The sequence below is a fragment of the Pristis pectinata genome, chromosome 22 (assembly GCF_009764475.1).
Source record: "Pristis pectinata isolate sPriPec2 chromosome 22, sPriPec2.1.pri, whole genome shotgun sequence".
Classification (NCBI taxonomy): Eukaryota; Metazoa; Chordata; class Chondrichthyes; order Rhinopristiformes; family Pristidae; genus Pristis; species Pristis pectinata.
The window spans coordinates 16,872,360-17,016,538 of record NC_067426.1 but is presented as its reverse complement, the minus strand read 5'-3'; the positions used below and the strand labels follow the sequence as shown (position 1 = coordinate 17,016,538).

At 40.9% G+C, this 144,179-nt stretch overlaps 2 protein-coding genes across 2 annotated transcripts; one reads left to right on the top strand and one right to left on the bottom strand.

Moving 5' to 3' along the window:
- The first annotated feature begins 44,097 nt into the window (after positions 1-44,097).
- On the top strand, positions 44,098-100,126 carry mfsd2ab (MFSD2 lysolipid transporter A, lysophospholipid b). Its single transcript, XM_052036112.1, is given in 14 exon segments — positions 44,098-44,268; positions 47,623-47,748; positions 51,370-51,504; positions 73,142-73,273; positions 75,254-75,332; positions 78,337-78,500; positions 78,661-78,751; positions 85,110-85,231; positions 85,992-86,075; positions 89,158-89,241; positions 93,773-93,885; positions 96,890-97,033; positions 98,034-98,210; positions 99,779-100,126. Coding segments are annotated over 14 exon segments (1,599 nt in total). The 5' UTR covers positions 44,098-44,175; the 3' UTR covers positions 99,834-100,126.
- Positions 100,127-106,160: 6,034 nt separating this feature from the next.
- On the bottom strand, positions 106,161-125,618 carry LOC127581898 (F-box only protein 39-like). Its single transcript, XM_052036728.1, has 4 exons — positions 125,172-125,618; positions 120,430-121,002; positions 108,714-108,890; positions 106,161-106,289 (listed from the first exon to the last, which is right to left on the bottom strand). The coding sequence occupies exons 1-4, from the start codon at positions 125,616-125,618 to the stop codon at positions 106,161-106,163; spliced, it is 1,326 nt and encodes a 441-aa protein (XP_051892688.1).
- Between the last annotated feature and the right edge of the window lie 18,561 nt (positions 125,619-144,179).

Below are 144,179 nucleotides of genomic sequence, written 5' to 3'. Positions count from 1 at the left end.
CCACTTCAATGCTGCAGGAGGGCCACATGCGACAGGTGTTTATGCCCAATTCCGTGCAGAGCAGTGCACAAGTGTTTATCTTTCTTAAAGTACCTGCAAGCATTCAGACTGGATCACCAAGAGCACCATAACAAATCAGCTATCTGTGGAGTTGTGCTCAATGGTACATCAGTGCATCCACATTCTATAAATATTGTGGACAATAGTACATACAGTCCTTTAATTCCACAACCTAGCAGAGTCATTGGCCTGGATAGAATGGATGTGGAGAGGATGTTTCCAGTAGTGGGAGAGTCTAGAACCAGAGGGCACAACCTCAGATTAAAAGGACACCCCTTTAGAGATGAGGAGGAATTTCTTTAGCCAGAGGGTGGTGAATCTGTGGAATTCATTGCCACAGACGGTTGTGGAGGCCAAGACATTGGGTATATTTAAAGCACAGGTTGATAGATTCTTGATTAGTAAGGGTGTCAAATGTTACAGGGAAAAAGCAGGAGAATGAGGTTGAGAGGGAAAAATAAATCAGCCATGACTGAATGGCAGAGTAGACTCAATGGGCTGAATGGCCTAATTCTGCACCTATGTCTTAGTATATTTATTCTGAGGAAATATGCCAAGGAAAAAAATTAATTCCAAATTATTTAGCAACAAAGATATATTTAAACACAAAAAAAAGTTGCATTTGTGTTGCATTGTATAATATTTCTCAGAAATAGCTCAAGCACCTTGCACAAGAGGTGGTATTCAACGTCATATCATAACCTTGGGTCAAATAGAAATATACGTAATAGTAGAACTGAATTATTGATTTGCCTATCTAACCTGTCACAGTATTTCATTCACTGTGTAGCAGTCTCAGATATCCTGAAAATGTGAAAGGTGTTGCATAATGTGTTTTCTTAAATATTTATAAGTAATTATTACGGATTGAGTAATCAATGAAAACATTTTGAAGGTTTGAGCAAGAAAACCAAAAAGGTCACAAAAGAATAAAACAAGTGGTATATCGGTACAGTTACTTGGTGGCTTCCAGTAACCCTGAATACATGAACTTGGTTAAATCAACGTTTGTGTGGTTGCCCAACTATGATATACTGCACTTATCAGTGTTATTTTGCTCAATCAATAATGACAGCATTACTTTGTGTGCCATTTACTGGCATTTCTGTAAATGGATGGGCAGCTCACCTGCCTGGTTCCAGCAGGAGGCTTCTTAAATCTCCAATCTTGTTTCCTCCATCAGCTATAGGATCCCAGCGGTATCCCTTGCCTTGTCCAGGCTCTGGCCATTTTCAAAGGGCTCAGGGGCCCAGCCATTCATAAAGCCAACAGGCCTATTTAAAACAATAAACAGTCTGCTAGAGGAACTCAGCAGGTTGAGCAGCATCTGTGGGGAAAAGGAATTGTTGACATTTTGGGTCAAAACCCTGCATCAGGCCTATTCAGAAGCTCTTCAAGGGATCTCTGGACCAGCGGCATCTGAAGCCTTCTTTGTTCCGAGCATCTGCAAGTCATTCCAAGCAACTTGATCAGTCTCAATCACCATCACTAAAAGCAAAAGGTCCTTTTTTTGAAATGTATTAATTTACAGGGGTGAAAATTGCTGGTGAGACCAGCTTTCAATGCACTTGCATTGATAGCCCATGAGAGGGTGCTGGTGCGTCCCTGTATTCCATGTGGCGTAAGTGCTCACACTGTGCTATTACATGGAAAAATCCAGCAATCTGATGTAAAGGCACTGAAGGAATGGTAAATCACCCTTCATTCATTATCCACTGGATTGTACCTTGTGTTAGCCGAGCATTAAAGTCAGGTGCTAGAATGGTGCTGCATGATCTCATAAGATATGGAATTGTTAGTGTGCTGAGGTTGCTTGTTAAGTATTTGCTTTACAGGCAATGTGATTGGACAGGAAGATCCGTATTGCTTAGCCAAAGCATTCCTCATTGCTTGCTGCTGAATGCCTCAGAGCTGACAGGGCGCCCCTTGCTTTTCCTCTGCTGCTGCTTCACTGTCTCCATAAGGAAAGGAGAAGGTCATTGGCTATAGCGATGAGCAGACTTGCCACCTGTTGGATACAGAGGACTGCTGCAGCTTAAATATCCAAAGTGATATTGACTGATACTGTTACCATCACCTACTGGAATTATCAGGAGGCATAAAACCTATAGCTCTAAATTACCATCAGCTGCTCATGTAAGGGGAGACATAACTGGTGCTGGGCTGTGATTGGTGCTATAACAGCTGACATAGCTGAGCTTGATAAAGGGCAGCCTCCTCATCCCCTCTTCCTCATGAGCTAAAGTTTGGTGTTCTCAGCATGAGCATTCCAGCAGAGTAAAGTATCCCGAATGCTTCCCTTTTTCTGCCTCTTCTCCCTGCCACTGCAGGGCTAGAGTGACCCACCTTTATGTTCCTTCCCTTCCAATAGTATCCAATTACCAATCAAGAATATCAAGCAGTTTTCCCGAAGCCTTATGACCAAATTCATGTATCACCAGCTAGGTAATGTTTTTGAAAGTTTAATATCAACTACAGTTGCCAAAGTAGTCAACAGAAACCAGCTGTCAAGAAAGACCAAACTAACATATTACCTGGGAGCAACTGATAAACTCTTTGAGAGTGGGGGGGGGGAGGGGGAGAGTAGGGGGACGGGGGAGGGGGAGAGTAGGGGAGGAGGGGGGAGGGGGAGAGGAGGGGGAGGGGAGATTAGGGGGGAGGGGGAGAGTAGGGGAGGAGGGGAAGGGGGGAGAGGGGGAGGGGAGGGGGAGGAGGGGGGGAGGGGGAAGGGGGGGAGGGGGAAAGGAGGGGGAGAGGAGGGGAGGATTGAGAGGAGGGGGGAGGAGGAGAGGGGATGAAGGAGACAGCTGCTGGAGGGTGATAAGCAGGAACACAAAGGCTACCAGTGCTGAAATCTGATATGTAAGGGAGGTAAATAATGGGAACTATTAGGGGAGAGGCAGATGAAACCACCACCAAATGGGGAAGAAGGGGGAGAGAGCTGGCGGTAAAATGTGTGGGTAGTTGGTGGATGGAACCGTGAGGACGAGGGGGACAAAAATTGTTGATGGGGGGGGGGTGGGTGTTCGACAGGTTCGCCACCCTCAGAGTGAAAACATTTCTCCTTATCTCAGTCCTCAATGTCTTAGTCAATATCTATCACCTCCCAGCTTCTGATGCCATTCCCACTTTTCCCGCCCCTCACCTGGATCCATCCATCACTTGCCAGCTCTTGCTCCACCTCTTCCCTCCACCTTTTTTATACTGGCTACCTCCCCTCTATCTTTCAGTCCAGATGAAGGGACTCGACCCGAAATGTCGACTGTCCATTTCCCTCCATAGACGCTGCCTGACCCGCTGAGTTCCTCCAGCATTTGTATGTTGTTCTGGTGAATAGAATCTGAGTCATTTCAATCTTTCTTCACCAGATAGTCTTCCCAGGAATAAACCTGGCAAATTTACTCATCTTGTCTAAATCACCATGGAACCTCTTTACATCCTCCTCATAATTTGCAATCCCACCTAGTTTCATGAGCAAATTTAGAAATATTACATTCAGTTCCCTCATCCAACTCATTGACATATAGTGTAAATGCCTCAGTGCCCAGCACTGATCCCTTTTGTTCTCCACCAGTCTCCACTATTGGTTATTGACAACAGCTCTGCCTATATTACTATAATTCCAACAAACTCATCTCCAAACTCCTAGACCTGGGACTCAACACCTCCCTTTGCAATTGGATACTTGACTTCCTGACCAACAGACCACAATCAGTAAAGATAGGCAGCAACACTTCCGCCATGATTATCCTGAACACAGGTGCCCCACAAGGCTGAGTCCTCAGCCTCCTACTCTACTCCCTATACACTTACGACTGTGTGGCCAGATTCTGCTCTAACTCCATCTACAAGTTTGCAGATGACACCACCATAGTGGACCGTATCTCAAATAACGATGAGTTGGAATACAGGAAGGAGATAGAGAGCTTAGTGACATGGTGTCAGGACAACAACCTTTCCCTCAATGTCAGCAAAACAAAAGAGCTGGTCATTGACTTCAGGAAGGGGGCGATGCACATGCTCCTGTCTACATCAACAGCGCTCAAATTCTTACTTAACACTGAGGATATATTGGCACTCAAGCAACGAACAGAACACAAAGTTAAGATTTTTATATAAAAATAACCAGTATGCCTGAATATTGAGATTCACTCCAGCAATAAGACAACCTGGAAGTTCACATTTCAAGGCCATCCTTGTATAGGAAGGTTTTGTTCATTGGGTTTTGACTACTCAACTAACCTAAAGAGGGCAATACATTCATATTGCTTCACACTCAGTTGAAATATATAGCTGCCAATAAAATGCTCATAGCTCTTAATATATGCAATCTAATGTTTTCTGAAGTTCAAAATTTGAACTTCTAGTAATAATATTGCTTCTGTCTCTTTGGTTGCAGGCATGGTGATTTTAAATATCCATTGTATTTTAATTGTAAGATTTGTTTTATTACCATTTTTAAATTTTGAAAGTAAAAGGAATTGTTTGGAAATAATCCCATTTTGAACTTGTAGAGTGACTTCTCTCAAAGGTTGAATAATAGGTCTCACAAGTTTCATAGACTCATACAATTCACTTTGTATCTTCATCCTCTACAATCCTGCAAGTATATTTATTCTCTTACTGCTTTTGTGGAGATGCATCCAATATGATTACCAGCTTATTTACAGATAAATACCAAAATGAAACAAAATAAATTACATCCACATTCTGTCAATGAGAATCATTTTCGTTGGATTGAAAAAGCAGAGATGCTGAAGACCTAAACTTTAAAAAAAACAGAAAATGTTGAGGATATCCAGAAGATCAGGCATCATCCATGGAGAGAGAAATAGAGTCAACAACCCTTCACCAGAACAAACATCAACATCAGAACCAACATCAAGGCTCCAATTATGAATCATTTTCATGTTTGTTCGTCATTGATCTGATTGATTAGCTCACCTTGAAGTCTCATTACTTCCACTTTTGTTGCAATTTGTTTATCTCCTTAACATTAATACAAGGAATAAATGAGGTGGAGATATTGCAAATAAAACTGTAGATGCTGATAATCTGAAATTAAATAGAAAACGTTTTGGGAATTCTCAGTAGTGAAATGCTACTGAGTTACCTGCCGAGAATCTCCAGCATTTTCTGTGTCTATTGGAAATATTGGTAATTCATTGAGTTCAGTATTTAATATTTTTGATTTCCAGATTGCATTCTGCTTTTTCAAACATTCTGATGCAAATGAATTTCTTGTGGCCCTTAACATCGACCATACTCCAAATAAAGGTGAAACCATTATTTTAGATGGAGATTTATCATAATCTTATGATCCAATGCCTTGTGTAATTGAGATATAGCTTCACTACTTTTGTAATTACCTTTCCTTGCAATAAACCTTTTGGTTACAGCAGCCATTCTATATTCGTTTGGTAATTATTCCCAATTTACCATCTCTGTTTTCTGTTCCCTTACTCCACCTTTTTCCACTCTGCATCATCAATCATTGTGCTGATTAAATTCTCCACCCCTTTGCCTATCACAGACCTTCCCTTTTTGTTCTCTGCTCCCCTCCTCTACCCAACTTTCTGTGCATCTTAAACCTGTTCATCTCTAACTTCTCCCAGTTCTACTGAAGGTTCATCACCCTGAAACCTTAGCTTTGTTTCTCCCTGCACAGATCCTGTCTGAACTGCTGTGTATTTCCAAGACGTTCTGTTTTTGCTTCATATTTCCAGCAGGTACAAACTTTTGCTTTTAAATTTGGATCATACTTTTCTCCTTCATTGCCCTAACTGTGGTCAATCTCTCTCTCTGATCCCTTCCCATCTGCACCACTGACATCATGAGATACACTTGCATTTGAGTCACGGAGTCATACAGCACAGAACCAGGCCCTTTGGCCCACCACATTCATGCTAACCCTTTTGCCAATATTAGGACTGTATCCTTCTAACGCCTTTCCTATTTAAGTGTGTGTCTAAATGCCTTTTAAAACTCTGGTTAGGCCACACTTAGAGTACTGTGTCCAGTTCTGGTCGCCTCATTATAGAAAGGATGTGGTGGTGTTGGAAAGGGTGCAGAGAAGATTTACCAGGATGCTGCCTAGATTAGAGAGTATGGATTATGAGGAGAGACTAAAGGAGCTAGGCTGTTCTCATTGGAGAGAAGGAGGATGAGGGGAGACATGATAGAGGTATACAAAATATTAAGAGGAATAGATAGAGTGGACAGCCAGCGCCTCTTTCCCAGAGCACCAGTGCTCAATCCAAGAAGGCATGGCTTTAAGGTAATGGGTGGGAAGTTCAAGGGAGATGTCAGAGGGAAGTTTTTCACCCAGAGGGTGGTTGGTGCATGGAATGCACTGCCTGGGGTGGTGGTGGAGGCTTATACGTTGGTCAAGTTCAAGAGAATGTTAGATAAGCATATGGAGGAATTTAAAATAGAGGGATATGTAGGAGGAAGGGGTTAGATAGTCTTAGGTGTGGTTTAAAGGCTGGCACAACATGGTGGGCCAAAGGGCCTGTATTGTGCTGTACTGTTCTATGGTTCTATGGTACATATCAACTTCTCTCTAAGCTGAGGTTCCAGCACAGTTCTTTCATAATTGTTTGTCAGAGGGCAGTGTGTCTGTCATGGAAAATTAAGCATTTTCCTCTGTTTCAGTTAATTAGATTCATTTTCCTACTTTGCAATCTTATTACACCATGTCAAGAGACAGACCAGAGTCCAGTAAAACCACAATGTAACAAGGAAGAGCACAGAATGATTGCAGTCACACTGAGGATTGACTAGATACCTCAGGAGTGTGGCAGTTGACACATGAGTTCAAGCCACATCTTATTAGTTGTTGAAATATTACAGTAGAGTATCATCCTCTCAGCCGTTCACAATTTCCTTGGCTTACAGGCAATTTTTTCTTCTAAAACAAAGTTGTTGCATTAGGAGAACAGGCCTTCTTCACAATGGGCCATGTATTTTAATTACAGATGGTAAATTCTTTAATTATTTTTGATTGAACCTCTGTATTTCTCTGTTTTCTTTGAACTTCTTATACTCCAGATTTTCCTCCATTTCCAAAAGATATGCTGGTAGATTAATTAGCCTTTGGTCAAGATAATCAGAGGGGAGTTTGTGGTTTTCTGAGAGGGAATAAGCTGCAGGTTGACAGATAAATCTGGAGGGGAAACAGGACTATCAGGATTCTCTGTTGGGAGCTGGCAGGGGCAGAATGGCCTCCTGTGTTGTAATGGAGGCCATTCCGTCCATCTGACCTATGCTGCTCCCAACAGAAAAATCGCTCAGTCATGCTAAATAAGTAAAGCAAATCCAGAAGTCTAATCATATCTGTTTTAAATGCAGTCATTGACAGTGCCTCCACATAGAGCCCTTGGAGGGAGAGAATTCCAAAGATTCTCTGATCTCCCAGTGAAGAAACTTCTCCTCACCTCAGTCCTAAATGACCTACTTGTTATTTTGAGATTTGTCCCCAGTTCCACACTCACTAGCCAGGGGAAATATTCTTCCTGTTGAACCCTCTTAGAATTTTGAACATTTCAATGAGGTAATCTCCCTTTCTTCTAAACTCTGGAGAATAGAGGCCTAGCCTATTCAACCCTATTCAACTCTCTAAAGCAAGTATGTCCGTTTTTAGGTAAGGAGACCAAAATTGCTCACATTCCTCCGGATATGTCTCACCAGGGCCCCAAATAACTGTAATAAGACAGCTACACTCTTGTACTCAAATCCTCTTGCGTCAAAAGCCAACAAACCACTTACCTTCTTCATGTCCTGCTGCACCTACGTGTTAGCTTTCAGCAACGTATGTACAAGGACACCAAGTTCCCATTGAACATCAAAATTTCCCAATCCCCCACCATTTTAAAAAAAGCCACTACTTCTCTTTTCTCTGTGAAAGTGCGTAACCTCACATATTTTTCACATTGTTCTCCATCTGTCACATAGTTGCTCACTCATTTCACTTGTCCATATCCCCTTGAACCCTCTTTGCATCTTCATCACTGCTCACATTTTGGCCAACTTTGAAATATTTTTGGTCCCCTCAGCCAAATCATTATTATGGATTGTGAAAGGTGGGGCTTGTGCCCTGTGATACCCCACCAGTCATAGCCCAACAACTTGAGAAGGACCTGTTATAAATCTCAGTCCACTGTTGTTCAGTCTCAATTTCTTCAGTGTAACAAAGTCTGGACCAAACAGAAGTACAATATTCTACTGGGCCACGTAGCATGTTAAATGTAATTGTTCTGAGCACTTTGAAGTCAGCACCCCTGGTCATTTTGGAAAGAGATCTTATGTCGGCTACCTATGCAAGGACTTGGATATTCTGAATACAATGATACGAGGGAGCTACCTAGTGTAATATCTGGATGAAGCTAATGGGGAAGGGAGTGCTTCACTACAATAATATTAATATGTGTTTGCATTTGGGATAATGCTAATATCTATTTATTGATATTCGACTTTATACGGCATTTGTGGAGTCAGCAAAGTCAGCACTCACCGTTTATCCACACCTAAGGCAACATCACATTGTTCCCAAAAATATTCAGAGAGCACCAGAATCAATTCACTTGAGTATGGGCCTGTTGCTAGAAGAAACTTAATTATCTGATAATGTTCAAGACAGAAGGGCCCTTCCTGCATGTGCTATCAGATGACATCTAATCTTACTGCAGTTGAGATAAGGATCCAATTCCACTGACAGCAACAGCACAGTGGGATTTGTAAATGTGTTCATGATTAAAATGTTCAAATTTGATACAGTAACCATACTTGTTCTGGAAAATATGCACTAAAATGGTGATACTATCTTAAGGTTATAGAGAACATACAACAAATTATACCAAGGCTAATACATTATTATCAGCATCACATTTTATTTTGCTGAGTTAGAGAAGGATCATAATTTTGAAGCACAAATTTTCAGGGGAATATATTGTGAATTATATCTACAGTAATATAATCATATTCTGGATGTGAACAGAAATGTGAAATCACTGCCAGAGATCACTTCTGAAACATTTGGATCAAACTAAGGAACCAGCCAAAATGTTTACCATTTATTTTGCTTATCTTCTTCCAAGGTCTACAACTAAAGTATATATTTTCCCTGTAAAATAAGTTCCAGTAAATACAATGTATCAACTCCCAAACTATCTTTACAGCTGCATCCAATTTTTTAGAAAGTGCTCTGTTTATTTGATTCTACTTGTCCGACTTTTTAATAAAGGCCCCATTCAGAATACTATATTTTTCTATTTTTCCTCATTGTCTGTTTATATTGTTTTCTATTCCCCCATTTCTTGTTTTCAATTATTCCTTAGATCTCAATTTTTGATCGGTCATTTTTTAATCTATGTATTAGCAGTAGCAGCAGATAGTGTTCCAACTTAAGATAAGTTTTCTTTATTAGTCACATGTACATTGAAACACACAGTGAAATGCATCTTTTGCGCAGAGTGTTCTGGGGGCAGCCCGCAAGTGTCACCACGCTTCCAGCGCCAACATAGCATGCCCACAACTTCCTAACCTGTACGCCTTTAGAATGTGGGAGGAAACTGGAGGAAACCCATGCAAACACAGGGAGAACGTACAAACTCCTTACAGACAGCGGCCGGAATTGAACCCGGGTCGCTGGCGCTGTAATAGCATTAGACTAACTGCTACACTACCATACCTGCCCAGCTAGTCATATTTGCCTGCATTTGGCCCATATCCACTAAACCTTTCCTACCAATGTACCTGTCCAAGTAGCTTTTAAATGTTGTTAATGTACCTGCCTCAACCACTTCCTCTGGCAGCTCATTCCATATACTGACCATCCTATGGGTTCATCTGCAGCTTTTTGCTTCTTGACCCATGGAACGTTATCCCAGCAAGAAACGGAGTGTTTAGGAAAGGAGCCAAGGAAATCAAAAATGGGAAAATATGAAGCTTCCTCTTCACTGCCTGAAACATTTTACCAGATCCTGATAGACCCATCCCTTGCCAGCACCATACCTGACACCCATATCCTGAAACTACCCTCCTGCTTTCCCCATACCTTTGTAATCCATTAGTCCAGTGGAGAAGGGAATGTAGGTGGGTGGGAGAGGGGGGATGAAGGGGAACGATGTAAGAAGCTGAGAGGTGATAGGCAGAAGAGGCAAAGGGCTGAAGAAGAAGGAATCCGGTGGGAGAGGGCAGTGAACCATGGAATAAAGGGGAGGAGGTGGAAATAGATGGGCAGGTCATGAGGGTGGGGGAGAGGAAAGAGAAGGAGTGAGGGGGGCACAGGAATGAGGGAAAACAAAGGGGGGGCGGTGGGGGGAAGGGTTACCGGAAGTCAGAGAAATCGATCTTGAGGCCGTCAAGTTGGAGACTACCAAGGCAGAATATGAGGTGTTGTTCCTTCAACCTGCATCTGGCCTCAATATGGCAATAGAGGAGGCCGTGGATGGACATGTCAGTGTGGGAGTGACATGTAAAATTGAAGTGGATGGCCACTTAGGAGATCATGGCCGTTGTGGCGGATGGAGCGAAGGTGCTCGACAAAGTGGTCACCCAATCTGCATCGGGTCTCACCAATGTAGAGGAGGCCACACTGGGAGCACCAGATGCAATAAATGACACCCTCGGATTCACAGATGAAGTGCTGCCTCACCTGGAAGGACTGCCTAGGGCCCTGAATAGTGGTGAGGGAGGAGGTGTCAGGACAGATGTAGCACTTTGCATATTTGCAGGGGTAAATGTCGGGAGAGTGATCAGTGGGGAGCGATGAGTGGACAAGGGCATTGCGGAGAGAGCAATCTCTGCAGAAAGCAGGCATGGGGGGAGGGGAAGATGTGCCTGGTGGTGGATAACAAGGATGTTTGCTGGTGCTTTTGGGATGGATTTAAACTAGTATAACAAGAGGATGGGTATCTGAGCGGAGAGATAGAGGAGAGAGAACCATGGATAGAAATGAAAGAAAAATAGAAAGCAAAAGAGGAAGGCAGGGGAAAGTAGGGCGAGAAGAAAATAGAGCAACAATAGACCCAGCAAATGGGGTTAATGTGAGGAAACATGGTAAAGTGACAAAATTAAGCACTCCATATCTAAATACATATAGTATCCTAAATAAAATCAATGAACAAACAACACAACAGAGGTTAAACGGATATGTTCTGATAGCCATTACAGAGATATGTTACAAAGGAATCAAAGCTGGGAGCTCAAAATTCAGGGATATTTGACTTGTAGAAAGGACAGACAGGTGGGAGAAGGTGGTGGGGTAGCTCTGCTAATAAGACTTGAAATAAGTAGAGTTGTGAGGGACGATCTTGGCTTGGAAAATATAGAATCCATTTGGGTGAAGGTAAAAAAAGCAAGTGAAAGAGGATGATAATAGAAGTAGTGTATAGGGTCCCAAACAGTAGGAAAAAGTATAAATTAAGAAGTAATGGGGCAAAGTCAAAAGAGTAGTGCTAAATCCTGGCTGATTTTAATGTTCATCCAGATTGAGTTAATCAGATTGGAAATGATAGCCACAAGAATGAATTCCTAGAGTGCATTTGAGATAGCTTTCTAGAGCAATACGTTATAGAGCCAACCAGGAACAGGCTATTTTGCACAGAATCAGAATCAGGTCTACCATCACCGACATACGTAGTGAAATCTGCTGTTTTGTGGCAGACATAAAAATTACTATAAGTTACAAAATAAATAAATAGTGCAAAAGAGGAATAACGAGGTAGTGTTCACAGGTTCATGGACTGTTCAGAAATCTGATGGCGGAGGGGAAGAAGTTGTTTCTGAAACGTTGGGTCTTCAGGCTCCTGTATCTCCTCCCTGATGGTGGTAACAGGAAGAGGGCATGTCCCGGGTGGTGAGGGTTCTTAATGATGGATGTTGCCTTCTTGAGGCACCGCCTCTTGAATAAATGACCTCAGAGTAAAAGGTTTCCTAAGAAGTCATGATCAGAGCATTCAGCTGGAAAGTGAAGAACACTTTGGCTTTGAAACAACTAAGTTAAACTTAAGTAAGCAGAATTGAAAGGAGAGTTAGCTAAAGTGGACCAGGAACTAGATTCTTTTTCAGCAGTCCCTCAAGACTGAGGATGATTTGAGATGCTGGCAGGATGGTAGTTAATGGTTGGATTTGACTGTGGTTTTGTGGGTTCTGAGATAGCTAATGAGACAGTCATTCCCACCTCACCATTGGAATTCTTACCTTTCATTCATATTTAGACCAAGGCTTTAATCACGCCATGCTGTCTTGGCAGAGAAGAAATCTAAGCACCAATAAGAAGGTAAGTGCATAAAGCTTAACAGCACTCTTAACGATACCTTCAACATTTTGCCAGTTTTGAGATGCTGGCAGGATGGTAACTAACTGGGTTGGATTTGACCTGGTTTCTTTGGAAGTTGCCTGTGCCGTAGCCTTACTAGAACAGTTTAGTCCTGCAGCACACATTTGAACCTGATGGTCGAAATGCTGTTAGGATCTACAGCCTTTGCTGCTTAGTGAACTCAGCTATTTCTTAAAAACATGTGAAGTCACTCAAATTTTCTAGAACTGGAATTTGTGATGGTGGAGACCTCAACAACGCTTCACCCGTAAATTTTGAACTCCTGTAAGGTTCCATCATCATTGATGTTGGGGATTTCCATAGAGTCTACTCCTCCAGTTAGTTGCTTAATGATGTGTTTGCCATTGGATACAGCATGATTGCAGAGTTGTGACTTTATTGATGGTTATGGTATCATCTAACTCTCATTATGATATGCTGCCTGCAGGGTGTAGCCTTGTGTTGCAGCTTCACTAATCTAGCACTTTGTTGTCAGGAACACCTGTTGTTGCCCTTAGCATATCTGTTTACACTCCTCATTGAACCAGGTTTGGTCATCCAGATTGACAGTGATGAAGGAGTAAGAGATATGGCAGACCATCAGGTTTCTGAGTTTGAAAATTGCATGAATTTTGAGCTCCCAAATTGATTTTCAATCCATTCCTTTTAGCAGGGCGGCAGTCTCACACAACATGATGAAATCAATGAAAAGCAGAGACATACTTGCAGATGCTGGAGTTCTGAAATAAAAACACAAAATACTGGAAACACTCAGCAGGTCAGGCAGCATCTGCGGAAGGAGAAACAGAGTTAACTTTTCAAGTCAATGACTATTCATCAGAACACAATGCTGAGTCAATGCTAGAAGCTCCCAGTGCTATCTCTCCTGACTCTATGACACTAAGCCATTCTCTCTGCAGTGTCTGATCACAGCGTTAAGACTGGTCTTGCTCTCTACAAGAACTTACGGTGATCATTCTGACCAGTAAGGTCATGGGCTAATGCATCTAGGACAGAGATTGATGAAGATGAAGTTAAGCATCTTGTTATTGCCTCTTGTTAGTTCTCACATATCCTGCTGCACATTGTGTGCCCTTGTTACCTTTGGCACTTCTTCCATGGTTTAACATGATGGAATACTTATTGATTAACTAAGGAGAAACAGTAGACAGTAAGCAAGAGTTTCCTTTACTAATTTTGACTTGAAATTTCCACCAGTTGATTGGGCTGGATGTGTCTTCATCACATTAAGCCTTAGTCACAGCCTAATAATCTATTCAGTTCTATTCTGTTTATTTTTTTAGTGACTGATACAACTGAATGGCTTGCTATGCCTTTGCAGAAGTACAGTATCAGGCAAACTCATCTTGATCTTTTACTTGTGAATAATTGTAAAATTCCAACTGTAAGGCAGTGTGAGAAGCTTAGATAAGTAAATTAAGGGGCCGCCAATTGGTCAGACATCCATTTGCTGGTGATTCTGTTAACTGTAATAAGTACCTTTAGCTTTGTAATAACCTGAGGAAATGCTGCAGAACTGAGACAAGGGCATATTCTTATTCCTTGAAGTGGCTTCATCTATGCAATCCCCATTAATGCAATCAGTTGCCTGTTTGTTACTTAATTTGCTCAGTTATCTCCACCAACTTGGCCCTAAAATGACAGTGACAACAGAAACGTTGTCACAAGAAAATCAGGACACCATGAAATAGCTTTTCACAGGCAGTGCCTCACAGACAACCAGCTGACTCCCAACCAACAGAAGCTGCAAAATATCTGCAGCATTTGGACTGTGCTGAAGGCCACCATGATTAGTAGCTGCCAAGAGATTCTTGATTTCTCTACCAGAAAGAACAAACACTGATTTAATGAGAATTAGCAAGAGATCCAGGAGCTTATTAACAACAAACACAAGACTGGCTCTGGACTGGCTCTCCATTATGCCTTAATAGCAAAGGAACAGCTCCACAGACTCCTGAGGGCTGAAGTCTCTCAGAAAACCTATAGCCTAAAGGACAGATGATGGGTGGGAAGAGTGCAGGATGTCCAGCAGCTTACTGACACTCACAATATTTGCAGACTCTTCAATGACGCTGGGACTATCTACAGCCTAAAACATCCAGTGGTCAGCTCCACTTTGAGGTGGACACACAATGTCAGTTAGAGCTGGTTGATTTTCATAGGTCTACAGTAGTTAAAAAATTAGTCAAGCTTAATGTGCACCAGTGGGGAAATGAGCATTTTTTTTCTGTGTGATTGGCGTTGTTATTAACTATGACAGTGTGACACAATGAGATATGGCAGGCTTGTGACAGACCTCAGTAAGTTGGATGATTTAATGGTCCACGAGGACAGGAACGTTTCACCATGCATTTTGTTTTCCCTGGTAAATTGGTGTTGTCTAGCTTTAGAGTTACAAGGTCTAGTTGTTAAGTAAATCAAAAACTTATCCACTGTGGTTGAAAAAATAAATCTCTATGTAACAGCTAGTGTTTTTCTGGATGCCAGTGTAAACAAGACAAAGCATTGGTGCTGTAATCATTTACCTCTTTCTGACTGGGCCTAAACTAGACTCTCAAATAAAAGCACACAATAATTCTTTCCCTGTGAATGAATTCTTTCCCTAAAACTTATCCTCAAGCATGTTTTCAAATAATTGCTGTAGCTGTAGAAGCATGATGATTATTCTGTTGGCCTAGAATGTGAGTTCTAATCTCGCCTCAAGGATATACATTATTCTCTCTTAGGGTGGCCCTGGTGTGAATCCACACCCACACCAATGTGACTGCTCTTAATTGTTCTCTGTAAGACTGGAACAATTCTTAGACAAGACAAAATGAGCCGCAATCAGTAGTTTGTATGAAATATCAAAAGTTGTGAAGTTTAAAATTCTACTCCTAACGACAGGCAATAGTTGACAAGTAATTCACAGCTCTGGTCTGTTCTCTTTTAGGTCTTCAATGCAGTCCTTTAGCCTGTGTGAATCTTTCTTTATCACTCAATCCTAAAATGTAAGCCACTGGATCATTATCCATGTATGGTCCTTAATTAAAAAAAAGGACTGCATTGAATTCACCACTGTCTTCAATGCACCAGCACATCCTTTGGTTGATTGAGGAAAAGAGTATTTGAAGATCAAAATACCAGACCTGGCACAAAACTTATGGTCTTTTGGGTAACAGAGATCCCTGCCTTCCCATATGCTTCTAAGACCTGAGCAACCTACAGCAGGCACCTCAAGGAAATGGAAAGATACTACCAATACAGTGATACAGTGATATTTGATGGGCAGAATTAAGGCAAAACCCAAAGCTTTTTATAGATATAATAAAGGCAAGAAGATAAGCAAGGAACGAATATGGCCCATTAAGAACTAATATATCCATCTGTGTGTGGAGCCAGAGGCATAGGTGAGGTCTTGAATGAATACTTCCTATCTGTATGGACATTGTGTATTTCAAGGAGGGGACAGTGAAATTCTAGAACACGTTAACAATAAAAAGCAGATATTAGATGTCTGCACAAGCTTAAAGGTTGATAAACACCCGGGGCTTGCTGAGGTGTATCCAGGATGTTAAGGAAGGCACACAAGAAGATTGCTGGGGCCCTGACAGAGAATTGTATATCTTTGCTTCTAGAAACCTTAGCCAGCAATATCATCCATTTGGCATCTGCCAGTCATGTCCCTTCAGAATTTTGTATTTATCAACAAGATCTCCACTCATCCTTCTAAACTTGAGGATATAGTCTTGATCCCCTCAACCAAATAATTGATTTAGATTGTGAACCATTAGGATCCAATTACTGATTTCTGTGATACATAGTCACAACCTTCTGGCCAGAATGTATCTGTATATTCCTAATTTCTGTTTCCTGTCTATTAACAAATCCTCAGTTCAAGTCAATACGTATGTTCTTCCTAATACCATGCACTGTAAATTTGTTCAATAATCTCTTGTGGTCATCTTATCAAAGGCTTTCTGAATGTCCAAACACACCACATCATCTGATTCACTATTTAATCTGCTAGTTACAACCACAAAATATTTCAAAAGATTTGTTGAACATGGTTTCCCTTTCATAAAACCATGTTGACCCTGTCCAATCCCACTATTACTTCTGAAGTGCTTTGTTACCACTTCCTTAATTATGGATTCCAGGATTTTCCTCACTACTGATGACGGGTTAACTGGTCCTGAATTCCTTGTTTGCTCTCTCTTTTAAATGCGGGAGTTCCATTTGCTTCCTTCCAATCAATAGAATCTGTTTTAAAATCTGTGTCATTATGGAAGGTGACAACCACTGCATCCAGCATCTCCATAGCTACCACATTCAAAGTCCTAGGACGCTGGTTATCTGGTCCTGAGGATTTATTTGCTTTCACTCCCATTAATTTCTCCAACGCCACTTTTTGCTAATTTCTTTTACTCTAGACCTGTAGTCCTCCACTGTTTTCTGTCTTTTTCCATGAAGACAGTCACAAGATATTTGTTTACTTGCTCTGCCATTTCCTTGTGCCCCAGTATAACTTTTCCTGCCTGAGGACCCACATTAACTGTTACTAATCTTTTCTTCTTGCATATCTGAAGCAACCCTTGCAATCTGTTTTTATATTTTTTGATAGCCTCCTCCCACATTCTATTTTCCCTTTCCTAATCAGTGACTTGGTCCTCCATTGCTGAATTTTGAATTTTTCCAATCCTCAGGCTTATTGCTTTGTTGACAATGATGTAAAGTTTTTCCTTTAATTTAAAATGACCTCTAACTTCTCTTGATAGCCACAGTTGCTCCACTTTTCCTGTTTGTCTTGTTTTGCCTCAAAGGGATACATACATTTTTCTTGTAAACTTTCTATTAATTATTTAAAGGTTTGCCATTGGTGGTGTTCTGTCACACTATAGTTTCCCAGTCTACTATAGCAAACTCATGCCTCTTCCCTCTGTTGTTGATCCGAACCATTCAATCATTATATAAGATTCTAGCATAATATGATGACAATTCCCTAAAGGCCCCTGAACTTTTTTGACCTTGGTTAGCCTTTCTCATTGTACAAAAATAATTTAAAATACCCTGTACCGTCATTGATCAGGAAAACCATCTCCTATATACTCTATAAATTCATCTTTCACTCTATTGCTGCCAATCTGGTTTGCCCAGTCAATGTATAGATTGATGTCACCCATAATATTTGTGACATTTATTCCTAATTTCCTGATTTCTACTTTCCCTACAATGACACTATTGTTTGGGGACACCAACGTTCTCTTCCCCTGCTGTTTCTTAGATCCTTAGAATTATAAAACTAATGTTACATTTTATAATTCCAAGCTAAGAACCCTCTATCCTATTCATTAATATCAAAGCTACCCCAACCTCTTATCTATTTTGCCTATTTCTTGTAAAAGTTAAATGTCCCGGAATATTTAATTCCCAATCCTGCTCACATTGCAACCACATTTCTGAAATGGCTATTAGATTGTATCCATTTATTTCTACCTGTGTCATTAATTCACCTAGCTTGCCATGTAATGGGCAAACACCTATTTAGCCTGTTTGAGGCATTGGGGATTCTCTGTGATACCTTTGGCTCTAACTAATCAGGATTAAGTTGTACAATCAAATGAAGGTGACCAATTCAGATAAAGAACTTGTCTTAACTTCTTTTCCTGCTGTTAGTCTGTTTGAAGGTATATGCTTATATGTGTATTCACAGTCCCTTCCTGACAAACTCTGGTTATTATTACCTATCTTCCTACCCTACACTATTGCTTAACCCTTTCTCCTTAACTTTCTAAATTTCCCCTCATCAGAACAACCCACCCTCAACCTCCCCACAACTATTTAGTTTACACCTTACCTACACCTCAGGATATTCAATTCACTTGGACACTGAACAAGCCCCATTCTAATGAAGCTTGTCCTAATGGAACAGTTTGCTCTTCCACTAGTAAACAGACATTTCTTACAGCATTTCAAGCTTCCAAAACCCCAGTTTCAAGCTTCCTAGATTTTTCTTTCAATTTATCCACCATCTTAGGTTTTCTTCTTTTAAATTATATCTGTTTTTTGAAGAACATGACAAGATGTCCTTCTGACCCCATCAACTTTTTGAACTCAGAATAAGTAACTCGTTGGATGTTCATTCCTCAGACTTATGCAGGAAGTGTCACTCAAGAGTGGTAATGTTTTGATGCTGCATAGGAATTGAAAACAGCCTCTGTTGCTCTTACCATAACGTATTATGTTTAAATTTTCCTACTAAACTGGTCTATCATCAGAGACAGACCTAGAGAAACATGATGACCAGCTGCAACACCTGAATGCACCAAATGGTTAGAGATAGCCTTTCTTTTATGTTTTAAGCTATTCAGTGACCTTTTATATTAGGTGAAGCATTTAGATTGTAGACTACATGTAAAATCTAATATCTGGTGCCTATTTTGAATGGTGTAGCCTTAATCCAAATGGCTTTACATTTCTACCTCCCAAGTTCTGCAATATGTTTCAGTTGGATTGTGCACTTATTTGCACAGACTTGCAAGTTCCAGGAAAATAAAGAGAAGCAGCTTTCTAAAATGGGAAAACTCAAGAGTATAAATGCAGCTGATGTTTATATAACAAATTAAATCCCCCAGGTGGTTTCCCATTTGAATAAAACCCAATGTGTGGGCAAATTTAATAACCAACTACCTCACTACTAACATACCACCATAGATGAAGAGCTCTTCTTTCAGTGGTAAATTACTCATTATAAATAGGCACTCACAAATGAAGACAGAATTAAAAATAACTATTGTGGCAGTTACACATTCTTAACTTCTTGGACTAAGTATACCTTTGCAATGTGGGAGAATGAGAATAAACTGCATATCTCAGCACAAAAATCAAGACAGAATAATGAATCCAGAAATACAACACATATCATTTTAATGAGCAGTGGCCTTAACAGCACAGATATTTTCATGATGCTGCACCCAGGCAAAGGATTTATTCTCTGTTCACTGTGTAACATCCCCATATGTACACTTATAACAGTTTTTATTCATTCATGAATCTATTACTGGCCAGTCCAGCAATTATTGTTTGTCCATAATTACACCTTAAAAAATGGTCTCAGGTCTTGAATCACTGCAGCCTGTGCAGTCGAGCTATCCCTTGATTTGTAGTAAAAAGAAAAACCCAGTAACAGTAATGAAATGGCAAAATAGTTCCAAGTCCTGATGTCAGTGTAACCTGGAGAGGAATTTCCACATGGTGGTCCCACGTACCTGCTGCCTTTGTCCTTTGGTGGAGGTTGTGGCATGTCGAGGACTGGTGATTGAACCCTTTTTTTTAAGGAGATCGTTATAACCTTTAATCTGTGTGACACAAATGTTGCTTGCCACTTAAGAGCCATTCCTGAATGCTGTCCAGTTCTTGGTGTATTTGGGACAAACTGACTGATTATCTGAGGAGATTTTCCTCCATTGACTTCCATGTTGCCGGGGCTCCTTGGTGCCACGCTGATAAGGGTAGTCATCCTCGCTTTGTCCTTGGAGTTCAGCTCTCTGTTGTTCACTTTGGACTGAGGCTATAATGAGTTCTGGGCTCACTGTTCCTGGCAGAATCTAAACTCTGCATTTGAGAGCAGATTATTGGCAAGTAAATCCCAATGGAAAGCACTCTCAATTCCACTTTCCATCATTTTATTAGCAAATGATAAAATGTGATTAGCCAGATTAAATTTATCATATTTATTGTACCTGAGCTATTTTTCACACGATCAAGATATTGCCATTGTGCAACTGAGCTGGCACAGCTTGGCTAAAGGCAAGGTGAGTTCTGCAGCACAGGTCCACTGCACTACATGTGAAATGTTATCAGGTTCAATAACCTATACACTTAGGCAACTGTTGACATCAGTAAATTGAAATGAATTGGCAGAAGAATGATAAGTTGTTAGGAAGAGGCCAAGACTTGGCACTTCTGACTAAGATGGTTGCAAATTCTCCAGCCTTGTTTTCTACTATCAAGTGCTTTAAATGAACATTGAACTAATGGAGTAGTGCAGAATGACCATAAACTTTTTCCTAACTTGTTTTCACTCCATGTCTTAGAAATATAAAGAAAAGCTTTAAAGCATTCTAAATTTCTTTGTGTTTGAAGAAAGTGCCACCCTACTATAATTGAAGTATCTAGCAATTTTGTAAATCGGATAAACAATTGCCATTGTTTTTAATGACAGCTAGCACTCAGCTATCTGAACAAGATAACATTTGTTTACCTATGGTCTGCAAATTCCAGTTTACAATGTTGTGATTGAATTACTGATATTGGGTCTGGCATGAGCGACCACTGAAAGAGTATCAACTGGCAGTTTGTGGTTATTCGGTATTTGGATTAAAGATCTGCTTGCAAGGTCTTTTTACATTCAAATTCAATAAAAATAAAAGACTCAGACACACCTCTTTTTGTAATTATTTGATTAGAGGGAACTTTGGAATATTGACATTTTATTGTGAAAGTTTACTGTTGGATTGTTCCTAGTCAGGAGGGAAACAAAGCAAAAAGTTAAAGATGAAATGAACAAAATATGAAACAAAGCAAAGAGCAAATAGGGTCAGAGTACGGAAAAATGTTGAAAGACTATATTTAAAGGCACTATTTCTAAATGTACTCTGCATCCACAACAAGATGGATGAATGCACAAATTGTCATAAATGGGTTTGATCTATATTGCCATCACAGAAACATGTTTCAGGGTGACCAAAGCTGAAAATTAAATATTCCAGAAGATTCAACATTTAGGAAGGAAAAGCAAAAAGGAAAAGAAGGTGGGCTAATGCTGTAATATGTGATGACATCAGCACAGTATTAGAAAGATCAGCTCAGCAGATCATGATAGAGAATTAAAATCAGTCTGCGTGGGGCTAAGAACTAGAGGGGGCAGAAAACATTGATGTGAGCTTGACCCTCTGATTAGTGATTTTGGGCATGGTATAAATGAGGATATTAGATATACATGTAACAGTGGTGATACAGTAATTATAAGGGAGCTTAATCTACAATGTAGACCGGGCAGATCAGTTTAGAGGATGAATCCCTGGAATGTATACAAGATGGATTTCTGGATCAATGTGTTCAAAAGTTCTTAAGTTCAATCTGAATCTAGGGTTGGAAGGCAAATGGTATATAGGTCTTTCATTGTTAGAGGGACTGAGTACAAGAGTAGGATTATTTTGTTCCAATAATATAGGTCCTTTGTAAGAGCACTCCCTGGAATACTGTGTACAATTTTGTTCTCCCTACTTAAAGAAGGAAGTACTTGCTGAAGAAGGAATGTCACGACCATTCATCAAACTGGTTCCCGAAATGGAGGATCTGTCATATGATGAGAGGTAGAATGTGCTGGGGCTTCATTCTAGAGAGAATGAAAGCTGACCACATTAAGACAACAAAATAATAAGAGATCAACAAGATAAATGCAAGGGGAACGTTTCTGTTTATAGAACTAGTATGTCACAGATTCAAAATATAAGGTTGGTCAGTTCAGACTGAAATGAGGAGAAATTTCTTCATTGATAGAATGGTGAAGCTTTGAAATTCTCTCTCCATGAGGGCTATGGTGGTTCAATTCATTGATTGCATTCAAAACAGCAGAGATGGATAGATCTCTGGCTGTTAAAGGATTTGAGGGATAGGGGGATAGGGAGAGAGAAAAGATCAACAGGCAGTGAGGCATGAGGGTCCAAATGGCCTACTCCTGTTCCTATTTCTTCTGCTATGTTCTTAAATTAAGTGGTGAACATAAATCTGAAGTGTTTGATGGATCCAAAGGGCTAAATTAATAGATATTCAAATAGACTCTTCCAATCTTATGTCCACTTATATTTTAAACAATGCCAGATTTTACAAAATAAAACTAGAGCCTCAGAAAACCCCAAAGAAAAATTCTTCATTCACAATATGCTTCAGAAAATCCCTGTAGCTCAAGAGAAATCACTCACATTTAATGAGACTTTCAGATCATCCTGATCAGTATTTGTAAACTCCAAAAGTAAACAGATGGGTTATAAGAATGGATGGCTAACCAGAGTCACAAAGGAACTTTAAGCAGCTCTTTTATTGGCATTTGTTTCCATTAAAGCTCAAATCAATAGGTATTTACATAACCAACCCTAGCTCCTTAAACTGGACAGCAGAATCGTGGAAATTGGGTATATAATCGTGCCAGAGGGAATGAAGGAATCAGATTCAGTATTGCATTTTAACTTTGGACAAATTCTTTACAAGATGCAAAACTTCCTATTACATAAAACAGTACAGCATAGAATCAGAATCAGGTTTATTATATTTTATATTAAGGTGATGGATATGAATGGGTGGGGCAGTAGGTGGCTAATCCAAATGGAGGGCTGGTGATTACCAGCAGAAGGGAGTTTTCATTCATGGGATTTTATTGTTGCCAAGTGTGGGAGAAGGACTATCACTTCCCTTGGTGAGGGAGGAGGAGTATGTGCTAGTGAAGGAAATGGGATGGTCAAATATAGATGTTTCTCAGGGGCTGAGAACATGACCATTCAGCAGGTAGCAAGTCTGATTCACAGTTTGGGTGCAAATGTGTTTCTTCAATTTCTAGGGGTGTAGGTGGAAAGGAGCTGTGTCAAGAGGGGTGTAGACCATTGGCATCACATTGTTTAATTTGATTTCTCTGGATGTATTCCAGTATCTGGGTGCAGCTCTTGAAATCAAATCTGGTTATGTAAATATTTCCATTTAGTTCAGTATTCTAGTTCCGTCAGCTAACAATTCACTTCATTGTTCATTTGCTTATATATATGTATATATATATATATATATATATATATATATATATATATATACACACATATAAAATGAATAAAGTTTATTTTTGAAATAAGCAAAAGACCCAGCAAATGAACAATGAAGTGAATTGTTAGCTGACGGAACTAGAATACTAGAACTAGAAAAAAAAGAATATATATATATATATATATATACACAAAAAGAAAAACAGTGTAAAAACTCTCTACATTTTTAGTGTCATTTGGTCAATACATTCAGTAGTGTTAACACTTTTGCCACTCACATGGCCTCCTGGGGCAATACACGCGACTCAGCCCCTCCAGTAGCGGTAGGACCCTAGACTGTCGTCCTTCCCCACCAAGCCTTTGCATTGGCTGCACCAAGCTTCAGTGCATCCCTCAGCATGTACTCTTGCACCCTGGAATGTGCCAGTCAACAGTATTCCCTTATGGACATCTCGTTGTGCTGGAACACCAGGTTTCAGGCAAACCAAAGAGCACCTTTCACTGAATTGATGACCTCCCAGCAACACTTGATGTCTGTCTCGGTGTGTGTCCCCGGGAACAGCCTATAGGTCAGAGAGTCCTCTGTTACACAGCTGCTGGGGATGAAACAGGACACGGGCCCTTGTATCCTTCTCCACACCCTCTTAGCAAATCCACAATCTGCAAAGAGGTGGGTGACCATCTCTTCACCACCGCAGCCATCCTGAAGACAGCGTACATTGGGGGTGATATGTCATCTGTAGGGGAAAGCTCTGACTGGGAGGGCACCTCTTACCGCCAGCCAAGCAAGGTCTTTGTGCTTGTTGGTCAGATCTGATGATGAGGCATTCTGCCATATGGTTTAGACCATTTGGTCCAGGAACAAACCCACAGAATCCATAGTGTCCCTGTCCCGCAGTGTCTGCAGTACATTCCGTGCTGACCATTGTCAGATGGACTTGTAGTCAAAGGTGTTTACTTCGAAGAACTCTTCCACAAAGAACAGGTGGTGTGGCAACATACAGCTGACCGGGACATTGCGCAGTAGAGGGGCCAGGTCTATCTTCCACAGCACCAGGGACAGGTAGAACCTCAGCATGTAGTGACACTTGTACAGGGAGGTTTTGACTTGTGTGCCTCCGCTGCCTGGCAACGTCACCCCTCTTATGTCCTCATGCTTCCTGATGGATTCGGCAAAGGGCTCTATGCAACACACAAACAAGACAGGAAGAGTGGACAACTCTGCCCGACTCCAAACTTGATGGGGAAATTATATCTCCCACCCATTGATGTGGACTGATTTGGATATCTGTGTAGAGCAGTTGGATCCAATTTCTGATTCCCTCCCTGAAACCCATGTCCAGCATGTAGTTCAAGTTCAAGTTACTTTATTGTCATTCATCCATGCTATAAAAACACATGGCGGAATGAAATGTCGTTTCCCCCAGACTCACACAACAGAGGACATACATAAAACAGAAGACATACAATAAACACAAACAAAAAACGAAAGATCAAAAAAATAGTGCAAGTACAAATAGTGCAAAAAACGGTATATACAAAATACAAATTTAGTGCAGAGTTAGTGCAAACCCGAGCTGGACAAGAGAATTACAAGCTCAGTGTGTTGTACCCATTGTATAAACATGTTCAGCAGCAGCCAAAGTTTTTATATGCCGTTGTGCACACCAGAGCTTTTGACGTGGCATTTGTCTACCAGGGTATTCAGGAGCCTGACAGCCTGGGGGATAAAACTGTTGTGCAATCTAGTAGTTCTGGCCCGGATGCTCTGGTACCATTTGCCAGATGACAGTGAGACAAATAGATCGTGGGAGGGATGAGAAGGGTTGTCTATAATTCTATAAACCTTATGTGTGTTCGTGTATTGTAAATATCCGAGATGGAGGGAAGAGGTACTCCAATGATCTTTTTCGCAGTACTCGCAATTCTCTGCAAAGACTTATGGTCAGAGATGTTACAGTTACCGTATCAGGCGGAGATGCAGCTGGTCAGGACACTCTCAATGGTACCCCTGTAGAATGTAATGAGGGTGGGGGAGGGCAGGCTTGATCTTTTCAGCTGCCATAAAAAGTGGAAACGCTGCTGTGCCTTCTTGGCAAGGGAAAAGATGTTAGTTGACCAGGACAAGTCATCTGCTCTATGTATTCCCAAGAACTTATAAAAGCTGACTCTCTGTACAATGATGCCATTGATGCACAGGGGTAAGTGGTCAGCCTGAGCCTTTCTAAAATCCACAATCACCTCTCTGGTTTTGTCCACGTTCAAGCAGAGATTGTTGACTGAGCACCAATCCACCAGCCTTGCAATCTCCTCTCTGTAAGCTGTTTCATTATTCCTGCTGATGAAGCCCACCACTGTTGTATCATCAGCAAACTTGATGATATGGTTGGAGCTTGAGTTGGCAGAACAGTCATGGGTCAGCAGTGTGAACGGCAGTGGACTGAGAACGCAGACCTGGGGGGCTCCAGTGCTCAGCCTGGTGATTTTTGAGATGGTATTTCCAATATGAACTGACTGTGGCCTTTCAGAGAAAAAGTCCAGAATCCAATTGCAGGTGGAGCTGCTAAGGCCCAGTAGGTGTAGCTTCCTTATGAGGAAGCTCATTTCTTATGTACGTGTGTGATATCCTGTCGAAGGCCTTCTCCTGGTCCAAGCTGACCAGGCAAGCACCCACCCCTCTGTCCTGCACGTAGGCAATAGTATCCCTGAGCAGCACAAGGCTTTCAGAGATTTTCCTGCCAGGTACAGCACAGGTTTGGTCTGGATGGATCACCTATCCCAGAGCAGACTTGACCCAGTTGGCGATGGCCTTAGACAGGATCTTATTGTCCATGTTCAACAGTGAAATGAGTCTTCAGTTCCTGATGTCCTCCTTCTCCCCCTTCTGCTTGTCAATGAGGGTAATGATGCCCTTCCTCATGGAGTCTGACATTCTGCCAGCCAGAAGCACAATGCACTTCTAGCAGGTCCCCCAGAGCAGAGTACAACCCTGCCAGTAAGCTGTCACTTCCAGGAGTTTTATTCATGCCAAGGGAACAGATGGAGCCAGTCAGCTCCTCCAGGGACAGTGGCTGATCCAGACCCTCCTGCTCGCTGTCATCTAGCACCTCTGTGATAGAGGACAGGAAGTTTTAGGAGGCTGTGCTGTCTGTGGTCTTACTGCCAATACAGACTGGCATAGAATAATCTGCAGATCCTCTGTCTATCTGCAAGGATGTTACTGAGCCATCCTCTTCCTTAAGGCTGTGGATCACAGGGCTCCCCCTGTGAACCTTTCAGAAGAAGCACTGTGAGCACATCTCATCCTGCTCCACAAAGCAGACTCTGGATCTGAAGATGATCTTTGAGGATTCGGAGGCAAAGAACGCAGCTTACTGGCTCTTCACCTCTCAGAGTTCCTCTCCCCCCTCCACATATATGTTGGATGTGCTCTCCATCCACCCCCTCAACTGCAGAAGGATAAGTTGCTGCAAGTCTGTCTGGAGTTGGTGAGCTTCCCTCTGACTCTGTCTAGCTTTCTGAACACCTTAGAGGACTCCTGGGGTCCCCAAGACTGGTACTTTATTACATTGGAAAATCAACGTATTTCACAAAATGGAACACATTAAAGGTAGAGTGACTAATAACCTGTGGCTAGTGTAGTGGTTAGCGTAATGCTATTACAGTGCCAGCGACCTGGGTTCAATTCCAGCCGCTGTCTATAAGGAGTTTGTATGTTCTCCCCGTGTCCGCATGGGTTTCCTCCGGGTGCTCCGGTTTCTCCAACATTCTAAAAACTTACGGGTTAGGAAGTTGTGGGCATGCTATGTTGGTGCTGGAAGCGCGGCGACACTTGCGGGCTGCCCCCAGAACACTCCACGCAAAAGATGCATTTCACTGTGTTTCGATGTACATGTGACTAATAAAGATATCTGGTTCCATCTGAAAACATCCCATAAACAGCAGGTAAGGGAGCAGCAAGTTAATCTTCAGCTAAATCATATGGGCCAGAACAAGGGAAGAATTTGATTACCTCCTTTGAATCGTCCAATAGGATTGTCAACACCCATCAAAATGGGCAGGCAAAACCAGCACTAATGTCTAATGATCATCCACAGGGTTTTACTTTCTTTTCTGCAGAAAACTTGGCTTCCACAACATCAACAATTTCTTTTACCTAGTACCTTACGCATAGCAAAATATTCCAAGGTGCTTAAAAAGGAGCACTGACAACCAAAACTGACGCTGTCCCACATGAAAAGATATTACCGTAGATGATCAAAAACTTGGTTGAAGGGTTGGATTTTAAAGAGCATTTTAAAGGTGGTGCGAGAAGTAACCACAATGCCACGGTGAAAATTGATCCCTAAGGAGCTCAGGTACTCAAAGACAAAAGATGTAAAGGCCCCAATACGCTAAACCGCAATATTTGCTTCAGTTTATATTTTTAGGAAAGAGGTGCACTAATCCCAGTGGTAGCTGAACTGGGTCAAAGTGTTTTCTTGATTTTGAGTTTTGTCCAGTTCAAATTCCATGCCCATTTTAAACATAGTCCTCTTAGTATTTTTTATTTCAAGACTGAACGAATTCTATGTTAAGCATTTGATCTATGTGAAGAGTTGATAAAATAATAAGTGGATTTAAATATGAAGCTGGGTTGTAAGAATTAAAGGTTCGAACACCAGTGAAGTCTAAATCTTTGATCAACATACCAAAGTTTAATTCAGGTGATATTTTTCCCACGAAAAGGATGAATAGAGGAATCTAGTGAAAGGTAATTTAAGTCTTTTCATCTGCTGTGTAATTTTGAATGACAGCAGTAAATTGATATTCTGCAAAGCCGAGCATTGCAATCAAAGCAAACAGAAGGATTGTTGACCATTCTAACTTTGTTCATTGGGAATGCACCAGCCTTGATCTCATTAATTGATGTCTGCTTCAAAAACAAACAGAATTTTGAGAATAGGAGAAAAGAATATATTTTGGGAGTTAACCAATCAAAATTTAACAAGTGTCAATTAATATGCCAGAAGGCAAATATTATAGAACATAAGATCGGAACAAAAACAGATAAATTAGATCTGCAAATCTGTTCTACCAGTCAGTTTGGTCACACATTGAACAAATTCCATTTCAAATTTCCACCTCACCCCGCCCCCATTTCTTTTCCTTAACAAAATTCAATCAATCTCAAATTTAAAATTAACCATTAACCTAGATCCATTTGCCGTTTGCACAAGAGTGTTCCAAATTTCTACACCCTGTGTGTGTAAGGATTATCTGACAATAGTGTTGAAAGGTCTGGCTTTAATGTTTAGACTATGCCCCTATTCCATATCACTCCAACCAGAGGAAATAGCTTCTCTCTACTCAGTTTTATTAGTTTGCAGTCTGGCTTGCAATAAAACACTAACAGTGAGGACACATGAGAAGGTCACCAACTTTCACAACCCTTTGCATCTAAACTTACTTAATTATGTGTGTTTGCTGAGTGCATTGTGTACAAAGTAAGTTCTTTTTGTAACACCATGTATAAATAACTGCATCTCATAACTCTTAAAATTTATCATGGCTACTGATTGAAAAAAACTGCTACATTGCCAGTAGTAACAGATAGTGTTCAACCTTTCAAAATAAATTGAAAAAATTCTTCAACTGGGTCACTGAAATGATTATTAGCCATTCTCTGTAGATCACTTCTTCTCCGATAAGTAAAATTGTTTACTGAATATGTGATATCAATTAAACCAATGAACAAACAGAATAGACACTACCTCACTCACTGATCACAGATATGAAGGTATTTTTCTTCACACAATGAGAGATTATTGCATGAATCCACCTTCAGATTAAGAAATGCAAGTAAAGGCACAAAATTATTTTGGAAACAATTGGATTCTGCAGTGAGAGGGTGGAGAAGCTATAGTGTTGCTGGATGAATGAATTAAAATGATACAAATAGCCTGTCCCTCCCATAACTTTCATGTGATTGGGGCACACTGTATCAAATCAAGAAACTTACCCAACTATCCCCAGGTATGATTCTGAAATGTCAATTTATCAGCACCCCTTTTTTCCAATGAGAAGCCCAAGAATCCTGTGCCCTTTCAGGGAAACCGATCTGCTTCTTGTTACATTATGAATTAAGATATGACCCATACTCAAATGCTTAGAATTTAAACAGCAACAAGATCATGGATTATGGAAGGGTGATCATGTTTGATAAACCTAGTTTTTAAAAAGGTAATTGACAAAGTAGATGAGGGTAGTTTGCTACAATAAACAAAACCTGGATGGAAGTCAGCACACAAAAGACCAATCCAAATTTTAAAGCGTGTTCTCCCAACTGGCATCATGAGTAAATAAATACATCACCTGTTTATACCAAAGCTACCAGGTTAAATCCATGGTCCCTGCTGATTTCACACATTGCATGGGCAGAATTTGGGATGATAGTTTGGATGCAGTTGACATGGTGTAGATGACATAATGCGCAGCAGTTAGCACTGCTGCCTTACAGCTCTAGGGTTCAATCAAAACCTCGGTTGCTCTCTGTGGAGTTTGCATGTTCTCCCTTTGACACCATTTCCCCTGGAACCTCTGGTTTCCTCCCAAATCCCAAAGGTATGTTGGTAGATTGATTAACTACTGTAAATTACAGCTAAAGTAGGGAAGTGGCAGAAGAATCCAAATCATTGATGGGTTTGTGCAAGGAAATGCTTCAAGATACGGAGGAACAAGGGAATGGGACTGATGGGATTACTCTGCAGTGAGCTGCCATCATCTTCATGGGCTAAATGGCCTCCTTTTTTGCTGCAATAGGCAAGTTTCAGGCCAGACACAGGTGGGTCAGGAAGGAGAAAACTGACCAGGGATCCCACAAGTGGTTGCTTCCCAGATACCCCTTCCTGAACCTATACATCTCTGATGGATATTATGTGATTGTACACTCAGATAATCTACTGACCTTCACTGTTCAGAGTTGCAAGAGGAACAGCTACTTAAGTGTGTATGGTACCAAATTCCATTTCTCTCTAAAGAATCATCTCCAGCACCAATTGCATCCAAACTTAAAACATAGCCCCATTTTACATGAACTATACCCAAAAGCAAGCTGCCTGCACTTGAACACAAAATGTAACTGTTTGTGAATCATTCTCCACCTCAATGTGAAGTATGCTCCAGCAAGCATCAGTGCCATCAAGAAAGGGAAAGAGAAAATGTAAATAACTATGTACTAAAATTAAATAAAACCCACAGTACAATTTAAGCAAAGATGACTAAATGTTTATAAGGAGCTTTTTAAAAAAAGCAAAACAATGATGAGCTTCAAATTCTGTTTAAATTCATTTCAGGTACTGCTTGGGAGCAGCTGTGGAGGCAAAAAGTGCACGTCGACATTTTGGGTTGAGGCATTGTAAGCACCGAATGCAGTAGAACCTGTCTCACCCTAAAAGACCATTTACATCCCTGGATGTTGATGATGGGGAAGGTGAAGGGAAAGGTGTTACACCTCCTTTGGTCGGTAGGTGATGGGTAGAGCCAGACAGGGAGGGAATGATTGGCAGATGGAACCATGTCGGGGGGAAGAGGATGGGAGGGATGAACAAAGGGAGAAGAAAACTAGGTGGACAGGTGAGTAGGTGTGGGAGGAGAACACTGGGGGTGTGGGCCACCTGAAATTGGAAAATTCATACCATTGTGTTGTAAGCTACCCAAGCGGGATAACGAGATGCTGTTCTTCGATTTTGCACGGCTTCTTCATAGCAATGAAGAAGGCAGGTTGAGGTGGGAATGGGAAGGAGAGTTAAAATGACATCAACCAGAAGCTCAAGACAGAGCACAGGTGCTCTGCAAAACAGTTAACTAGTCTAGGCTTAGTTTCACGAATGTAGAGGAGGGCACATTGCGAGCACCAAATGCAGTAGAACTTCTGCATCCATTTACATCTCTGGATGTTGATAATGGGGAAGGTGAAGAGAAAGGTGTTACACCTCCTTTGGTTGCGGGGAAGTGCCAGGGGATGGAATGGGAGATGGGTGAGTGGACCAAGGTGTTCTGAAGAGAGGAGCCCCTGTAGAAAGCAGAAGTGGGGGGGGGGGGTGCAGAAAGAGGGGAAGATGTGATTGGTGGTGGAATCACATGGGAACTGGTGGAAGTGGCAGAGGATGATGTTTTGGATGCAGAGATTGCTGGGTTGAGAGGTGGGGACTTATGGAACTCTGTTGCTGTCGTCGATGCAGTGGAGATAGAGCTGGTGGAGAATGGGTGGTGCTAGAATAGGCTTGGAGCAAGGGCTGTTCCACATAGCCCACAAAAAGACAAGCATAACTAGGACCCTGGACTACATCTTTGATCTGGAGAAAGGAGGAGGAATGGAAAGAGAAGTTGTTGAGAAGTTGAATACTGCTGTATGCTAGCAATCTTACCGGGACCCTTTCAGTCAAGATGCAGTGTTTCGACCTGAAACATCAAGTTATTCCTTTTTCCTCCACAAACACTGCTTGACCTGATGAGTTCTTCCAGCGTTCTGTTTTTGTTCTAGATTCTTTCTCTTTTGTCTTCATGTCCTGCTTGGATGTACTACAGGATGGATATAACTGCAAGAATAAAATATGTCAAACAAAGTCACTGGAGGATAACAATGACTGGTCTGGTACGGTTTATACTGCTTGAAACTAGACCTAAAGTAACATCATTGGGTTCTGTGGGGTTTACAACTAAGAATACCAATTAATGGCATTGGTATATCATATTATTTTTAAATGTGCACACAGACACCTGGATGATCATTGCACTGAGAATACAGGAGTTGTTTGTCAGTTTGAGGTCAGGTGTAGAAAGATGTCATGTTCACCCTGACCTACAGTTGCCAATACAGGCAAACTGTTTGAAATTTGCCTGGCTTTTAAGACAGCGAGCTTTGAGTTCAGAGATTAACAGCAAATATTTACCTTTCAACCACAATTACCAAAGATGAGCTAGCCAACTGAATGCAGAGGTAAAATCAGGACTCGTGCTAAATCTCCTGAAGCTTAATTCCTACCAGGCCAACTAAGTAAAGATAAAAAGCTAGTTTGAAGTCTCAGAAGGTCTGGTGGGTTTCTTTCACACACCTCCCCTCTTTTTAAAGATAGTTGACAGACTGGATTCGTAAAAGAGCAAATTCATCTTCTGGGCAAGAACCAAGTGAGGGTAGTGTTGAATCAAAATGACCAGAAGATCACAGGTCAAACTCCTGGGCTTTGCTATCCAGACCTCAGTTAATGAATAGTCTGCTTATATTCATGGGAATGATAAAAAAAAATCAAATCATAGAGCAAAAGTTCCTGTCCACCATTTCTCTCTATAGGACGTCCTTGGGTTACAAAGCCTGACTTATGGACACCCTCTACACATGAATGAGCTCCTATAATATTATTAAATTCAAAGGTTCAATGTACATACATACATTCATTCCTACTAGTTTCCTCTCTCCACTTTTAGTAATTGTTCTTTATGATCAGTCTTATGTGCTTTTGATGCAATTCACTTCAATACTACGAAGGTGTGGTTACCATACAGAGTGTGTATTTTCCGACTTATGGACAAAATCGACTTATGGATGTCTGTAAAAATGGACGGCCTGTATTTTAAAATAAGTCACCCATTTACAACAGACAAAGCCAAATTATTTCTTTCAGAGGATTGTAAGCCTTTGTAACTCTTCCTCAAAGGAAAGCAGAAGCGGGTCTTTGAATATCTTTAAGGCAGAAGTAGATAGATTTTTGGCGAGCAAGGGGGGGTAACAAAAAAAATCACCGTAGGCAGACAGTGAAGTGTTGTTGAGATTACGAACAAATCAGCTATCATATTAAATGGCAGAGCAAGTTTGAGGGGTTGGGTGGTCTACCTCTGCCTGTAATTTGTATGTTTGTGTATCCCTCCCACCATCAGTGTTGCCAGCCTGCATCACTGGAACATGGACCAACTCCAACCCTGTTGAACTCATCCAGTGCCAAAGCCCTAATGCATGCTGTTACATACACCTCCAATTTTAACTATTCCAGTGCTCTCTACGCAAACTGACACCTCCAATGAAATTAAGTTAAGAAGAAAAAAACTGCTTCTTGTTTCAGGGTAGAAAGTCTACTCCAATGTTTCTTCACAGGGATCAAAAGGACACCTGTTCCACCTGACCAACAAGGAAACCACTTCTGGCATCCAATGGAGTTCCTGGCAACAATGGCCACAACTGTTTCCCTGCTCAAGTAAAAATGGCAGTCAGGTCATTGGAGCCCATCTGCATCTTCCTAAAAAGACCCCTCCAGCATCTGGTGGCTGTCTCTGCCATCCGAGCATTAAAATTGTAAGGAAGTCCCAACTGCAATAACCAACTTTGATTTCAAGTGATATATATACCTTATAACAACAAGTTACATGCTGGTTCCATTTTAATTCTCCATTCATGGACTTTACTGGAGGTACTCAAGATTTGTGTACACCACTTCAGTGAGAAAGGGATAGCCACAACTGAGGGCAACCCCTCTATGTTACCATAAGTTCTTCCGTATAAATAACAAGAAATGTCAGATTGCCATGAGACACTAATATCAACAGCAGTCAACACAACATACTTTGACTCCTGGGCAAAGAGATAGAATCTGCACAGGGAAGATTTTGCAGTCCTCTGTTTATGGTATAATCATAGATGTCTATGCAAAGATGACAGGTATGATTTTGTTTGAAATAGGGAAGATGAGTTCCCACCTGCAGATTTCTAAGCAACAGAACACCAAGTCAGAGAAACAAGATATGCTGAAAAAGTGAACCCAAGTATATAGGTCTGTTTCTCTCACTGGGTGTGCAATGGAACTGGATTGTAATGCAACATGATGTAGTTTGATAAAAGTTATCCCGTTTTTAGTCACTTTGATCTTATCCACCGCCTCAAGCAAACAACTTAACTGCAAACTTTAATTGGATTTAGGTTGGATTTGCTGTTGTCAAATTTGCGGACATCTTGGACATATCAAATGCCCAGGTTATGAATAAAAAGACAACAGGTACAAGGTGCAGCAGACTGTGCTAAATGCAGTTAAACTCACTGTTTGGAAGCATGTCTTGGAACAGTGTCTGCAACAACATGAAGCAGTCAATTCCAACTCCAACATGACACAACCATGTTTCAGCATGTTGGCAGCTTCCTCTATGGAAATAGTAAGGTGGAAAATAATGTCATTGATGCTTTGAAATGAATGCTTACTGCACATATCAAAATTCTCATTGCACTATTTTAATGAGGGTTATTTTAAATGTATTAATTTTCTATTAAAAGAGACGAGAAATTTAATACAAAAGCATTAAATATTCATCAGAATGGTATCGGTCACCATTTTTAGAACAGAAAACTTTCAAATTCACTTACCTTCCTGAATTTTGGGTGCTAAATCTGGGGCCAATAATGAAAATTATTGTAATTCCAATAGAATAAAAGTATGGAGAATTCTATATATGGGAATCCACACAAGAAAACAGTCCAGGAAAATTAAAATCTACCCTAGGCAGCTTTTATTGAGCTATGGTTAGTTGGCAAGGAAATAGAAATATTCATGCTGATGCAAAATTTATCTCAATTAAAATATACAGCTGAAGCATAACTGGTGTTTTGATTCACACCTGAATTCCAGTACATTGAATCTGGAATTGCCTTACCTTTACATTGGATAACAAAAATATCTCATCCTCCACAACTGCAACCCTCCCTTTCAGAAGCAAAAGATAGAACATAAAGGTAGAAGATATAATAAAAACAAGATTGAAGTATACACCATTAGAAAATAAGAATTCAAACACATGGGAAAGGCTTAAAAAGAAATCATTTGTTACTTTTAACATAAAATTAGAAGAAATAATATTACCTTAGAATTAACATTCATATCCAGTTAAATTATATTTTATCACCATTTCCTTATTATTGGTTTGTAAGGTCTAAATGTTTGTTCATATTTTACATCCCATGATTAATTTCCAGAACAATTATAAAACTTTGCTCAGTGAACATGGAGACTGCCCTATGCGCAGCTGAAACTCCTTGTATTTCACTTTAAAGAGGTTAGTGTTTCACCTTCTCTACCAAGAACTAGATGCCTCAGACAGGTAATTTCTTTTTCCTTTTCAATCTTTTTATTAGTTTCCAAATTAATACAGATTAATATATAACATCGATGATTGTACATGTAATACAAAGAGATCAAGAGAACAATCATGACATGGATAATCATAAAAAATAATAAAATATATTTAAAAAAACCTTTAGATCTCACAATCTCTTAGTAGATGAATATAATATAAAAGAAAAGAAAGAAAAAGATTTATCGTATATATAAAAGAAAAAAAGAATCCCAAAATCAATAAAAAAATTGTAAATAATTTAACAAATTAAACTATAAAGAAAATTTCAAAAAAAGAGACAAAAAAAAGAAAAACAAAACTGGACTGAAATTTCTCAATGAAAACAGAGCAATATTATGTCGTCAACTCCATTCCTTTAAATTGAAAAGTTATTGAAAAGGGATCTATATCATATGAAAGTATTGAATAAATAGACTCCAAATGTCTTCAAATTTAAGCAAAGGATCAACAGTACCACTCCTAATTTTTTCCAAGTTTAGACATGATATAGTTTGAGAAAACCATTGAAAAGTAGTAGGGGGTATTGGATCCTTCCATTTATGCAAAATTGATCGTTTGGCCATTAATGTGACAAAGGCAATCATACGGTAAGTGGAAGCAGATAAATGGCGAGACTCTATCGTTGGTAGTCCAAAAATTGTAGTGATAGGGTGAGGTTGTAAATCAATATTCAATACAGTTGAGATAATATTAAAAATGTCTTTCCAATATTTTTTCAAAAGAGGACAGGACCAAAACATGTGTGTCAGAGAAGCCACATTCGATTTACATCTGTCACATACAGGATTTATATGGTGATAAAAACGGGCTAGCTTATCCTTTGACATATGGGTCCTGTGAACTACCTTAAACTGTATCAAAGTGTGTCTGGCACACATTGAGACAGGTAGCTTAATGCATGGAATACATGAAATGAGAATCATGAAACACAACTCATTGCAAATATTTTTTATGCAACATTTAGAGCTTTAACAATTCAGATGTGCTGTAATATCTCACAGTTAGTCAAATGTTCAAATCTCTTGCCTTGAGCCATTTTACCCAGATTTTTAAGAACATGCATTATTCATTTAACAGTAGGTTAAGCTCTAAACTTCGCTGTTCAGAGCAAAGAACTCCAAATGACTGTTACGATGCAACACGGCAGCTCACTTTGTTGGGTGAAATATGAAATACTTAGAACTGGGTATAGGAGGACACACACTCAAGGCACTATTAGGTTTTAGTAGTATGTGAGATAATACAAGAACAATATACTTTCATCAGGTGGCTTAGAATATCAAAAGCCCACTGACATTATTGTGTCTGATATGAGTTGAGATTAAAACTAGAAAGAGAGAGAACAAGACAAAGCTAGATCAACATTTGCAGAACAAAGAAATGTTGTCACTTGAAGAATTGATGAAAGAAACAAATGCTTAAAATAATTGGATATGTGCCATTGGGAGTACACGACAACATTGGTTCCCAAGCCTGCAGAAAGGGTGGTCCAACCCAAAGACAACTTGTGAGGCTGAGATAGCTCTCAGACATCTCGATTCAGCTGTGCTGCAGGAACTGCACAGGTAAAACATTTGTATCGCTGTGCAAAGATGAATTAAAGCTTTCTCTAAGTCCTGAATGATAATTATTGTTCCATACATTCAATCAGTATGAGAACCAGAGTATAATTTCCTTGTCTGAAAACAACTGCCAAGTACTGAACAGCTAAAACATGTTGAATCCTTATAAAGAGGAAATAAACCTTTATCTCAATTCTGCACTATAATTATGGCTCAATACCGTATCAGTATGAGAATGGGTGTATCATTTTCTTGTTTGAGAACAAAAGTTACATTTAATTTTGCAGTTATACTTTTAGCTGTTTGCCAACACTCTAACTTCTCCAGTTTAACCACATAATTGAAATATCTAATCCTGGAATAATTCTAGTAACTATCTTTTGTATCCTTGCCAAGGCTTTCTGAAAGTATGGTGCCCAGAACTGAACACAATACTCCAGAGTGGGCCAAATTGATTGCACAGTTTCCTGACCTTTGCAATTCCAGTTAACACATTATGAACCATCAAAGATTTAAGCACAAATACCTACAGCACTGTTCTTCCCCACTTACCTTCTGCTGTTTCTCCTTATACTTCCTACCAACATGTGTTACCTCTTAGTTTTCTGCACATGCTTTCACCTTCTGGGAATCTATCCATGTTCCCTTGGTCCATTGCCATCTTTCCCCTGGTTTACTACAGTTCTATGTTTTGTGTCAACCCCAAGTTTCAAAATTGCACCCAGTACCCCACCTGTGCAACTAATGTACGTCAAGAGCAATGGTGCTAAACCCTGGTGAGAACCCCTAAAAAAAACAACTATTTTCTATCGAAACACAAGAAATTCTGAAGATGCTGTACGTACCTGGAGCAATACACAAAAAGTGTTGGAGGAACACAGCAGGTCAGGCAGCATCCATGGAGGGAAGTAAACAGTTGACATTTCGGGCCGAGACCCTTCATCAGGACTGGCAAAACAGAGACACAAGAAATTCTGCAGATGCTGGATGTATCTGGACCAATACACTAATCTTGTATCCATATTATCTCTCCCTCTTTAGGTCTATGGGCTCCAATTTTGCTAACAAGTCTTAACAAACCAGTACAGACTCTGCTTTTTCTAATCCATGCCTAACGTGATTGTTCTTCCGACCAAAAACTTCCCCATCACCTCTGTTTGTCCTTCTCTGCCTTTTTGAACAAGGATATAATATTTACAATCCTCCAGTCCTCTAGGATCATCCCTGCCGCAAAGAACAATTGGAAGACTGTGGTCATCAACATCCCATGCAAACCAAACAACTTATCGCTTTAAGTGTAAAGCAAAAAATTGCAGGTGCTGGAGATCTGAAGTAAAATCAGAAAATGCTGGAAACACTTGGGGGCGGGGTCAAGTTTCAGACTGATATTCCCTCGTTGACCTGAAACATTAAATGTTTCTCTCCATCATGTCTAACTTGCTGAGTATTTCCAGCATTTTTATTTTCATTACCCATTTAATTTCTGCCAGCTTTTCTAATACATCCCCTTTATTTTTACTTCATTCAGTATTATGTCAGCTTCCTAACTTGCTATTGGTCTGGTGGAAACCTCTTCGTGGGTTTACTTTCCTTGGCCAATATTCATCCCTCAATTCAACACCACAAAGCAATTGATGGCTGAGGTTGGGGGGGGGGGGGGGGAAGGTTTAACTATAGAGTCCAAGTCCTTCATAAACCTTCAAGAAATGATGGGACATAAGCATTAAACTTAAGCATCAGAGTTTGTACTGAAGTTTTGGGCAAATATGGCATGACACAGTGGCACACCAGTCAGCACTTCTACCGCAAGCTCCAGCCACATGTTTGATACTAACCTCGGACGCTGACAGTGTGTCGTTTGCACATTCTCCCTGTCAACTTTTGGGTTTCCTCCAAGTGCTCCCATTTCCTCTCATATCCTAAAGATATGCCGGTAGGTTAATTGGATAGGTAGGTGGCAGAAGAATCAAGGGGGAGTTGACAGACACACGAGAGGGAATCGGTTATTGGGGGGCTGGGCCAGAAGAGACTCAATGTGCTGAATGACCTCCTTGTATGTTGTAAAAAAAATTTCCTTTCTTTCTTGCAAAGGCAGCACAAATATTAATGTATTTATAAATATATATATAAAGAGTGTTTTACAAATAGGCACAAAAAGTACTTATAACAACAGATCAGTTTATATGACATCAATACGTACTAAAATTATATAGAAAATCTGTAAAGACTCCATAAAGAATGGAATCCTATATGGAATCTTTCCCTGTCATGCTCTCAGATAGTGAGAGGAAAGTCATACCCATTAAGTCTAAAGTCATCCCAAATTTCATCTTTCTTTTCTTTACTTTAAAATTCTGAATTTCCTACATCCAAAATGGCAAAATGTTAATGGGACAGATATTGAGGGTTAATTTATTCCAAAGCAATTATGAGATTTGTCTACATCTATTCAACTTAACACCCGACTCCCTAACAATCCAGTCCTCCTTTATCAGTTCTCTGGTTTACTATTTTCTGATAAAGGGTCATCAACTTGAAATGCGAGCTCTGTTTCTTCCTCCACAGACACTGCCAGACCTTATGAGTATTTCCAATATTTTCTATTTTAAGGCATCCTTTGTTATTGTTAATACCAAGTTACTTCTCTCTCATTTATTGCACTGATCTTTCCTGTACTGTAATTCCAAGCTGTTGAGAAAAGACCAACAAGGCACTGCTTACTGAGTACAGCATTGTGATGACTTCAATTTCCTTTTGTGAGTTATGCAATACTATAGAGTACTACATAACTCATTCAGACTACATTTACCAAGTGAAACACCTTAGTGTCAATTAACAGTCAATTGAGCCTGAAGCAAGGTACATGCAAATGTTGCAATAGTCAATCATGTAAGATAATCTCTTAAGGTAATGACAATCCTGTCAACCTCAAAGAAACATTTAAACTTCACACTAATATACCTATATAACAAACATCAAGGACATTCACTCTACAATAAAGGGACCACATCCATATAGTTTTAACCAAAAGAATTTAGAAGAGTTTTTGAAAGTTATTAACTGATAAAATTGAAAATCTCTCTGTGAAATATGTTAAATATTCTTCCTGATCAATAATCTTAACGCAGACAATGAAACCAATTTAAAATTCTCAGGTACAAGTGCTGCAGTCATTGTTACAAGGCAATAAGAGGTCAAACCAATGGTCCCTGATGTGACCATGAGAGCTCATTCAAAATAATGGCTTAAACATTTTTGGTGAGGCCAGGTTAAAACTTCCATATCTGCTGGATTCAATTACTATCTCACTTAACAAGGAAGCTTGCCAGTTTCTTGCTTGTTCACAATTGGTCAACCACAGCACATGAGAAACATTCAAAAGAGCATAAAATTGGCAGAACTTGAGGATCAGTCCCATCCTGTCTTGGAAATCCAATTACAAAAGATACTGAACTCCAGTGAGTGAAACTTCAATGTTGCTACCAAATGGTTGCTCAATAATGCAACCAGATAGATCTTGGCATTGGGAACCTCTCACCACAATCTCAGCACTTCGACCATGGCATCTTATGGCTCAGTCTAGAGAAATAATGGAACTCTTCTAATGGAATCCTTCCTATTCCTGTTCAAATGTAAATGACGTTAATACCACTCAGTAACAAAGGCACACAGCAATAACTCATTTGAAGAAAACCAGCAAGACTTCATCAAGAGAAGGCAGCTAATTTTGAATACATTGTCCCCAACACAAGAATTTAATTGACAACACAAGCTTTGCAAGTCATCCAAGCATTACCCATGATTGTGGATTGCCTACAATGGATATAATTACATATAATAAATAAGAAGAAAACACAATATTCTTCAACTGGAAACCATTTGCAATAACTATTTTCCCCGTAACTTTCTCTCACTGTCCCAAAGGGACCAAGGGAAATACTTTAGTATTTGACTTTCAACTGAACCTGAAGGTACAGTAAAACTCTATTAATCAGGCACACTTAGGACTTCGCTGGTGCCATACTAGCAGATCTTCCAGACTATTGGACGTTACTCCAACACACTTTTAGTTAATCTTTCTTTTAAACATGTTACAAAGTAAAATTATAATTTTTCACAGTGAACAAGGCAAGTTTCAAAGGAGCATGAGAAACAGAACCAAGTCAGTTTCATGGGACCACAGGAACCCAGTTTATTAAACGGAGTATGGAACCAGGTCCCAATGTGTGAAAGGGAGTGCGTGAACCAGCACACAGTGAGTTATAGGGACAGTGAGAATCAGCACTTGGTGAGCCAGAAGGTGAACCATCAAGATTTCTGAACAGCCGGATAGCAGATCATCAAAGGTTTACTCTGCATATAAATGTTGCAATGGCAGAATATGGTCCCATTGTTAGCAAACACTTCCATCAAACATGGACCTCTCCAAATTCATCTTCATTAACTATGAAACAAGTCAAAAAATACAAAGAACATATTAATGTATAAACATTCCCACTCGAATTCTCATTTACATTGGCACATGTGCATGTGCTCTTTCCAAAGGAGATCACTCAAGCATAAGATCTCACCTGTTTCTCCTCCACCCTGCCTCAGAGGACAAGTTTAACATCTTAAGGTGGAGATCAAATGTGGCACTTTGATCTGTATGATGGATTCAAGACCACACAATATATTTAACAAATGCATCATTTTAGGAGGCAAGTCTTGATTATACTCCAGCAAAGACAAAATTGTGCCAATTAAAACCCGCAGAACATTTATGTTTTTAAAATCATAGCACCATTACCACTTGTGTGGCCCCGTTGGGGTGATACACCATTTCAACGTTTAAGGGGCTTCCCCACCCGACTCAGCCCCTCCATGTGCAGTAGCAGAGGCAGCCTATACTGTGGTCCTACCCTACAGAACCATCGCATTGGCTGCACCGAACTTCAGTGCATCCTTCAGCACATACTCCTGCATCATGGAATGTGCCAGTCAGCAGCATTACAGACATCTTGCTGTGCTGAAAGACCAACAAGTTTTGGGCAGACCAAAGGGCGTCTCTCACCAGGCTGATGACCTTCCAACAGCACTTGATGTCTGCCTCAGTGTGTGCCCCTGGGCCCATAGATCAGTCCTCTGTTATGCAGCTGGTTGGGATGAACCAAGACAAGGACCCTTGCATCCTTCTCCACAACCTCTTAGCAAATCCACAGTCTGCAAAGAGGTGGGTGACCGTCTCTTCCCCACGGCAGCCGTCCAGAGGGCAGCATGCATTGGGGATGATATTTCGTCTGTACAGTAAGGAACTAACTGAGTGCCCCTCTCACTGCCAGCCAAGCAAGGTCTTGGTGCTTGTTGGTGAGTTGTGGCAATGAGACATTGTCAGATAATTTGGATAGTTTACTCAGGGAACCACCCCACAGTATCTATAGGATCCCTGTCCCACAGCATCTGCAGGATGTCTCTGATCAACTGCCTGATCAACTTGTGGTCAAAGATGTTTGCCAGGAAGAACTCTTCTGAAGGACAGGTAGTGCAGCAACATCCAGCTGACTGGGATGTCAGAACAGTTTGATTCCTGAGCTTTCCATGTAAAATGGAATTTGATGTGTGTACTACACTTGACAAGTTTTTTTCTACTTAAACTATCTTTAATTTTGTAGATGTTTGGATAAGCAAAACAGATAAAGTTATTTTCTATTGTCTGGATCCTTTGTAGACTGGTAAACAAATAGCTCAAATTCTTTTACATACAAAATGTATTTTTATGTACACCATAAAAAATAGCCTCAGATCCAGAACAAATAAGGCAAGCATGAATCTCTTGTGTTTCTTTGCAAAGCTTCTAATTTTGAAAGCCTTGGCATTTCTGCTTAAATGCAAGATGAACGATTCAAAGAACAAAGTGCTGGAATTATTCAGCAGGTCAATAAATGTTTCAGATCAATGACCTTTCAGGTTGAAAGGTTAGAGTCATAGAATTGTACAGCACAGAAACAGGCCCTTCGGCCCACCATATCCATGCCAACCTTTATGCTCATCTACACTAATCCCATTTCCCTACATCAGGAATGTATCCTTCTATGCCTTGCCTATTACACTAAAGTCTGTCTAAATGTCTCTTAAACACAGTGATTGTATCTGACTCCTCCAGCCCTCTGGCAGCAGGTTCCAAATATCAACCACTGTGTAAAAAAGCATACCCCTTGTATCTCCTTTAAATTTCCTACCTCTCATGCTAAACCTATATTCTCTTGTCTTTGATACGCCCACGATGAAAAAAAGATTTTGACCATCTATCCTATCTATGCCTCCCATAATCTTATACACCTTTATCAGGTCACTCTTCAGCCTCCTTTGTTCCAGGGAAAACAAGCCCAGCCTGTACAATCTCTCCCCATAACTGAAGTCCACGATGCCAGGCAGCATCCTAATGAATCTATTCTGCACTCTCTCCAACACATTTTCTCATAGTGCGGTACCCAGTACTGCACACAATACTCCAAGTGCTTTCTAACTAGTGTTTTGTAAAATTGCAAGGTAACATCCCAACACTTATTTTCCGTGCTCCGGTCAATGAAGGCAACCATGCCACATGCCTTGTTCACCACCCTGTGGATCTGTGTTGCCACTTTCAGGGAACAATGGACTTGGACCCCTAGGTCTCTCTGTTCATCGACACTCATTTATAAACCAAATGGTCATCGGCCAGAACGGTTAACTCTGTTTCTCTCCACAGATGCTACAGAACATCTGCAGCATTCTGTGTTCTATTTCAGACTTCAGCATCTACACTGACTTGCTTTTTCGGGAACACGTTTAACAGCAGCCGCCTTAAACTCCAGGACAACCACCGGATCCCAAGAGGAGACTGACAAACGCATTCACAAGCTCACCTTTCCCATCCCCCACCCCAGCACCAGGAAAATCCATTCATTTTAAACCACAACTTTGTCGTTTTGAACTCATTGTCAACCGACAGGATTTTCCTGTTTTACCCTCAACAATATCAAGACTGCTGCGCAATTTCCAACGTTTTATTGGCCAAGAACAAAACTACGTTTCTATCCAGATTCGTATTACTAATGCACGGTTTCCTCACCCACCCACCCACCCACCCCCATCGTTTCCGTCTGAGTTCCTGAGCAACTGGTGAGTATTGTGGTGACACCCTTCATTGCTTACGTGGGCCCCGCACAAAACCGATGGGCGGGAAAGGAAAAGGCACAACTCGTTCATTCACTGAGTCCACGATGACGAGTTAAACGCGCTCACACTTACTATGGCCAGGGGAGAGGGTGGCGAGACTTATAGCACGGCGGCAAGCTTCCTTCAGCCCAAGACAATAACGCCCGATGATCGGACGCTGAAACAGGTAACTGGAACCAACTTTTCAGAAACGACCACAATGTAGGGGTCATTAGTTTAACATCGACCCAGAGAGTGGGGGTACCTTCCCAGTAACAAAAACTGTACGGAAAGTCACGTTTTCACTTTGTAGATTATTTATTATTCGCGTTTCAATAAAAAAAGGGGAGAATTGTCATTTGGTTCACGTCCCACGCGGAGTGGTTTCCTCTCCCTGCGCTTTCCCGGTGAGGACTGTGGGCACTGTGCGACCCCTTTCTCTCCCCCCCTCAGACACATGCTTGGAACATTTCTGCTTGACTTCCTCTGCTGAACCCCACCGCCCCCAAACATCGAGCCGGGATACCTACCCCAACCCTCTCCCCTGCCCACCAAGGTCACCCTCTCCTTGCCCAACCATCCCGGCCACTTCCCTTCCCTCACCCCTTCCTCATTCTGATTTAATGAGGAAGTACCGGATTCAGCTGTACGTGGTATTAGCCCGCGCGGTTTTCGACACGCGTGAGAGAAGTGCGAGTGAAATTATATCGGCCTTAAATAGAACCAACTGAAATAAAGCCGCCCGTTGCGCCCACTGAACTACCTAGAAGTCAACAGAGACACTTCCTCAGAACCGGATACAGATTCTCTGAGCCCTTCAAAACTTAATATTTGTCACGAACCAGCAACAAAAGAAACACACTGAGCATGATTCAGTGTTAAAAACTATTTTATTAATTACTAATGATAATACGTAAAATAAAAGTAAAAATGTTAGTATGTTAGAATTCAAAAATGTTAAACCTCGAACGTTAACCCCAAAACTAAACTCTTTGTGTGTGTGTGTGTGTGTGGCAAAGTCCAAAACTCCCAGTTCCGGAATGGTTCTTAAAGTTCAGTTCCACAAGCCATAAGGTGAAACATGAGCAAGGGCTTCTTCAACAACCACCATTGTCTGAAGATAAGACGTAGATGTAGAAAAACAGAGAGAGAGTACATACGAAATCCAAATGTTCCACGATGGAACCCAAACGACACTCCAGTGTTTACTCGGTAGTGACTTCCTCACCCCGAAAAGCATCCGAATCGTGGTCGTCCACACACAAATACCTGTTTCCTTCTACAGGTCAGCAACAAAGTGAACTCCACCGGATTACTTCCAACTTCCATACATGGATTTCTGTGGCAAACACAGTTATTGTTTCTCATCCATCGATAGAGAAAACTAGCAGGCTGGTGTCTCTCTCTCTCTCTCTCCTTCTTCTTCTTCTGACTTCTTCAACAATGTCATTACGTCCTTTATCTTCTATTGACGTAAGCACGCCCCACACACATAAATACACACACACTCTCTATCTTAAAGGGACTTTCACTGAGTCCGTAACATATTGCAAACTTATTTAAAAACACGGGAAAAACTATAAATCACTGATTGTTTTGTTTCCAGATCCAAGGCAAAAAAAGAACAGTACTTAGACCGACAGTGTCATGTCATTGCTTTTCAAGGCAAGCATTTCCTTCCAGTACTTTGGATGTTGGAAGAGTCAGGGTGGGAAGAAAGAGTCTGTCCATTCCCAGAGTCTGTCCATTCCCAGAGTCTGTCCATTCCAAGGGTCTGGGGCAATTTGGAATTCAACACCTCGATGTAACTAGTTATTTACTTTCAGAGGTTAACGCTGCCACTGTTGGAGACTTGAACTGATCAAAACCAGAGCACAATGTTGCAGTTGTGGTTAAACCCCCACGGCAGTTATATCATTTCGTTTTCTGGAATGTTCTGTATGCACCTTTTTAAAAAGTAATCTTCAATATACCTACATTCAGAAAGCTTAGTCTGCCTAATGTGGTTTGAGTTCAAGAAAGGAAAACGTTAACTATAGAATTCTAGCCTATGTACAGTTTAAGTGGGACAAGGGACATGATTCCTATAATTATAATTTACTTCACAATTTCTGTCAAAGTGCTGGATTACTGTGATATTGATGTCATATCCCTCCAATGCTTTGCTCATTTGGTCACAAAATTAATTCTATGAATTTTGGGAGGACTATTTAACTGAGAAAGTCATCACTGTCTTTAATTCCCATTCCTGCATGACGTGTGTTGATTTTCAGCAAGTGTCACTGAATGCCATATGAATGCTGAAATCCTGCTATTTTCTGCAAACCATTACAACTTATAGTTCAATAGCCTGTAAACCTTGCCATCTAGACTCACTGATACAATTTGTTCTTTTATTTAAGAAAAGCAAACTGTTGTGGACCTTCCTGTCATTCTGTGTATTGTGATCTGAAGATGCCCATAATCATGAAATTGTTCTTTCATTATCTAATGGAAGCATTAGACTATAATTTACTAAGTATATCATAATGAATACTTTCTAATTACTGCTAAGTGTGTAGGCTGAAATTCCCTATGATATTCTAAAAGACTGTACCTAAACAATTTGAAATAGAACATTTCAAAAATTCACTGCCTATGTCATTTAGCTTGGAAGAGGTTTGTGTATTTTTCATGCAGCTATTATTTTGAGCTGTATTTGTCCTTAATCATTTTCTCCTGGAGCAATTCTTTTAAAATCGTAAAATTCGTCACCTTAAATGACCTGCTTATTTCACAATGTGGTTGTTATTTCTAATATTAAGGTGCCGGTAGTTTTTTTTGTGAATTCCATCTTGCTCTTGTATTTGTTGTGTCTTCCAAAGGCAAAAGACAGTGAATAAGAATTGCCCAGTTTGCCAACTCCACACAGCCTCTAATACTTCATCTGTGCCAATTTTTTTTCATGTCAACAAGCTACTCAGTCACAAGAACGTCGTTGTAGAATTTAAACCCATTCATGCAAGTAAACTTGCCTGCACAGGTGACTGAATAGTAGTTGGGAGCAGAAAGCTTTATTCTAGCCCTGGCCGCCACCAACAACACCAGTTCTCTATCTAACCAATGGCTGCTGAGGCCAATTGTCAGCCCAGAACTGCCTTCCTGGCTCGGAACACATGGAGAATTAAACCCAGAACCTCATGATCCACATGGTTCCACTAGCCATTTCCAACACATTTTGAGGAACTACTTCATTTTAACACTTTGTTATTGAGAATTGTTACATGAATTCCTAAAATAGTGTTTTCCCTAAAATAGTAAAGCATGAAATATTTTAAGGAGTAGAGGCTAGAATCAGACATTTTTAAGTGTAATTGTTCTCATAGATGTCTGTTGTGATAGAATGTGGAAAAGGTTGTTTGCTTCAAATAGGCACAGGTACTGAAATAAATCAGTTTCTGATATTGTCAGTGAATGAGCTGAAGGCTGTCTGCAATCATAGAGAAGTCAATACATGTCAGGTAGTATTGTTTTCCTCATGTATCTCACTGTTTGTTTTCAGAGAGAAGCAAGAAAGAATCTGTCAGTGTGCAATAAGTTATGTTATGCTATTGGTGGAGCACCCTACCAGATAACAGGATGTGCCATTGGATTTTTCCTACAAATTTACCTGTTGGATGTTGCACAGGTGAGTCCAGCTGATTCAATAATATATTAATGTATGTTATTTTCCTCTAAGTGTTTGCTCCAGGTTAACAATTATTGCACTGAGGGCTTCCTTTTCAAATGTTCTTCATCACTAAGGAAATGGAAAATGAGTTGATGACAAATACTTGATAGATTTTGCTGAATTTTGGGATGTAAATGGAATACATTATAGCCTGTACTTACATCCTTGCCATGCAAAATGCTGAGTTGCTTATACTGAAAAGGAATTGCAGATTGTGCAAATTAAAGTTGCTTGTGGGATGTATTCCTGTGTGCTTATCATATTGCAAAGAACTCTAGAATTAAGAAATACTTTCCTCCCAATGAAGAACTGTAATTATTTCTGCTTTGGAGGATTTAAAACATTTCAATGAAAGGGGTAATTATCAAGACTTATTAGCTCCTGGCCATTCAGTATGTATGTGAAAATAAAAAAAAACTGCAGACGCTGGTAATCTGAAATCCAAACAGAAAACACTGGAAGAACTTGGCCAGTCTGGCAGCATCTGTGGAGAGAGAAACAGTTAATGGTTCAGGTGAGAGACCCTTCTTCAGAATCGGAAAAATAAGACAACAAGTTGGTTTTAAGCTGCTGCCACCATCTTTACAACTGAAAGCTAACCTTGTTTTCTGACTTTTTTTGAAGAAGGGTCTCTGGCCTGAAACATGAACTATTTCTCCTTCTGCAGATGCTGCTGACCTGCCGAGTGTTTCTGGCATTTTAATTCTGTGTATCATCCACATGATTTAATTTCTCTCCATACCGCCCAACTACCACCACCCCCCCCCCCCCCCCCCCCCCCAACCTCTGCTATACTAAGTAGCTACATCACGCAATGAAGAAAATGCGTGATTTAATCCTCAGTTCGTGCTGGTTTTAACTGACCACTAATTGGGGCATTGCAGTCTATCTCAGAAGGTCCGAGTTAATGAGCAGATTGCCCTAGATTACTGTCCATGAATCTCTTGTATATTTCAGACAAGTAGAAACAGGCAAAGGTTGCGTTGGACTTGATGCTAAGAGGACTAAATAGCTTGTTGACACCTGGTTTCGAGGAATTCAAATAAATAAGGCTCATCAGAAGATAGATGGGGCGGAGTTTGTTAGGTGTGTCCAGGAAGGATTCCTGACAGAGTATGTGGACAGGCCAACTAGAGGAGAGGCCATACTGGACCTGGTACTAGGCAATGAGCATGATCAGGTTTCAGATCTCTCGGTAGAAGAGCATTTTGGAGACAGTGACCATAACTCCTTGACCTTTACCATAGCCTTGGACAGGGATAGGAGCAGACAATAGGGGAATGTATTTAATTGGGGGAGGGGGAATTATGTTGCTACTATGCAGGAACTTGGGAGTGTAAATTGGGATCAGATGTTCTTGGGGAAGTGCACAACTGAAATGTGGAGATTGTTTAGGGAGTGCACGCATGGTGTTCTTGATAGGTTTGTCCTATTGAGGCAGGGTAAGGTTGGTCGAGTGAAGGAACCATTGTTGACAAGAGATGTAGAATATCTTGTTAAGAGGAAGAAAGAAGCTTACCTAAGGATTGGAAAGCAAGGATCAGACAGGGCTCTGGAGAGTTACAAGGTAGCCAGGAGGGAGCTTAAGAACGGACTTAGAAGAGCTAGAAGGGGACATGAGAAGGCCTTGGCGAGTAGGATTAAGGTAAACCCCAAGGCATTCAGAGGAAACGTGCCTGGAGTCTGAGGAGTTAGGGGAGGTCCTTAATGAATACTTTGCTTCAGTACTCACCAGTGGGAGAGACCTTGACATTTGAGAGGATGGCGTACACAGCCTGATACACTAGAGCACGTCGACGTGAAGAAAGGGGATGTGCTAGAACTTTTGAAAAACATTAGGATTGATAAGTCACCGGGGCCAGACAGGATATATCCAAGGTTATTACAGGAAGTGAGGGAAGGGATTTCATCACCTTTGGCGATGATCTTTGTTTCCTCATTGGCCACAGGAGTAGTGCCAGATGATTGGAGAGTGGCAAGTGTTGTTCCTTTGTTCGAGAAAGGAAGTAGGGATAACCCTGGGAATTACAGACCAGTGAGTCTTACTTCAGTGGTGGGCAAATTACTGGAGAAGATTCTTAGAGACAGGATTCATGAGCATTTGGAGAAGCATAGGCTGATTAGGGACAGTCAGCAGGGCTTTTTGAGGGACAGATTGTGCCTCATGAACCTGATTGAATTCTTTGAGGATGTGACAAAACACATTGATGAGGTTAGAGCAGTGGATGTGGTGTACATGGATTTTAGAAAGACGTTTGATAAGGTTCCTCATGGAAGGCTCATTCAGAAAGTCAGGAGGCATGGGATCGAGGGAAACTTGGCTGCGTGGATTCAGGACTGGCTTACCCATAGAAGACTGAGGGTGGTGGTAGATGGAGTGTATTCTGCCTGGAGGTTGGTGACCAGTGGTGTTCTGCAGGGATCTGTACTGGGACCCCTGCTCTTTGTGATTTTTCTAAATGACTTGGATGAGCTTGTGGAAGGGTGGGTTAGTAAGTTTGTAGATGACACAAAGGTTGGTGGTGGTGTGGATAGTGTAGAAGGTTGCTGTAGGTTACAACAGAACATTGATAGGATGCAGAGCTGGGCTGAGAAGTTGCAGATGGAGTTCAACCTGGAAAAGTGTGAAGTGATACACTTTGGAAGATTGAATTTGAAGGCAGGATACAAGGTTAATGGCAGGACTCTTAGCAGTGTAGAGGAACAGAGGGATCTTGGGGTACACATCCATAGACCCCTCAAGGTTGCCGCGCAGATTGATAGGGTTGTTAAGAAGGCGTATGGTGTGTTGGCCTTCATTAGTCGGGGTACTAAGCTCAAGAGCCATGAGGTAATGTTGCAGCTCTATAAAACTCTGGTTAGACCACACTTGGAGTATTGTGTTCAGTTCTGGTCGCCTTATTATAGGAAGGATGTGGAAGCTTTAGAGAGGGTGCAGAGGAGATTTACCAGGATGCTGCCTGGATTGGAGAGCATGTCATGAGGATAGGCTTCCTTCTTTGGAGCGGAGGAGGATGAGAGGTGACTTGATAGAGGTGTACAAGATGATAAGAGGCATAGACCATGGACAGTCAGAGACCTTCCCAGGCAAAGATGGCTAACATGAGGGGGTATACTTTTAAAATGATTGGAGGAAGGGGGGGGGGGGGGAATGTCAGAGGTAAGTTTTTTTACACAGAGACTGGTGGGTGCGTGGAACGCACTGCCGGCAGAGGTGGTGGAGGCAGATACATTAGGGACATTTAAGAAACTCTTAGATAGGCACATGAATGATAGAAAAATGGAGGGTGATGTGGGAGGGAAGGATTAGATAGATCTTAGAGCAGGATAAAATGTCGGCACAACATCGTGGGCCAAAGGGCCTGTCCTGCGTGTCTATATCGATTCAGATATGAAGGCCATTAAGGCAACTTCTGCACTGTCAACAGATAGATTATGTTGAAAAGTGTCCAGGGCACAAACCCTTGAGTTAAATGGTGCATTAAATTCATCTCCCTCTGGTACAGTTGGTTTATTTTTGTGTAGTTCAAAGAAGTCATTTTCTGCATAATTGTGTATCCACATTTCCTTCCATCACAGCTTGACCCATCATCTGCATCCCTGATCCTTTTCATTGGCCGAGCCTGGGATGCTATCACTGATCCAGCTATTGGTTTTTTCATAAGCAGAAGCAAATGGACAAAATTTGGAAGACTGCTGCCATGGTAAGAAGATGTTTGTGACTCAAGGCTTAACTTGTACATTGCTTCTGTGAATCAGCAAGGCATGTAAAAACTTTTATCTGTGAAAAGTTAGTCACTAAATGAAAATGAGAGAATTATGAAGGCTTGATGTATGACTAAACTTTGCACTTTTCTTTAGTGTTGTCTCACTAATCATACCTTATAACAAAATGGGAATGATATGTTTCAAATGTGGTTATCCAGGATAAATCCATGTCCATGCATTTGTAAGAACTGACAAAGCAGTGACACCTGGAGTTCTTCTTCCATGTTTTAGCCTTGTGACTGATTACAAGAGATCATCTTTTGCAATCGCAGAATTTTTTTTCCCTACCCTTCCTGGGAGGTTCAATGGTGCTGGTCATAGTGTGGGTGTTCTGTATCATAATGCTTGGGTCACGTGACATTGAGGGCTAAGGTTGATGGAGACCAGCTGATGGTTTCCACGCCAATATTTTCCCATGTTTGTATCAGGCAAAGCAATAATTTTTCCTTCTGTTCTAATCTTGGGCCAGTTAAAATACATTCAGCAGAGGAAATTTTACTGTCTGCCTGCTAGTGACCTTGGTTTCTTTAAATAAAAAAAAACTTCTGGCAACCATCCCAGTTACACTTTGTGAGACACCACTAGTAGGGTTCTCTATGGCTAGGACCTCACAGCAAAAGAACCTTCAAGTCATCAGGAGCATCAAGGAGTTAGTGGTAGCCCCCTGCCTCAAATAAGTAACAATTTGACGTCCAGCTAGGTCATGCCCACAGAATTAGTCAGAACTGATGAATATTCAAATCATTTCAATACACTGAACTTTTTCCAAGATACTAAAAAAAAGATTCCAACAACATTTTAAAATAAAACAACCAAACTCAAAGAACAAAAAAAGCTCTTAGCATGGTTAAGCTAACATCTTCAAATATTTAAAAAATATTTCCAAGCTTTTTCTTTTAAGAGTCATTTTAAGCAACAGTTTTATTAAACTTATAAACTCTCACCCAATATTTAGAAGCCACTTCCTCCCATACAACCCAGGGAGAAAATCCTCTTGTGTTTCCTCAAATAGATACAGAATACTCCGATGCATGCAAAACAGATTTATGTGGTGCATATAGCCCCGGTTTCTCTTCCACACTGAATTCCATGAGGTGTCCAGTGTCTGAATGCAATCTGTCCGGCAGCAATCTGCTCACAGTAATGGTGGGATTTCTAAGTTCAATTATACATGCACAAAAATTCCAGAGTTATTCTTACTGAAAGGGGCAAGAACTGTAAATACTGCCACTCTTGGCTGTCGTCGTCCTGCAAAATGCAAAATCCAGATCATAATTCAAAGTTACTTTTGAAGGTATGCCAGTATTTATGATATCACAGACAGTTCAGTCCCAAATGTCATTAATATTTTAAAACATCATTCTTCTGATAACATCCATTAGCAGCCCAACAGTGTTGATTTATAAAAACATGAATTGATTACATTTGCTGCATATTGACTGAGATCAAGTTTCACTGTGATTGGGGCAGAGGCACAGGAGAGAGAGTGGAGTGGGTCAGGGATCAGTGTATCCTAAGTTGCATCACATCCTGTTTGCCCACACCTGTGTACTCATCGACCTACGTAGGCTCCTGGTGTAGCCTCACCTCAAAGTGAAGTACAAATCATTCCATGACATGGCCTGCCCTCTTCCTGTAAACTTATCCAGCCAAACAACCATCCTCTTCTGATTTTCCCCAAATCCTTTCACTCTGCCACTGGTGGCTGTGCTTTCAGTGCTGACGCCCTGGAATTCTGTTTCTAAGCTTCTCCTCTTTTTCTCCTGTTAATCTTCTCTAAGCTTTCGGTGGCCTGTTTTAATATTTGTTTATTTGTCGATGGTGCCTGATACTTCTGTGAACTCCAAGCTCACTGTGTTAAAGGCTCTACAAAAATGCTGGCTGTTACTGGGAGCCAAATGAGCAAAGTTATTGCCTCAAGATGAATGTATTTTCCAACATCCAACAAATACTTCTAAAACTACATTGAAAACAAACAAATAAAAGCATGTTGCAGCACCCTATATGGATTGACTGAACATTTTTAACCATTATACTTTAAATGGACGATTCTTGTCTTAGTGCCCAAGGGGATTTAAGTTTTTTTCACACATAGTAGCCCTAAACAAAATGTAATACATGTACTTGTTCTTCTCAGACACCTTAACGATTTCATTGCGACCAAATTGTGCATATTAAAGTGATACATTTAAGCGTGCTTAGGGTGATTAGTTGAATGAATAATTCCTTGCAGTTTGGTTAGGTTGACTGAACATAGAGCCAATGCTGCTAAATGATGGCAAAGAGCAAATGGTGCGCCGGTTTTCTCCCACATTCTAAAAGACATACGGGTAGGTTAATTTGGGTTTAAAATGGGCGACGTGGACTCGTTGGGCCTGTTACCACGCTGTGAATAAAAATTTTTTAAATGCCAGTGCAGTTTTTTTTTGGTATTCACTTTCAGGATCTGGGAATCAATCACCAGCAAGCCCAGAATTTATTGCCCATCCCTAACTTGCCTTGTGAAAGTGGTGCTGAGTGTTGCCTTGACCTGCTGCAGTCCACTATTTACAGTTTCCTAGTGCAGTTTAAAGGGCCTTCATTTAAGGATCAAGTAGTACAAACTTGTTTGTATTACTGGAAATGGATAAATTCAGTGTTTCTTGATGAACTCTCTTTGGGTGGATACGCACAGTACAGATTGCACTTGCCTGTGACCTCCTGTCCTGCTTTCATCAGACTTCCTTGGGCAAGGAGGAGGTCCCTCAAGGTATGATGAGCAGGCACCCAGGGGTGCATCTTCATCACCCACACACTGAAGGAAGCCTGCTGTTCAGAAATGTTGCTTTATTTTCAAGGGTTCACTCTGGGCCTTTATGTGGATCTTTTGTTGCCTGGTCTTGCTTGGAGTGGCAGCCTTCCAATGCCACACGATGCCAGGGATGTGGAAACTCCTAACCAGGCAATCCCTCAATCTGCTTCAGATTTCTCCTACACGCGGCCTTAGTTGTGGCAGGCAGAGGCTTCCAACAGCTCCCAACCCCAGCATGTAAAACTTTAGGGAGCTTATGAAGGAAGGCCATGTTCTGAGTGGCCAGCTGTAAAGTGGAGCCTCGTGAAGGGGTTACAATGGGATTAATCTGGAAGGATCGGTGTTTTGCAAGCCGTTCTGCTGGGTTTATCCATAAATATTGATCAAAGCGTACAGAGCTCCCAGTTTACACTTCTTGCTTCCTGACAAAAATAATTAAAGTATAATTGTACCCATCTTGCATCCTGGATAGTGGCTTTGCAACTGATGCCAATAGTGACAGCATTAAAAGCAGCATACAGCAGCAAAAACAGCCTTTCAGTAGTGTGCTGGCTGAGGATTATGTAAACACTCCCTCCCATATTCTTCCTGAAGCTCACGATAGCAAGGAATGAACTTTAAATCTTGCCAGAACATTAAAGTAGCTATTTATTCTGCCCAATTAGGTTTGCTAGACTGAGTAAAGTAAAAGCTTTATCTGCCATTGGTAAAGCTGCCAGTGGAACCTTGGCACATTTGACAGCAGGATCTAACTCCCAGAGCTTGCTTTTCTGTGTTTGTGTTAACCTTGGGTTGTCCAGTTGTAAAAGATGGGTCACATGGTGTGGTTATGATGCCTCCAATGTGGTCCTTTCAGAGGAGTTGGACCAGGGTCATTCCTCCTTGAGTATACTGGAAACTGCAGCTTTTGATTTATGTCAGCAGCTGTCCTGGCTGCCTCACTGTGAAACTTATTCAGCTTTTCACTTTTCCTCTGGCCAGGTAAGGCAGCTGCTGTTGTATATAAGTAAAGGCACTTCTCCCTTTTACATCCATCAAAAAATTACAGCCCCATTTATGAAGTTGTGAATGTTTTCGATCCTTTGTTTACAATTAGTGTTGGGTACATTTGCCCTTAAAATTATGTATTACTTGAATCTAATGCCATTGATTCCATGATTATACTTGGCAACTTATCTTCTGTAAGTTATGAGAGATCCTGGAGATTTGATCCTTGTCAGAGCCAGGAGTATTAGTCATCGATGTGGTGCCAAGTATCATTGATAAAAGATTGGATGCTTGAATGAAAGAGATAATCATATTAAATAAGCATATGGAGGAATTTAAGATAGAGGGATATGTGGGAGGATGGGGTTAGATAGTCTTAGGAGTGGTTTGAAGGTCAGCACAACATGGTGGGCCGAAGGGCCTGTATTGTACTGTATTGTTCTATGGTTCTAAGAGGCTGTAAGTACTAATGAGGCCCGCATATGGCAATGCCCTGACTTTCTTCAGTGTTTTGTATGGAATTCATGCACTCAAATCAAGCTGAAGCAAAAGTTGCATCAGTTATGCTTTCTGTTCTACCCCGAATGAAGTTCCAGCCTCCCATCTAGCTCATTGCTGCAGCTGTCTTCTTCCCCACCAGAAACATTGCTCATTTGTGTTCACGCTTCATATGCAAAGAACAGTGATGGTCCTGAACTTGGTGGTTGTAGGGGTGGTGGAAGCCGATGGGAACTAGGTAGGCACTTGGAAGAATTGGTTGCAGAGGAATGGGACTGAATGGATTGCTCTGCAGGTAGATAGCATGGACTTGATGGCCCAGAGGCCTTCTCTACTCATGTGATGTTCTATGATTTCCCTGTCTGCTGAAATCCTCATTCATTTGACAGTTGAATACTCTTATATTCTCCAAGGTGTCGAGTCTATTTTCTCACCTCCACCTTTCACTAATTTAACCTAATCCAAAACTCAAGGATAATCTTAAAACCATTCAGATTTTGCCCAAACTTATTCAAACATTGAGTAAAGTTCTGCACCTTTTAAACATCAGGCTATCTATTGAAATTACCTTCCAGATGACCCTGGTTAAGGACACTATCTTTTCCTCTGCCTCTGCCTCTGAATTATTGTTTTCTTTTTCACTGCTCGAACCTGTTCTTGTACTGTTGTGGATGGATTGCTGAGTAGTAATATTACTACTCAGAAATTTTGCTTCAAAGTCATTGTGCCTTGCTATCTTTTCTTCTACTTGTTAAAACCCTACAAGGCACTATCCTCTTAAACATTTCTCCACATCCAAATAAATCCCCTCAATTCATACTTGATCACCCTCTGTTACCAGTGTAAAATGTTCTAGGATCTTTGTAGGAAGCATCACATGTATTAGGATGGAAGTGCAAGATCTTTTCTGTGCACTTGCAGTTAGCTGGTGTGATGCTTAGTGTGTGAACTGGAAGGTTCTAAAGTTGGGATTGAATCTCACTGAATCATAATGAAGACAAGAACGCTTCCCTGCAAACCCCACCAAATAAAGGAACTTCACCAGAGAGAACACTGTTCACTGTTTCCCCCACCTAATTTGCTTTCCCATTTGATTGACCATGATAATTTATTTTTGAACTGGCAAGTTATTATAGAATTAAGTGATCACGCACCAACTCAAAAGATTTATATCCTCAAGGAAATACTGTGGTTTATTTGAAAATTGCAGTGGACTGTTTGATATCCTAAAAGTAATTGAACCTCTGCCAGAAATTCTGAGCAAGGCATGAGCATGTTAATTCTCTCTGTAAAGTGAGCCCTGCCCCTAGTTTATTGGTATATTGCTGAAATCATTTATGCATTTTATTTTTTTATATAAAATTCTATAATTGGGATGTTAAAATGGAAACATTTCAGTTTGCTGTTGGGTACTGGTAGCAGGCCGTGGGCAGCTAAACAGCAGATGGTGGAACACTAAAAGTATTGTATCTGCTGGCCTATGTTGCTTGCACCTAAAAGCTGCAAGATTTATTTCAATCAGCAGATGCCCAAGCCCCTCTAAAGTTGCTGCTTACAGCCTTTGAAGAGTAGCACATAAACAAAGCCAGCACAGACATAATGGGCTGAAGGGCCTGTTTCTCTGCACTATGATGCTGTGACTCTAAAGCCCTGCAGTCTATTCCTTTCTTGCTGTTGCTTAGGTTGATTGGCAATTGTCCTTAAAATAAGCCCTTGCCTAACATAAGTGCAGTTACTCGCCAAGGCATCTTCCAACAGCACCTCCACAAACCTGTGACCTAAAGCACCAATAAAGGACAAAGACTTAAGGCACATGGCAACTTGCAGGTTCTCCCCCAAGTCACATACCAACGTAACTTGGAAAAATCTCACTGTTTTGTCATTGTCATGGGGATCTTGTATGGGGATCTTCCTCCCCAACAGACCATGTGAGTACTTTCATCAGAATGACTGCAGTGATTCAAGAAGGTGACTCACCATCACCACTTTGAGGAGAATTAGGGATGGGCAAAAAATGTTGCCCTTGCCAGTGATACCCAGAGCCCGTAAAGTGAATGGATGGATAAATAAGTTCATTAAGGTACATATCGGTTCTGGCATGTCTCTGAATTCCCTGGCTTTGTGTCAATGTGCAGTTGATGAAGGAAATGTTCATCTGCTCCCCCCTCACAAAGTAAAAATAGCTTAAGTCAGCTTTGTACTTTGCGATTTGAAAGCAAAATCTTGCAGCTGTTGGAAATCTGAAATAAAAACAGAAAATACTGGAGACACTCAGAAGGTCTGGCAGCATCTGTGGAGAGAGAAATGGACTTAACATTTCGGGGTCAGTGACCTTTCATCAGAACTGAGCACTCAGTGGGTGGAGGTGGAGAGAACAAAGGGCATGGCTGGTGGGGTGGAAAGGTTCAGTGGTACTTGTGGGGGTGCTGGCAAAAAGAGGTACATGTGAGGGAGGTGTAAATTGGAGGAGGCAAGTCCAAAACATGAAAGGGATGGGGTGGGGGAGTGACTGCTGGAAATGTAAGATGCAAGTCTGAAATGGTTGAATTCAATTCCTGAACACTAATGTGCCAAGTCAGAAGATAAGCAAAAGCGCCAAGACCGGTACCTTGAGCTTCATTGGAACAGGGTAGGAAGCCAAAGGCAGAGGATAGAATGGGAGTGGAATTGAAAAGTAGAGTTACAGGAAATTCTTACAGATGAATAGAGGTGTTTTTCAAAGTGGCACTCAGTATAGTGGAGGTCCCATGTGGTGAACACTGAAAACAGTGCACAAAAGAGTTCAAGAGTCAGGAAGTTATGCTGCAGCTTTATAAAACTTTAGTTCAGCCGCATCTGGAGTATTGCATTCAGTTCTGGTCGCCCCATTACAGGAAGGATGTCGAGGCTTTGGAGAGGGTGCAGAAGAGGTTTACCAAGATGCTGCCAGGATTAGAGGGCATGTACTATGAGGATAGGTTGGACAAACTTGGGTTGTCCTCTCTGGAGTGGCAGAGGCTGAGGGGAGATCTGATAGAGGTTTATAAGATTGAGAGGCATAGATCAAGAGCCAGTTTCTTTTCCCCAGGGTTGAAATGCCTAATACTAGATGGCATGCATTTAAAGTGATAGGGGGTAAGTTCAAAGGAGATGTGAGGGGCAAGTATTTTTACACAGAGAATGGTGGGTGCCTGGAATGCACTGCTTGGGGTGGTGGTGGAGGCAGATACGATATGGGCTTTCAAGAAGCTTTTAGATAGGCACATGAATGAGAGGGAAATGGTAGGATATGGACATTGTGTAGGCAGAAGGAATAAGTTTAGTTGGGCATTTTATTACTAATATAATTGGTTCGGCACAACATTGTGGGCCAAAGAGCCTGTTCCTGTGCTGTACTGTTCTATGTTATAAAATTGGATGAATTGCAGTTTAACAACTGCTTCATCTGGAAGGAGTATTTGGGACCCTGGGCAATGAGAAGGGAGGAGATACATGGGCAAGTGTTGCAGCCCCAGCTGTTGCTGTGAGAAAGGGACCATAAGACATAGGAGCAGAATTAGGCCATTCAGCCCTTCGAGTCTGCTCTGCTATTTGATCATGGCTGATTTATTTTTCCCTCTCAAATCCATTCTCTTGCCTTCTCCCCATAAGCTTTGATGCCCTTACTAATTAAGGACCCATCAACCTCCGCTTTAAATATACCCAATGACTTGGCCTCCACAGCTGTCTGTGGCAATGAATTCCACAGATTCACCACCCTCTGGCTAAAGAAATTCCTCCCCACCTGTTCTGAAAGGACATCTTTCTATTCTTAGGCTGTGCCCTCTGGTCCCAGACTCTTCCACTACTGGAAACATCCTCTCCACTCTATCCAGGCCTTTCAATATTCAGTAGGTTTTAATGAGATCCCCCTCATCCTACTAAAGTCCAGCGAGTACAGGCCCAGAGCCATCAACTGCTCATCATACATTAACCCTTTCATTCCTGGGATCATCCTTGTAAACCTCCTCTGGACCCTCTCCAATGCCAGCACATCCTTCCTTAGATACAGGGCCTAAACCTGCTCACAATACTCCAAAATGTGGTCTGATCTACACCTTATAAAGCCTCAGTTTTACATCCTTGCTTTTATATTGGGGCGGCATGGTAGCATAGTGGTTAGCGCAATGCTATTACAGCGCCAGCAAACAGGCTTCGATTCCCATCACTGTCTGTAAGGAGTTTGTAGGTTCTCCCGTGTCTGAGTGGGTTTTCTCCGGGTGCTCTGGTTTCCTTCCACATTCCAAATACATACAGGTAGGTTAATATGGGGTTAAAATGGGCAGCGCGGACTCATTGGGCCAGAAGGGCCTGTTACCATGCTGTAAATAAGAAAATAAAATAAAAAATAAATATTCTCGTCCTCTCAAAATGAATGCTAACATTGGATTTGCCTTCCTTACTGTCAACTCAACCTGCAAGTTAACCTTTAGGGAATCCTGCACTAGGACTCCCAAGTCCCTTTGCACCTCTGATTTCTGAATTCACTCCCCATTTAGAAAATAGTCTACGTCTTTATTCCTTCTACCAAAGTGCATGACCGGACACTTCCCTACGCTGTATTCCATTTGCCACTTCTTTGCCCCTTCTCCCAACCTGTCCAATTCCTTCTACAGACTCCCTGCTTCCTCAACACTACCTGCCCCTCCATCTATCTTTGTATCATCCACAAACTTGGCCACAAAGCAATCAATTCCATCATCCAGATCATTAACATATAACGTGAAAAATAGCAGACCCAGCGCTGTCCCCTGTGGAATACCACTGGTCACCGGCAGCCAACCAGAAAAGGCCCCCTTTACTCCTACTCTTTGCCTTCTGCCAGTCAGTGTTGGTGGAGGTGGAAGAGTGGACCTTAATGACGCAGAGGGAATGGTCCTTCAGAATCTTGAAAAAAGGGGAAGGAAATATATTTCTGATAGTGACATCACATTGGGAATGTGAGAATGTGGAGGCTGGTAGGACAGAAGGTGAAGATGAAGCCTAACCTGTACTCAATCTCTAAGTAGAAAACTGCAGATGTTGGAAATTTGTATCCCATGTTGAAATCTTCTTCCTTGTTCTTTCCCTCTTCCCTAAATTGAATTCTACTCCTTTAGAGACTTAGTATTATACTGATACTATAATAGAGGCTTTCTCCCAAGCAATCTTTACTTGGAAGCACCCTAAAAGAATTTCCCTTAGGCAACCTTGTTTTTTTTATGATGTGAAAGTTCTCAACTTATAAATTAGGGTGTGTGGTTAGTGCATTTCATAATTAATCAACTACTTTCTACTGGGTTTATTTTTCTCCTAGAGTTCCATGTGGATTGGCCACGTGCGTTCCCCTTTGAAGCAAAAATGGATTAAACCATCAGTCAGAAGTCTAGAGATTTGATTTGTGTAGCTGTTCATTTCTGTTGCATGTATTTTTCCAGAGTGGGTTGTAATAACAATAGTTAAGTTGCACCATGTAAATTCAGCTGGGTGCATTCAGTTGCAGAAAATATTTGCACCATTGACATACTTTCTGCTTTGGACATGTGTAATAATATCCTGATGCATGAATGTTGCCAGGGTAATTTAGCCCACCTGGTTCTGAAGCTCAGTTGATGTTGGACATTTTCAGCCCAACTCTGCTAACTGTAGAGTGGGGTGATTTAAAGGGAGACTTCCTGAGAAAATATCTGCTCAATGCTGGGAACCTGGCTTTGGTAGGTTCCTTCCTCCATATTTACACATGGACCTATATATTAAATATGTTTTGCAATTATTCCATCCATTTTCCAAACCTTTACCCATTTAGAATTAATGTGTGTTGCTGCTTCATACTGCCATGCTATTGGAAATGTTGATGTGATTGAATTCAAGGATGCTACAGCTGTTCATAACAGCCCAGATCAAAGCAGATCTTGGAGCAGGCAAATATATAGTTATGGAAACTCTAACTTTTTCTTCCTACTTCACAAATAGATTGGAAGAAGACAGAGCCAATCTCACTACTGACTTGATTGCTGATGTGTAGCAGGCATCTGTTATGATATGGCTGTCACCACCTGAAATTAACAACCAAACTAGTACTGGATTCCCTCCATCCATAGAGCTTAAACAGAGAAAACCCTAGAAAATGTGGCTTCATTCTAGTGCATCACACCAGCCACTGTTTCACAGAAACCAATCATAATGTGTAAATATTTCACAACTCAATGCAGGACCAAAATAACTCAATTTCTGGGTTGCTAGAAGTGGTTCTAAATGTAATACAGAAGTTTCCATTTAAACTAATAGACAACTAGTTGAAAGGTGTATTTTGAGGCCCTAGTTGGAATTGAGATGGCTAATGTCTTTGGCTTTTTGATCAGATGTATTTACTTTGGCTGTTTCAACATTGGCAAATTTAACCTCTGAGAAACAACTGCAGGGAAAAAATTTTGCAACTATGTTTTGGATATAATAGTTGGCCACACAAAGGTCTTTTACTTTAGTTATTTATACTCCCTGATGGAACATACGAATCAGAAATTGACTGGATTCCTTGTAGTCAATCCTGCAAAATCCTCGGACAGTTCAGGAAGTACTGTCTGATTTAGAGAACATAAAATGGAGTATTGTTGTATTCATATTGACAATAAGCAGCCACCCAGTATTTCTCATTGATTTCCAAAGATGCTCTATTTAAATATGAAATTGTATTGAAGCAAAATTTGGGGCCGAGACCCACTGTCTCCTACGGTTCCAATTGCATGTCACTGAGACTGCAGTTCCTCAGGGAAATCACTTGCACATCCAATCCTACTAGAACTGATCAATTAATCCTTCATGGAGCTCCATTTAGGAATGTTCGGAATGGAGGTAAGGTATCATCAATGTCTGTTTCAAATGTGGTGTCAAATCACCAATGCAATTCAAAACTTATACAAATTCCAAAGCAAACTCAATGCCTAATAAGAGCATGAAATGAGCACAGAATCCCTTTCTTGAGAGATTTGTATTATAGCTTGGATGTTAAATTGATTTCTTGTTCATGTTAAGCAATTTGCAGTCATGCTTCAGTGTACATTGATGTGGCACGTGGGGTTTAGATTGCATGCAGTAGGCTAAGTTAGAATCTGAATGTCACCTTCTGCAGATGTTAATTTGGTCACAGCGAACTAACAAGCCTTGCACAGTCTTTCAAACCAAGCCAATTATACCCACAAAAGATGCTTGCTGTTGTGTGTTTGAGATGATAAGGAAAGAAGGGAGGTTAACATGGGTTTAAATGGGCAGAGCAGACTCGTTGGACCGAAGGGGCCTGTTACCATGCTGCATAAATAGTTTTAAAAGGCCGATATGCCATATGATGCTGTATCTAGAATCAGGCAGCAGCTCTATCCTTTGTTTTAAATATTGTCTAAGCAGAACCTCCATATCTTGAATATTTTCAAAGTTTTTAAGTATCTTTCAAAACATATTTTGGGGCAGATTTTTAATTTTTTTTAATTGGTGTTTTACTTTCAAAAAGCAAGGTAGAGTTGGAGTTGGAGGAAATTGCTCCTAAGTGCACTCAAATGTGGAATTAATCAGTTAAATGTTATTTGGCACCTTGCTAATACTCAAGCTACTTCTAATAGTGGATTAGTATAATTGCTAATAGAATAATATAATTGCTAATACTAATAGTGGATTAAAGGAGGCACAATTAAGCTACAATTGTTACTTATAAGGTACAATTATTTAATTTTTAAATTAAAGTTTTGGAATTTACTAAATTTGAGGTCCTTGTCAATGCTCTGAAGCAATACATTTGGCATCCATTTACACACCCAATGTAATTGTGGCAGAATAAAAATTCAAAATCCTCCGTGTCTAATTTTTCTCCAGTCTGTTGTACTTGCCAGTGTGCTTAACCACCCACACACAGCAAGCAAAAATCTGAAATTTTATTTTAGCAGTCTGGCATAAAGGATAGAGGAAGTGCAACCTCTACAGTGGAACAATCATTGCTTGCATTCAAAGTTCACCCCAGCAGTTGGAAACAGAAAATAGGAACAGGACAAGGCCATTCTGCCCTTTGAGCCTATTCCACTATTCAATATGATCACAGCTGATCCTTCATCTCTTCACTATATAATCCCACTCTTTTCCCCACACCCCTTGATGCCTTTTGTGCCTAGAAACTCCCTGTTAAGTAACTCAGCCAACTTGGCCTCTCCAACCTTCCTTATTAGAGAAAAAAAACTCAATTTAATATTTTCTTATAATAAACTCAATGTTCCTTTTGGAGACACAAAAGATTCTGCAGATGCTGGAATCTGGAGCAATACACACAAAATGCTGGAGAAAATCAGCAGGTCAGGCAGCATCATCGGGGGGAAATAAACAATCGATAATGTTCCTTTTGATGTTTTTCTTAAACTAAGTGCTTGGGTTGATTTGCACTGTTCCTTGTTAAAAATTTGGATGAGCAGTTATTAATGGAGATTAAATATCAGTCATTTAGATTTGATTATGCAATTTTTTTCAGTATCTGCACTTATAATGTGGTGATCTAATCTCTAATCTAATTCGTAAATGAGTTGGTAGCTGTAGGTAATTCATGTGTTTTATTTCAAACATTATTTTAACTTCTGTTGTTTCTCTCCAAAGCTACACCTGTCTACGACCTTTTATTGCTGCAATTCAGAGTGATATTTGACCAGTTAGTTTTACTAAGAAAGATCTAACTGTGCATAACACATTTTGAGCTATTTAAACCAGCTCAATGTCCTAAATGTGTTACTTTAGCAGGATTTCAAAGAGGAGAATTTCCACACAGTCCCTGGCTCTCTCTGCATGATTTGTTCTCAAGTTTGATCTCCAGCACAAACTGGTTTATTGGGAAGCTGAGAAAGAGGGGGAGGAGAAAAGAGGTGTGTCAACACGCTATCAGTCTCAGCCAACAGCAAGTGATCCCAGCTGTGGGCTGTTGGCGGAATGTGCTGCAGCAACCAAGGGTTACATTCGGTCAAACATGATGATTGCAGCTGTGATATGCACTGTATGGGTGAATTTAGAAGCATATTCTTGGTGTAACCACAGTTTAGTATTCTTGTAATGGTATATGTTTAGATTACAAAATATATAATTTTGGCTTATGCAGATAGATAAAAAGTGTTTTGGGGTGTTGGGGTTTTGGCAACTGAAATAGCAATGCTATGTTTTCCCTCTGCGTGAAGAAATTTCTCCTTATCTCAGAGCTAAATATCTTGCTCTGTTAAAGGCATCTTCTCTCTCCCAGCCTCACCACCCCCATTGAGACAGGGGAAACCTCCCCTCACTTCCAGTCTGCCTACCCCCATCAGAACATTGTACTTCAGATTTTGTTGCAAATGCTTCTTTGAACTAGAATGTGACATCAAAAATGTTGTGGCACTTGCAAACCTGATTCTTGACATTGTAAACAGGAGAATTTTGGGATTTTTGTTTCCGAAAATCTTGAGTTCTTTTCTAAATGGAACAGTACAAAAGTAAGAGCCACACTTTCAGCAGAAGAAAGTAGGGGACTGGAAAAAAGCCAGTATATACAAAAGTAAAATTTTATTACTGCATCTGATTTTAATCACTCAGATACAACTTAATTTAAAATTTGAAACAGAGGCTCCAGACAAAGCTCAGGCTGGGACTATAGCACAGTGCAGCATGGAAAAGCAGGAATTTTATTGACATTGCCAAAATGTTTTTTAGCAATTACTTGTAAGAGTCATCATCTTTAATAACAGAATACACAAGTGATAGTGGCCATAGACCATACAAGTGTGAAGGGAAAATAAATGAAGCTTTTAATCAAACTGACCAGAGGGGGATTAGTTACCTGAATGCTAGTTTAAAAATGGGGTTGGGTTGGGGGGGGGGGGGGCTTTGTAAGTGAACCAATTAAGAGGGCAAAAGGTGGTTGAGTACAAAGAGCAGACCAAGAATACAGGCACCTACCACAACCTTGTATTGACAGAGCGCACACCCACAGCATCAACGCTCATCAACTCTCCTTCCACACATTTCTAGTATCATCTCCACATTATCAAGAGAAGCAGAGTTCTTCAGCAAAGCAGTCACCTTTGATTTCCCTCACACACAAGACTTGCACATACTTATGAGCAGAACAATGCCCAAGAATCACTGGCCGATTTACAAAGGAAGCTGGTGATGACTCATTAGTAAAACTATTTTATAGTCATACACCCCTAATCTTTCCTCAGCCATTTCCCTTCGAGTAAGTATCCAATTTCATTTTGAATCTCACCATTGAATCTGCTTCCACCACTCTCTCAGGCAGTGCATTCCAGAGTCTAGCAACTCACTGTGTGCTTTTAAAGTTTTCTGGTGTAGCACTTAATTTTTTTGCTTTACCACCTGAAGGAAGTAAATGTAAATCACTTTCTCACAAAGGACAGAATTTGATACCAGGGATAAGAGCTTAGGAAGAGGCACATCAGTAGGAATTGTATCTTTGAGTGCTTAGGATAGGTGTCTAGGGAAGGGTAGAAGTAAGGCAAGGTTGTGATAGAATGAACAAATTAATTTATCCTGGAAAATCCAGTCTGCAAATGGGATGTTTCCCTGTCTTTTTAAGGTACTGTTGGACCTACTGGAGGTTTCCAACATTTTCTTGTATCTATAAGATATTTTAGAATAATGCAGTGCAGAAAGAGAGCACTCGGATCATCAGACCTCTTCAGGAAAAAATTCCCCCACCCCTTTGCCCTTCCCCACCGACCTTTCAAATTTTTCCCTCCATATTTGTGCAGTTCTTTCAAAAGTTGCATTTGCTTACATCATCCTTCCTGACATTTTTTACTTATTTTACACTGTCTTGGTTATCTTGCTGTGTTCTATTTTAATGTATTTTCATTGCCTCAGAGATGAACATTCTCAGAAGTACTTCCCATTTAGTCATTGTTGCTCTAATGCCTTTCCCACGAATGCCCGATCCCTTGGGAGAACCCACTTCCAGTTCCTAAAAGATCTGCAACCATACTGTTAAGTCTTTCTTTCCAAACACTAGTGCATATTCTGTTTTCTACCGTTTGCAATGTCTTATTTTTTCTGCAATTTGGAATAGAATGAATTTTATTTTTATGATGCAAATAAAAGGCTGGACATCTCTTTATTATGATAATTATAAGACACAGAATCCATCTCTAGTCTTGGCATTCCACAAAATACTGAAGAAGAAATGGTTGCTCCGGACCAATGATTCTCTTTCAAAGATGCCTGTTTTGGAACACCACACATTTAAGTTGCATTGTGAAATGCTGTTTACTTCAGGTTAGCTCATTAGCCTCTGTGCTTCAAATAACTCCTTTCAGTTTAACAATTTAAAAAAAAGTGCCACATATAGCCAACCCTTGGATATTGCTGGATTGGGTCAGATGGAACTCTGATTTTATACCCTGTCTGATTTTACTCACCCTTGAGGTTAATGGAATGTAATGTGAAATAGACTGCAAAACCGGCACCTTACCCACTGGTGTCAGTTTCTTGATTAGGTGAAACTAAAATTTCCCTCATTGTGCACATTCTGGAATATAAAAATAGGCAGCTTTAAAGAATCCAAATTTTGTTGCCTCATTACTACCCATGACTGTGTCATTTATAGTGAGCCGAAGGTGGATCTAATTTGCAAGGCTTTGTGCAAGACTTGTAACGGTAAACCCCTTACTGTCTATCACTGGTAGCAAGAAAAAAAATGTGTATGTATTTTTTCTTATTGCATGGTGACTTATTTTCATACTCACCGCCACAAAAACAACTGCAATGCTTTTGAACTCGGCATTGGTATTGGTTTATTATTGTCACTTGTACCGAGGTACAGTGAAAAACTTGTCTTGCATACCGATCGTACAGGTCAATTCATTACACAGTGCAGTTACATTGAGTTAGTACAGGTTGCACTGATGTAGAACAGATAAAAACAATAACAGTACAGAGTAAAGTGTCACAGCTACAGAGAAAGTGCAGTGCAATAAGGTGTAAGGTCACAACAAGGTAGGTCGTGAAGCCATAGTCCATCTCATTGTATAAGGGAACCGTTCAATAGTCTTATCACAGAGGGGTAGAAGCTGTCCTTAAGTCTGGTGGTACGTGCCCTCAGGCTCCTGTATCTTCTACCCCATGGAAGAGGAGAGAAGAGAGAATGTCCTGGGTGGGTGGGGTCTTTGATTATGCTGGTTGCTACACCAAGACAATGAGAGGTAAAGACAGAGTCCAAGGAGAGGAGGCTGGTGTCCGTGATGTGCTGAGCTGTGTCCACAACTCGCTGCAGTTTTTTTGAGGTCCTGGGCAGAGCATCTGCCATACCAAGCCATGATACATCCAGATAGAATGCTTTCTGTGGTGCATCGGTAAAAGTTGGTGAGAGTCAAAGGGGACTCTTAGCCTCCTGAGGAAGTAGAGGCGCTGATGAGCTTTCTTGACCGTGGCTTCTACGTGATTTGACCAGGACAGGCTGTTGGTGATGTTCACTCCCAGGAACTTGAAGCTCTCAACCCTCTTGACCTCAGCACCATTGATGTAGACAGGTGCATGTACACTGCCCCCTTTCCTGAAGTCAATGGCCAGTTCTTTTGTTTTGTTGACATTGAGGGAAAGGTTGTTGTCATGACACCATTCCACTAAGCTCTCTATGTCCTTCTTGTACTCTGCTTCATTGCTGTTTGAGATACGGCCTACAATGGTGGTATCATCTGCAAACTTGTAGATGGAGTTAGAGCAGAATCTGGCCACACAGTCATGAGTGGTTAGGGAGTAGAGTAGAGGGCTGAGGATGCAGCCTTGTGGGGCACCAGTTTTGAGAATAATCGTGTCGGAGGTATTGCCATCTCCCTAGCCCTACACTCAGCTCTGGAGCATCTGGATGGTAAAAACACCTACATTAGACTATTGGTTATTGACTACAGCTCTACCTTCAATACAATAATCCCAAGCAAGCTTGTCACCAAACTCCGAGACCTAGGACTCAACACCTCCCTCTGTAACTGGATCCTTGACTTTGTAACAAACAGACCGCAATCAGTGATCAATTAATGATCAGACTTTCCATCCATGTGACCCAAGAAGTATAATGGAATACACTCAACCGCCCTGAATGAGTGCAATTCCAACAACCATCCAGGACAAAGCAGCCCACTTAATTGGCTTGCATCCACTCCCACCGTTAGTGCACCATGTTTGCAAGGGGTGCCATCTCCAACTAGTGCAACGTTTTGCCACATCTTCTTTGACAACACCCAGTAATCCTGCAACCTCCATCAGCTGGAAGGACAAGGATAGCTAATGCATGAAGTGACCACCACTTGACGTTCCACTCTGTCATAGAGTCATAGAAACAGACCCTTCAGCTCCCCCAAGTCTGAGCTGACCATCAGCTACCCATTTAAACTAATTCTATATTAATCCCATTTTTATTCTTCCCACATTCTGTCATCTCCCTTCGGATTATATCATTCATATCATTCACCAGCACACTTGAAGCAATTTACAATGGCTAATTAACCCACCCATCAGCATGTCTTTGGGATATGGGAGGAAACCGGAATACCAGAGGAAACACATGGTCACAGGGAGAAGGTGCAAACTTCACATAGATGACATCCTATGTCAAGATTGAACCTGGGTCTCTGGAGCTTACTATATGCCCTATCTATCACCTTCATACTTTTGTGTACCTCACTCAGGTTGGCTCTCAGCCACCTCCACTTCAAGGAGCCAACAAACCCAGCCAATCCAATCTCTTCTTATAAATGAAGTGCTCCAATCCAGGTAACATCCCTGGTGAATCTCCAGCATAATCACATCCTACCTATCATGTGGTGAGCAGAACTGTACACAGTACTCCAGATGTGGCCTAATCCAATGTTTTATAAAGCTGTAACATGATATCCCTGCTCTTGTATTCCATGCCACGGGTGATGGAGCCAAGCAACCTATATGCCTTCTTCACCATCCTATCTACCTATGCTCCACTTTCAGGGACCTATGGTCAAGTAACCCAAGGTCACTCTATTCATCAACACACCCTAGGGCCCTACCATTTACTGTGTATGTCCTACCCTTATTTGACCTGTCAAAATGCATCACCTCGTGTTTGTCAGGATTAAATTCCATCTGCCATTGCTCCACCCAACTCTTCAGCTGATCTATATACTGTTGGAGTCTTAAACAACCCTCCTATCAACAAAACCATTGGTTTCCATGTCATTTTCAAACTTGCTAATCACTCATTTCTCCTACACTCTCTATACTCCTTAAGGATCTCCTGTTTTCTGTCACCTGTACCTGCCATAAACTTCCTTTTTTTTTATTCCTTCATCAAACCCTCACCATCCATTGTCATTTGGGGTTCCCCAATGCTGCCATCCTTGCCTTTCAACCTTACGGGAACATGATGGCCCTGACCATGCACTCTTTTTAAAGACTCCCTCATTTTGGATGATGTTTGAGCCACAAGCAGATGCCCCAAGCCTATTTTAGCCAGGTCCTGTCTTATGTTATTGAAATCGGTATCCTGGGGTGGATCAGTATTCGTGGCAAAGTGACGTTGCCTGGAAGAAAGCTGCTTATGTGGACTGAGCAAACTGAGATGTGGTTTTTACCAACGTTAATCTCATTCAGGATCAGGTGACATGGCTTCATGCATCACTTAAATCTCAGTTACACTTTAACGAGGGTAATGTTTTTCTCAGAATGGGACAGTTCGTACTTGGTTCAAGTCCTCAGATTTCTACTGATTAACCTGGAGGAGGCTGCAACAGTGCAGCGTGTGGAGGAACTACTGCTGACCACTATAGCTCTGTACATGGATCCAGTCAGATTTCTGTGTCATAATAGTGATGTCAACTTGGCAAGTTTCAAATCCATTTGTTATACGATGGCTGAGATAAAATTTACCAGTAAAACTGCTTTTTTGGATCTGATGCTTGCTTTCAGAATTAATTTTCTCAGGTGCCTCCAAGTCTTTAGAATCACAGGATGATGCAGAATGTTTAAAACACAGAAGCTCTTTGTTAGGACAGGAGTGGGAACAATGCTGCGCTCTTCAACTTTGGAATGCATTGGATTCCAAAGTAACAATCCACCAAGACGTGGCATGTGGTCAACTCCAGGTTTCTGTTCTAGCACCATGCAGAATGTTTTGTAGATCTAGATGAGCTGATCAGAAGGGAGTGGGGATTCTAGAGAAATTAGTTCATTTTCTAAACCCTCAGTTGTCAGGCTTTGTATCATGATACAGCGTCAGTGATCGGGGTTCGATTCCCGTTGCTGTCTGTAAGGAGTTTGTGCGTTCTCCAGTGTCTGCATGGGTTTCCTCCGGGTGCTCCGGTTTCCTCCCACATTCTAAAGACGTACGGGTAGGTTAATTTGGGGGTTTAAAATGGGCGGTGCGGACTCATTGGGCCAGAAGGGCCTGTTACCACGCTGTAAAACAAAATGATCCACGTTTTTGACTGCTTGAAATTCCATTATTGTATTTTAGATAGTGTTTCCACCTCCTTGTATCCCGGCTGAACAACAATCTGAGTAATAATTGAAGATCTTGCTATGGTCTATTAGGTTAAAAAAAAACATTAACCCGACTTAGCACTGGATTAGGCATGACAATCAAGGCCATGAGTCTTGCTCAGTGGAAAATTAGCTCACTGGGTTACCTGTTGCTGGGTTAGCTGGGCCACTGGTTATGCTGTAACTGATCTCTTCGTCCCTGCTCAAAAGCCGAGCATTTGGCATTCAGTTGGGAACTGGTACAGTCAAAGTTGAGTTTATTGTCATATGCACAAGTACATGTATGCACATGTGCAATGAAAAGCTTACTTGCAGCCACATCACAGGCACATATTGGTATTGGTTTATTATTGTCACTTGTACTGAGATACAGTGAAAAACTTGACTTGCATACTGATCGTACAGGTCAATTCATTACACAGTGCAGTTACATTGGGTTAGTACAGAGTGCATTGAGGTAGTACAGGTAAAAACAATAACAGTGCAGAGTAAAGTGTCACAGCTACAGAGAAAGTGCAGCACAATAAGGTACAAGGTCACAACAAGGTAGATCGTGAGGTCAGAGGCCATCTCATTGTATAAGCGAACCGTTCAATAGTCTTATCACGGTGGGTAGAAGCTGTCCTTAAGTCTGGTGATATGTGCCCTCAGGCTCCTGTATCTTCTACCTGATGGAAGAGGAGAGAAGAGAGATTGACCCGAATGGGTGGGGTCTTTGATTATGCTGGCTGCTTCGCCAAGGCAGCGAGAGCTAAGGACAGAATCCATGGAGGGGAGGCTGGTTTCCGTGATGCACTGGGCTGTGTCCACTACTCACTGCAGTTTCTTGTAGTCTTGGGCAGAGCAGTTGCCATACCAAGCCGTGATGCAGATACACAACATTCACAAGATAAACATAAATTATGCACAATTTTTACAAGAAAGAACACAATTAGATCAAAACAAAATTCCATTGTAGTGCAAAGTAGTCATAGGTTTGCTATACTGAGATGGTGATTAGGGTTGTACAGGTTGGTTCAAGAACTGAATAGTTGAAGGGAAATAGCTGTTCTTAAACCTGGTGGTGTGGGACTTCAGGCTTCAGCTACAGGTAACCCTATTTGTGGATGAAATGTTCGGTGACATTTGGTAACTTGAGCAAGGTAGCTCAGATCTGCCTTGGGGAGGAGGAAGTGAATGGGTAGAAACATTTTGGAATGGGGAGGCAGAAAGATTTGCAAATATAAATCCTGGCAAAGTGCAAATCTCAAATATTTCAATTCTTAGCCTTGAATTGAATTCCTTTTTAATTGACGTTCTTTTGGTACCTCGCCTGCATTTAGATTTTAATATAGAACATTATTGCCCACAGGATATGTTGTAACTGCCGACACCTTTAACAATGTCTGAACTTGTATTCACTTTAATAGATCTGTCAGCGTGGAAATGTGCTACCTGGAAATAGTAACAAAAAGTGAGATAAAAATGTCTTTTTCAATTGCTTTATAATCGGCATTTGTTTGTTGCTCGGGGTGTGATACCTTTCACAGAAATTTAGATGCCCAGCCAGCCTCAAGACTGACTTGAATAAATTCCGAGTGTACTCTTGACCTATGAAGCCCTCCTGGACTATTGTTACAGAGAGTTACAACAGTCAAGGAGGGCAATATGGCTGTTTTGCACAATCCATTGTAAAAGTACCACTCAGAACTTGGGCCAGCAATAGGAAATATTTGTTCAATAGAACAGGAAGAATATTAAGTTGTACTTTAAAACAAAATTAAGTTGTTTTTTCCTGTTCTTATTTTCCAGGATGTTTGCTCTACACCATTTGCAGTAGCCTCTTACTTTCTCCTATGGTATGTGCCAGATGGAAATCTATCAGAGATTGGAAAGATCTTTTGGTACTTGATCTTCTACTGCTTATTTCAAGCACTACAGACAGTAAGTACTTAACAAGGGAGGCTGCTATTACCCAGTGATTCAGTGACACATGGGACAAAAATTTCATTTGAATATTATTCCAGTTCCTTTGATACTGGGCCGGGGATAAGGTTTTTTTTTAAACTGCAGAGCATGCTGCTGGAAGTATCTCGGCTTTCATCCATAAAGGTCACTCAGTACATAGTGATGTCTGTTATTTAGGGGAGTAAGGGGGAGAGGGTGGCAGGCAGGGTGGTTGATGCCATTTTTAGGGCTTCACATTCAGCATTTATGTAGCTGAAACTGATCCACTCTAAGCCAGCATTTAGCTTCAGAGTTATCCCACAGCTAATGCCAGGAATACCAGTCTGGTTCTGAAAACTCAGTACCTGCTGCATCATACTTCGTGACATAGATATGTCTATAAACCTGCTTTTCCCACCTGCTTGACTTGGCTGACCATATATTATCTTTTGGTTACTGCCGTGCAACTTTTGGGAAAACTACACCTATTTTTATGGGAAAACATGAGATTCAATGCTTCTACTGTGTGAATAATGTTTCCTATTATTCCAGTGTGAGAAAGCAACAAGGTCCAGATGGTGAAGAAGCCTATTAGACCGTCTTCTCCAGAAATGGATCTGTTTACGTGGGTTAGCCGCGTTGGTTTAATTTACAGGAACTTCCCATCAGTGATTTAATGGCAACATCTTTGGTTAGTGCCTGTTAGTTAGTGCCTGTCCCAGCTCTCAATAATTTTGTTCATCTTTATCCCCCAACCCCTTTCAGACATGGAATAGATACTTCACGTGAGTTCTCAGTTTGGTATTTAATATAGTGCTCCACCGATGGCTGGAACCAGCTCAGCAGCTTTCAGTTTCCATCATATCAATCCCTCTGTACTGTATACTAAATGTGTTGTTCATGAGTATGGACACTCACCCCAATGAGAAAGGCCAACGGGGTGTAGCCCCAGCAGAATCTTGAAATGTAGTGCAGTATATCTTGCATGGAGCAAGTTCTCATCTATTAATTCTTAATATTTAATCAGCGTTGTTCAAGTCTCTTTTGATTCCCCTGATTGCTTCTCACAGACCAATACCTCAGCTTGGGTTATGCGATCTTTTGCAAATACTGTAAATTAATGTTCTCTGAAGTACTTTTGCCTGTTATAAGCTTGTTTTACCATGACATGGTTCTCTTTTTTTTTCTGTCACTTTAGTTTGTACTTTCCTCTCTTGGGTTGTAGATGCTGCAAAATTCCAATTATAAAAATCACCATTTCACTGCAATTTTTGGTTTACCAAGGATAGAATCTGGCCATCTATCTGCTTCCGCTAACCCTATGATTGTCTTTGTTACATTAATGGCCAAACGATCCATTTTGCTTAAATGGAAGGATCCAATACCCCCTACTACTTTTCAATGGTTCTCTCAAACTATATCATGTTTAAACTTGGAAAAAATTAGGAGTGGTACTGTTGATCCTTCGCTTAAATTTGAGGAAGTTTGGAGTCCACTTATTCAATATTTTCACATGATATAGATCCCCTTATAATAACCTTTCAATTTAGGGGAACGGAGTTGACGACATAATATTGCTCTGTTTCTATTGAGAAATTTTAGTCCAGTTTTTTTGTTCTGTTTTTGAATTTTTTTTCTTTAGCTTAGTTTGGTTTGATATATTGTTTATAATTTTTCTTATTGTTTTGGGGATTTTTTTTCTTTCTTTTATATTTTAGAATAAATCTTTTTCTTTTATGTTATCTTCATTCACTAACAGATCATTGGATCTACAGATTTTTTTATACTTTATTGTTCTTTATGATTAGCCATGTCATGATTGTTCTCCTGATCTCTTTGTATTACATGTATAACATTGATATAGTAATCTGTATTAATTTGAAAACTAATAAAAAGATTGAAAAAGAAAGAAAGAAAAATCACCATTTGTACATAAAGCTTCTGTTTGTAAATAAATTACTCAATTTTTTTTCCTAGTGCTTCCATGTTCCCTATTCTGCACTAACAATGTTCATAAGCACGGACCAGAGGGAAAGGGATTCTGCAACTGCCTATCGTGAGTAAACTTTTCCAGTGGGTTTTTGATGTTGATGTTAGTTTTTCTAACAGGAGTCCAATTCATTGGAGCATTTGTTTTTAACTGCAGCTATTAATACCCAACAGGCAAGTTAGGAATCATTGAATCATTACAGCATAGAAGGTAGGAATTTGGCCCATTGAATCCATTCTGTCTTTTAGTAAGAGAATCCATTTAGCCCCTAGCACTTTCACTGAATATTGTTTCTAATTCCTTTTTGAGAGACACCATCTTAACCTACTTCTACTTCCCTTTTGTACAGTATGTTCCAGATCAGCACACCTGCCACATGAGTGAAGGAATACCTGTCTTTTTTATGCTTCTTTCAACAATCGCTTGACATTCCCACCAATATGAACAGCTTGCCCTTATTTACTATTGACTAATGATTTCGAATGATTTCTTTCAAGTTTCCTCTTGGTCTCTATTCTATGGAAAAAAAGCATCATCAGTTTGTCCAGGTACCATCATCCCTGGAGCCATCATAGTAAATCTTTTCTGTACCCTCTCCACAGCCTTCACATTCTTCGTAATGGATACAGAAGATCAATTGTGGCCAAACTAGTTGTACTTCCTTGATATAACCTTCTTATATCAACTTCAAATTCCCATTTGTATTATTAACCACTTTTTCAGCCTGTCCTGTTACTTTCAAAGACTTGTATCTCCAGACATCTTAGTTCCTGCGCCGTCTTTAGAATTTCGTCCTTTAGATTGTGTTGTCCCTTTTTGCTTTTCTGACCAAAATGCATCCTCTTACACTGTTCATTGAATGCCCTCTGGTTTTTGAGCTATCTGCAGGTTTTGAAACTGTGCCCTTTATTCTCTTGTTCAAGTCATCAGTATATATCAAGGGAAGCAAAACATCCTGGTACCAATCTCTGTAGAGCACAATTGCATACCCATCTCTGACCAGAAATAAGCATTCACTACTACTGTTTCTTGTACCCAGGCCAATTTCTTCTATACTTACCACTGTCACTTTGATTTTGTAGCAAATTATGTGGCAGTTCATCAACCCCCTTTATTTGTTTTTGAAAATTGCCCTCATTGATCCATTTGCTGTCTCAAAAAATCTGAATCATGTTAGTTAACATGATTTGCCATTAACCAATTCATGCCTCTTAACGATGCACAAATATCCACATGACTAATTTTATCTCTGATTGTTGCTTCTAACAGCTATCCTTCCACCAGGTTTAGACTGACTGATGTGCATTTGCTAATTGATTCTTGCATCAGTTTTGCACAAGTGTGTGAAATGTGATATTAATAAGTGTTCTGTATAATTAATGGAAAATTATATTTTCAGGATTTTCACAATCTTTACCCTTGCATCCTTCAGCAATGTAGTTAGGGTAACTTATCTACCTTAAGTACATATTTGTCTGTGTTCCAAGACTTTTCTCTCAATTTTTGTCCTATATGGTATCTTGACTGCCACCTCTTTTACTGCGACTTTGACACCATCTCCTATCTCAGTAAAGACATATGCAAGCTACTCATTTGAAACCACTGCATTGCTCTCAGTCTCCATGTCTGTCTCCTAATCGGCTGCCTCCCTTCCTCTCTCCATACACTTACACTTCACATGCTGATACATGCTTTTGGCTTTTTTACATTAGGTGTGTTTAATCTCATACTTTTCCCCTTGTACCTCCTTTACCTTTTTCCCTGTCCTTTCTCATTGTTCTACCTCAGTCCCACATGTAGTATTATAAACCTGACCTCTCTCATGCTTCTACTTCATTTTACTTTGCCAGCCAGGATCATTTCCACTGTTACCATTCCTTTCCCCCTCATGAACTGCACTCAAACCACTTTCAGTTGAAAGCCCATCCATAATTTAGTTCCAGTTTTTGATTCAATTATCCATTCCCCACCCCCTTTCCCAATTGATTAGGGATTGCTCCTTTTCCCCTGCCCCCCCCTTTGTAATTTTAATCAGAGGGCTAATTAAAACATTAAAGTTTATCCTTCTCAATTTCTAAATGATATTTTAAGATTATCCTTCTCATTTTCTAAACATTTGTACAATACTCTCTTTAAATCTTCCCCATTGATCCTTGTTCCACTTGAGTCATTCACTAGTACAAGTACACCTTCACGTTACAGGGGGGTTGCATTCCTAGAAAACTATTCATACCATGATTTTCAGTAATAAAAATTGGCAAAATTTGTGTTTAGTTATTTTTTTCTCGCGTAAATTCTGTTAGAGCGAATTTTTATTCCATATCTCAAAATTTTTGGTAGTGATTTCTGAATTTCATAAGGACAAATTTCCATTACCCAAACTGCTGTAATGTGGGGGTCCACTGTACGTAATGCCATCTTCCTCATTCAGCAGGAAATATCCAGTTCAATAAAATATTCCAGAACATATTTGTCCTTAACAGTTTATTTTAAGATCGTTAAAGTCCTCCATTATCACTGCACTATAGTTCTTGCATTTCTCAGTAATCTTCCTGCAGATCTATTCAAAATGCCTTTTTACAGTCCGTGGCCTGTAGAATACACTCTGTAGTGTAACGACTCCTGTAGTTTTTCTTTAATAATAGGGATACAGTCCTTAATCACTTGGAGTGGTCTGCCAGATTGCATTTTTCATCAATAACCGAAGAAAACCAATGAATTTAACGGAAAAAATAAGAATAGAAAAATTAAAGACTTGCAGTATCTATCAGGATGTGGTCCAATTATTTTGAAATCTGGATTGTTCTGATAAGCGCTTTCATTTCCTCTGCTTTTGGAATATGGAAATAATTCCAGTTTCAGTGCTACCGCTTAATTTTCCTGTGTTTTTTGTAATACGGTTACCCCTAAGGCTAGAATATAATTCCGGATCTTTCATGGGACATTGGGGATAGGCGACCCTTGAGAATTGGGAGTTTATGGCCAATCACATCTTCTGTTCAAAATGGCAGGGTGAAGCGGAGGGAGGGTCGTCCTGTGAAATTAGTGATTGTTCTACCTTGTGTTGCAGGTATGACTGTGGAGGTGCTGGGAACAGTCTTGGGAACAGCAATACAAGGCCAGATTGTTGGTGGAGCAGATTCTCCATGCATTCAGAAAAATATTAACAACTCAATATTTACAATTGACATCAACAGCACTCAGTACAACTCTAACACTTCCATCGCTCAATTGGTATGTACTCATGGCTTCTGTTTTTAAAGATCTAAAGTTAAGTTAAAATTGATGCCATTGTGTTTCAGATTTCTATATGTAAAAAGCAGGAATTTGAATTGTATTTATATTACCTTTCTGGAATTCCATGATTGGTCTGTACACATTTTCTCTTCAACAGAAAAGTGCATACATGATGGCAGCTGGAGTGATCGGTGGTGTGTACGTTCTATGCACCATCATTTTGTTCACTGGAGTCCAGGAAAAAGAGGGTAATTGTTGCCTGTTTATAAATAATAAACCTAATACAGTCACTATATTCAAACAAAAAAAAATAGATTTTTGCAATTGTATGTCAAAGTGAAATTCCACTACGTTCAGCAACAAGAACTTTACATTCCATAAACAGTTGTGGATTTAGGTGCCTCTGCAGAGAATTTTTTTATATACAAAGTAAACTTTATTCATAATAAAAGACAAACTATATACAATTACAAAACAGTGCAAACCTTTACATTCTTGTACAGATCATTCATTAGTGTTACCTTTTTATATAGAAAACAGCACTGATGCCACACGTGTGGCTCCCTGGAAGCTACCCGGTCCCGTATTTACAATATTTAGGGGCTTTTTCGCCTGTCCCTGCCCCTCCCTCTCCAGTGGCAGAAGAAACCCTAAACTGTAGTCCTTCCCCACCGAGCCTTTGCGTTGGCTGCGCCCAGCTTCAGTGCGTCCCTCAGCACGTACTCCTGCAGCCTGGAATGTGCCAGCCGGCAGCATTCCTCTACAGGCATCTCGCAGTGCTGGAAGACCAACAAGTTTCCGGCAGACCAAAGAGCGTCTTTCACCGAGTTGATGACCTTCCAGCAGCAGTTGATGTCCATCTGTGTGTGTGTCCCCGGGAACAGCCCATAGATCAGAGAATCAATCGTCTGTTACGCTGCTACTGGGGATGAACCGTGACATGGACCCTTGCATCTTTCGCCACACCCTCCTCGCAAACCTACAGCCCGCAAAGAGGTGGGCGACCATCTCGTCCCCAGCGCAGTCCTCCCGGGGGCAGCGCGCGCTGGGAGTGAGTTTCCAACCATACAGGAAGGATCTGACTGGTAGGGCCCCTCTCACTGCCAGCCAAGCGAGGTCTTGGTGCTTGTTGGTGAGTTCTGGCGATGAGACATTCTGCCAGATGGTCTGGACAGTCTGCTCAGGGAACCACCCCACAGTATCCATTGAGTCCTTCTCCTGCAGTGCCTGCAGTATGTTTCATGTTGACCACTGCCTGATGGACTTGTGGTCAAAGGTATTGGTCTGGAAGAACTTTTCCACGAAGGACAGGTAGCATGGCAGCATCCAGCTGACTGGGACGCCATGTGGCCATGGGGCCAGGCCTACCCATCGCAACAGCAGGGACAGGTAGAACCTTGGTACGTAGTGACACTTGGTGCCCACGTACTTGGGTTCCACACACAGCCTGATGCAGCCACAGACGAAGGTGGTCATCAGGAGGAGGGTGACATTGGGGACACCTTTACCCGCATTGTCCAGGGACTTGTGCATGGTGGCTCGTCAGACCCACTCCATCTTGGATCCCCAGATGAACCAGAAGACGACACGGGTGATTCCCGAGCCAGACGAGTGAAGAACAGGCCACACCTGCACCAAGTACAGCAGCCCTGAGAGCGCCTCACACCTTACGACCAGGTTCTTCCCAGTTATCAATAGGAAGCACCATTCCCACAGTTCCAGTCTCTGCTTCACCTTCCCAATCCGCTGCCGCCAATTTTTGTTGCATGCCCCAGCCCCTCCGAACCAGATCCCCAGCAGAGAATTCCACGCAAAGCTCTGGACAGACTTTCCAGTGTGCTGCTGTGGAGTGATACACTGTTGGTGGTGCTATTTTCAGATGACACATTAGACTGAGGCCCTGCTTGTTCTCATAGACAAATGAGGGCCCCACATGCAAATTTAAAAAGAGCAGTGTAATTATCCCAGATCTCCAGACCAATATTTACTCTATTCATAGTTAAGGCGTATCTGGTCATGGCTATGTTAATCGGTGTGGAGTCTCACCATGGGCAGCTTGAAATTGGCGTTTCCTACCTCACAACACCAACTACATTTCAAAAGTACTTTATTGACTGTAAGGTGTTTGCAATGGCCTGAGGTTGTTAAAGGCACTGCACAGCTGCAAGCTATTTCTTCCCTGATCTGTCACTGTTTCTTATATTGATGTATACTAGTGAAGTATTTATAGATTTGTAATTCAGCTATTTTTTTTCATTGTGGTAGGCTTCCAGGAATAGGCAGTAGGCTCAAATATCATTCAAAGGCTCATTTTTGCTTTCTTTCTCTCATCCTTTCACTCATTCCATTCTGACTTTCTTTGTTAGTGTAATTTTTCTTTTTGCTTCTCCATTCCCCACCCCTTAATCTCTCTCTCCTCTCCACCACCCTTCCACCTTCATTCATCAAGCAACTCCCTTCTGTTATGTATTTGTGTTCCAATGTGCAGCTCCATCCACTGCCAACCACTCTGCTAACCACCGTCCAACCATAATCAAGAATTAGTTAAAAATTGTGTTCTGAGATCTCCATGGCATGTTTGTATAAGTCAGTAGCACATGATTAAAGATGTGCAAATGCTGCTTCAGAGATCTCTTGTGGTAGAAGATAAAACTAGCAGCTGCATATGCAGGAATAAAACAAAAAAAATGCCGTAAGTACTCAGTGAAGCAGGCTACATCTGTGCAGCATTAACATGTCTGGTTGGTGATCTTTCACTGAGGTTTGGAATGAATGGCTAGAGGAGTTATAGGGATGATAAACATTGAGGTTTTAACCTGACATAGACATAGTCTGCTATATGCCTCCTTTGCTGTAAACTTCTATGACTCAGGATGAATTTTGAGTTCAGTTCATTGGAGCCAGGGAGCCATTACTGCTAGTTTTCACTCTGTGTCTGGTAGTGCTCCTACTTTATTTTAAGGAGTGAAAATGCCCAATGGAGTCACAACAACAAATGAACTGCTGGAGGAACTCAGTGAGTGATAGGCAGATGGAGGAGGGAAGAGCGGAAGTAGCGACAGAGGCTGGGAGGCGATAGCTGTGGGCAACAAAGGGCCACAGATGAGGGAATCTGATAGGAAAGGAAGGTGGAGCGTGGAACCAAATAAGGGAGGTGGGTTGGGCAGATGGGAACAGTGGAGGGAGGGAGGGGACCCAGTGGGAGGAGTGTGTGGGTGATGGACAGATGGAGGGGGTGAAGAAGGGGAAAGAAACGGGGTGATTGGGGGCTTGGGTGGGTGTGGAAGGAACTGGGAGGATCAGGAGGAGAGAGAAGGGATAGAGGGCATTCCAGTAACTGCAGTCTCTTGTGTCTCCACTGTAGTTAGAGGCTGACGTGTTAAAGTAAAAAGATTTGGATTATTTTCAATGATAACCTGTTTTGCAACCCAGCTTTGTTCAGCCTGTGGTGAAATAGTTTTCACTATGATTAAAAGTTAAGATTGGTCAGACATAATTGCCAAACTACCTCTCTCAATAAGGCAATTGGAGTGTTCTGATTTCAGCTGTTGCCTTATGAAGGCGAATGATGCAGTCCTGAATGGGGCCAAGCAGCCCATCATGTCCATGCTAAAACTTTGAAAGAGATTGTATTCATTCCCAATCACCTGCTATTCCCTTTTTTACTTCAAGAATCAATCCAAGCCTGTGCAATGGCATTTATGACGTTGCATTCCACAAGGTTGAAAATGGGACCTTGGTAGTCTGCATTCAGTAACTTTGATTTCTGGACATGTGACTGGATGAGACGGTCCTTTTGAATTCTTTGGTAAGGTTCCTGGAGTTCCATTTCCTCCCAAACTGAACACAGACTGTTCACCTCCTGATATTTGAGCAGTATTTGATCAAGGTGGCATAAAACATTTCTCTTCCACGGCTCTCTTTAATTCTTTTGTTCTCAATTGGTCAACAGACTGGGCTTTCAAGGGAAATTGCAAGGTAACTGTTTGTTTAAAAATGTAACACTCTCTTGCACAAATGATCAAACAAGCAGGCAAAACTTGACTCCTTTGGCTTTCAGAGCCACTTATGAAGGAGAATGAGAAAATGCAGTGGGTTCATTGGGCCTTGTGCAGCCTAGTTTGGTATCCACTGCAAAGTCTGGGATTTTCTGGGATGTGTATTAAACTTGAGGGCAATTCCCTTCTTTATCTCAAAATAAACAACAAAATGGATGGCATTGGATGTGATCCTGTCAACATTTCTTCCAGTAAGCCAATTTTCTGAGCTAATGGGGTGGAGAAAACCTAAGGCTGTTTTCCTGTCCTATAATGTGTTCATATCCAAACTCTTCAAAGCTTTTTGTTTCTCCTTTTGCAGCTGCTACCTTCCACTTGACCAAGCAGCAGGTGATGTGGTTAGAATTGCTAAATGGGGTCTGATCCAGATCAGTGATATTGGCAAAACATGGGGACCCACAATAGAACCTGTGGACCCATACTGTGATTCATTTGGGGCAACTTGGCAGTTCCTGAATTTGTATCCATGGTGTATTTTGGTCCGAGAAAGTAATTGCTGTGATCAGCTCCAGGAACACCTTTAGCAGTTAGCGTAATGCTTTACAGCGCCAGGACCTGGGTTCAATTCCGGCCACTGTCTGTAAGGAGTTTGTACATTCTCCCCGTGTCTGTGTGGGTTTCCTCTGGATGCTCCGGTTTCCTCCCACATTCCAAAGATGTACAGATTAGGAAGTTGTGGGCATGCTATGTTGGCGCCGGAAGCGTAATGACACTTGTGGACTGCCCCCAGAACACTCTGCGCAAAAGATGTATTTTACTGTGTGTTCAACGTACATGTGACTAATAAAAAAATCTTATCTTATCTTATATTGATTAAGTACATTTAATGAAGAAAGACCAAGTCAAATAATGTGTTAATCATGGTCAGTGAAGGTTATGGGTGCTGCACTGTTACTGTATACACTATTGTTATTTCTATCTAAAACAAAAATGTGATGTTATTGCTCCACATTCATGACTGATCTTGCCTTGGTTGTTGAGACAGGACTAAACCAGTAATGAAATAGTTCCACTTCCTTTGTGTCCATGCTGAATATAAAAGCATCAAATATAAGGCAGCAGGACAGTAAGTACAGGATAGGTAGCAGGGCAAGTAAGAGGCATCGGCTTCAGGACGGCATGTTTGGCAAGCTTTAGTCAGTTAAGGGCATTGAGAGATGACTGGGAAATAACTAGATAAGATTTCCACTGCATGTCATAGCTGGGTCAGATTACATCCATTTATGCAAAGCACATTATTGGCAGACCTACCTACAATGAAGTGAATGATCTCATTGCCTCCCAGCCATTGTTTGGATAAACAAAGCATTCTGCCAGGGATAAGGAAAGATGATGAAACAAGCAGCCAATTTCCATAACCATTCAATATAAAAGAAATAAGACTTTACTCTGGAAAAAAATCCTAATGTTATTTTAACTATAGGATTCCAAAATGTCATACCATTTTCTCTACATAACTTAAATCCCCTTTTCTGTCCCAAGAGGATTCTGTCAATATTGTAGAGTAGTTTCGTAGACCTGAGGCAATACTTTCTATGAGAATAAATATGCAAGTGATTTGCATTAGGATAGAAATTATAATGAGAACTTTTCACATCAAATATTTAACATGTTCCAAAGTATTCTGGGGGCTATTTTGTAATGGGTTAATGCCTTTATTCAAAATGGCACACAAAGCAATTATGTACTCTTTAAACATTTGCATCAGAACACTAACTTGTAATTAATTATTTTCATGGAAAAATTTCATTGGTGAATAATTGCAGCTATTCTGCAACATGATTATTATTCAAAATGTGGAAGCTGGAAAGCAGATTTTTTTTTAATGTATCCAAAGGCTTGTTTCTGCCACTTCCTCCATTTCTAAACAAACCAAAGACTAATCTGCATCTTTTTTTTTGCTGAGTTCCATTTCTCCTGTTTGCTTTGGGAGCTGATCAGCAGAAAGATTGTTTCCACCTGGGCATCATAACTCAGCAGTAAGTTGATGAACATTATAGTTGCCACGCTTCCTGCCATCAATGTTAACATACTCTACCACACTCTGGCCATCTTTCTTGTTCCTTAAAGAACATGTGGTCAAGGGGATCTAAAAATTACCAGGAGTGCTTTGCTTTTTTTTAAGAAGTTCATGGTGATTGGTGAAAAAGATGCACCTTGAATGGAATTGTGTATTGTGAGCACTCAATATACAAGAACTTGCTTTTATTGCATTATGAGCGCACTCATCTAAAATGGAAAGATCTAACTAAGGCTCTTGCAGTGAATACTTGGTTGCACATCTAATACCATGGAAGATGTTCCCACTGTCTTCATTTCTGAAGATTTGTCAAATAATTAACACTGAGTTGAAGGTGACATGGACAAAGGAACAACCCACTTTAATGAGGAACCCAAACCTAAGAAAAGAGTTCAAGCAAAACTATGGAGCCTCTGGAACATTGAAGTAAAAAAAGTATAGTTGCAGTGGGGCTTGAATAAATAGGAGCATAGCTCACTCAAGTTGATTTTAACTTCATCTTGATTTTTGTTTTGTTTTTGTATCTAGATCCACACAATAGAAAGGCACAGAAACCATTCTCCTTCTGGAAAGGATTGAAACTTGTTATGAGCCATGGACCTTATGTGAAGCTGATCATTGGCTTCCTATTTACCTCATTAGCTTTTATGGTACAAATATTATTTTTGAATGAAATGTTCTCAAAAAATCTTTCTGAATGTCATTCTGTGCAGATTGTCTTAAAGCTTCAGACCAGGAGTCTGGTAGGACTGAGATACTGGGGACGAGAGCAAACGAGAGAGAGAGAGAGAGAGAACTGGTCAGAGGATACGGTGTGATACCCCACAGTCACACAGCCTGTCACTTGTAGAAACGCTTACAGAGATGTGGAAACACAATTTAAGCAATTCAGAGTTTTAGGAGTGATATGGTCCAGTTTCGACTGTTGCGATAATTATTTCCAGAACCTCAGAGATTGGAAGTTGGAGATGGATTAGTGACTAAAATGACATGCTATTTGTGCTAATGTGGTAGAACGTGGAATATTAAGAAACTGTAAGTACTCATCATAAAAACCACCAACTTTTACATATAGATATATTAGGGCCATTCTCGGGTGTTCACTTTTAATTAATCTGTGATTGCAGTAACTCTAAGTTCAAATGAGCAGGTACCAGGTAGATCCTCTCAAAAACTGCATGAGAAGCAGACGCATCTATAAATTGTTGCAGTAGGATTTTCCTGGTAAATTATGGTCGAGTGTTAAGATGAGGAAGGGAAAGTGGGAAATTTTAATTTATAGCTTCTGCCAATATTTGATCCCCCTCAAAGGAATATACTGCTTAAGAGTGGTAGTTTCAAACCCTTGTTTTGTTATACATTCATGATTTGTTTCAGGTTTTTTTTAAAACAAAAATGTTCTTCTTTTAGTTGCTGGAAGGGAATTACGCACTGTACTGTTCCTACACTCTGGGATTTCCAAATGACTTCCAAAATATCCTGCTGGTTGTCATGGTAAGAGTTGCAGACTACACTTATGTACAGGAGGGAAAAAAAACAAAGGGTAATGTCATTTAAGCAGTTAACCACTACAATGCATAAATCCCATAAGCAAATTGTTTTAATAGAAACCATTTCAAAAGTGCAGTCACATCAGAAATGTGCTTAAGTTGTATCCAACATCAAACCTCTTAATTCTGAGAACTTTCACTCACCTCAGCATAATATAAATGGTGACCATTCCACTGTGCTTGTGGTCAATGAAAATAGCAAGGTAACTAAATTATGTCTTAGCTGGAACCGGAGTGAAATGAAAAGATAATCATTTTGACATTGGGCTTAGGTGAGTCTATTGTTACATTGTATAGATATTAATCCCTCAGCAAAGTTAAGGACCCTCATAGGTTAGTCCTGCTTCATCAATAGGATTCCTCATTATCACCTGTCATAATTAAACCAATTGAGAAGCAAATACTGGAAGTGAGGAAAATCGGGAAATGGTTCTTGGATAAAGCTCTGCCTTAGTTTTAATTAAGGATGATGATGAGGAAGGTTACAGATTGGTGGTGAGAGAAGATACATAGATGGTAAGGTTCATTGGCAGCCCATCTTCCATCCTGAACATTCACTCCCTTCACCACCAGTGCACCATCTACAAACTGCACTGCTAGTTTACTCTAACTGAACTTCTCCACCCGTGATCTCTACCACAAGAAGAGCCCGGGTTTCAGGGACACCACCATGCGTGCAGGTTCTCTTCCAAGCTCACGCACTATCCCCACTTGGAAATGCATCACTGATACTCCTTCATCACTGTGTCTAAATCCCAACCCCATGGCACTGTAACTACCTTCGCCAGGACTGTAGTGCTTCAGGAAAGTGGCTCACCACCACCACCTCTAGGGCAATTAGGGAAGTGAATCAGATTTATTCTGATTCTTGCCCATAAAGTAAGTAAATTTTAAGAAAATATTTTTCAGAAGAGTGACATGCACTGGAAGGAAATGCCTATCAAAGTCATTGTATAAAGTGGAAACTGTCCCTTGGATATGACTGCAGCAATGTTGTTTGAAAAGACTTTAAGTATCAGTCCCTCTTCTTCCCTGAACTGGCCCTAGGTTTACTGTGTTACCATCAGCTTTTGTTGAGGTGGTGAGTCTTCTGCATGAGAGAGAAAAATGCCTCCTTCCGAAACCTCCAGACAAAAGGTCATCAAAGCACTGGAACAAGGTATAGGGAACATATGGCCAGCATTGACTCCTTTGGAGGCAAGTCCTGCAATTCAGAGGAAGCTGGGTGCAGGCAATGTTCTGTGAGCAAGAGCAGGATGTGAGATCAGAAAATTCAAAATGGTAAAAGGGCCATGAATGGCTACATGAGAAACTCTCAAGGGGAGCCAGAGTCTGCTTTAGTAGTCCCCTGCTGTTGATGTGAATTACTCCAGGGGTGATGCACAGGTTTTTCTATGGTCAGTAAGAGAAGAAACTGCTCAACAGAAGATGAACACACAAGTGGTGCTTTATTGAGTGTTTTTTTTTATTAAATGCAGCTGCTAGGTACAGCATCAGTATTGCTTGAACAGCAGAGAAAATGCATGGACACAAAGTATTGCTTCATTAGTTTTTTTTAACCTACAGAGCTAAGCAAATTTCTGTAATTTCTAGACATGTTCATTATAGTCTTATGGTACTCAACAACTTTGCATTGGCAAAACCCATTCCTTTCAGTTGTAACTACAAGCATCTGTACTTAGCAGATAGTGGAGAGTGTGTGGGTGTTCTTGAGCTGAACAGTAATGTCTTTGTTCTGCTGTTTCCCAGGCAGCGTGATATAGAGAGATGCATATGTATTCTGTTATACAAACCCCATTGAGTGAGACTTTATTCAGTAAAAATAAAAGTTTCAAATGTGCCTGATGGAATTCAAAGTTGAATAAAGGTCCCCAGCAATCATTCAAATTCAGGGTAAGGGACACTGAGTCAGAGGTAGCTTGTGTCTGGAGTGCATGAACACTTGTGTGTTAGCTCTTTGGGAGCAGAGTTGGAGAACTTCCTTTTTAGTCCTCCTCCAGTATTCTGATCTTCATTATCATTGCTCAGAAGCAGTGGTTTTATAATGGGTCAGTTCATATGCAATGCTTTTGGAATGAAAACTATTTTTCAAAGGGCCTTTTGCAGATAAGTGTACATTTGGTTAAACCCACAATGTAACTGTCAGCACTAGATTGTTGTGGGTTGATGGGAGGATTGGGAGACTGGTGGGGAGGAGGTTGTGCCTCCTTTTGAATACTGCAGGTTTGTTCCTGTTAAAAGCATTTCATTGAAACTAAGGAATGGGATTCTGGCAGTGATCCTTGCTAAGAGATGGTGTAAAGACGGTGGTCATGGGAAAAAGGATAGAATTGTAGTGAACTCATTCTATTGAAGTTTTGCCTGTCAAATGATCACCAGAACTCAGAACTCATAGGCAGAAGAGAAAATGAAGTTTTTTTTATACAAAGCCATATTAATACTATTGAGACCTCTACTTTTTGTGGATAGGTTTATTGCAATTTAGTATTGGTACAATCTTTTCTAAAGATCCAAAGGATAGTTTAAATAATCCAGTTATGGTTACTCCCATAAATACATGAACAGTTTGACTGGAGGTTATGTTGTACATTTGGCAGCATGTGACAGGTTCATATTAAATAGAAGGTTAAGTATTGCCATAAACACAATCAAGAACCTGATTGGAGAGTGACATTTTCAAAAGCCAGAACTGACGTATTACATTTATTCATCCTGTTACTTTGTTTTCCCAATGATAATTTGGTCAAAAATGGAAATGATAGAGCTCTTCCTCTATTCAGAGAGAGCCATTCCACTTTTGAAATTAATGTAAGAATAGTGCTCTCAGCACATTAGAGGCTGTACTCGATTCATTACCATTTCTGCAACCACACGGGCACTTTCCTTTTATCCTAAATCAGTCATTTAAAGGCTGGAGGGTTATTTTACAAACAGCATTATGCTGTGCACTAATGATTCACCAGCAATTTCAAAATCCACATATCCTGTCTTGTGATGCATTAAGAAACAACTTCACTCTTTTTCAGCTTTCTGCAACATTGACCATCCCTTTCTGGCAATGGTTTCTGACCAGATTTGGCAAGAAAACTGCTGTGTACATCGGCATCTCAGTAAGTTTAACCACAGTGGTTAATGTGGGATGGGCTGGTGAGAAATCTTAATGTTTGCTTCTGAGAGATACAGATATAGATTATTAACAAAAGCCACAAAGGCAGAAACTAGGAAATAATGATCAAATATATTGGGGGGGTGGGGATTGTTCAGACTAATCGCTGACAGCTTGGGTGACAATTGGCTCTTCTGCTAGAATAGTTACCCTGAGGAAAATAGAATCCAGACTGGAAAGTGTAACCTTTGACCTCCAAGACAGCCAAGACTACAGCATCAGCCAATGACAGCGCATAGAGCGGGATAGAGCAGGCACAGTAGTGTAGCAGTTACTGTAATGCTATTACAGCGCCAGCGACCTGGGTTCAATTCCCACCACTGTCTGTAAAGAGTTTGTATGTTCTCCCTGTGTCTGCGTGGGTTTCCTCCGGGTGCTCCAGTTTCCTCCCACATTCCAAAGATGTATGGGTTAGGAAGTTGTGGGCAGTCTATGTTGGCGCCAGAACGTTCTACACAAAAGATGCATTTCACTGTGTGTTTCAATGTACCTGTGACTAATAAAGATATCTCATCTTAAAACTAGCCAGTCTCCTGCTGAACCCTGCTAACCAATCAGATTGGGTAATAGTATAGAGTGATAGAGCAATGCAGAATTGTTACAGGCCCTTCGGCCCACTGAGTCCATGCCAACCGTGCTGTCCACCGATCTAGTCCCAATTTCCTGTGTTCAGCCTATATTCCTCTAAGCCCCACCCTTCCATGTGCCCATCCAAGTGTTTCTCAAATTATACCTGCCTTAACCACTTCCTCTGGCAGCTCGTTCCATATACTTGCCACCCTCTGCGTGGGAAAAATTTGCCCCACAAGTCCCTTTTAAATCTTTCCTCTCTCACCCCAAATATATGCCCCCTAGTTTTGGACTCTTCTACCCTGGGGAGAAGACTGCTACCATCCACCTTATCTTTGCCCCTCGTGGTTCTATAAACCTCTGTAAGATCACCCCTCATTCTCCTACACTCCAAGGAATGAAGACCTAGACTGACCAACCTCTCCCTATAACTCAGGCCCTCTAGTCCTGGCAACATCCTCGTAAATCTTTTCTGCATTCTTTCTAGTTTAACCACGTCTTTCCTATAACAGGGAGACCAAAACTGTACACAGTACTCCAAGTGCCCCAGCAACGACTTGTACAACTGCAACCTAATATCCCAACTCCTATACTCAGTGCCCTGACTGATGAAGGCCAGCATGCTAAATGCCTTTATCACTATCCTGTCCACCTGTGACGCTGCTTTCAATGAACTATGCATTTGTATTCCTAGGTCCCTCTGTTCCATTACACTCCCTAGTGCCCTACCATTCATAGTACAAGTCCTATGCTGGTTTGACTTTCCAAAATGCATCACCTCACATGGTATGGGCTGATGTTTCTCACTGACCTGAATGCATAAAGATGGCTGGTTGGCCAGGAGCTGAGGATAGCCAGCAATAGTGGAAGTTATACCCCTGTGAGTGAGCAGCCAATCATATGAGGTCAGACAGGCACCCGATATCAGATTAGTTTTGGGCCTACTCATTTGGCCCAGGATTTCTTCTCTTCACCTGTTGACTATCCCCAGTCTTTAAAAACAAAAACCTTTTTAAGGTCATATGCTACCTCCCCAGCTGCTGCGTCTTGTGTCCTCACCTCCACCAAGCCAATGGGATGGTTCCCCACCTTGCATCAATGAAAGCAACAGAAAACTGCTTTTCAAATAGTAACCTATCGAACCTTCCTCTTGAATCTTTATCTGGAAGCAAAGTCATCTTTAAGTTTAAAACAAAATTGTTTACTGATAAAAGTCTAATCAAATGTTGCCAGAGTGTAATTGGCATGTTTGATTTCTGTGCTTTCAAATCTAGACCAGATCCAGCTTGTGCAGTACGATATCCAACACCTGATCCAAGCATAATAAATGCAACGATTCAGATCCTAATTTTCTTCTGAACTTCGAGCTGTTGCAGGAAACAGTTGGTTTCACATCTAGAAAATGTTATGTGATTCTCCTGTGAAGCTCTATTATTTTGTTCTTCTCTCAATTGAATAGGTACGGCATTTGGATATTGAAGAGGAGATAAATTGCCTCCCTTTCTAATATACCCTGAGCACATCTAAATTGCCCAATCTTAACGTCAGTCAAGATATCAATAATAGGGGCAGCATGTCCTGTAATCCATCAAGATAAATAACAATACAGAACCAAAAGTACATCAATATTGCTGAGTGGCTACACTGTGCAGTCAATGATCTGAATTGTGTTCTGTTCTGTCACCAATTCAAGGTTGTCTACGTGGAGGTTAGTGTTCTTGAAGGCATTGATTTCCATGCGCCCTCTTTCAGAATGTTATCAGATTACTTTGCTTATTTTGAAGTTGCCTCATGGCCCAGTAGTGATTTAACATTAAAGGTGAACAATCCAACTGCAGTGCTGATAATTTTAAGTGGAGTATATAACCCCTGCCTTTACCCTTCAATCACTGGATCAGTGTTTAAACGCTTGGTCAAACTCTCTCCATTTTGAATCCCAGAAATGATCTGAAGCAACATTTTTTTTCTTATCACATTGTAAAAAATGAATCCATTACATTCTGATTCAATGCATGTTGCTCAGTTTAGTTTGACTCTAGATGATAGCCCAAGTTTACCACTTGTTGGTGATGCCATATTTCAAGATAATTATGAAGGCGGATAGGACTGGTCCTCTGGTTGAGATTCTAAATTGAAATAAGGCCAATTTTGATGGCATCAGAAGGGATCTGGCAGGTGTGGATTGTGATAGGGTGTTTTCCAGCAAAGAGATGCTTGGTAAGTGGGAGGCTTTCAAAAGTGAAATGCTGAAAGTACAGAATCTGTATGTTCCTGTTAGAATAAAGGGCAAGGCTAACAGGTTTAGGGAACCTTGGTTATCGAGGGATATTGAGGCCCTGGAAAAGAAAAGGTGGTGGCGCATATCAGGGAAAGGCTGTGGACGTTGTCTACATGGACTTTAGCTAGGCATGGGAGGCTGGTCCAGAAAGTTAAGTTACTTAGCATTCAGGATGAAGTAGCCAATTGGATTCAACATTGGCCTAGTGGGAGAAGCCAGAGAGTGGTAGTAGATGGTTGTCTCTCTGACTGGAGGCCTGTGACTAGTAGCGCACCGCAGGGATCAGTTTTGGGTCCGTTGTTATCTATCATCTATATTAATGATTTAGATGATAATGTGGTAAACTGGATCAGCAAATTTGCAGATGACACCAAGATTGGGGACGTAGTAGTCAGCAAGGAAGGCTATCAAAGCTTGTAGCGTGATCTTGACCAGCTAGGAAAATGGGCTGAAGAATGGCAGATGGAATTTAATGCAGACAAGTGTGAGGTGTCGCACATTGGGAGGACAAACCAGAGTAAGGCTTGCACAGTGAATGGTAGGGCTCTGAGGTGTGCGGTAGAAACAAGGGGACCTGGGAACACAGATCCATAGATCCTTGAAAGTGATGTCACAGGTCGATAGGGTCGTAAAGAGAGCTTTTGGCATATTGTCCTTCATAAATCAGAGGATTGAGTACAGGAGTTGGGATGTTATGTTGTAGTTGTACAAGACATTGGTGAGGCTGAATTTGGAGTATTATGTGCAGTTCTGGTCACCTACCTACAGGAAGGATATCAATAAGCTTGAAAGAGTGCACAGAAAACTTACAAGGATGTTGCCGGGACTTGAGGACCTGAGTTATAAGGATAGGTTAAATAGGTTAGGACTTTATTCCCTGGAGTGCAGGTGAATGAGGGGAGATCTTATAAAGGTATACAAAATCATGAGGAGTATAGATAGGGGGAATGCATGCAGGCTTTTTCCCCCTCAGGTTGGGTGAGACTAGAACTAGAGGACATAGGTTTAGGGTGAAAGGTGAAATATGTAAGGAGAATCTGAGGGGGAGCTTCTTCACTCAGAGGGTGGTGCGAGTGTGGAACGAGCTGTCAGTGGAAGTGGCAGATGTGGGTTCAATTGTAACATTTAAGAGAGGTTTAGATAGGTACTTGGATGGGAGGGGTTTGGAGGATATGGTCTGGGTGCAGGTAGATGGGACTAGGCAGAAGATCAGGTCAGCAAGGACTAGATGGGCCGAAAGGCCTGTTTCTGTGCTGTAGTGCTCTATGTTCAGTCTAATGAGTGGTAAATGACAGGCTGTATGCACAGTAGCAGGAAATGCTACTGTATTTCTACCACTGCAGAAGTTTACGAAGGCAGCTCATCACCACCTTCTCAAGAGCATCTAGTGATGGGCAATTAAATGCTGCCTCAACCTATGAAACCCACATCCCTTGAATGAAAGAATTTTTTTAAAAATCCAGACCATTGTGTCTGAGTTATCAAGGCTACAAGAGAATAAGGAATAGCACAATAGTTGTTCCTAGATCTTGGTTACATTGCTGGGATTTCAGTTAATTTTCACTGTATTGTCTTGATCTCTAACAGAATTCTAATTTGTGCATGTTTTTGTTCCACCTTTTTGCAGTCAGCAGTCCCCTTTCTTATCCTGAATGTTCTGGTGAAGCGCAACCTAATTGTGGCATATGTTGTGTCATTTGCCTCTGGAATGAGTGTGGCTGCTGCTTTCCTGTTGCCATGGTAAGTTTGGTTTTCTCAATAAACGCCCAACTGTCATTACTGGCTTTGTAGCTCTGCTCAAGCAAGTGTCTTGTGAAACTGATTTCGGAGCTTTTCTGGAAGGAAGTGCCCTGTTATATTGAAGGTTTTGTTATCCCTGCAGTATTATCACTGCTTGCTCAGTTTAGTGTTTTCTCTGGTTATAGGTTTAATCTTAATAAGAGTGAACTCTTTCCATTAAATATGCAAGCCCCAATTTATAGGCAATTACCATTTAGATTAGTAACAGACCATTTTATGTATTTGGGTGTTAAAATTACCAAGAAGCATAAGGACCTGTTTAAAGTTAACCTGCTACCCTTAATTGATCACATTAAACAATTATTTACAAAATAGTCCCCATTATCTCTATCATTGATAGGCTGAATTAATGCGGTTAAGATGAATATTTTACCAAAATTTTTATATCTATTTCAGGCGATTCCAACTTTCATCCTGAAATCCTTTTTTGACACTATTGATTCAAAACTTCTTTCATATATATGGCAGAATAAAAACCCACTGTTATGTAAGAAATATTTACAAAAATTAAAAAAGGATGGTGGCATGGCTTTGCCTAACCTTAGATTATATTACTGGGCAATTAATATCAGATATTTAATTTTTTGGGCACAAGATTTAGATGTAATTCAGTGTCCCAAATGGGTATACCTTGAGTATGAATTAGTGCAAGGATTTTCATTAGTTTCTATTTTAAGAGCCCCACTCCCTTTTGCACTTACTAAATTGAGTAAACATATGACTAACCCAATAGTTAAACATACAATACGAATATGGTTTCAATTCCGTAAATTCTTTGGATTGAATAAATTTAACTTATCAAGCCCCATTCAATCTAATTTTTTCTTTCAACCATCCAAAATCGACTCAACTTTTTCTTTATGGAAAATGAAGGGAATAACATGTTTCCGTGATTTATTCATTGATAACTTTTTTATCTTTCAAACAGTTGTCTAATAAATACAATTTGCCTAGATCACACTTTTTTCGATACTTACAGATTAGAAATTTTTTAAAAGTTACTATGCCTTCTTTTCCGATTCCATGTAAAATTGAAATTACAGAAAAAATTTTAGGTTTTAATCCCTATCAGAAGGGCTTGATAGCAATAATTTATGATCTAATTATGAAAATATGTCCAGAGACACTTGATAAAATTAAGAATGAATGGGAAAGAGAACTCCAGATACTTTTACCCACAGACACATGGAAGAAAATTCTTCAATTAGTTAATACATCTTCAATGTGTGCCAGACACTCTTTGATGCGATTTAAGGTGGTTCACAGGACCCGTATGTCGAGGGACAAGTTAGCCCATTTTTATCACCATATAAATCCTATATGTGGTGGATGTAATTCAGAGGTGGCTTCCCTGACACATATGTTTTGGTCCTGTCCTCTTTTGGAAAAATATTGGAAAGATGTTTTTAATATTATTTCAACTGTATTGAATACTGATTTACAACCTCACCCAATCACTGCAATTTTTGGGCTACCAATGATGGAATCTGGCCACTTATCTGCTGCTGCTTGTCATATGATTGCCTTTGTTACATTAATGGCCAAGTGATCCATTTTGTTTAAATGGAAGGATCCAATACCTCCCACTACTTTTCAATGGTTTTCTCAAACTATATCATGTTTAAACTTAGAAAAAATTGTGAGTGGTACTGTGAATTCTTCGCTTAAATTTGAGGAAGTTTGGAGTCCATTCATTCAATATTTTCATATGATATAGATCCCTTTTCAATAATCTTTGAACTTTGAGGAGCGGAGTTGATGACATAATAATGCTCTTTGTTCATCGAGAAATGTCAGTCCAGTTTTTTTTTCTGAAATTTATTTCTAGTTTGTTTCGTTGTATTACTTATTTTTTTCAATTTGGGTTTTTATATAATAAACCTTTTTCTTTCTCGTTTTGATTTTTTTTGTAATATATTCATTTACTAAGAAACCATGGGGCTTAGAATATATCTTTTTTTGTTCTTTATGACTATATATGTCATGACTGTCCTCCTGATCTCTTTGTATTACGTGTATAATTACTGATGTTATATGTATTATTCTGTATTAATTTGAAAATTAGTAAAAAGATAGAAGAAGAAAAAGGTTTTGTTGACCCCTGTAGAAAAATTTGCAGTGGATCTAAGAAGTGAAGCCATCAGTTGGAACAGATTGCATTATAGCAAGTGATGTGCTGACATTTATTAGCTCTTTGCCAATGATTGGCAGGCTCTTGGCCAGTGACAGAACTGATGCTGCCAGCATGCACCATTCTAAAGGGGGTTCTGCTGTTAAATAATCAACCTCAACATAGAATGGGTACATGAGAGAGCTGTGCCAATAATTTCATTCCTGGGAAAAAAAGATTGTATATTGTGCAATCTCTTAAAAATCCCCACCAATCTGTCACTGAATTTGTGGTGGAAGATTAGACAATATTCCACTTACATTTTATCACTTAATACCTTGAGACTTCATGCATTATGGTGATTAAAAATACCAGTTTCATTGAAGGATGGTGATCCCTACCCTCTTCTGGAAAAGAATCATTAATGTACATGACTCTTAATCAAACTCTATCAGAACTGCAGGCTTCTGATGCTTTGGATATCAGAATTTGGTGAATGTCTATTTGCACAATAATAAAAAAAAACAGATTGGGCAGCAGCTGTTCATCAGTCTAATCATTTAACATGTATGTACCTTTCCTCTTGTTTACTAAATATTGGAAAGTGAATAAGGAAACCTGAATATGAGTAAAATGTATTTATTCTTTGCTCCCATTTGAATGTGCAAAAGGTCATTATATTGCCTATTTTTCATTATCAGTCAAGTAAAAGAAAATGAATAATTATTCTGATGCTTTCTCAGGATTTCACCATTTAAAATAATATTGCTGATTTAAAAACTGTAATTAAAACCTGTGGCATCTCTAAATGTTCCCCATTTGCCCTCTTAACAGGTCCATGTTACCTGACGTTGTTGATGATTTCAGACTGAAGAACCCAGAGTCCATGGGACATGAAGCAATTTTTTACTCCTTCTATGTCTTCTTCACTAAGTTTGCATCTGGAGTGTCCCTTGGAATCTCCACACTGAGCCTCGAGTGTGTAACTCTGATTTGTTTTCTTAATTAAGAATATGATGAGGAGCTAGAAGAGGAAACTAGATAAGACCGGTAGATGAAACCCTGAAAATGCAGGTTCTGCCAGTTTAACGCACCCCATGTTTAAAAGAACAGGGGGGGCTGACACATTAGCTTGTACACAAATCTACAGTTAAGAGTGATTTAGGGTCTGACTTGGGCTAATCAAATATTAGCTGGAGGTAAATCTGAAGAATCTGAAATATGTTGTAGAAAGGTTCCAAATATGTCATTGCAAAGTTATTTTGTGTTTCAATACCCCTTGTGTTATTGTACCTTTCAATGTGGGGGATATAAGGAAATTGGCATCTTCACTATAAATTAAAGTAATTCCTAATTATTAGTAAATGTACTATATGGAATCAAACACATGGTTTCATTTGATTTGGTGGTATTTCTCATCACCCTTGAATATGATGTCTTTGACACTGCATTTTTAGTTTAAATTTATTATGTAAACACATTTGCAAATAAAATATTATCTCAGTTCTACTTTGTTCTGGTTTAAAGATAAAATTTTCTCAAAACTCACATGCATGTTTCTAGGAGACTTCTGCTTGCCATTATATAATTAAACAGAATATAACAGAATCTCCCTATTAATTGTATTTCCCTCTTATTTCAATTTCTATAGATGGTTTGACATTGAACTACTGTAACTTGCACATCTTGATTTAGATTCTACAGCCTAGAATCCCATTGAGTTGGGTTTTCTTTTGCCCTTAGTGCTATGTGCATGAAAATTGATTCCCTACCAACACTCCTAAAATGGAATATGATTACAATGATTTCTTGCTTGAATTGTCCTAGTCCAGAAATTTTGTGCTTAACACCAAATCCACTCAATTCTTGACTTCAGTGGCAATTTCTTCAAAACTAAGATACCTCCCGTGGTAGCCAGCCTGAATCTGTAGTAAGCAATTACTTGAACGATTTTCTCATTTACATTTTCCTCCCACAGTTTTGCAGGTTACCTGACCCGGGGATGTGTTCAGCCTGATGCAGTGCACCTAACCCTGAAGATGTTGGTTGCACCAGCACCTATTTTCCTAATTATACTTGGACTGATTCTTTTTAATTTGTACCCAATTGATGAGGAAGTTAGGATGAAGAACAGGAAAGCACTTGAAGATTTGCGGTGAGTTTATGAAGGAAATTCATTTTCATTCTTTCTTTTACCTTTCTTGACATAGCTTCAGTCCCCCCTAAACTTAGGGCAGCAAAGTCCTGGTTTCCCCTGCCACTATGCATGAAATGAAGGCTAGGTTTCTGCAGTAAAAGTAACTGAGGCCATCAACACTCACCATTATTAAAAAGTAAATTGGATGGAAACTTCCAGTGTTAGTACATTAGTACAGTTAGATGTTGCGTTTGAGAAATTGCTGTCGAGTTTCCCTGTTACTTGAGAACTGACCATAAAGATTTGGCATTGAAACATGTGAGAGGGTGTGAAGTTGTGATATTTGCCCACTAGATAACTACTAAATGTGCCAGCAAATATTAACACTTACACATTTTAATAGCAGTAGGTAAGACATGGCATGCTACACAGCCTCATTGGCAGTACATAGCTGGGGGAAAGGTCATAGTGTGGTGAGCAGATTTGTAACCTTGACAGCAGCTTCACCTGAGGCAGAGTGAATTGGTTGAGCTGCCACCAGGTATGGATGTCTCAAGTCAGGGGTTCCTCGCATGAACGATGCTCTGACTTGGGTAACCACAGTCACATTTGGTTTGTTCCTTGTGTCCCACACCTTCCCTGGCCTGCCCTCAAGTCAATGAAGGTTGACCAGGTTTTCTGTGGAAAGGCAATTCCTGAAACTTTATCACTGGCACAGAGAATTTATCGTCAAAAGTGTGAATGCTTATTCCTCAGACTTTATTTATTAGGATTTTCAAAAATCAAAACAAGTATTTTTGTTTTAAATCTCCCATTTAATTGTGTTTTCCCCTTTTTCATTTTCAGTATGTGGTTTGACATTGAACTACTGCAATTTTGCACATCTTGATTTAGATTCTACAGCCTAGAAATTAAGTTGGGCATTTCCCTCAGTGCTGTGTGCATGTAAATTGATCCCCTTCCCCACCCCCACCCTCACCCCTAAGAGGGAATATGATTGCAATGATTTCTTGCTTGAATTGTGCTACTCCAGAACGTTGAGTGGACAATTCCTGACGCAAAACAGGTACAGGTGAATCAGCCATTTTCAGAACTGCTGAATATTTCCAGCATATATGGATTTCCAGCACCCTGCAGTTTTATGTTTTGTTTTTTTTAAGCCACAGAACAAAAATTCTTTAATTTTAATGCATTCCATACCATGGTTAACCCGTCTTTTCCAATGGTCTTGTTAACCAGAGTTGCACGACCTAACTTAGAAGTAGTCACAATGGTGTCAAGAAAGCAGTGACTGAGCAGTTATTTGCTGTTTTCACACCTTGGCTAACCTGGATTTTCCCAGTCCTTGGTCGTGAATTGCTTCTTTTGGAAAACTGCATGTTTGCACTTACATTGTTTGGCTGCACCAGTTGATATAAATTTTTCTGCAAATGGGGCGGGAGGCAGGATTTGCATGACTAAAGGTCTTGACTATGGCAGAACTGTGCATTTCTTAGTCTGCTATGCATTAAGTGGTTCTCGAGCAACATAAATGCTGCACTGCGTGAATATTTGCCATCATTGTTGTTCTACTTTCTTCCTCACAGAGATGATGACCAAGATTCTCAAACAAACGCAAATGAACTCTGCAGCATTGTATAACAAATATTAACAGATCTCATATTTGTGTACAGTGTACATGGCATTAAAATGTGAAAGCAACACACCACCAAATAAGAATGACATCCACACATAAATAGATTCAAGCTAATTTTTTCCACACTGTTTAATATGTTTACATCTATTCAAACTGAACACAGAATTTGTACAGTGCATATTGTTCTAATTTAGAAAGAAAAACTGTACAGACAGCTTGGTGTAATGTAAATTTATATAAATCTCAATGTACTGTATATATTTGAATTAAAATATTAGTTGTCAATAAAATACCAAATCACTAACATCTCTAGTTATTCACAAATGCACAGCCTCGCTGATTTACAGACTGCCATCCTAAAAATTATCCTTTAATTCCCATTCTCTGCATGTTGTCTATTATTCAGTCCTCAACTCGTGTCATTATGGCACCCAGTCTTGGGAATTAAAATCTTGAATAAGAACCTTTTTAAATAGCTGCTTACAAATCCCTTTTCTAAATCCACTTTTATTTACTGCAGTCTCAAACTATTGGTATTGGTATTGGTTTATTATTGTCACTTGTACCAAGGTACAGTGAAAAACTTGTCTTGCATACCAATCGCACAGGTCAATTCATTACACAGTGCAGTTTATTCCAGGTTTGTCAACAAAATTTCCAATTCTTAAATCCATCTGATTCTTCCCATTAGTATATTGGTTTAAGTGCCCAATTACCAGGTGTATGATAACAGATTCCAGAATTCTCCCTCACACTACAACAGACACAGTTAGCTTTTCCTTCCTCCCTACTTTCATGAATGATAGGATTGTGCTTGTCACCTTTCAATCCACAGAACCAATCTATGATTTAATAAAACCAGTGGATCTGCAGAGATCTCTGAATTCCCATATTATAGGCTATGAAATCCAGTAGATTTATTGCAATTCAATCCCATTCATTATTGTCTTAATACTTTACAAACACTAGTCTCTTAAAATTTTTCATACTGAACAGATCCCCACTGTTTCCAAAATGTGGACAGATATAAAGCAGATATTTAATTTTTTTTTTTTTGCTTTCCTCTTATTTTTCTGTCCTTGCCTGTAAGGAAGTCATATGTCGCTAATCTTTTAGATACCTTTAGCAGCTCATAAAATCTGTTTTACTCTTGTAGTGGTTTCTCTCTCCAGTTCCTTGACCATACTTTGCACATTTCTAAAAACTTCACTATTTTCAAGGTTATTAATATTTTTGCTTTTATCAACATCTACCTTTTACTTTTAGCCGTGGTTGCACCATGTCCCGTGTTATTTTGTTCCAAATCTGTGATTCCTGATTTTATCCACGTAATTGGAGCAGAAAACACAGTGAAAGAGAGAAAACCATTAAGTTCTAAATTAACATTGTTAGCTCCTCAGTGTGGCTTTCACATTGAAAGCTTTTTTTGTCAAATCGACCCTACCTGAAAAATAATGCAGATCACTATTGCTAGAACATTGGAAAGTCTCAGACGGAAAACAAACTTCTTGAGTGTGAACTGAGAAAGAAGTGCTGAGGGAAGACCTAGCTGGCTGAGTCCTGAAGGTTACAACTGCCAGACTGGGTCTTGCAGGAGGTAGTAAGTGTACCATGTGACCTTGTCTTTGCCAGTCCACCTGTGGCAGATGCATTTGTCCATGCTAGCATAGGGACTTTGTCTCCATAAGGATTGTCCCATTGGAAACACAGTCCCATTTTCACACCAAGGACATCCTCATGTGTTGCATGTTCCAGAACAAGCTGTATCTCCAGCCAGGCTGTTCCAGTACATAGGCAGCAAAGGAAAGGTGCTCTGGTGATTGGAATCAGACCTTGTACAAAGGAAGGTGGTTGTTAGAAGTCAATCATCCCAGTCCAGGACATCACTGCAATGTGTAAAATTGCCCAGTTATGTCCTCCTTACAGAAAGTGGGACAAACTCAATCCACCTAGTTACTTCTCAATCAATGTAGTCTCAAACATCATAGTCAGTGACAGTGCTATCAAATGGCACTTACTCACCAAGAACATTCTCACCAATGCCCAGTGTGGCTTTCGCCAGAGTCACTTGGGGTTCGATCTGTTCACTGGACAGAATTTGCCACGAAGATGCCACCGCCAAGAAAGCTCACTAGCGCCTCTACTTCCTCAGGAGGCTAAAGAAATTCGGTTTGTCCCCTTTGACTCTCACCAACTTTTACCGATGCACCATAGAAAGCATCCTATCTGGATGTATCATGGCTTGGTACGGCAACTGCTCTGCCCAGGACCGCAAGAAACTGCAGAGAGTTGTGGACACAGCCCAGCGCATCACGGACACCAGCCTCCCCTCCTTGGACTCTGTCTTTACCTCTCGCTGTCTTGGTGAAGCAGCCAGAATAATCAAAGACCCCACCTACCCGGGTCATTCTCTCTTCTCTCCTCTTCCATTGGGTAGAAGATACAGGAGCCTGAGGGCACGTACCACCAGACTTAAGGACAGCTTCTACTTCACTGTGATAAGACTATTGAACGGTTCCCTTATACAATGAGATGGACTATGACCTCATGATCTACCTTGTTGTGACCTTACACCTTATTGCACTGCACTTTCTCTGTAGCTGTGACACTTTACTCTGTACTGTTATTGTTTTTATCTGTTCTACATCAGTGCACCCTGTACTAACTCAATGTAACTGCACTGTGTAATGAATTGACCTGTACGATCGGTATGCAAGACAAGTTTTTCACTGTACCTCGGTACAAGTGACAATAATAAACCAATACCAATTTGAGGAATCAGATAAAAGGATTGCCCTTGGCAACAAGGCAGCATTTAACTCAGCATGGCATCAAGACACCCTGATAAAATTGAAGTCCATAGGCAACAAAGGAAAGGTGCTCTGGTGATTGGAATCATACCTTGTACAAAGGAAGGTGGTTGTTGGAAGTCAATCATCCCAGTCCAGGCTATCACTGCAGTGTCTCAGAGCAATGTCCTAGGCCCAGCCATCTTCATCATAAGATGGGGGAGTTCACTGATGATTTCAGAATGTACAACTTTTCAACAAATGTGGCAGCCCATGTCTGCAGGCAATAATACCTAGACAATTTTCAGGCTTATTATAATTATAAGTGGCAAGTAACATTTGTGCCATGAAAATGCCAGGTAATAACCACTTCCATCTCCAACAGGAGAGAGCCCAATGAGTCCTAACAGGTCTGTAGAGGTGCCCTCCAACAACCAAAACCACTTTCCTTTGTGTGAGGTATAATGGTTGAAGTTCAAGAAGGTAGCAGTTAGAGATGGGCAATAATTCTGGCCTTGCTGGTGATGCCCAGATCTCATGGAATTTTATTATTGTACTACCATTGCCAATCTCTTACCTTTAATGTGCTGGGGGGCATGACTGACCAGAAACTCAAGTAAACCAGCCACACAAGAGCAGCCCAGAGGCTGGGTATCCTGTGGCAAGTGACTTACCTCCTGACACCCCAAGGCTTTTTCACTATCTGCAAGGCACAAATCAAGTATGATGGAATATTCTCCATTTGCTTGGATAAATGCAGTTCCAGTTACTCTGAAGAAGCTTGGCACTATTCAGAATAAAGCAGACTGCTTGATTGTCATACCATCGACAATCCTAAACATTCATTCCCTCCACCACCATGGCACAGTGGCTGCAGTGTGTACCGGCTACAAAATGCACTGTAATTAATTGTCTGGGCTACTCCAACAGTATCTACCAAGCCTGCAACTTCCACCAGCAAGAAGTAAAAGTACAACAGGTACGTGGGAGTAGGACAGGGATGTGGGAACAAGCAAGTCACACTATCCTGTCTTGGAAATATATTACTGGTCCTTCATCACCTAGATCCTGGGATTCCCCACCCAACAGTACTGTGGAGATGCCTTCACCAGAAGGATCACCACCACCTTCTCAAATGCAGCTGGGAATGGGCAATAAATGCTGGCTTTGCCAGCAATGTCCAGATCCCTAAAATGAATTTTTAAAAAATGGGTCTGTTCTTGTCAGAAATTGTAGGTGGACATCCTACTTGTAATGCAACAGGCTGACTAACCTGTTAATCTGTGATTAACTAGCTAGCCTGTGATTATCCTCATTGTTAAAGCTCTTTGTGACTTTCTCAGTTTTCAAGATCCCACTTTGGGTTTCAGATGCAGCTGTCCTGCCTTGAGTTAATATCAGTCCGTCACTGCATGGGAAGTTTCGCAGTCAGGCCATAAGCTCCAACACAATGTCAGGTGAGCACTTCCATCTCTGAGAAAGTGGGCATTGAGGGCTTGGCTTGCAATAACATGGAGTCGACAAGGAATGGGCACAGGAGTAGGTCAACCAACCAGTTTCGTCTACTCCACCATTGAATATGATAATGGCCCTTGCAACTTTTAGCGACCCCTCCAGTTTTCTGACTAATCTCTATTATTTTGATTACCTCATTCTTAAATATAATTAATGACACAACATTCATTAATGTCTGTGATAAATAATTTCTAAGAATCACAGCCCACTCATTTGCTTAACCTGAAAGTATAACGCTTTTTCTCCATTCCTCCACTAGAGGGAACATCACACAACATCTATCCTGTCTAAACAACCTCAGGATCTTCTATGTTTTGTTAAGGTCGCCTCTCTTTCTCCTAAACCCCAGAGAGTATGGGTCCCTTCTACTAATCTTTCCTCACAATGCACTCTTTATGTTCAAAGATCCCAGAGTCCCAGTAATTTTCATTAATTATCAGAGACTCTGGGATAAATCTGGAGTCTAGGTAGGTTTACAATAGGAAGAACAATAACTTGGGCAGCCCTGAAGGGAACTTGCTGTGACACTGGACACAAAAGAAGGATAAGGTAAGTTAGTAAATCCATTCATTGGTTTGGTTTATAGATAAGGAAAAAAAGACATGAGATAAAAATCTATTCACAGCATAAAACCTTGGCAATAATTTACACAGTCAAATACGTTGTACACACCCAGATCCACCTTTCACCAAAAATTATTTGAAGTGTACTATATGTGCAGTTTCAAAGTAGTAAATACTTTGATGCATATATATTAATTTTTAATATGTGAGGGGGGAGCAACTTTGATTTCACTATATCAGAAATATTTTATTTGCAGTTTACAAGCATGATACACATAAAAATTCTACCATGTCTCCATAATACACGGGTGGATTGGATTATAAAATTAGGAAGACACGCCTGGTCTCTGGCTCTAAAACAGTCATTCCTCATTTCATTTCTTCCCTCCAAATACCGAGCTGAACTTCACCACTTTATGTCTGTATCTACAGTAAGCTCTAACTTAGACTCTGATAAATGACATGCATTCTGCATCCTATAAAAGGCACCAAATTATTTCTTGACAAGGATTATGAGAATGTTACTTGATGTAACAACTCTATCTGCCCTTATTGACAAAGTAAGAGGCTCCCATTTGTGCTTCTCCAAGGTGATACAACTGTTACTGGGAATATTGCAGCCAATTTTTAATAACCGCTCTCATCCCGCCACTCTCTCACTCTGCTACGAATCTGCAGAGTCACTTTTCTTGGACCTAAATTGGGTAGTGTCTTTCTGTATATTTTGCCCTCACTATGAGAACCTCTTCCAGGATGAAAATACTGTGGAGAACCTGTAATAACCATAAGTTCATCTTGTGAATGTAAAAATTGAAATATTGTTTTCAATTGCCAAATTCCCTTCACAGATATTCCCTGTTGTCAAGCATTAGAGCCAACTCTTTTCATTGCTGTTTTGCAATCTTTCCAGTAAGCACCATCAGATGTGCTGAAGGCGATAAGTAAAACTCATTATAAATGTGGGTGACCTGACTCATTGCGCGTCAAAAACATCTGCAGGCACACGACAGTCTTTGGGCTGATAACAGATAATAAAGGCTTGTGCTTCACATACCAGGATTTATGTTTTGTTGAAAAGGAAAGGAAGATCAATAAAACTGAGGTCTTCAATCTGTCCTGAACAATTGTAGAATCACACAATCTTCAGCAACGCTTCACAAACCACCTGAGATATTAACTTCTGAGCTCAGTCAATTATCACAGCCAGTGAATTCAATGCTATCAATAATTCCTACCTTAACCTCCATTCAGTTTCCCGATATCATTAATAATGACCTGGATAGGCTGCACTGCACAGTTATTGCCACTGGTACAAAGTAATTCCCAGTTATTTCTTTGCATTGGTTACATCTGATAACATTATAGCTTCTAAAGGTTTTATTTGACTGGCAGACAAATACATTTATTGGTCCTGTAACTGCTTAAATGTACTATAGTTGGGCTGTCCATTCAGTAGAGCTGTCTTTTACATCAGGGGGTAAGTAATTACAAAATAATTGAGTTCTGTGTCGATTAAATCCCTGTACTTCGTGTACAAGTTGCGCAGCAGCTTATCTTCTTCATTTGTTTCGTACTTGTGCATATAAATTCTCACCTGTAGATTAAACAATTTCTCCATCACATTAAAAGTCTCAAAGATTTGATTATTGTTAACAACTGTTTTCAGGTGCAGCTGAGACAGGCTTGTCAATACCTGAGATATCACATATTTTATTGGCATAAAAAATATCATGGCAAACCATCTTAAGCAAAGTGTATAGGTTGAAATGTTACAGGTATTACTTCTGAAAACCATTTTTAATTTCCATGGATGGGTAATCAAACTCAAAGTGTTATCAAAGTGTCTATTACAGCACAATAAAACATGCATTAAGTAATGTAAAAGTGCAAATGAAGTACGGTTAAGTTTTGTTTTCCTTAATATAAAAAGGTTGGGTTCTGTTTTTCTCCCCTTCTGACTCCTCCCTTCTCTCTGCTGACTCATTTTGGGCTGCGCCTTCATGCACATCTGCTATATTGTGGCACTTTTTATATGTGAATTGACATTTACATTTGTCCATGGGGTGTGAATGTTGACAATCTGGTCCATCATGGACATCAATTCTGGTCGCCCCATTACAGGGAGGATGTGGAGGCTTTGGAATAGGCACAGAAGAGGTTTACGAGGATGCTGCCAGGATTTGAGGATATGAGCTACAAGGAGAGGTTGGACAAGCTTGGGTCGTCTTCTCTGAAGTGTCAGAGGCTGAGGGGAGACCTGATAGAAGTTTATAAAATTATGAGAGGAATAGATTGGGTAGACAGTCAGAATCTTTTTCCCAGGTTAGAAATGTCAAATGCAGGAGGATGTGAGACAATTTAAAGGAGATGTGCAGGGCAACTTTTTTACACAGAGAATGGTGTGTGCCTGAAACAGGCTGCCAGGGGTAGTGGTGAAAGCAGATATGATAGTGGCAATTAAGAGGCTTTTAGATAGGCACATGAATATGCAGGGAATGGAGGGATATAGATTATGTGGAGTCAGAAGAGAGTTTAATTTGGCATTGTGTTTGGCACAGACATTGTGGGCCGAAGGGCCTGTTCCTGTGCTATACTGTTCTATGTTCTATGTTCTGCCATCACAGTGGAATCTGATTCTGTCCAGTCCCCAGAATCCTGCATTTTTCACCAAGGATACGGAAGCACAACTCTGTCTAATCTTGATCCTCCCTGGGTGCTAGCCTAGCTAACAGCAGAGGGAAGGGATTAGATCCAGAAAGCTATTGGTCAATTTAGATGTTGTCTTTACCACTGCAACTACGAGGGTGCAGGGCTTGACACCCCTTGGGTTTCTCAGTAGTTTCCAGTTTTCAAAGTCTAGGACAACAAAGCTTGAAAAGTGAAATGCTATGTAAATATAAAAATGTTTATGCCAACACCCACAACACTGAATGGCTAGTCGTTTGGCAATAGAGAGGATACTAATAGGATTAGCATAGGTTGCAGCAGTGAAACTTTGTCGTGTTTATCTGCACTTTAAAACACTTCAAGTATAAGATAATAGCCTAGAAAAAATCTGGGATTGCTTTACATTATTCACCCATAAATAACTTCCCCATTGAATTTTTGTATATTTTGCCTTCAGTGTGAGGAAGAACACACTTGGAAGGTCTGCTATAACATAGGTTTAGCTGGTGAATTTAGGAATTGAAATACTGTTTTCTACTGCCAAATTCCTTTCATAGACATTGCCCATCATCAAACAATAGTGTCCTCTTCATTGCTCTTTTGCAATCCGACTAATAAATTTCATCGGATCTGCTGAATGTGTTAAATGAAAGTCATTGTAAATATGTATGGGCTGATTCACATTGCATGTTAAAAATATCTGCAGGTGCATATCAGAATATGGGCAATTAACAGATAATAAAGGCTTCACAAACCAGGATTTCCCTTTTGTTGAAAGGAAAGGAAGGTCAGTAAAAGTGAAGTCTTCAACTTATCCTAAACAATTGCAGTCCCCAACATTGCTTCACAAACCACCTGAGACATTAGTTATTTAGCCCAGTTAAATATCACAGCCAATGATCATCACTTACTACCTTAAATTTCATCCTTTTTAAAAGCATTTATATTATGGCACTAAACTATGTCTGTGTAATGTTTCACCTTAGCAACTATCATTTATTTCAATATACTTCCCTTGGTGCCCTGAAGCTTACTGCTCTGAAACAGATAAATGATTGGCATAATTCACAGGGTCTGCAGCAGAAACAGGTGAGTCTGAGCTCTGAATCTGACTGGACAGACAGCAGGCCTTAAGAATAGCTGAGAGGGAGGCCAAAGACTGCAAGACAAACTGAGTGATCCCAGGAGTGGGAACAGGTTGAGCCCACTGAAGGAGAGGCTTCATATGTGGAATCTAAAATATATCACAACTTGCAGGGGGTTTTGACAAGAAGGTATTTTCTCAGTGATCTGACTTTCACCCATGTTTAAGTAACCCAATAATCCTAATAATTAGAACAGTTGCTTCTACCTTAAGAGTGCGGAAGTTGGATTTACCCTCCTGACGATATTGTAGAATTGTCTCAATAAATTTAATGCTGAGAAAAGCCCAGATCTTCATGTAATGCAGCCGTTCACACGTTAATGCCAGCTGCAATAGCTCATCATCAATTCGTTCATGACTATTATTAAATTCCAATGTCAGTTTCTGGCAAGAAAAATCACATCTCAACATTAGGTGTGTGCACTTACATATAGACGTTATATGTGAATGAGAGAGAGGGGCAGTTAATATGTGATTAACATCATTAATATTTGTTCTACTGGATCACAAGACCAAAAGAACTCAAGAAACAGGAACCAACAAATTGATTCACATCTAGTGTTACACATGAAAAGTCAGCTTATCTCTCAGATTTTGATTGGTTTGCTGTACGTAGCCAAAATTTTTCTTTTATTTTTGGCTTAAGATTATCAGTTTTTCTTTTTGCCTCTCCCTATGTTCATTGCAGGGTGAAGAGGCTATTTACTTTGCAACTAGAACATTGTGATTTCTGTTGAACTAGAGCTATATTTTTGGCAGTAATTGCAGCATTTGCTTTTGAAAATGTATCACTGAGCCTGCAACAGATAACACTGTTCCTTTGCATACAGACATACGAATTGGGAGCAGGAGTAGGCATTTGCTTCCTCAAGCCTACTCAACCATTCAGTAAAATCATAGCTGATCTGATTATAATTTCAACTCCACACTCTACCCACCTTAACAATTCACCCCCTTGCTTATCAAGTATATATTCACTTCCCCATAAAAATATTCAAAGACTCTGCTTCCCTCACCTTTTGAAGAGTTCCAAAAACTCACGAGGCTCTAAGAGAAAAAAATTCACCTTCTCTGTGCCTTAAATGGATGACTTCTTAATTTTAAACAGTGATTCCTGGTTCTAGATTCTCCTGCAAGAGGAAACACCCTCTCCATATTCATTCTGTTAAGATGCCTCAAGATCTTTTATGTTTCAATCCTTCCTTTGCTCCTTTCAGTCTTCGATACTCCAGTTGCTACAAGCCTAGCTCGTCTGACCTTTCTCGTGAAACAACCTATCCATTCCTGGTATCAGACTAATAAACTTACTCTGAATATTTTCAATGCATTTACATCCTTTTTACCGTGGGCGGCACGGTAGTGTAGCAGTTAGCGCAACGCTATTACAGCGCCAGCGATCGGGGTTCTATTCCCGTCGCTGTCTGTAAGGAGTTTGTACGTTCTCCCGTGTCTGCGTGGGTTTCCGCCGGGTGCTCCGGTTTCCTCCCACATTGTAAAGACATACGGGTAGGTTAATTTGTGTTTTAAAATGGGCAGTGCAGATTCATTGGGCCGGAAGGGCCTGTTATCACGCTGTAAAAAAAACTTTAAAAAAGACCAATACTGGACACAGCATTCCAGATGTGGTCTCACCATTATTGCCCTAATTTTGCATTCAATTCCCCTCACAACAGATGAGAACATTCTATAGATTTCCTTATTTTTCACAAAAACTGCAAACTAGTCTTCTGCAATCATGCACTAGGGCACCCAGATCTTTCTGCTTCTCAAAGCCTTCCAAACTTTCACCATCTAAGTAAAACACCATTTAAATTACTCTTCCTGCAAAATGGACAATTTCACATTTTCCCCACACTACACTCACCGGACAGAACTTTGCCCACTCATCTACCCACCTCTATCCATTTGTAACCTCCTTATGTCTGCTTCCCATTTTACTTTCCCACCTATTTTTGCATACACAGCACATTTGGCAACAATACCTTCAGGTCTTTCACTACGTCATTCACATAAGTTATAAACAGTTCAGGCCCAGCACTGAGCCATGTCGCAAAATACATGTTACTTTTACCAATCAGGGCCTGTTCATACCTATTCCCTTTCTCTCGTCACTTAGCCAATCTCCTATCCATGCCTATACGTTACTCCTACACCATGTCCCAGTGATGTCCCAGTAACCTTTGATGAGACATCATCAAATGCCTTCTGAATATTTGAGTGCATCAAACTCTTGTTACTTGTAAGGGAAAGGGGCGTGGACTACCCTCAGATAATAAAAGACACAAATAGCACTATAACCGCAAGCACACTGAGTATGCTGGCAGTGACCGCAATGACATACAGCATCATCCCCTCCAGGGGTATAATTATTTCTGTATAAGCTTCAGCTTGTAAGTGTTAGGTCGTAAAAAGAAACACTGACTCCCTGTTCCGGCCACAAATCTACCCACATTCCCAACCCCACATGTTCCTAATCCTGATCCTGACTCCCATCCCTAGCACCCAGCCCACAGTCGAGACCCTAGTCCCAGCCACATACCCAACCTATGTTCCTGACCCCTGGTGTTCCCGACACCTGGTGTTTCCAACCCAGACCCTGACCACACACCAACCTTTGATATTTCACTACATGCCAGCACAAGACATCAAAAGCGATCCATCTCATGGCAAACAGGGTTCACCTGACACCACAGGAGGGGGCTCTGGAAGAATGTGTTCTTTCTTTTTCAATCTTTTTGTTAGTTTTCAAATTAATACAGATTAATATATCAATGTTTATACATGTAATACAAAGAGATCAGGAGAACAATCACGACATGGATAATCATAAAGAACAATAAAGTATAAAAACAATCTGTAGATCTAACGATCTGTTAGTGAATGAATATAATATAAAAGAAAAAGATTTATTCTAAAATATAAAAGAAAGAAAAAAATCCCCAAAACAATAAGAAAAATTATAAACAATATATCAAACCAAACTAAGCTAAAGAAAAAAAATTTTAAAAAAACAGAAAAAAAAACTGGACTAAAATTTCTCAATAGAAACAGAGCAATATTATGTCGTCAACTCCGTTCCTCTAAATTAAAAGGTTATTATAAGGGGATCTATATCATGTGAAAATATTGAATAAATGGACTCCAAACTTCCTCAAATTTAAACGAAGGATCAACAGTACCACTCGTAATTTTTTCCAAGTTTAAGCATGATATAGTTTGAGAGAACCATTGAAAAGTAGTAGGGGGTATTGGATCCTTCCATTTAAGCAAAATGGATCGTTTGGCCATTAACGTAACAAAGGCAATCATACGGTTAGCGGAGGCAGATAGATGGCCAAATTCTATCCTTGGTAAACCAAAAATTGCAGTGATAGGATGAGGTTGTAAATCAATCTTCAATACATTTAAAATAATGTTAAAAATATCTTTCCAATATTTTTCCAAAAGAGGACAGGACCAAAACATATGTGTCAAAGAAGCCACATTTGATTTACATCTGTCACATATAGGATTTATATGTTGATAAAAACGAGCTAGCTTATCTTTTGACATATGGGTCCTGTGAACTACCTTAAGACGTATCAAAGAATGTCTGGCACACATTGAAGATGTATTAACTAAATGAAGAATTTTCTTCAAAGTCTCTGTAGGTATAGGTGTCTGGAGTTCACTTTCCCATTCATTCTTAATTTTGTCCGGTGGTTCTGAACGAATTTTCATAATTAAGTCATAAATTATTGCTATCAAGCCCTTCCGACAAGGATTAAGACCAAAAATTTTTTCCATAATTTCAGTTTTGTAAGGTGTGGGAAAAGAGGGTATAGTAGCTTTTAAAAAATTTCTAATTTGCAAATATCGAAAAAAGTGTGATCTAGGCAAATTGTATTTGTTAGACAATCGTTCAAAATATGAAAAACAGTTATCAATGAATAAATCACGAAAACATACTATTCCCTTCCTTTTCCATATGGAAAAAGCTGAGTCAACTCTGGATGGATAAAAGAAAAAATTGGATTGAATGGGACGTGATAGATTAAATTTATTCAATCCAAAAAATTTACAAAATTGAAACCATATTCGTATTGTATGTTTAACAATTGGGTTAATCATATGTTTACTTAATTTGGTAAGTGCAAAAGAGAGTGGAGCACCTAAAATAGAAACTAATGAAAATTCAAGTGTTGATTGGGACTCAAGGTGTACCCATTTGGGGCATTGAATTACATCTGAATCTTGTATCCAAAAAATTAAATATCTAATATTGATTGCCCAATAATATAATCTAAAGTTAGGCAAGGCCATACCACCATCCTTTTTTAGTTTTTGTAAATATTTCTTACTTAGCCTTGGGTTTTTATTCTGCCAAATATATGAAAGAATTTTAGAATCAATAGTGTCAAAAAAAGATTTCGGAACAAAAGTTGGAATCGCTTGAAATAAATATAAAAATTTTGGTAAAATATTCATCTTAACTGCATTAATTCAGCCTACCAATGATAGAGACAGTGGGAACCATTTAGTAAATAATTGTTTAACATGGTCAATTAAAGGCAGTAGATTAGCTTTTAATAAATCCTTATGTCTCTTAGTAATTTTAACACCTAAATACATAAAATAGTCAGTTACCAATCTAAAAGGTAATTGGCTATAAATTGGGATTTGCATATTTAAAGGAAAAAGTTCACTCTTATTAAAATTTAATCTACAGCCAGAGAAAACACTAAATTGATCTAATAGTGATAGTACTGCGGGGATAGATTCCTCCGGATTAGAAATATAAAGTAACAGATCATCTGCGTAAAGAGATAGCTTATGAATCTTCTGTCCACGAGTAATACCACATATATTTGAAGAATCCCGAAGTGCAATAGCCAAAGGTTCTAAAGCAATATCAAATAATAAAGGGCTTAACAGGCAGCCTTGTCTAGTACCTCGAAAAAGCCTAAACAAAGGAGATCTTTGATTATTAGTAAGTATTGAAGCCATAGGTGCATAATAAATCATTTTAATCGCAGATATAAATTTAGGACTAGAATTGAATTTTTGAAGTGTACTGAATAGATATTCCCATTCGACTCTGTCAAACGTCTTTTCAGCATCTAGCGAAACAACACATTCTGGAATTTGGGATGAAGGGGTATATATAATATTCATTAATCTCCTAATGTTAAAATGTAGATAAGGATTCTGAATAAATCCTGTCTGGTCTTCAGAGATAATTTGTGGAAGAACCTTTTCCAATCTAAAGGCCAATATTTTGGAAAATATTTTAGAATCTACATTTAATAAAGAAATAGGTCTATAAAATGCACAGTCAGTGGGATCTTTATCCTTTTTAAGAATTAAAGAAATAGTTGCTTCATAGAAAGATTGTGGTAGTTTACCCACTGATAGGGCATCTTTGGAAGAATGTGTTACATCTACCAACACTCCCAGAATTACATGGCCAATCTTGCGAGAATGTAGATCCCTGGATAGTAAGCCAGAGAACAATGAGGACTTAGAGCGTACTGCATCCATTGGTTCCTCTTTATCCCCAGCATGTTACTTCTTAAAGCTGTTGTGTCAATAATGGTGGTGGGTGGTACTATCCTTCATTTAAAGGAGACTCTTGTGGAAAATATCAAGAGGTCAGAGAACAGAAAAGATACATGGTTAAATTATCACCTAAATATCACAGATCATGAAGATTGGGAGTCAAGTGGCTAAATTGGGTGGCACTATAAAATGTATACAACTGTTATTTGCCAAAAGATAGTGCATCTTTTCTTTTTCTTAGGCAACCCCTCAGGATTGAGGAGGACTTTCTTCCACACCAGTTCTGTGGGTATGAAGGCAGCTGATGAAGCCAATGTGGGAATACAGATTGTTCCACAGATGAGCAGGAGATGGCTGGGGTAAGGGACGGGCGGGGAGGGGGCGGAGTTGATAGTTTGTGAGGTGGTGCAGCGGGGAGGGGTCGGAGTTGATAGTTTGTGAGGTGGTGCACTCCTTCCATTGCTTACACAGAGCTTCTGAGGCACGGCCTTGTGCCCTTCCTCTACGCCAAATGCTCCTTCTCTACTTCGAGTGGTCTTGGGTCAGAGATTCCCAGCAGTCAGTAGGGATGATACATTTCTTCAAGGAGACCTTGAGCACACCCTTGAAAGTTTTCCTCTGTCTGACGTTCTCTTCCTATAACAGAGCTCGGTATCCCTTTGTGCTCCTTGTCATGATATCACATGCCGTCACTGTTAACTGTGATCCTACTACACATCCACATGGCCCCACTTTGTGAGCAGCCAACACCAGCCGAAGTTGACTCACCCTGGTTAAGTCCATGCCTGAACCTCTTACTTGCTTGACGATGAAGCTTACTCACCAGGTTCTGGAAACTTAGTGGTTGACGCGGGTGAGAGCAGACACCCTGATTCTGGATCCCTTGCCCAATGGGGAGGATAGTGGTCAAAGGGACTTCAGGCCCACTGTCAAACAGCCTTTGAAGGAAGACACAACAAGAACAGTGCCAGGAGTGGCTTTGATGCAGTGCCACAGATGCAATGACAGATGCAGTCAAGGCCAGCAAAAGCAACATCAAATTCTCTTTCCCAATGACAGCGTCTGTCACCACTCCCTGCAATACAGTCCTATCACTCAACTAACCACCATCTCCAACAACCAGATCTCCTGCTGAACATTCAAATGATTCACCAGAGCCTCACGCACTTACAGACATTCCAAGCCCCACACCCACATTTCCAAGCTGGTCAACCATGGGAGGGACAATACTCTGACATTCCCTAACACTCATCCCTCCCTCTGACAGGACTTTTCCAACACCAGTGGGAGTAGGTCAGCACCAGCAGACATCCCACCCCCCCCCACCCCCTGCGAGAAAGAGAGTATGCAGAACGATGATGGAACAGATGGAACACAGTTTGTGGGCAGCAGTGGTGCAGAGAACATGAAGAATAGTTGGATAAGATAAGATTTCTTTATTTGTCACATGTACATCGAAACACACAGTGAAATGCACCTTTTACGTAAAGTGTTCTGGGGCAGCCCACAAGTGTTGCCACACTTCCGGCACCAACATAGCATGCCCACAGCTCCTAACCTGTACATCTTTGGAACGTGGGAGGAAACCGGAGCACCAACAGGGAACCCACGCAGACACAGGGAGAATGTACAAACTCCTTACAGACAGTGGCCGGATTTGAACCTGGGTTGCTGGCACTGTAAAGCGTTATGCTAACTGCTACACTACCATGCCTGGCCTTCACAGCTAATTCTCTTTCTCATGTTGTGCTTTCTTCTCATTCCAAACTCTTCTCTGGTTTAGACACTGGAGATGGTGTATGCACATACCTCTTACTGGGCTCCCATTTCTTTATTGAACCCTACCCTTGGGCCCTTCTTCTTTCAGGTGCCCTGACCAGGTGGCAATGGATAAGCAAGCAAGCAAATGAAGATAAAGGCAGCCATCACTTGATCCAGTACACCGCCACCAGCTTAGATATTAGCGTTTCAGGTAATGCAGGAGGGTACCTTAGAAGGGCTGATCTACATGTGGTGAATCACCAAACACAAATGGCCAGGAACAATGCTGGGGTAATAAAGCAGCCTAGGAGCCATCTCCCTACAGATGGGTAGGCACACATTATGAAACCTTTGAAGCATTGACAAAATCTCAAGGAGCAAAGGGGAAGCCAGCTTGCATGTGACTTTGGAACCAGGAACCCATTCTTTCCAACATGGAATTAATGGCCATCTCCACGCCAACACAGCAGAGCTGACAATCATGCAGCATCTGATAGCCAATGCTTCTGTTTCCAATGCAGCTCAAACAAGAGCCATCCAAATCTCTCTTTGGGTCTTCAGGCAGGTTGCTGGAAACACTGAAGGGTAAATGTAAGAATCTCTTTTCTCAAGTCTCCCTCCAAATAATCAAAAATATTACCTGTAACCTTATCAGGCAAGCCTCCTGTGGCCAAATTTATCACTGTATTCTCCTATTGCCATGTTCCCTTTAGCCATAGGATCTAAACATTATTCTGTGGTTATTTTTTGTGATTCTTTTGTTAGCTATTTGAAATTGTTTTATTGCAACTTCACCCTGTGAGCAATTATGGGTGAGTCACTGCGGTGAGCAACACTGTCAGTTGAATAAGATTAAATCGTCTGTAGGAGCCAATGCCAATGCTGAAATAAGACAGAAAATGTTTGAAACACTCAGCAGGTCAGGCAGCATCCACGGAAAGGGAAATAGAGTTAGCGCTGCAGGTGAAAGTCTTCATCAAGCGGGAAATAAAAGAAAAAGCAGGAAGTACTGCAAATAGTCAGCAGTTGTTGTTTTTACCCTGTATTACCTCAATGCACTGTGTAATGAATTGATCTGTACAAACTGTATGCAAGACCATTTTTTCACTGTACCTCAGTACAAGTGACAATAATAAACCAATTCCAATACCAATACCAGTTCATGACAGGCTCTGTGGAAAGAGAAACAGTGAATGCTTCATGTTGAAGACCCTTCTTCAGAACTGGGAAAGAGAAAAATAGAAGAGAAAAACACCTTGTTTTTATCTCTTTTCCAGTTCTCTCAAAGGGTTCTGGACCTGAAATGTAAACTCTGTTTCTCTTTCCACAGATGCTGCCTGACCTGCTGAGTGTTTCCTGCATTTTCTGTTTTTACCTCATAAGATGATGGTGCTGAGAGAGATCCCCAGCACTTGGCACTGACCAATCAGATCTTCTGTGAATGGTCATAGATCAGCAGCAGTATGAAAGAGTGAAACCCCTTGTGATTGAGAGTGGCTCTGAATTTCAGGTGGGGCACTCAGAAGCGATGTGGGTCCAGTTGATGTCGACCTGCAGCATCAAGAAGCCTGGAATCCCTCTGAATGTGTTGCCTGCTGCTCTCTACACTGAGAATGGGAAAGGACTTCCCCTGCCTTTTAGAAGAGAGACTCCCTCACCTCCTGCACTGCAAATCAAGGTTCCCTGTGTCAGCTTGGAAAATCCCCCCAAAAAAGAAATTTGAGGCACCCAGTCACCTTTACGGCTGCTGTCACAATGGTCCTGTCAAGGATCTGTAAGTGACAGAGCTCCACACCGAGGAATGTTTCCAAGGAGCCAGCCTTTGAGACCACAGGATGCAGTTTTTGATTGGCCCCCCCAACACTGAGAGTGCTTGTAGTGATTCGAGCCTGGACCCTGCCAGTCTACATGCACAGGCCAATCTTCAACTGACCCAGAGTTTGGAAGGAAATGCCTGGACTCCTGGTAACCTTCATACCCGACTGAAAGGCTTGGGGTCAAACCTGGAAAGCCCCCCCAGATCTCAGTCACCATTTCCTTGCTAAAACAGAGCCTCTGCAAACACTACCGCTGACTGTGTTGCACAGAGGGAAAGTGGTCCCTGAGCATGCAGCATTGCAAAGGCCTCCTCCTGTGGGCCCTTTTCCATCATCTCCACCCAATCGTCAGAAAAGTGATGGAAGTGATGTCGATAGTTCTTGCCCCATAATCCGGTCACCAGTGGCCCATTTGGGTTTCACCAGGAAGACTTGGTCCAAACATGGAAAAACATTTTGCCACAAATAACCATCTTCAACTAAAGAGAGTCTAAGCCCCTTCTCTTGACAAAAATATTGTCAACCCCTACCATCAACATCCAAGGGATCACCGTCGCCCAGAAACAAGTGGACCAGCCATATGAATACCAAGAGTAGGTCAAGGCTGCATATCTTGCAGTGAATGAGTCATCTACTGAAACCCCAAGCCTCGCTACCATCCACAAGGCTCATTAAACAACGTAGCACCCACAGGCCATCAAAACCGGCCACTGAGGGTGGGAAATCCCGAATCTGTACCATTGTAACCAGGCAGGGGAAGACAATCAATAAATATTCATCTTAATGATAGAGGTATACAAAATATTAAGAGGAATGGATAGAGTAGACAGCCAGTGCCTCTTTCCCAGGGCACCAATACTCAATACAAGAAGGCATGGTTTTAAAGTAATGGGTGAGAAGTTCAAGGGAGATATCAGAGGAAGGGTTTTTACCCAGAGAGTGGTTGGGGCATGGAATGTGCTGCCTGGGGTGGTGGTGGAGGCAGGTACATTGGTCAAATTCAAGAGATTGTTAGATAAGCATATGGAGGAATTTAAAATAGGGGGATATGTGGGAGGAAGGGGTTAGATAGTCTTAGGCGAGGTTTAAAGGTCGGCACAACTTTGTGGGCTGAAGGGCCTGTATTGTGCTGTACTGTTCTATGGTTCTATTAATCGGCCCTCATTGAAATCCCCATGATGAGATCAGAGTGGGCATTAAGTGGCCATCTACTGTTGTAACAAATCATGAAAGACATATCCCTGCCACTTAATACACAGTTCAGGACATGTCCATTTTGTCAAATAATATTCTGGCTTTTTGTATATCCAAAGAGTCATCCTTCAATGCCGTAACAGAAGAGGTATATTTTGGGTGTCTAGGGTTTTGCACTCAGATCCCCTCAGACCAGCCACCAGTGTTTGAATATTCAAAAGGATTCTGTCTGTTGGGATGTGCTCCCTTTCTAAGTCTGTTATTCTGCAAAGTTACCTGTAGTAGCATTGGAGCTAGTCCCTAGGAAATTCACCAGGCTAACTCCTGGGAAGATAGGGTTGTCCTATGAAGATAGGCTCGAGAGTTTGGGTCTGTATTCCTTGGTGTTTAGAAGAATGAGTGGTGACCTTATTCAAACATACAAGCTACTAAGGGGGCTTGACAGGGTAGAAGTTGACATGTTTTCACCAGTGGGAGATCATTGAACAAGGAGACAGAGCTACAAAATAAGGGGCCAGTCATTTAAAACTGAGATACATGGAAATTTCTTCTCTCAGAGGGTAGCAAATCTCTGGAATTCTCTGCCCCAGAGGATGCTGGAAGCCATATCATTAGATATACTTAAGGTGAAGATAGATAAATATTTGAAAGGTTGAGGAATTGAGGGTTATGGGGAACTAGTATGAAAGAAGAACTGAGGCCCGTATAGTTCAGCCATGATCACATTGAATATCGGGGCAGGCTTGAGGTGCCTGGTGGTCCATTCTTGCTCCTATTTATTTGTGTTCTTATGCCAGTGACACTCACATCTTGAAAAATTATATTTTTAAAGAAAGCTTTAATGATCTCTATTCTAAAAGGCAGAATTGTGCAAATAGGTCAATTGGGCCCCAAGTACAGATAGGGACATTTAAACAGCATTTGCTCGGAGATAAGCCTTTAATAAGCTTTGTTGCATGGCTCTCATTCATTTTTTTTGTTTATTACAAGACTACGGCATTAGCAAATATTACAAACTTCCCTCAAAATGGATTCTTGTCAATGGAAATAACATCACATTGTGTTACTTTTCCAAGAGTTACATCTTTTTTAAAAGCATAGTCTCTCTGCTGAGCACTCTCTCATCCCTTGTTTAAGTGGTCAATCAAGTGTAACAGGTGTAAAGAAAGTATTTGTAAAGAATTTAACCAGCGAGGATTTGCCATCCGAGTGTGTTTACGTTGTCACTCAGTATCAGCTCTTGCCCATTGCCCATGAGAGGTGACTCTATTGTCATCAATGGCAGAAGTCCTGGCTTCTCTCTTGTCAGTTTAAGGCCACGGCCACTGACCCAGAACAGCAATCCGATCTGCCTGGCTCATTAACATACTGGTTTTACCAATTAAACATTGAGTAGCCCTTCTGCTACAATGTGAAGGCTATTGTAGGCCTCATGCAGATTCTCTCAGACTCTTCCTGAGCTCAATGTACATAAAAAATGTACAGTGTACCTTTATTTTATCTGCATGGGATCTGCTAACTCTCAAAGGTGTCCATGAGAGTTTCTGGTTTGTCATCACTGTATTGCATTGTACTGACCCTGTGCATTAACATACGCACAGGTGAGCTCCTACCTGTAGTGTACTCTTGTAGTGTGGAATTAGATCAGACAGGGTGGGTTTCATGGTCCAGTCTGGGTCACTAAAGTAACAGCTCCTGAAATTTAAGCTCCTCACTGGGATTTCTGGCACCAGAATCCGAGTCAGGCGATCATTCTTCATTACAAGCTCAAAATAAAAGTTCACTTTCAGGCTGGTAGCACGCTTGGCAAGTTTAGACCAGGAGAGTCCCCATACAACCTGGTTGTGAGGGTCATGGATATGGCATTTAATGTTCATGGTCCTGAGGGTCTGGTAGCAGCTTTCACACAAGGTGTCCAGGAGATCATCTGAGATACAATTATAATTGAGTGAAATGCTGGTAAGTTCACAGAAGCTATGAATGATTTTAGGGAAGGTGGGATTGGCATAGATAGCTAGGTGGTGGCTGAAGAAATCTTCAATGTTGAGTTCAGAAATGGAGCTTCTGTTCCTCTGGTGGATCAGCGAGTTTAAGATGGAAAAGCCTTGCTCCATGCCCAGCCGAGCTCCTCTCAGGTTGAACGACTGAAGGTGTCTGCACTCACGACGAAGGAAGAAGTTCAGGCTCTTTAACAGAAAACAGTCTCTATTAGAGCATACAGATTCTTCAATTACATATGACATGATAAATCCTACAATACTACAGAGAGCTTTGCAAATTACCAAACTCAACCTGTGATCCAGGTTTTGCCTTCACTGGTAATTGCCCCTCACAGAAAGTTAGTACTGAGAATCATCAGTATTAAATGCATTAAATAGTTACTATGCTTTTTTGTTATGTGGCACAGTGTTAAAGATCACTTCATTTGCACTGTTGCAAATATTTCAAATACATTTCTGTCACCTGAACTGAAATAATCTAGATTCCAATAGATACTGCTTATTCTTTTGCAGGGTATGGCCATCGTTAGAATGAGCTGGTATTTATCGCCCATTCTAATTACCCATGAATTTTAATATTAATGACTAACTTGGATCTCAAGGGCAAAGTTCCATATTTGCTTATGACACAAAACAGAGGTTTAATGATCTGTAAGGAGAGAAGTAATAGATCTCAAACAGATATACACAGGCTGGTGGAATGAGGGAACAGGAGGGAGATGAACTTGGTAGGAAAAATTAGAAGAGGGAATATAAACTAGAGGGCCCAAATCTGTAATAAGAACAGAACAATCTTGGTTATGCAAGCATAGTTTGTTAAAGGTGGCAGGGAGGTTGATTAATATGAGGGACTGCATTTGTAAATAGAGGTCTGGGGTGAAAAAACAAGGAAGTCATGATGTACCTACTTATTACTTTGATTTACCACAACCACATCCAATTCTGGACACCACAGCGTAGGAAAGATGTCAAGGTTTTGAAGAGATTTACCAAAATGATTCCAGGGATAATATTCCAGGGATAACAACAGTCCTGATGAAGGGTCTCGACCCAAAACATCAACTGTTTATTTCCCTCCATAGATGCTGCCCGACCTGCTGAGTTCCTCCAGCATTTTGTGTGTGTTGCTCTAGATTCCAGCATCTGCAGAATCTCTTGTGTCTCCAGGGATAACTTACCTGTAAGTGGGTAGATCGCAGAAGATGTACTTCTCCTTGCAATAAAGGAGGTAACAAGAAGATTTGATAGAAGTATTTAAGATCTTCGTGGGTATAACCAGAGTACACAAGATAGAAACTATTCCCATTGGCAGAAAGGTCAAGAACTACAAAAAATGAAGGTAACTGCCAAAAGAAGCAAAAGTAACATAAGGAGAAATATTTTTATACAGTGAGTCATTAGAATCCGGAATGCACTGTCAGGGGGCAGTGCGGAATTCCATCATGATATTCAAGTATTTGAAAGGAATTTTTTTTTAGGATAGTGGAGAAATGGGAGAATGGATGTAATTGGAATGCAGGGGTTGTAATGGAGACTGATTCAATTGTAGTGTTCGAAATGGAGCTGGATAAGTATCTGAAAGGAAAGAATTTACAAAACCACACATGCTCTAGCATCCAGCTAATATAGACTCAACAGGCCAAATGGCTTCTTTCCATTTTGTGATTGTGATTTGTTTACTAGGGGCATTTGATGGGGCAGATGGGGTAGACCGGAGCAGATTTCATTAGATGGGCTATTCCAACAACCTGACAATTTCATGGTAATTGTAACTGATGAAAGATTTTTTGTTACTGTACTGCTCCCAGTAAAATATGCTTTTATTTCATTTCCCTACCTTGACACACTTGTTAAACCACCTGCAATAACTATGTTTAAACAGTGTCCAGAGTCAAAATGTCTAATACTAGAGGGCATGCATTTAAGGTAAGAGGGAGAAAGTTCAAAGGAGATGTGCTGGGCAAGTATTTGGTGGGGGCCTGGAATGCACTGCCAGGGGCGGTGGTGGAGGCAAATATGATAGAGGCTCTTAGATAGGCACATGAATGTACAGAGAATGGAGGGATATGGACTGTGTGCAGGCAGAAGGGATTAGGTGTTATTTGCTTAATTAGTTCGGCACAACATCATGGGCTGTTCCTCTGCTGTGCTGTTCTATGTTCTAGTATCCAATAGTAACGTAAATAAACATGCTAATCTTCTATTGATTTCCTAGAGTAGGAATTCTGGCATTTTATATGAATGGGTGTGCAAGTTTATATATGGTGACTTTCACTTCCTCATATTTGACAATCAGTGAGAGCTTTCCTTCTGGGGGTTAACAATATTCACAATATTATGTCAGGCTTTAAGAACGAGATGAAAACAATTCTTGTGGTTGTCAGAATTAATTTGCTTATTTCACCAGCATGCAGAGGGAATATTTCCTCCAAATCTATGTAAACGATCAGAAGCTGAACAGAGAACATTGTGTATTAGAGAATAGAGAATCAATTCGGTGAGAATCGTTTCACCTAGGCTAGGATAGCCAAGGGGTCTCACTACCACTACAGTAACGAATACTGCTTGCATTTATATCACGCTCTTAACATCCTTAACAAACTTACAATAAAACTGACACTGAGCCAAAGAAGCTGGAGAGGTGACCAATTACTTGGACAGAGGTGGGTTTTAAACAGGATCACGAAGGAGAGGAGGAGTAACAATGCTGAGGGCTCAGGTACAGAAGTCCACATGGTGGATACCGGGTGACTGTCATCATGATCAACAATGGAGGTGGAGGCTGTAAAGAATTATAGAACATAGAACACTACAGCACAGTACAGGCCCTTCGGCCCACAATGTTGTGCCAAACAGAAGAACCTGTAAAATGAGAAGAAGCCAAAGAGACAGAAAAAGGTGACACATTCCAGACAGGAGAATTAGAGTGTTATGTGTATGGGTTCTCAGAGACAATGCAGGTCAGAAAGAGTGGAAGCAGTGGGTGCCTGTGACATAGTGGGGAAGAGGATATGGGTAGAAGAGCTACAGGGGATTGCCTTAGAGACCACTGTACCAAACAGTTTTAAAAATTGATGTGTGGTAGCTTGGCCAAAGGCAGGGGTGGAAGATAAAGCAGACAATTCCCCTGCCACAAGGACATGGACAAAAGTCCAAGCTGGAGAGCAATAGAACCTGGAGGCCACAAGCCCTCTGGTCCAGCTCAGGAAAATGGTTGGGAAGGGAATGGAGACAATTTTGGTGATTATAGCCAACATCCAACAGCACAGCGGTTTAAATTTGCCAACTTTTGAAGGGGCATATGCTTATTACTGGGAGACAGAGGCACGCCCCACCATGCCAGCTTTCCCTGCCTTACATACATCCCTGGTGGATTTGCCTGAGGTTGGGTGGGGGTGAAGTGTACCCTGAAGACCTCCAGTACTCAAAAGTAACTCCATTCTATCGCTACTGGGGCCAAAATAGGTGATTTCAGATTTAGCTACATTGAAACCCATTTGACATATTTTTTCAATTTTGCTTAACCTCTTAATATTTCTTCATAATTTCTTCCTTCGATCTACACTGCTTATATCACCTGACTTTGCATCTTCAGCAAACATGGACCCATGACTTTCTGTCGCATCACTAAACCAATCACTCAGCCAGTTTTCTACCCATATCAGTAATTTGCCTTCAATTCCATGATATTCAACTTTGGTTAACATTTGAGAATTTATCAAAAGCCTTTAGGAAATCCATATAATAAAACATTCACATCATTCCCTGTTTTCTAGTCATCCCTTCAAAAGTTTTAAATCAAGTTTTTACTCAAGGCCTACTCTTCAAAAGGCATGCTGGCTCTGAAAGTTTTAAAAATATCCAGTCACCCTATCCTATGTTATATACTCTAGTAATTTCCTCACAACCCTTTATAATTCCCCCTTTTCCCACTCAGCTTTTTGTAGTGCTGGAGAAAGGGCTGTAAGATTCCTTTCCAAGTGGCCAATTCCAAGTCAAGTCAACTTTGGAAGATTATGGTTAGTGCATCTTCAATGCTCTCACCTATATCCTTTAGAATCTTAGAATGGAAACTCTCCGGGATTTTTCACTCTTTAGTGCTATCACTTACTTCATCACTGCAGTTTTCTTACATCAATATTAGTGAATCTCTGCCCCCCCCCCCCAATCCAAACACATCTAATGCTCTCTCAAAGGAAGGAATTGGAATGGGGGAGTTGTAGAGTCATTCGACCATTCAGTTTGTTGCCTCCTGAAAGGCACAACTAGGTAGCCTTAGCACAGGATTATGAAGAAAATCATTCAAAAACATAAATTAGAACATTGAAATATATATTCTCCCCTCAAGGTTGTACCTTTAGGAAGGCATTCCTGACAGATGAGCTCCACACAAGGCGGTCCAACTCCAGGTGTTGGATGGTAAAAGATTTTAATCTGTTATTCTCATTTCCTAGGCGTGCTAAGAAGCTCCTCATTGTTATCTGGAATCTCCGGGTCAGAAGGGAATTGTACGGATTCATGAATTTGATCTCACAGTTTACCAGGTATCTGCCAAACTTTTTGGCATACCAGATGGCAGACTCATACTCAGCCCGCCGATATTTGGATGGTCTTCCACAGAAGGTGAATGTCCTGGATCGCCAGAGAGCTGGCGAATGCATCACATGGTTCCAGCATTTACACACCAGTGCTGCTCGGACTCGGTCCTGATCTCCAAGCCAACGGAACACCTGTCTCAAGGATACTTCTGGCAGTTCACTCCAATTTCCTGCATCTGTACACTGATCATGGGAAACCTCCATCCCGTTGGACATGTTGAATACTGAGAGAGACAGTGATTAAAATCCAAAGTTTAGTCAGTAGGTTAAGGTTGGAATTTGAACCTGCTGAAGTATTGGTTCTGACTTGATTATTAATCACTGGACTTTTGAGTCTGAAAATGAAACTTAGTAAAATGTAAGTCATGACCTGATTACTAATCACTACACCAAGTGGCAGGTAGGTAGCTTGACTGATTAAAGTTTACAATCGTAATTGAATTCATACATGATACACATTGCATTTGAAACTTGCAGGTGAGTCTTATTCCTGTGTCAAAATTCACTGTATTATCTATAGTGCCTGAATTTTCACTGCACGGCACATTATGTCTGTTGTGCTTGGACTTAGTTTGACATTCCACGGTGTCTTTATGTAGTCATTTATATTTTTACAAGAAGTATTTTAGGTAATCATTCTAGTGTCACCCTCATATATTTCTGCCACATCTAGGTATCACAGCCCGCCTGCCCTGCCATTCAAAAGCATGTTATTTAAAAAATAGTAAGAGCATGACTGATCTGCAGTTTGCTCCATTTTGTCAGCTTTTCACCATATCTCTTGCTTCCTTTCTCCAATACAAATCTCTCCAGTGCAAGCCTGGAAGCTTTAATTTACCTACAATGTACAACCTTTTGGGAGAGAGAGTGCCAAATTTCTACTACCCTTTGTGTGAAAAAGTGCTTCCTACAGCAGTAGGTGGTTTTACTCCCATCTATCCTGTTGAATTCCCTTAACATTTGAAATACCTCAATCAGATTGTCCCTCAGCCACCTCTATTTTCAAGGAAATACAAGCCAAGGTAATGTAACCCATGCTAACAAGTTAACCCTCCAAGTCTTGCTATTAGCCAGGTGAATCTGTACTGCATTTCATCAATGGAAATTATATCCCATTAAAGCAAAGTACTGTGAATGCTGTAAATCTGAAATAAAATAAACAGAAAATGTTGAAAATACTCAAAAGATCAGACAGCATCTGTGGAGAGAAAAACACTGGTAATATTGGTCAATGACCTTCCATCAGAATTTATCCTACCAAACTCTAAGTGTGATGTGAAACTAAAACATCACTCCTTTCAGTGCATTCTTTTTCCGTTGAGATGAAGCTAATTGTTAAAGTTGCCTTCAGGACTTTTTGTATTTCTTTACCAGTAATTAATGATTTGTATATTTGGACTCCCAAATCCCTTTGTTCCTCTATAGTTTGCATTTCACACTACCTAAAAATGTCATTCTTCCTTGGTCAAAACTGGATGACCTCCCATTCACCCACATTGAAATCTATTTGCCCAGGTATTCTTGACTTACTTCAGCCAATGTTGTCTGTCTGTCTATTTGCGGATGTCTCTCCACACCTAAAGCAGTTTTCAGGAGTAGGCTTTGTCACTATATCCATGCAGGCCATCTTTAAATGTTGGTTCTTCAGCCTTTTGACAGGTTTAAGTAGACATCTGTCCATGGTGCACTTTTCCCCTTGTATTCCTTCCCTTTTTCTTACCCATTTTCAACTTCACAGGTTATATGCAATGCTGCATTTGTATCATTAGTGTCATTAGTTGGGTGATTAAAGCCCAATAATCTGCATATTATTGTTGCCGAGCCAGCACTCTTCCTCCCTAAGAACCTGCCTACATTTGGTCGCAGTTTTTGGATACTCTTTTGTGTTAGTGCATAGCATCAAAAAATTGGAGTGCAAATTTTTCCCATTATACCTCACTCTCCACTATCCCCATGTAATGGCAGGCTCTAGTCTGTAATTTGATGTGTGGAGTGAATTTCTGAAGCATCCTTCTCTCCATTACATTGCTGACTTGTATATAAGAGTATTCTTTACTTATCAGATAACCAGATTATTACTTAATAATTTGAGATGACTCTAAATTGATCGTTGATTGAGATCAGTAATCTATGAGATTGCAATAGCTCTATCAACTGTCCATCTGATGAAGTTATTCCTTCTTTGTGTGAAAAAGTGCTTCCTACAGCAGTAGGTGGTTTTACTCCCATCTATCCTGTTGAATTCCCTTAACATTTGAAGGCAATTCACAATCAAAACCAAATCAATCCTCTATTACTCAGGGTTAGACAGGTAACTTACCAGTTTCTGATCAGAGTTATACATCAATAAAGGCTTGTCACATGACACTCCAGGTCAGAAAATTATTAACTATGGACTAGATATCAATGTATGCTTTAGACTGTTTTAAGCACGGGTTGATAACTATTATTTGTTCAATTATTTTTCATCAAATTGTACTTGCCAACAAACACTACTTTCACTGTCAGTCAAGATCCCTTTCCAAATTAACCATGAATCAAGGTTTCTGCACTGTGCTGCCATTAAAACTGAGCAAGCAATTTCCCTCAATGTTGCCAGATCATAGCAACCTCTGTGACATCATGGTCTGATTGTTACATTTCACTTTGTGTCAGTTACAGTAAAATTCCCATATTGAAATTAGTCCTCCTAATACAATCACACAATACATAAAGAGCCTTCTTGTTGTCTATAGTGGATCCTTCACTCTACAGCAATTACATTACAGACATATTCACAGGCATTTGGAACTGTGTTCTGGTATTATTAGTGTTTGTTGCTACAATATAATGTTAATTTGAATCCTTCAGGAATCAGAATTTTAATGGCACCATAGAATTAAAAGTACAAGTGGATCAGAAGATGGTTTCATGCCTCAGATGTCATTATTACTACATGTAGAAATTTCTCTATTAGTGAGCTAATTAAAGGGCACTATTATTAATTTTTTTAAATCATTGAGGCACAAGAGACTGCTGATGCTGGAATCTGGAGCAAAAACTAGCTGTCTTTCAATCCAGATGAAGGGTCTTGACCCGAAATATCAACTGTCCATTTCCCTCCACATATACTGACTGACCTATTGAGTTCTTCCAGCAGTTAGGTTTTTTTTGCTTGTAGCGACTCACCGTCTGAGCAAGCGAACTGGCTTGGCGGTCGGGTCGCGCGTCGTTGAAGCGGCGAGGCCCAAGATGGCGGTGGGCCTTCGTCTTCCCCGAGCAACAGGGAGAACCCGCGCGCAGGAAAGGTTTGAGGACGTGGTGTATACGTCATTGCCGTTTTTGAGTGGGCGGGAACATGCTCTCTTAAAAGGCCCGCGCAAGGCGGGAAAAAAACCCAGTTCTGTTCTGAAACTCCACGACTAGCGTTTTGTGTTCATTCCGCGGTAGCAACTGCTACATGCTCCAGATTCCAGCATCTGCAGTCTCTTGTGTCTGCATGGCACAATCTAAGGAGATTGTAAAAAGAACCAAAGGTAATGTTGCAAAATGAATAGTTAGGATTTGATTGTTTTAAGTGATAACTTGATGGAAATACACTTAATTGTAGTTTTCAAAAGGGAATTAGATAAATAATTAATGGAGAAAAATATTGCAGGGATAGAGAGTGTAGAGGGATATGGGCGAGCAGTGGGGAAATGGGACTAGCTTGATGGCACCATGGTCAGCATGGACGAGTTGGGCCAAAGGCCTGTTTCTATGCTGTATTACTCTATGCTTCTACAACTCTGAGTGTAAGTAACTGGAATGCTCTTTGAAAGAACCAATGCAACTTCCATTAGCCAAATGGCCTCCTTTTCTGGCACACCATTCCATGAGCCTGCACCATTCTACTGTTAACAGCAGTGCAATAAACTGAAAAGAATGGTGTCTCTTGCTGTAGATTAATCACTATTCACAGAGAGGAGGTATAACAAGTCTTTATTTGGCTGATATGAGTGTGTAAGGGAGAATCTCTGACAAGAGTCATAGAACCATAGAACACTACAGCACAGAAGACAGGACATACGGCCCTTCTGGTCTGTACCAAAGCTTTATTCTGCTAGTCCCATTTACCTGCACACAGTCCATAACCCTCCAGACCTCTCCCGTCCATGTATCAATCCAATTTATCCTTCAAACTTAAGAGTGAGCCTGCAGATTGTCAGACTGCACTAATTATTCTTTCCACACATTTGAGACAAAGACAATGATGGCCATCAGATAGTGACGAGTATCACTGGTAAGCAAGTAACCATATTAAACTGCCCCTCTTGCCCTTAATACCCTGCATCTGGCCAGAACAGAAGTTGTTCTTGCAACCACACCCCATCCTTGAGACATCCATGTGGCCTCTCCCTATCCTACTTTTAAGGGTAATAAAGCAATTAATGTTCTTTTGCCAGACATTCTTATCCAAATGTCCATGACTGATATGACTTGAAAAGCCAGCAGCGAGCAAATGGCCCCTGTTTTTGGTCTTCTGAAAGTCTCACTTTGGTCACATAACCCATCATGCTTGACCACACTAGTTCACCGTGTTTTAACAGAGCAGATTATACTTTTAACCTGTAGCTTATACTATTTGTAGCTTTGTATAACTGCAACATACAATCAGTGATTTACACGCACAAATCGTCCTACACAAACATAATTAATATAGATTAAGGACATTAGGGACTGTTGCTTAGGTTTATAAAACCTACCAAAGAACTATGCCCATCATTAACACTCTAGAGTTGCTACTTTAATTAAAAAACTGGTTAATGTTGGCATTTATGTCAGCATTCTGGATTATTCTACAGGACAAGTACAATAGAAATGCAACTTAATTTGCCTGGCAAGAAAGTGCATTGGTTATATCCTTGGTTATATCTCTGGCCGAGATATCATCATTTCCAGAGCAATAAAAATGGTTTAGTTTATGTCCTGTTCATTGGGCAGGAAGAGAACATTGAAGTATTGCTTGAAATAGAGAGGGCATAATGCTGGAGGCTAGGTTCATGTGCATCTCTACTTTAGCCTGATGACTGTTGTCCTGCCTTTTCACTGGATTTGCACCCTAAGTGCTGCTGGTGTATCTAAAAATTGATGCAATTTGGTTGAAAGCACTGCTGAGAGTCAGCAGCTGAGTTGGAGGGAAAGACAAAGTTGGAGCTATTAGGTGCACTGTTGGAGAGACAGGAGCTGGGGATAGGAAGGAGCAGACACCATCACCAAAATTTGCTGACTACTGCCTATGCAACAAATTGAAATCAGATTATTTAGCCTGGCGCCATTCTAGCAGCGAATGAACTGTAATAAAGCCATAATGCAGTCATATGATTACTAGATCAGAAGCCGGTGACAACCTTTTGGGTCAACACCCTGCATCAGACTGTGCTTATGAGTCTCAACCCAAAACGTCAATCATCCCTTTGCCTTCACAGATGCTGCTTGACCTGTTGAGTTCTTCCAGCAATTTGTTTTTTGCTCCTTAAATTGTGCCTTCTGGTTATTGACATTTCAGCCTTTGGAAACAATTCTATGATGGACACTGTAACTAAACCCTTCATGATTTTAAATCCATAATCAAACCTACTCTGAGCCACCTGAAATGTTAATGCTATTTCTCTTCTCACAGATGTTGCATTTGAGAAGATCTGCATTTCCAGCATTTGCTTAGTATCCAGTATCTGCAATGTTTTGATTTTTGTCTCCACTTAGGCTTTTCTGCTTCAGAAGAGAAACCCTAACTTTCCATGACACTTTCTCAGAGTGACACACAATAAGATTTACCACCATAAAGGCTGCAAGAATGCGGTGAAATAAATTATCAGGCCAGCATTCATCTTCCGTGACACATGCAACAAATGCTTGCTCGCAGCCAACAGAGTACAGCTATCAGCTGGCTTTAGTGGGCGTATGAGCATTAGCTTTGGCTGCAAGCAAGTTGTTTAAGCTGTTTCCATGTTTACAGAAGTCCTGTGTAAAAGCTGTGTTTGGAAACATCACGTTGGCTGGATAATGACTCTCGACAACACTTACAACGTCTGACGTCAATTCAAGCATACATAAACACTATATTGTAATAAAAAATAACAATAAATCTGCTGGGACCATCAGATATTTTGAGTACAAGTATTGCAGAGAAGAAAAATACCTTGGGGCAGAGCACTCTTAGAGCAATTAATAGTAAAATTGCTGACTTAATAAACTGAATGTCAGAAAAAAAATGCAAAGAATTCAGAGGATTCTTACTTCAGCTGCAGAGAACTTTTCCCTTTTCACCTCCGACAAAAATTAATAATTTTGTTGACAAAATTTATCTTATTCTGATAAATGTCCAACTTGGGAAATCAAGAGGAAGAAACAATTACGTCAATAAAATTAAATATAATGGGTTCTTGCATCCTCAAGATGTATGGTCCCTGCTGTTATATTAGGAAATGCAGGAACCAATTTTCATTTTTATCCCTATAATGAAAAGAATTTGGGATCACATACTCTGTTCTTAGTGGTGTTGCTCAAGTCAGAAGCATTGTCCAGGAAACCAGGTGAACTCTCAATTCTTTTTGAAGAAATGTTATCGGATCTTTCCCATCTCCCAATGTAGGCATGGCATCAATTCATTGTCATAGCCATTGGAAAGCACTTCCTGCACTGTGGCACTGCAATAAAGTGTCAGTCCAGAATATTCCACTTACGGAATTTACCAGTTCACTTATGGTATTAGCCATGGTCTTAAGACACAGATCTTGCAGTAAAGCAGAGATTACTTTGATATAGTCCTTTCAGAATCATAGAATCCTACATCATGGAAACAGAACCCTGAGCCCAATGAAAGCACTTTGAATTTTGAGTGCGGTTGCTGTTATAAAGGAGTCAAATGCAGTAGCCGGTCTGAACCAAACTCCCACAAACAGCCATCAGAACACATCTGTTTATTATATGTTAGTTGAGAGAGAAATGTTAGCTGGCAAATTAGAACCACCCTTTTTCAAGAGGCCATGGAATCCACATCTAGCTGAGGAAGTCTCAATATAACAGCACTTGAAGCTGAATGGAGGTTACTGCATGGACTTGTCTCTGGATTGGATTTAACTCATTCAACTGAATGAAGGCTCTCACGTGAGGCCTTCAGGGTTGATTTTGTTCACTGATGGCAATGCATAGAGTCAAAAGCGCAAGCACAGGCCCTTCAGCCCACCAAGTCTGTACTGATCATCAAGCACCATCTATGTAATCCTGCATTAATCCTATTTTTTATTCTCCCCGAACTCTCCTCAATTCCACCCAGATTCTACCACTCACCTACAAGCTAGCAGCCAAATAATCTACCAACCTGCATGTCTTTGGGAAACGGATGGAAAACAGAGCACCCGGAAGAAATCCATGCAGTCACAGTGAGAATGTGCAAACTCCACATAGATCGCACCAGAGGTCAGGATTGAACCCAGGTCACTGGGGATGTGAGGCAGTAGCTCTACTGCCTTCACCACCCTTTACCATTCTTCCCAAATTGTCCCTGAACTGGAAAGGCAATGAAGAGTCAACTGTATTGCTGGGTCTGGAATCATGTATAACTCACCAGGAAAGAAGAACAGATTTCTTTCCCTGAAATAGTTCAGTGCAATCTAATTACTATTATTTTTTGTCAATTGCTTGTTTTTAAACTCCACAGCTGCCCTATGGGATTCCAGCTCATGCATTGCAGTCACTGGTCCAAATCAAAGTGTTGATCTAGTGATCTAACCTGTACTGGCATGCCTTATTGCTGAATTGCATTTGGACTGAGTCACAAAGTCATAGAGACATACAGCATGGAAAAGGACCCTTCGGCACAACTCATCCATGCCAACTGTGTTGCCCAGCGAGCTAGCCCCATCTGCCTGTGTTTGGCCCGTAGCCCTCTAAACCTCTCCTATCCATGTCTCCAGTGACATCCAGTCTCCCTGATAACTACATCTGCACAAGGTGCATCCAGCTGCAGCTCCTTACAGACCGTGTTAGGGAACTGGAGCTGCAGCTGGATGACTTTCAGCTCCTACGGGATACCAAGGAGTTCATAGATAAAAGCTACAAGGAGGCAGTCACTCCTAAGCTGCAGAAGGCAGGTAGCTGGGTGACTGTCAGGAGAAGGACTAAGAATAGGCAGGTAGTGCAGAGTAGCCCTGTCGCTGTTCCCCTCAATAACAGCTATACCGCTTTGGATACTGTTGGCGCGGACAACCTACCAGGGGAAAGCCACAGTGACCAGGTGTCTGGCACCAAGACTGGTTGTGTGGTGCAGAAGGGAAGGGGGGAGAAGAGGAGAGCGGTAGTGATAGGGGATTCAATAGTAAGGGGGGCAGACAGGAGATTCTGTGGACATGAAAGAAACTCCCGGAGGTATGTTGCCTCCCTGGTGCCAGGGTCAGGGACATCTTGGATCAGGTCCACAGCATTCTGAAGGGGGAGGGTGAACAGCCAGAGGCTGTGGTACATATTGGTACCAATGACATAGGTAGGAAAAGAGATGAAGTCCTGAAGAGGGAATATAGGGAGTTAGGTAGGAAGCTGAAACTCAGGACCTCAAGGGTAGTAATCTCTGGATTTCTGCCTGCGCCACATGCCAGTGAGGGTAAGAATAGGATAATTTGGCAGATGAACACGTGGCTGAGAACTTGGTGCAGGGGCAGAGTTTCAGATTTGTTGATCATTGGGATCTCTTCTGGGGAAGGTACGACCTGTACAAAAGGGATGGGTTACACCTGAACTGGAGGGGGACAAATATTCTTGCGGGCAGGTTTGCTAGAACTGTTGGGGAGGGTTTAAACTAGTTTGGCAGGGGGATGGGAGCCTGAGTGATAGGTCAGAGCTTGGTTCATTTAGTGTACAAGTAGATGCAGTGTGTATAAAGAATGTGGGGAAGGAGAGGCAGTTGAAAGGGCAAAATTGCAGTCAGTTGGATGGGCTGAAGTGTGTCTACTTTAATTCGAGAAGTATCAGGAACAAGGTGTTACGGACTCAGTGAAAGTCCCTTTAAGATAGGGAGTGTGTGTGTATATGTGTGTGTGGGGCGTGCTTACGTCAATAGAAGATAAAGGACGTAATGACGTTGTTGAAGAAGTTAGAAGAAGAAGAAGGAGAGAGAGAGAGAGAGAGAAGGGAGAGAGACACCAGCCTGCTAGTTTTCTCTATCGATGGATGAGAAACAATAACTGTGTTTGCCACTGAAATCCATGTATGGAAATTGGAAGTAATCCGGTGGAGTTCACTTTGTTGCTGACCTGTAGAAGGAAACAGGTATTTGTGTGTGGACGACCACGATTCGGATGCTTTTCGGGGTGAGGAAGTCACTACCGAGTAAACACTGGAGTGTCGTTTGGGTTCCATCGTGGAACATTTGGATTTCGTATGTACTCTCTGTCTGTTTTTCTACATCTACGTCTTATCTTCAGACAACAGTGGTTGTTGAAGAAGCCCTTGCTCATGTTTCACGTTATGGCTTGCGGAACTGAACTTTAAGAACCATTCCGGAACTTGGAGTTTGGGACTTTGTCACACACACACACGACGAGTTTAGTTTTGGGGTTAACGTTCGAGGTTTAACATTTTTGAATTCTAACATACTAACATTTTTACTTTTATTTTACGTATTATCATAAGTAGTAATTAATAAAATAGTTTTTAACACTGAATCATGCTCAGTGTGTTTCTTTTGTTGCTGGTTCGTGACAAAGGCATGGGTAAGTATGTGGAACTATGACGTGGTGGCCATTACAGAGACTTGGCTATCACAAGGGCAGAAATGGCTGCTGGATATTCCAGGGTTTAGCTGTTTCAAAAGGGACAGGGGCAGAGGTAAAAGAGTTGGGGGGAGTGGTTTTGCTGATCAGGGACAGTGTCACAGCCGTAGAAAGAGAGGATGTCATAGAGGAATCGTCCACTGAGTCAGTGTGGGTGGAAGTTAGAAACAAGAAGGGAGCAATCACTTTGTTGGGAGTATTCTACAGACCCCCCAAAAGCAGCAGAGATGCTGAGGAGCAGATCGGGAGGCAGATTTTGGAGAGGTGCAAAAATAACAGGGTTGTTGTCATGGGTGATTTCAACTTCCCTAATATTGATTGGCACCTCCTTACTGTAAAGCGGATAGATGGGACGGAGTTTGTTCGGTGTGTAGAGGAAGGATACCTGACACAGTATGTGGACAGGCTGACTAGTGGAGAGGCCATACTGGACCTGGTACTAGGCAATGAGCCTGATCAGGTTTCAGATCTCTCGGTGGGAGAGCATTTTGGAGATAGTGACCATAACTCCTTGACCTTTGCCATAGCCTTGGAGAGGGATAGGAGCAGACAATATGGGAAAGTATTTAACTGGAGGAAGGGGAATTATCATGCTATTAGGCAGGAACTTGGGAGTGTAAATTGGGAACAGATGTTCTTGGGGAAGTGCACAGTGGAAATGTGGAGGTTGTTTAAAGAATACTTTCGTTGGGCTCTGGATAGGTTTGTCCCATTGAGGCAGGGTAAGGATAGTAGATGGAAGGAACCTTGGTTGACATGAGATGTAGAATATCTTGTCAAGAGGAAGAAAGAAGCTTACCTGAGGTTTGGAAAGCAAGGATCAGACAGGGCTCTGGAGAGTTACAAGGTCGCCAGGAGGGAGATTAAGAATGGATTTAGGAGAGCTAGAAGGGGTCATGAGAAGTCCTTGGCGAGTAGGATCAAGGAAAACCCCCAAGGCATTCTACACATATGTGAAGATAAGAGGATGACTGGAGTGAGGGTAGGACTGATCAGGGATAAAAGAGGAAACATGTGCCTGGAGTCAGAAGAGGTAAGGGAGGTCCTTCATGAATACTTTGCTTCAGTATTCGCCACAGAGAGAGGGACCTTGACGTTTGTGAGGGTCATGTACAACAGGCTGATACGCTAGGGCATGTTGATGTGAGGAAAGAGGATATGCTGGAACTTTTGAAAAATATTAGGATAGATAAGTCACCAGGGCCAGACGGGATATATCCAAGGTTGTTACGGGAAGCGAGGGAAGAGATTGCTGCACCTTTGGTGATGATCTTTGCATCCTCGCTGGCCACAGGAGTAGTGCCAGATGATTGGAGGGTGGCAAATGTTGTTCCTTTCTTCAAGAAAGGGAATAGGGATAACCCTGGGAATTACAGACCAGTGAGTCTTACTTCAGTGGTGGGCCAATTACTGGAGAAGATTCTTAGAGACAGGATTTATGGGCATTTAGAGAAGCATAGGCTGATTAGGGACAGTCAGCATGGCTTTGTAAGGAGCAGGTCGTGCCTCACGAGCCTGATTGAATTCTTTGAGGATGTGACGAAGCACAATGATGAAGTTAGAGCAGTGGATGTGGTGTACATGGATTTTAGTAAGGCATTTGATAAGGTTCCTCATGGAAGGCTTATTCAGAAAGTCAAGAGGCATGGGAGCCAGGGAAGTTTGACTGTGTGGATTCAGGATTGGCTCGCCCATAGAAGATAGAGGGTGGTGGTAGATGGGTATATTCTGCCTAGAGGTTGGTGACCAGTGATGTTCCTCAGGGATCTGTTCTGGGACCCCTGCTCTTTGTGATTTTTATAAATGACTTGGATGAGGATGTGGAAGGGTGGGTTAGTAAGTTTGCTGATGATACAAAGGTTGGTGGTGTCGTGGATAGTGTAGAAGGTTGCTGTCAATTACAACAGGATATTGATAGAATGCAGACCTGGGCTGAGAAGTGGCAGATGGAGTTCAACCCGGATAAGTGTGAAGTGATACACTTCCAGAGATCGAATTCGAAGGCAGAATACAAGGTTAATGGCAGAACTCTTAGCAGTGTGGAGGAACAGAGGGATCTTGGGGTCCAGGTCCATAGATCCCTTAAGGTTGCTGCACAGGTCGATAGGCTTGTTAAGAAGGCAGATGAAGTATTGGCCTTCATTAGTCGGGGTATTGAGTTCAAGAGCCGTGAGGTAATGTTGCAGCTCTCTAGAACTCTAGTTAGACCACACTTGGAGTGTTGTGTTCGGTTCTGGTCGCCTCATTATAGGAAGGATGTGGAGGCTTTACAGAGGGTGCAGAGGAGATTTACCAAGATGTTGCCTGGATTGGAGATCATGTCTTATGAGGATAGGTTGAGTGACTAGGGCTTTTCTCTTTGAAGAGAAGGAGGGTGAGAGGTGACTTGATAGAGGTGTTCAAGATGAAAAGAGACGTAGATCGAGTGGTCAGTCAGAGACTTTTTCCCAGGGCAACAATGGCTAACATGAGGGACATAATTTTAAGGTGATTAGAGGAAGGTATAAGGGAAATGTCAGGAGTAAGTTTTTTACACAGAGAGTGGTGGGTGCGTGGAACGCACTGCCAGCAGAGGTTGTGGGGGCAGATACATTAGGGACATTTAAGAGACTCTTAGATAGACACATGAATGATAGAAAAATAGGGGGCTATGTGGGAGGGAAGGGTTAGATAGATCTTAGAGCAGGATAAAACATTGGCACAACATTGTGGGCCGAAGGGCCTGTACTGTGCTGTAGTGTTCTATGTACTTATCTAGACGGCTCTTAAATGTTGCTAATTTGCCCGCCCCAGCCACCATTTCTGACAGCTCCTTCCAAATACACATTGTGTGAAGAAACTGCCCCTGGTGCTCCTTTTAAATCTTTCGCCTCTGATCTCAAACCCTATGCCCCCTTGTTTTTTTCACACACCCCCCCCCCCGGAAAAAGACTGTGTGCTTTCACCCTGTCTATGCTCCTCATGATCACGAGGAAACTTCTAATGAGAAAGCTGAGCAAATGGACAAAGGAAATCCATGTATGTGAGTGTACCTTTATCAGCCACCGCTGTATGAATGTTTTCTTTCTTCAGTAAAGAATGCTGGGGCACAGATTTCTCCTTGTTACTTACATAGAAACATTTAGAATGTTGAAAGGACTGGACAGAGTAGATGTAGCCAAGCTGTTTCCCTTGGTGGGTGAGTCCAGGACCAGAGGGCACAATCTTAAAATTAGAGGGTACAGGTTTAAAACAGAGAGGAGGAGAAATTTCTTTAGCCAGAGGGTAGTGAATTTATGGAATTCTTTGCCATGTACAGCAGTGGAGGCCCGATCATTGCAGGCGTTTAAGGAGGAAATAGACAGGTATCTAATTAGTCAAGGTATCAAGGGATATGGGGATAAGGCCAGAAATTGGGGCTAGAAAGGAATAGTGTCTTTTTTCCTTTAGCTCATGGAGCAGACTTTTCTCCCCCATTTCTCATTTCTTTTTTCTTTTTCCCTTTCTTTTCTTTGGAGCAGACTCGATGGGCCGAATGGCCTACTTCTGCTCCCTTGTCTTGTGATCTTGTGATCTTGTGAGTGAGCAGCTGCATAAAGAGGCTTTGGACGCCACAAACTTAAAACTCGCAGACATAAAACTAGTTGCTAGTCCACCGTAAAATGACTACCATGCAACATTAGGAATTACCTTCTTAATATTTAGTCAACACTTGTGATTTTGTGAATATTTTGTAATCATTGCTTCTGATGTAATACTTATTGCTATGGTTCCTGCTAGAAATCAAAACAAATTACCTCCATGGACGAAGGAATTTGTTCCCTTTGATATCACTGAATAACAATGAGGGTAACAAGAGAAAGTAAACTCTCAGCTTCGGGATCTGGTCAGTGGGTGGCATTCATCCTGTCAGCTTTTATTAATTCCAACATTCCTTTAGAAGAATCAAGAGTATATGACACAGAATATTCAAGTCAGGTCAGGTCAAGTAAGGTTACTTAACATTCAAATTCAACTTCAGGTCACTTAACATTAGCATGACAACAGTTTATTTATTTACTTTTTTTTTACAATTTTAGTTCATTAAAAAGCTACTAAAACTAATCAATTATGCGGACTGGCAGATTTTCTGCACTACTAGAATTAATTAAAATAAAAAAATAAAAATCAATTACAATTTACAACCTTAAAGAAAATAGATGAGTTTGCAGAACCGTGAGGGAACTGAAGGAAGCATCATCCATCAGTGGGGACACCAGAGGTTCTGCAGGTGCTGGAATCTGGAGCAACACACACAAAATGCTGGAGGAACTCAGCGGGCCAGGCAGCATCTATGGAGGCAAACGGACTGTCAATGTTTCGGGCTGAGACCCTTCATCAGGACTGTTGTTATCCCTGGAATATTATCCCTGGAATCATTTTGGTAAATCTCTTCATGGGGGGAGGGGAAGGAGCATGAGTTTGTCCTCCTCCCCCTACCCCACCCCTTTGTTCTGGCTTCTGCCCTCTTTCTTTCCAGTCTGGATGAAGGGTCTCCACCCAAAACATCAGAATCAGAATCAGGTTTATTATCACTGATATATGTCGTGAAATGTGTTGTTTTGTGGCAGCAGTACAGTGCAAGATGTAAAAACGTGGACTGTTCATTTCCCTCCATGGATGCTGCCTAACCTGCTGAGTCAGCATTTTGTGTGTGATGGTTCATTCAGTGTTGCTGTACTCAACCACAGCTTGTTAAGGTAATAGTAGCCCTTAAGGTAGCAGTTACACAAAACATGCATCAGCCACAACCACCTCTTTAACAGAAAGAATACCGTACAAATAGGTGAACATATTCATTTTAAGAACCTATTAACCTGTAAGTCTAATTGCAATGAAAAGTTTACATTTAGCCATAATAACAACTCTTAGTATATCTGAGACCTTATCAATAGTGTAGAAGTGTCTTTGACTCTTCCTCATTTTCACTCTGCTTGTCTCCTGTTCTGCAGAAACTACTCCCTTACGACCTACCTGTCATTCATACATCTAATTGTTGACAAATTCATATTCACAAACATAATTATTCCTTTGGACTCCTTTGGAAAGACCTGTGCATTCAATGCATTCCTTCACCATACTGAGAAATTCATTTCTATCGCTGATTTTTATTCTTTATCACTGGATCTTCTTGTTGCTCTGCTCCTCACTGTTTCCTCTTTCAAGAGTTGAGTAATGGACTCCATCTCTGCTCACCCAACTAAGACCGTTGTGAGACCTTTCCCATGGCCTCTATCTTTACTAGAACACTTCAAAGCCAGTTCTGCCATGTTTGAGTGACTGCATGCTGAGTGGATGCCACTAGTGATATCCTAGCCCCGATCTCACTGAACTGATCTGTCTCTTGTGCTACATACCAGTGCTGCTGCCGTAATGCTGAGCATTTTCCTTGTAATTGTCCAATTCCATTTCTTAAAGAAAATTATCCTTACCAATAACCTCATGGGGAGCATTCAGCAAGCAACTCCATATGTTTTGAGTGTAGGTTACACCAGTAAGATACACACTATAGACCCACTCAGTGGGTCAATATGGTGTGTGGTGTGTGGGTCACACAGTAATCAGTGGGTCTATAGGGTGTGTGGGGTGTGGGTCACAGTGATTAGTGGGTCTATAGGGAGCGTGGGGTGTGGGTCACACAGTGATCATTTATTGCATCTAGTGTTCCTAGTGTGGCCTCCTCTACATCCTTGAGACCCGATGCAGATTGGGGGACCGCTTCATCGAGCGCCTTTGTTCCATCCGCCACAACAGCCAGGATCTCCTGGTGGCCAGCCATGTTAATTCCACTTCTCATTCCCACACTGACATGTCTATCCATGGCCTCCTCTACCGCCATGCTGAGGCCAGATGCAGGTTGGAGGAACAACACCTCATATTCTGCCTTGGGAGTGTCCAACCTGATGGCCTCAACATCGATTTCTCTAACTTCTGGTAACCCCTCCCCTCTATTTTCCTTCCACCTCTCTTTGCTTTCCCTCATTCCTGTGGCCCCTTCACCCTTTCTCTTTCCCCTCTGCCCTCACAACCTGCCCACCTCCTTCCCTTTATTCCATGACCTACTGTCCTCTCCTATCAGATTCCTTCTTCTTCAGCCCTTTGCCTCTTCCACCTATCACCTCCTAGCTTCTCACATCCCACCTACCTACCTTCTCCCTCTCACCTGGACTCACTATCACCCGCCAGCTGGTGCTCCTCTTCCTCCCCTGACCTTATTCCAGCTTCTGCCCTCTTCCTTTCTAGTCCTGATGAAGGGTCTCGGCCCGAAACGTCAACCGTTCATTTCCCTCCATAGATGCTGCCTGACCTGCTGAGTTCCTTCAGCATTTTGAGTGTGTTGCTGTTGATTACTAATTCAGCAGTAAAGGTTGAAGGCAGTAGCATCCTAGCCACTGTAAGTGAGCTAAAGTACGGAGATAGCAAGCAGTGAGGTTAACGTGCTCGTAACTAACCTCTGACTCAGTGCCTATGCCGCTGAGCTACAGTGAATAAATTACTAGTCAGCCAGAAGACGTCTAGCAAAGTTGCTAACCACTGGACATGGTTAAGTCTTTTTGTCAATGCTGTACCACAAGATTTTTTACCTCTGAATTTTCAAATGTACTGGTTCCAAATGTATTTAGAATCAAAGGGGGGACTGTTGGATTAGGGTCCAGATTGTTGCTTCTATTGTGTTTTTCCTTGTAGTTTTAGCTTTCTTTATGCTTGCTGAAATGTTTGTATTATCACCTGCTTATCTGTAGACTTGTAGCAACTTGTAGTATATTTGGTTCTATATTTCTGTAGTTACCTTGTCTGCAAAGCTGAAGTGTTACTCAGGCAGTACTTACTTCTGCAGTTTCACACACAAAATGCTGGACTGATGAAGGGTCTCAACCTGAAACATCCACTGTTTATTTCCTTCCATAGATGCTGCCTGACCTGCTAAGTTCCTCCAGCAATTTGTGTGTGTTGCTCCAGATTCCAGCACCTGCAGAATTTCTTGTGTCTCTGACTTCTGTAGTTTCACTGCTCACAGGTTTCTTATCTGAGACCTGTCCGACCAGTTTTGCTGTATGAAAGGGGAACATGATACGGTTACAGTCCAGTTACTCCTCATTACTCTTATTGTTGCGTTGCTGGCTGGTGCAAGCTGACCTTATCTGACCTGTACTATGATGAACACCTAATAAAACAGCTGTAACCATAAGATTTGTGCCTCATTCTTGACTTCCGAAGAACCTTCTGAACAACATCACCTCAAGATCTAACATGTGCAAGGTCCTTCTAACAGGGAAAACTTCCTTTCCTGGGATTCCTGACTTTTGCTTTTAGTAAACATCCACAAACTGGTTGCATCCTTTAGGAGGTCAGTCCCTGGTGTATTATATATGATCTAGAGCAGTTTGCCTCAATGACTGTTTCATCTGAAGAACCATCACTTATAAACAACTTTGTGTTTCCACAGTAAAGGAATGTCACAAGGGTGTGCCTGCACTACTCCATGTATTACCTAGAATGTGCTTTGTATCACTACCTTCCAATTGTAGGTAACAACATTGGAATACTGAATACTGCAAATGCTCTCCCAGTTCTATGGGGCATGTTTATGGGGTTGTTGGTCCTAACTATTGGACACAGTCCTGTAACTCAGAGCCATCTGAAGGCTGGAATCGCATGTATGACCCTGCCCATGGAGGTTTTGAGGGAGCTGATTCAGCTATTGCATTTGGTGGGAGGTCTGTGACTTCCTCTCCTGCTCCCTCACTCAGAGCCATGGGAAGCACACAAGTTTGAGCCAGTACACTAACTGTACTTGCTGATTGATTTTCTCTGCATATGGGATTTTCTCTTCATTTGTAGTGGCATAAAGCAGAGGACTTAATGCAGAGGGAGGGAGCAAGGCAGGATACAAATTTTCTCTGGCTTTATCAGTTTCTTGGACATAATCAAGATGAAGGTCTGAAGTGGTCACTATCACTACAACTTCACATTGTTTTCACAGCTGCCTTTCTAACTTCTGAATAATAGCATAGCACCATCTGCAATCTGCCTCCCTTGGCACTGCAGGAACTCAGTCTGATTCTGCTGCCCTGAAATCTGCTCTGGTATCCTTCCATCTTAATATTCCAAGGATACCATCATGATCTTCCTTCACACAATATATTGCATGATACATTATCAAACACATTGTTCTATCTGGCTTCCACTTCTTATCCTGAATCTATTCTCCAATTTCCAATCTATTTCTACTGCATCCTGAAAAATAAACCTTTGATATTTATGCAGGCACATATCCAACAGTGTCTAACACGTAGATGCACATCCACACCCTTCTTACTCATATTAATATTGAAATCTCCCCAGAGATCTCTGAGTGGCATATGGTGATTCTTTAATGAGACATCTTTAGTCGGCATAACTACAAAGGATAAAGTTCAACCAGTGATTAATCAATGAAAATTGTGATGTTGCAATAATACCTGATTTTGGTTGTCAGTCAGGTTCTGACTGGGTTGTCACTATAAGATTTGCCAATTCATATTCATAAATCAAGAGACTTATTCGTGACTACAACAAATTGCTCTAGGTACAGGTATGTTGGTTCTATGCCCAACAAATTTTTTAAGTAAGTTGCAACTAGTACAAACAAGTATCAAGCTATCAAATTTAACAAAGACAATAGTCATTGTATTTTCCCTCAAAACCTCAGAGGCTCATTCTCCAAGTGTATGCAGCATGAATCACTGTTCCTCCTGATTTGTCCTGTTGACCACAGATTCTCTTCTTGTGATGTACTTTCTCTCTCTTGTTCTAATTCTGTACTTAACACATTATTTTGATGTAATCTTATCTACTAATCACCAATTTTCAGAGCTATGTTTACCCCATGCCTTTCAAAGATACATTCCATTTTTCATCTGTTACTAACTCCATCTCTTCTTTTGTAGACTGAGCCATTCCTTCTTATCATATCTAC

Coding starts and splice junctions, on each gene's coding strand:
- LOC127581898 (XM_052036728.1), bottom strand. CDS start 125,618: ATGGAGGTTTCCCATGATCAGTGTACAGATGCAGGAAATTGGAGTGAA. Junction 121,003..125,171: donor TCAGGAATGCCTTCCTAAAG/GTACAACCTTGA, acceptor TTTCTGTTAAAG/AGCCTGAACTTCTTCCTTCG. Junction 106,290..108,713: donor CCAACTTCCGCACTCTTAAG/GTAGAAGCAACT, acceptor TTTAATCTACAG/GTGAGAATTTATATGCACAA.